This window comes from Trachypithecus francoisi, unplaced genomic scaffold, assembly GCF_009764315.1.
Source record: "Trachypithecus francoisi isolate TF-2019V2 unplaced genomic scaffold, Tfra_2.0 Lachesis_group10, whole genome shotgun sequence".
NCBI lineage: Eukaryota > Metazoa > Chordata > Mammalia > Primates > Cercopithecidae > Trachypithecus > Trachypithecus francoisi.
Window position 1 is genome coordinate 40437172 of NW_022681455.1, and position 144179 is coordinate 40581350.

The 144179-nt window shown below is 46.3% G+C and overlaps 1 protein-coding gene, 1 long non-coding RNA gene and 1 other non-coding gene across 3 annotated transcripts; 2 read left to right on the forward strand and 1 right to left on the reverse strand.

Annotated features, from left to right (window-relative positions):
• Positions 1-21665: 21665 nt before the first annotated feature.
• Positions 21666-23268, forward strand: LOC117088687. Its single transcript, XR_004439277.1, has 2 exons — positions 21666-22221; positions 22611-23268. It is a non-coding gene; the product is annotated as an uncharacterized LOC117088687 (long non-coding RNA).
• Positions 23269-35540: 12272 nt separating this feature from the next.
• Positions 35541-77384, reverse strand: LRFN2 (leucine rich repeat and fibronectin type III domain containing 2). Its single transcript, XM_033217063.1, has 2 exons — positions 75963-77384; positions 35541-36601 (listed from the first exon to the last, which is right to left on the reverse strand). Exons 1-2 carry the CDS (start codon positions 77360-77362, stop codon positions 35632-35634), a joined length of 2370 nt encoding a protein of 789 aa, XP_033072954.1. The 5' UTR covers positions 77363-77384; the 3' UTR covers positions 35541-35631.
• On the forward strand, positions 51706-51808 carry LOC117088849. Its single transcript, XR_004439373.1, has one exon. It is a non-coding gene; the product is annotated as a U6 spliceosomal RNA (small nuclear RNA).
• Positions 77385-144179: the final 66795 nt, after the last annotated feature.

The following is a 144179-nucleotide window of genomic DNA, read 5'->3' on the forward strand; positions in this document are numbered from 1 at the left end:
ACCCTGCAGGCTCCCTAGAGCAGAGCTGTGATGTGCTGGGAGTGGGGACCATCTTCTTATGCATGATTATGTTTTGCAGAGGAAGTTCTAGAACACTAAGGAATGGCTTCTTCGCCACTGGCACACTGGGCAAGGCTGGGGAGAGCTATGGGGTAGTATTCTTCCCTGGTGTGGTTTCTTGGTGATTGTGCCAAGAATAGTGGAAAGGATGACTCTTGGGTCACAGATGACTGTGGCAGCAGTGCCATCCTCATGTGGGTGGGGAGGTGACTCCCAGGGAATTGGGACCCTATGCTTATGTTGTCTATGTCTGAAGTTATATCAAGGGCTCTTGGATGCCATTCAGTTGACATTTGGGACAGTGAGGCTCAATTTCCTGCTGGGCCTGGGGGAAGTAAGCAGCTGGCTCCACTTCCTTAGAAATTTTCTCCAATCTAAGCCCTGACTCATAGCTGGTTTTTCCATTCAGATGATGACCACAGCCCACTCTGGATGCCAAACCTGTCTGTTCTCAGGGATCTAGGAGGGCAAGAGTGGTTCTGGTCAACCTGGGGAAGCCTCATGGGAGACAGGCAAGATTACCCACACTCCCAAGGCCCTGGCTGAACTCTGACATTCAACATGCCCAGTATTACTGAGGAAAATATTAGTACTCCTTAGCACAAATATCTTACAGAGTATTCTAACATCAGATAAGGAAGACCAGGCTGGATGGCCTCTGAAATACTTGCTGTGCCAGTTCAGTGATTCTAGAACCCAATATGCCCAATGTTATCGTTAATATGCTGCCATTGATTATAATGTGCTCAGTGATGCATATAATTAATATAATGGAGGCCGTTAGCACTTCCACTTCTCCAAGTCTATGTGTTATGCATTTAATTACTTTAGCACTTCACAGTTTATAAATATACAACCCCCTGAGCTAGATCTTTCTCCAACGCCATTTTACAAATTAAGGAACCAAGGTCATAGAATAAAACACCACTTCCCTCACTCACGAAGAGACGAGCAGCTTCCCCCTATCTAGGCTGCTGAAGGACCTTCTTGTTCTCTCCGGGCCACCACCCTATAGCCCACACTGTTTGCCCTCCCCCACAAGCTCACACAACCACATCCCCCAAACTCCAAAGGAGTTTGCTCCCCCAGGCCTCCTTGGTCCTCAGAAAAAACAGTCACTCTTTTTTTTTTTTTTTTTTTTTTTTTAAGAAGGCGTCTCACTTTGTTGCCCAGGCTGGACTACAGTGGTGTGATCTCCGTTCACTGCAACCTCCACCTCCAGGTTCAGGTGATTCTTCTGCCTCAGCCTCCTGAGTAGCTGGGACAACAGGCGCGTGCCACCAAGCCTGGCTAATTTTTTGTATTTTTAGTAGAGACGAGGTTTCACCATATTGGCCAGGCTGGTCTCGAACTCCTGACCTCATGATCCTCCCACCTTGTCCTCCCAAAGTGCTAGGATTACAGGCATGAGCCACTGTGCCATGAAGTTAAGAATGAAGAATAGTCATTCTTAACTGGACGGAAAGCTAATTTCTTCCTCTTCAAGGCATTAGTTGAGCTTTAATAAATGAGACAAGCAGGTCTGAGAACCACTAAGAGCACCCATGAATTTTTCTGGCTGTAAGAACCACCTTGGACTGAGTGATTTTCTGGCCAATCCATCCTTGCCCAGGTGGTGTGTTCCTCAGAGTCACAGGTACCTGGTAAATTTGTGAAAACATGCCTGTCTGTCAGTTGAGAAGCTAGTTCTTCAGGGAGGCTTGTAAAGACCTCAAAGTCATGGGCCTATGTTCTTTCATTTCTCACAGCATTGGGAAGAGTGTCCAGCATGCAGCAAGTTACTAAATATGAGTTGTTTTGATTTCTACATCTCCCTCACATTGCTGCTGGGCTCTGTCTTCTACAGTTCATGGCCCATGTGTTAGGATCCATGACTTGGGACATGAAGGACTTTTCTGGGTTTCACACTGGGGTAGGAGAATATATTTACTAAAGGCTTACTCAGCCCTGTCGCTTACTAGGACTGTGACCTTGGATGTCTCTTGTTTAACCTTTTTATATCTTAGCTTGTTCATCTAAAACATGAGTCTTTGTGTCACGGGCTTAGTGAGGATTAGTTATCATAGCACATATGAGGTGCTGAGCAGAAGCTGTGTAAAGAAACACCAGTTTCTCCCTTTCCTACCCATAAAGCCCCATCTACGTTGCTAAGAACCTTCCTTTTTGTAGAGCCTTAGAATAGTCAACTGAGATTAGCAAGAGCCCCACCTCCTGGGCTTCTATCTTTCATCACAGGTGCCATTGCTTGGTCCATCGTGTCGCTGAAACATTTGGTAAAGCCACATCTTAGAGCATCTCCTCCACTCCCCTCCCCTAGGCTGAGCAAACCTAACTCCCTTGAGATCCAGCTTTGTCCCAGCCCCACCCTCCTCCCCTTCCTGTGTCATGGCTGACTCAGGGACCATGACAGGTTTTAGAAGGCCAGTGGCTCATTATCCCTACCCTCTACACTTTGGCCCCTTGGGCCAGCTTTAGCTCTTCATTTGAGGAGGCCTGGGTGGGGTGATGGGCAGGGCCCAGCCATGGGATATTTACAGAGGGGTCTGGAGCCAGGCTCCCTGATGTGACAGCTGCTGTGTCCTCAAGAGCATGTGTACCCCCATACCTACTGATCCTGGGCTACAAAGGCAACAGGTAAGAGGGAGGTTATCAGGAGTCCTGAGGTGCCTACAGGTGGCATATGACCCCCACCCAGGAAGAAAGAGCACCCTGAGGCCCCCAGCCAGGAAGAAAGAGCACCCTGAGACCCCCACCCAGGAAGAAAGAGCACCCTGAGACCCCCAGCCAGGAAGAAAGAGCACCCTGAGGCCCCCAGCCAGGAAGAAAGAGCACCCTGAGGCCAGAATATAGGTTTCCCTTTCTCAGAGTCCTAGTCTCTGCTTTGTTGTTGTTGTTTTTGTTGTTGATGCCACATTTACTGCCACTGCTACTCCTCTCTTGCATTCTCTGGTGGCTGGAACATGAGAATGGAGAGAAAGTAAAGAAAACCATCAGGGGTCCCCCAAGGCTCTGGGTTTTAGGAGTCTCCTTATCCACTGCTTGAGCCAGAACCAGAGGTTTTCTTCTGCATTTCTCTGTCTGCACCATGCTGCTCACTCCTGGGTTTCAGGCCATGCTGAGTTCTGCTCTAGAGATTCTAGAGGAAAAAGTGTGCACAACTCACCAGCAGTTTTGTAGTACTTGGAATCCTGGCTGTTTTCAGCCATCCACTTGCTGGTATTTACTGTTCAGATCATTCAAATAGCTGCACCATGCACTCTGTCGAGGTTGTATCATCAGTGGGAGAGAGAGGCTGCCATGTGTTTACTTCCTCTTACCCGGAACAGAACACAGTAAAATGGTAAAGCTCTATCAAGTCCTTCTCCTCCCTCCAGAAGGAAAGAATCAAGCCCTGGCTTATTGTCACATTGTCCCATATCCCTGTAAAAACACAATCACACCTATTCACTTATTCATTCATGTAACAAATATTTCTTAAGCACTGATTCTGGGCTAGGTGCCTTCTAGACACTGGGTATACAACAACGAAAAAACAGACAAAACTACTGTCAGGCAAGGCAGTAACACCTTATGAACAAGTAATGTCATATATAATATGTGGATAATAAATGCCATTGTGAAAAATTCAGGAAGGTAAAAGGATGGGAATGTGTTTTGATAAAGGTGGACAGGCAGGACCTCTTGGAAGAGGTAATGATATCTGAAGAGGAGGTTAAAAAAAGGTGATCTCTCCAAATACCTGAGGCATTCCTGGAATGGAAATTGCCAGCACCGTTTAAGAGATGAGGGCACGCTCCTGGCAGGTGTGTGGGAAAGCCAGGAGCCTGTGAGCAGGACTGCAGGTGGCAAGGAATGCAGTTGAGGATGAAGTTGGAGATGGGCAGGAGAGGGAGCAGGTCACATGGGCCGTGTAGACTGTGATTAGGACTTTGACTTTTACTCTGAGTGAGATGGGGCATCAATGTGGAGCTTGATGCAGAGTGATACTATCTAACTTATAATTCAACAGGATCCATCTGACTGCTATTGAAAAGAGATTGGGATAGGGGAGTGGGGCCAAGAAGAAAGCAGAAAAGTCATCTAAAAGGCTATTAAAGTAATTCAGGAGAGAGAAAATTGCTTATTGATCCAGGGTGATTGAGGTGGAGGAAATTAGAAAAGCTTGGGTTCTGAATATAGGTCGAAGGTAGAATGGACAAGATTTGTTGACAGAGTAAGCCTGGATCGTGAGAGAAGGTGAATGGTCAACTTGGCATTGGCACAGAGACCATCTGGTAATTCCTGCTGACCCAGGTATCTCCTACCCAACATCCGTGACATCATGATATCCAGCCACTTAATGAAGAATGAAGACTCCCTGGAAGAGAGACTTCACTACTTCACACAACAGCCTTTTGCAGGCCTCTAACATTCTTTCCTATGCTCACTCAAAATCCGTGTCCCTGTGTCTTTCTCTCACCACTCCTAAAGCAATACAAAGCAGGCCTCCACCACCTCCCACAGGACAGTCCTCCAGATTCCTCTGAGGTTATCCTTGAGACTGAACTCTTCCACAGTTGATGATCCCCATTAATGCTGTTTTCAGGAGGAAGTAGCTCTGGGTTTTCTACTAAGTAAAAGGATCAGGAACTGATGGCCCTCTGAGCTCCTTCTAGAACATCATTCATGAATTTTGATACATGATTCATGTTCAGGCCATAAATCTAAATTTGGCAAATGAACTCATCTCCATCCTGTTTCTTAGGTGGGAGATAGGAGAGTTAGCTTAGCACATGCTTCCTTACCATTAAGGAAACCACAGCAATTAGAAGAGCTCTTCCTTAGACATCCACCTCCATGTCTCCCCTACTCCATAAGCATCCATATCCGCACTCTGGTTTACTGCCCGTTATGGTAAATGAACTATCTATATTCCTATTTAAAAGCCATCTCCACTGTTCTACTACATCCTATTCCTTCATACATATTCAAGAAATTGATGTTTCTAAAAGGTGAAAGGCACCATGGAATAGAGCTAATTTTTTTAAATGAAATACAAGCACTCTTTATATAAATAAGAGAAAACCTAAATTTATGGAAGAGTCAATGTGCCTGGAAAAATTGACTGAGAATGATTAATTCTGAGACATAGCCTATACAACTATTAGACTATTAAAGAGAAAAAAAAATACTCATGGCCTCCACACACAACAACCATAATACCTAGAAAGGTATGAAAATTATATAAGCTTCACAATATTCAAGAAAAACCTGCAAAGCAAGGCAAGAGTGGAACATTATTTTCAAGTAATCAAAGAAAAGAAATTGAACTGTGAGCCATGGGCTTTATTGCAGCAAAATCATCATTCAGTTATTAAGACTATAGAAAAACAAATGATATATTCAAGGAATGAGAGAACTTTGTACACATGAACCCTTCCTGGATAATCTGCTAGAGGGAAACATTGGCAAAATAATAATGGTGAGCATGTGGTGTATTTACTGTAGATCTAAGATTTAAATGAGAATGAGGGACAAGGATGGAATATAATTTTTAAGTGTTGTATGTTCTAACAAGGTAGAAAGAATACAACTTAAAATTTGAGCTGAGAATAAAGACAGAAAGAGGAAAGTAGAATAAGATCATTGTTGCATAGAAAACAGGCAGATGTCAAATTATACTATTTAGAATGAACAATCCACATAGTAAAAGGTTAAGTAAGAAAAAAGATGAATAAAGATATTTTAAAAGGTAACTACTAGAACAAAAATGTACATTTATTAAAAAATCTCAAGGGAAATCTTTTAAAAAGAGCAAGGAAGACATATATAAAGAAAGAAACACACTAAACATAAAAATACATAGGAAAACATTGAAAACAAAGTGATCCAAATTAATTTTAATGAAGAAGAGAATGTAAAAGAGAAGATGGGAAAAGTCATGCTAGCTAAATAGGAATAACTCTAAAGCAGGAGTAGCTACTCTAATATCACCCAATGCAGAATTTAGAACACAGAGCATTAAACAAGAAAAATAGTAGCATTATAATGCAAAACCCAACAATCTACAATAAAATATATTATTTATTAAATAATATCTATGTAATTAAATAATATCTATGTAAGAGATTATACAAAACCCATCTATATGTAAAATAAAAATTACAGCAATGCTAGGATAAATAGAAACAATAATGATAAGATAGTTTTACACATTACTTTCAGGACAAGAGAAGTCATGTGAACAAAAAATAAATATGGATAGAGAAGACTTAACCAATATCAATGATAAATTAAATTTCATAAATATGTATCAAATGCTGTACCCTTTAATAAAGAATATTTTCCCTTCTCAAGCAGAAGTGAAAAATTTATTGAAATTCCTCCTATGTTAGATAACAAAGGAAATATAAGTAAGTTCCATGGTAGGAATATTATAAACAGAATTATCTAATCACAATGCAGTAAAAGTAGAAACAAAAGGCAAAAATTTCAAATGCCCTTCCAAAGGTAAAGGAAAAGAGACTAACTTCACTCTCCAGCCTCAAACAACAAAAACATCTGAAGGAAACATTTAAAACAATGATTTTTAAGATACTGGACATCAAACCATGAAAGACAGTGATCCTGAAAAACTGGAAGACAAATGAGATAGTTCTACAATTTCACCAGCTGAGCCCCTTGAGTGGATTTCCAGTCCTCAGTGCGGGAAAGGGGAGCCCAGGTAGACTCTGACTTGAGGAACTGGAAGTCTGAGAAGATCGGGATGGCCATAGTTCATAGGACAGAGTACCGGAGAGAGGAGAGCGGCAGAGGGTCTCCCTAAAGTATTCAGTGGAATGCGGATCAGTACATACATGCAAGGAACTACCCAAAGCCACATAAAGACTTACCTGAAAGGATTAGAGGAAACACTGCCAGGTATGTTTACAGGGCCAAGAATTGTGTCTGTTCTGAATAGTTGAGCTGGAAAATCTCATAATTCATGCAGAATTGTGTCAAGTACTCATGAGGATCTTACCTCAGAATACTCTAGACTAAATGCTGCTATCATTCCACCTAACTAATCTTAAAAGCAAGACATGAAAGGATTAACTGTTTCCAAGTAACTTAACAGCATTCCAAAACAAAGCTCAAGAGTATTTATAGGGAATATATAAATGTCCAACACCCAATAAATTAAAATTCATAATGTCTGGCATCCAATAAAAAATTGCCAAGCATGGAAAGAGGCAGGAAAATACAACCCATAATGAGGAGAAAAATCAATCAATTAAAACCAACCAGAAGAGGACACAAATGTTATAATTAGCAGGCAAGGACATTGAAACAGTTATGATTGTAATCCATATGTTCAAAAAAGTTAGTATAGAGACATACAAGATGTCTAAAATTTCTAAATTGAACATCTACGGCTGAAAACTACTATGTTTTTCATGAAAAATACATTGAATGGGATTAACGGCAGATTAGACATTAGAGAAAAGAAAGATGACTGAACTTAAAGATAGCAACAGAATCAATCTAAAATAAAACAGAGAATGTCTCTAATGTCTGAAATAATAAAAAACAAAATGAAAGGAGCATCAGTGAGTTACAGGACAATTTCATGTCGCCTATCATACCTGTAATTGGAGTCTCCAAAGAAAAGACAGGAAAGAGACAAAAAAAAAAATTGAAGAAAAATAACAGCCTAAAATAATCTGAATTTGATAAAAACTATTAATGCACAGACCCAAGAAGCTCAAAAGCCCCAAACACAAGAAACACAATGAAAACTATGCTAAGCCAAATCATAATAAAATTACTCAAAACTAGTGATAAAAAGAAAACCTTAAAAGCAACAGAGAAAAAGATAACTTACATAAAGAGCAACAAAGATAAGGAAGATAGCAGCTTTTTGTCAGAAGCAATGAGAGCAAGGAGACAGTGTAGCAACATCTTTAAGGTACTAAAAGAAGTAAACTGTCAATGTAGAATTCAAAAATGAAGGCAAATAAAGAATTCTTTAGACATGCAAAAGCTGAAAGAATGCATGCCAGCAGAGTCACACTGCAAGATATGTTAAAGAAGGCCTTTCAGGCAGAAGGAAAAATAACAGCAGACTGAAATACAAATCTACCCAAATAAATGAAAGGAGAGGAAATGGTAGCCAGGTGGATAAATATAGAGATGTTCGTTGATGTATGATGGAGTGCATCTCCATAAACCTATCGTAAGTTGAAAATATTTTAAGTCAAAAATGCATTTCATACACCTAACCTACTGAACATCATAGCTTAGTTTAGCCTACCTTAAACATGCTCCAAACACTTAACATTAGCCTATAGTTGGGCAAAATCATCTGGCAACACAGTACACTGTAGGAGTATTGGTTGTTTATCTGCCTGACTGTGTGGCTGACTGGGAGCTGTGGCTTGCTAGCTGCTCAGCCACATAGGAGAGTGGAGTTTTCTATTGAATGCATATAGTTTTTGTACCATCAAAAAATCCAAAAATCATAAGTTGAACCATCATTAAGTCAGAGACCATCTGTATAGGATTTTCTTATTTAAGTCTCTTTAAAAGATAATTGCATTTAGAATAAAAATAACTGTAGTGTGTAATTTATGATACATGTAATAGTAAAAAATATGACAGAGATAGTTTAAAGGTCAGCGGGAGATAAATGGAATACACTATTAAAAGGGTCTCATACTATGTATAAAGTAGTATAAACTTACTTGAAGGTATATTGTCATAAGTTGAAGTATGCTGCAAACCCTAAAGCAACCATTGAAATAGCAAAACTAAGTATTACAGATCATAAGCCAACAAAGAAAGGAACTCTGAGTTAACAAAAAAAAAAAAAAAAAATGCTCAATGAATTCAAAAGAAAGCAAAAAAATAAAATGAGGAAATTGAAAATAAAGAACATATGGGACAAATAGAAAACAGATAGTAAGCCAATATACTTAAACCTAATCATATCAATAGTCACATTGCATGTAAATGCATGTGGCCACACTGCATGCATCTAAACACCCCAATAAAAAGGCAGAAATTATTAAAGTTGAGGAAAAAAAGCAAGCCTCACTATTGCTGCTGACATAAAACACACTTTAAATATAAAGACACAAATAAGACAAAGGAATAAGAAAAGATATACAATGCTATAACTAATTCTTTAAAAGCTGGAGTGGTTTGTTAACAGCAAACAAAGTTGATCTCAGAACAAAGAATATTACCAAGGATAAAGAAAGTAATTTAATAAGTTTCAAATGATAAATGATAACTAATCAGTTGGAAGGACATACACTCCTAAATGTCTATGTGCCTAACAACAGAGTTTCAAAATACATTAAACAAAAATTGGATAGAAGAATCCACAATTATAGCTGAAAGTCTTAATACCCTTCCCTCAACAACTGATACAACAAATAGAAAATCGGTAAAAATACAAAGGATTTGAACAGCACGATCAACCAAGTTGAACTAATTGACATGTGTAGAACACTGCATCCAAAAAACAACAGAATATGCATTCTTCTCAAGTGAAACCAAGATATTCTGAGCCAAAACAAATTTTAATATATCTCATTGAAAGACATAAATTCCCAAACTTTATGTAAGAAGAAATAGATAACCTGAATAGTCCTATGTTTACAAAAGAAATTTAACTTGTAATCATTAAACCTTTAAAAAAGGAAAACTTCAGACCCAGGCAACTTCACTGGTGAATTCTATCAAACATTTAAGAAAACCTTAATACCAATGCAACACCACCTCTTCCAGATAATAAGAGAAGGGAGTACTTACAAAGTCATTTGATAAGACAACCATTACCTTGACATCAAAACCAGACAAAGATATTACAAGCAAAGAAAACTAAAGACCAATATCCCTCATAAATATAGATATAAATATTCTTTACAAAATTTTAGCAAATCAATACAACAAAATATTAAAAGAATAATATGTCAAGACAAGTGAGATTTATCCTAGGAATTCAAGGTTGGTTCAACATTTTTAAAAATTCGATCAATAAAGTTTACCATATTAAGAAACAAAAAACAAAAAGCACGTGATCATCCTTGCAGACACAGAAAAAGCATTTTAAAAATAGAATATCAATTTTTGATAAAAACTCTCAGGAAACTAGGAAAGGAAGGAGACTTCTTCAGTCTCATAGTGTCTTTTAAAAGCCTACAAATAATAGCATACTTAATGGTGAAAGACTAAATGCTTTCCCCCAAGAAGAGGAACAAATAAGGAGATCTGCTCTTACTATTTCTATTCAATATTTACTGCAAGTTATAGCTAGAGCCATAAGGCTAGGAAATAAAATATAAAGCATTCAGGTTTGAAAAGAAGAAGTAAAACTGTCTTTATTCACAGAAGACATAATTGTCTGTAGAAAATCCAATGGAACAGAGTGGATTCCTATGGAATCCACAATAAGAATTACTAGAAGTAATACATGATTTTAGCAATGTTGTGTAATACAAGGTCATATGCAAAAATCAATTGTATTTCTGTATACTAGTAACAAATGATAGGAAATTGAAATTTTTAAAATGCCATTTCTAATTGCATCAGAAATGTGAACTATTTATGAATAAATCTGACAAAAGATGCACAAGACCTTAACATTGAAATCTATAAATTGTTGATGAGATAACTTAAAATAGACATAAATAGATCATATTTATAATTAAGAAGACTCAATATTATTAAGCTGTAAATTCCCAAATTTACAATTAGATTTAATGCAACCCCAATCAAAATTTCAGTAGGCTTTTTTTTTTTTTTCCAAATGGCAAGCTGACCTTAAAATCAATATGAAAATCAAAGGACCTAGAACAGCCAAAACAACTTTGAAAAAGCAGAACAAAGTTGGAGGATTAATGTTACTTGATTTCAAGACTTAATATAAAGCTAGTGTGTTAGTTTGTTCTCACATTGCTATAAGGAAATACTAAAGACTGGGTAATTTATAAAGGAAAGAGGTTTAATTGACTCACAGTTCCACATGGCTGGGAAGACCTCAGGAAACTTGCAATCACGGCGGAAGGGGAAGCAAGGCACCTCCTTACAGCATGGCAGGAAGGAGAAATGCCCAGTGAAGGGGGAAGAGGCCCTTATAAAACCATTAGACCCCCGTGATAACTCACTCACTATCATGAGAACAGCATGGGGGAAACTGCCTCCATGATTCATTACCTCTACCTGGTCCCTCCCTTGATACGTGGGGATTATGGGGATTACAGGGACTACAATTCAAGATGAGATTTGGGTGGAGACACAAAGCCTAACCATCTAGAGTAATCAAGACAGTGTGAAATTAGCATAAAAATGGGCAAATACATCAATGAAATAAATAAAGAGTCTAGAAGTAGGCCCTTAAACACATGGACAACTGGCTTTTGACAAAGGTTCAATGATAATTCAGTGGAGAAGAGATAGAGCTTTCAAAAAATGGTTCTGTAACAAATTACAGAATATGATACTAACATAAAAACTGACATATAGACCAATGAAACAAAATAGAGCCCAGAAATACATCCATTCATGGTCGTAAAGGTACAACTTCATTCTTTTGCATGTGGATATCCAGCTTTTCCAACACAATGTGCAAAAAAAATTCCATCCATACCTTGTACCATATACAAAAATTAACTCAAAATATATTGCAGATCTAGGCTGGGCAGAGTGGCTCACACCTGTAATCCCAGCACTTTGGGAGGCTGAGGTGGGCAGATCAATTGAGGCCAGAAGTTTGAGACCAGCCTGGCCAACATGGTGAAACCCTGTCTCTACTAAAAAATACAAAAATTAGCTGGGCATGGTAGTGCACACTTGTAGTCCCAGCTACGCAGGAGGCTGAGGCAAGAGAATCACTTGAACCCAGGAGACAGAGGTTGCAGTAAGCAAAGATCATACCACTGCACTCCAGCCTGAGTGACAAAAAAAAGAAAAGTGTGTATATATATATAAAATTTAGATCTGCTATATATCTATGTGTGTGTATATATATACATTTATATATAAATATATACTTTCACATATATAATATATATAATATATATATATATAGAGAGAGATCTAAATGATCTAAATGTAGAATCTGAAAGCATAAAACTTCTTAAGAAAAAACATTTATAACTGTGGAGATCAGGCAAAGTTTTCTTAGGGATGATACCAAAATCATGACCCATATAAAAGAACAAATTGGTAAACTGGGATTCATCAAAATTAAGAACTTCTTTTCTTCAGAATACACTCTTTTCCTGTATATTAATTATCATTTATTTGAATACCATTTTTAGAACCTGTAAATCTGTACAAACATACATTTTGCAACCTTGATCAAACTATTTTATTTTATTGTAAGAAACTTAACATGCGATCTATCCTCTTAACAAATGTTTAAGTGTACAACACATTATTTCTGATTATAGGAACAATGTGATATAGCAGATCTCTACAGCTTATTTATCTTCCTTGACTGAAACTTTTTTCCTGGTGATTAGTAATTCTCCATTTCCTCCTCCTCCTATTCTGTGGCAACCACCAGAGAGCTCATATAAGTGGAATCATGCAGTCTTTCTGTGACTGGCTGTATTAGTCCATTTTCACAGTACTGTAAAAAAATACCTGAGACTAGGTAATTTATAAAAGAAAGAGGTTTAATTGACTCACATTTCCACATGGCTGGGGAGGCCTCAAGAAACTTACAATCATGACAGAAGGTGAAGGGGAAGCAAGGATCTTCTTTACATGGTGACAGGAGAGAGAAGTGTCAGCAAGACCAGGGAAAACTGCCTTATAGCCATCAGATCTCATGTTAACTCACTCACTCTCATGAGAATAGCATGGGGGAAACTGCCCCCAGGATCCAATCGCCTCCCATCAGATCTCTCCCTAGACATGTGGGGATTATGAGGATTACAATTCAAGATGAAATTTGGCTGGGAACACAGCCAAATCGTATCACTGGTTTATTTCACTTAGCATAATGTCCTCAAGATTCATCTATGTTGTCACATATTACATAACTTCCTTCCTTTTAAAGGCTGAATAGTATTCCATCATATGTATATACCATGTTTTCTTTATCTCTCTGTCTATGGACATTTAGGTTGCTTCCACATGTTGGCTTTTGTAAATAATGCTGTAATGAGCAGAGGAGTACTAATACCTCTTTGATATCCTGATTTTAATTCTCTTGGATAAATAGCCAGAAATGAAATAGTTAGATCATATGATAATCCTATGTTTTATTTTTTTGAGGATCTTCTTCTATACCGTTTTCCATAGCAGTTGCACTATTTTGCATTCTCACCAACAATGTACAAAGATTCCAGTTTTTCCACATCCTCTTCAACACTTCGGTTTTTCTGATAATAGCCATCCTGAGAGGTGTGGGGTGTTATTAGCTCACTGTGGTTTCGACTTACATTTCCTTGATGTTTATCGATGTTGAATATTGATGTTTAGTAACCTATCAGGTTGTTTTGTTTTTTTTTTCCTCTATTGAGTTGTAGGAGTTTTGGAGATTAACCTCTTACCAGATACAAAGCTTGCGAATATTTTCTTCTATTTTGTAGTTTGTCTTTTCACTTTATCAGTGGCTTCCTGTGCAGAAGCTTCTTAGTCTAGTGCAGTCCCACTTATTTATTTTTGTTTTTATTACCTGTGCTTTTCTGTCATATCCATAAAATCATTGCCAAGACTAAGTCATGAAGCTTTTCTTCTATGCTTTTTGTAGGTGTTTTACAACTTCAGTCTTACAATTAAATCTTTAATCAATTTTGGTTTTTGTGGGCGGTGTAAGATAAGGGTCCAGTTTTATTCCTTTGCATGTGAATATCCAGTTTTCTATCATCATTTCTTGAAGAGATTCTCTTACTCATTGTGTAGTTTTGGCACCTTTGTGGATGATCAGTTGAGCATTTATGAGCGGACTATTTCTGGGCTCTCTATTTTGTTTCATTGGTCTATATGTCTGTTTTTATGCTGGCATTATATTGTTTTGATTATTGCAACTTTGTAATGTAAAATATTTTGAAATCAGCCATTTTCATTATACAAGTCTTTTACCTCCTTGGTTATGTTTATTCCTAGGTATTTTATTCTTTATGGTGTTATTGTGCATGGGATTGCTTTCCTAATTTCCTCTTCAGATAGTGTGTTTTTGGTATATAGAAACACAATCAATTTTTGTTGTTATTTTTGTATTCTACAACTTTACTGAATCTATTTATTAGTTCGGCTTCCAAAAGTGCTGGGATTACAGGCGTGAGCCACTGTGGCCAGCCAGTTCTAATAGTTTTTTAATGCAGTCTATAGAGTTTTCTATATATAAGATTATGCCATCTGCAAGAGGGATAATTTTATGTCTTCCTTTCCAAATTGGATACATTTTCTTTCTTTTTCTTGCCTAAATGCTTTCGGTAGCACATTCAATACTATGTTGAAAAGAAGTGGCAAGAGTGGGCATCTTTGCCTTGGTGCTCTTATAGGAAAAGTTTTTAGTTTTTCACCATTGAGTATGGTGTTAGCTGTGAAGTTTTCATATATGACTTCTATTATGGTGATGTAGTTTCCTTCTATTTCTAGTTTGTTGAGAATTTTTATCATAACAGAGTGTTGAACTTTGCCAAACACGTTTCCTGTATCTATTGTGACAATCATGTAATTTTAATCTTTTATTCTGTTAATGTGGCATATCACAGTAATTTCTGAATGTTGAACAACCTTTCATTTCAGGATAAATACCACTTGGTCATAATGTATGATTTTTATAATATGCTATTGGATTCAGTTTGCTGACACTATATTGAGGATTTTTGCATATATATCCATCAGGGATACTGGATGCTGGCCTATAGTTTTCTTTTCTTGTGGTCTCTGTCTGGTTTTAGTATCAGGATAATGCTGGCATCTTAAAATGAGTTTGGAAGTATTTCCCACTCTTCAACTTCTTGGAAGAGTTTGAGAAGATTTAGTGTTAGTTTTTCTTTAAATGTTTGGTAGAATTCACCAGTGAAGTCATCTGGTCTTGAGTTTTTCTTTGTTGGGAGGTTTTTGATTACTAATTCAATCTCTATGCTACTTACAGGTCTGTGCAGGCTTTCAATGTCTTTGTGATTTAATTATGGTAGATTGTATGTTTCTAGGAATGTATCCATTTCTTCTGGGCTATTCAGTGTGTTGGTATATAATTGTTCCCAGAAGTCTCTTATGATCTTTTTAAATTTCTGTGGCACAAGTTCTAATGACCCTTCTTTCATTTATGATTTTATTTATTTTAGTTTTTGTCTGTTTTTCTTATTCTAAGGGTTTGTCCATTTGTAAACATTTTGCTTATCTTTCCAAAAATATAGCTCTTAGTTTTGTTGACTTTTTTCTATTGCTTTTATATTTTCTGTTTCATTTATTTCTGCTCTAATCATTGTTGTTTCCTTCCTTCTGCTAACTTTGGGCTTAGTTTGTTGTTCTTTCTCTGATTCCTTGAGGAATAAAGTTAGGTTGCTTATTTGAGATCTTTCTTCTTTTTTAATGTAGATGTTTCTTCCCATGAAATTCCTTCTAAGTACTGCTTTTGCTGCGTCTCTAAGTTTTACATGTTGTTTTTTTTCATTTTCATTTTTCTCAAGGTATTTCATAATGTTCTTTTCAATTTTTTTCTTTGACTCAATGATTTTTCAAGAATGTATTTAATTTCTATACATTTGTTCATTTTTCAGTTTTATTTCTGCTATTGGTTTCTAGTTTCATGCCATTGTGGTCAGAAAAGATACTTGATATAATTTTAACCCTATTAAAATAGTTAAGACTTGTTTTACAATCTAATATGTGATCTATCTTAATGAAAGATCCCTATGCTGCTATTGGGTGAAATATATTCAGTATATGTCTGTTAGCTCCATTTGGTTTATAGTGTTAGTCAAGTTCTCTGTTTCCTTACTAATCTTCTGCCTAGATGTTGTGTCTACTATTGAAAGTGGGGTATTGGAGTCTCCTACTATTATTGTATTGCTATTTATTTCTCCCTTTAGTTCTGTTAATGTTTGCTTTATATATTTAGGTGCTCTAATGTTGGGTGCATATATATTTATAATTGTTATAATATTCCTTGTGGATTGAATCTTTTATCATTATATAATAATCTTCTTTGTCTCTTAAGAGAATGAGAATACAAGCTAAAGGCTAGGAGAAAATATTTGCAAAATACATATATCTAACAAAGGACTTGTTTGTAACACATATAAAAACTTTCAAAACTCAATAAGTAAAAAGCAATACAAACTAATAAGAAAATGGGCAAAAGATTTGAATATACAGTTTACCAGAGAAATTGTAGTACAGATAGCAATAATCACATGAAAAAATACTCAACATTCATAGTCATTAGAAAAACGCAAACTAAAATCACAATGAGATACCACTACACACATTTTAGAATGACTAAAATTTAAAAAACTAACTTTGTCAAATATTGGTAAGGATTTGGAGGAACTAAAAACTCCCACATATTGCTCTTGAGAATTAAAGTGTACAATCACTTTGGAAAACAGTTTGGTAGTTTCTTTTCTTTTCTTTTCTTTTTCTTTCTTTTTTTTTTTTTTCTGAGATAGGGGTCCCGCTAGTTACTCAAGCTGGCCTCAAACTCCTGGGCTCAAGGGGATCCTCTTCAGTACCTTGAGTAGCTGAGATTACAATAGTGTACCACTGCATCTGGCTGGTAGTGAAACATACACTTATCACATGATAGAGTCATTCAACTCCTAAATAGTTATCCAAGGGAATAAAAGTATATATTCACACAAATGTCCTCCAAGTTTCCTAGCAGCTTTATCTGTATTAGCTAAGAACTGGAAACAACACAAATGTCATCATCAGGTGACTAGATAAACGAATTATTGTATATCCATATGATAGAATTCGATTCAACAATAAAAAGAAATTAACACTAAAACTCATGTTTTAGTCTCAAAACAATCTCAAAACAATGCTGAGTGAAATTATTTATAAGAAAATTGAGTACATACTGTATGATTCCATTTATATTAAATTCTATGAAGTGCACACTAACTACAGTGACAAAGCAGGTAAGTGGCTGCTTGTGGGGAACGAGGTTGAGAACTAGATTACAAAAGGGCACAAAGTTTTTTTGGTATATTCATTATCTTGATCATCATGATGATTTCATCGGTTTTTATAGATGTCAGAATTAATCAAATTGTACATCTTGAATATATGAAGTTTATTGTATGCCAATTATATCTCATTAAAACTGGTAAGAAAAGATTTTTACATCAAAAAATATTTTAAAAGATGCCCTTCCAATTGGAACTTAAAAACAATCTATTGTTAAAAAATTGAGTGATAATTAAGATACAAACAAGAATTAAAGGATTCTGAAAAAAAAAAGATAATTAAACTACTAAATGTCCTGTCTGTAAAATATATTTAAAACAGTAATCAGAGGACAATATATGGCTATAAACACTGTATCTCTAAACATGGAGGAATGAAACTAAATTCAAAAATATATAATGTTCCCCTAAAAAGTACAAGAAAGAAGATATGACAACTATACATTATATGTACCTAACAACAGAGCCCCCAAATATATGAAATAACAACTGCTAAGTTGAAGGGAGAAATAGACAATTCAACAATAATACTTGGATACCTCAGTATATCATTTTAATAATGGCTAGAATAACTAGACAGGAGATGATCAACGAAACAGAAGGCTTGAACAACACTATAAAATAACTGGACCTAATAGATGTCTATAAAACACTCAATTGAACAGTATATGTTCTTCTGAAATCCACATGGAACATTGTCCAGTACAGACCATAAGTTTGGCAACAAAAGAAGTCTCAGTAAGTATAAAAAATAAAATTATAAAAAGTATCTTCTTCAATCACAATGGAATAAAATTAGAAATCAATAATGAGAAGAAATTTGGAAAGTCACAAATGTGTAGAAATCAAACAAATTCTTAACCAATCCAATGGATCAAATAATAAATCATAAGAGACACTTGAAAATTCTCTGATATAAATGAAAACAAAACCAAAGCATACCAAAATGTATGGATACAACAAAAGCAGTATTTAGATGAAAATTTTTCATTACAAACATCCACATTAAAAAAGAATAAATATCTCAAATCAATAACCTAAGCATATAATAAACTAGAAAAAAGAAAAAGCTAAATTCAAAGCAAACATAATAAAGGAAATAATAAAGAGTAAAGTGTACATAAATGACATAGAGAAAAGAAAAACAATAGAGAGAATGAACAAGCACAAAAATTGGTTCTTTAAAAAAAAAAAACAAAATTAACAAAATCAAAACTTTATAGACTTACCAAGAGAAAAAAGAGGACTCCAATTACTAAAATCGGTAATAAAAGAGAGGACATTACATTGACCTTACAGAAATAAATGGGGTTATAAAGAAATCATATGAGCAATTATATACCAACAAATTAGATAACCTAAATGAAATAGACAAATTCCTAGGAGGACACAAACTACCAACTAACTTATGAATACATACAAGCATAGACACATAGCTCAATGGAATCAAATTTAGGATCCAGAAATAAACTCATATACTTATGGTTAATTGATTTTCTCCAAGGGTCTCAAGACCATTCAGCAGAGAAAGAATTCTATTTTCAACAAATTGTGCTGGGAGACACCTGGATAAGCACATGTAAAAGAATCAATTTGGACCTCCACTGACAACATGTACAAAAGTTAGTTAAAAATCATAAAAGACCAAACATAAGTGCTAAAACTATAACTCTTATTAAAAACAACAAATCTTCATAATATTGGATTTGGCAATAGAGCCTTAGATAGGATACCAAAAACACAAGCAACAAAAGGAAAAATAATAAATTGGGCTTCGTCAAAATTGAAAACTTTTGTGCATTGAACACTATCAAGAAAGTGGAAAAATAACCAACAAACTGAGGGAAATTATTTGTTAATCATATACCCTGTGAGAAACTTCCTATGAACTAAACACGTCCCCCAAATTCACGAGGCAGAGCCCTTATGAATGAGATTAGTACCCTTATAAAAGAGGCCTGAGAGAACTCCCTTGTTACTTCCACCACATAACCTAAATATATACTTTAATAAAGTATATAGGACACATTGCCAGATGGCCATGTATGAACCAGGAAGTAGGCCTTCACTAGACACTGAATTTGCTGGCAGCTTGATCTTTAACTTCCCAGTCTCCAAAATTGTGAGAAACAAATTTCTGTTGTTTCTAAGCCATCTAGTCTATGACACTTTGTTACAGCATCACAAACAGACAAAGCCAGGTCTAGGACTGTGAATATATAAATAGCTCTTAAAATTCAACAACAAACCAAAATCAATAACAAACCAAAAAGATACAGAAATCAATTTTTGTTCAATTGTCAAAGGACTAGAACAGATATTTCTCTTAAAAGACATACCAAGAAAATATAGCAAATAAATACATAAGAGGATATTCAGAATCTTGAGTAATTAGGGAAATGCAAATCAAAACCATAATGAGATAACACTTCACACCTACTAGGATAGCTATAATTTAACAATCACAACAAAAAGAAAACAAGTGTTGACAAGGATGTGGAGAGATCAGAACCCTTATATATTGCTGGTAGAAACACAAAATGGTTCAGCCACTGTGGGAAGCATTTTGGCAGTTCCTCAAGAACTTAAATATAGGATTACCACATGACCCAGCAATTCTACTCCTAGGTACATATCCAACAGAACTGGAAACATGTCCAAACAAAAACAGGTGTACACAATGTCCATAGCAGATTTATTTCTAACAGTCAAAAAGTAGAAACAATCCAAATGTCCATCATCTGGATACACAATATATTGTATATCCATGCAGTGGAATATAAGCCTTACCAATAATGAAGTACTGGCACAGGCTATGATACGCATGAACCTTGAAAACATTATGCTAATTGAAAGAAGCCAAACACAAAAGGTTATCTATGGTATGACTCCATTTATACGAAATGTCCAGAACAGGCAAATCCATTGAAGCAGAAACCCAATTAGAGGATGAAGGGGAGGGCAGAACGGGGAGTGGCTGCTTAATGAATGTGTTAGTCTGTTCTATCACTGCTATAAAGAAACACTTGAGATTGGGTGATTTATAAAGAAAAGAAGTTTCTGCTACACTCCAGCCTGGGTGACAGAATGAGACCTTGTTTCAAAAACAAACCAACAAAAAAAAGGTTTAATTGGCTCACAGTTCCACAGGCTGTACAGGAAGCATACATAGCAGCTTCTGCTTCCAGGGAGGCCTCAGGACGCTTCCAGTCATGGTAGAAGGCAAAGGGGGAGAAAGCACTTCATATGGCCAGAGCAGGAGAAAGAGAGGGAGGAAGGAGGTGCCACACACTTTTAAACAACCAGATATCAGGAGAATTCATTATTGCCATGACAGCATCAAAGAGGATGGTATTAAACCATGAGAAATCACCCCTATGATCCAATCACCTCCCACTAGGCCCCACCTCCAACATTGGAGAGAATTATTTGACATGAGATTTGGGCAGGACACAGATTTAAACCATATCAGTGTGTATGGAGCTTGAGTGTGATAAAAATATTTTGGAAGAGAGTTAGTGATAATGATTGCATAATTTTATGAATGAACTGAAAGCCACTAAATTGTACACTTAATACTGTTAATTCTATGCTACATTAATTTTATATCAATTTTTTAAAAAAGGGATATGGAAGGCTCAAATATAATGGTACATTTGAACTTTTCATGACAAGGTCTTTCAAAACACTTGCCCAATAAATATAAATATATGGGCATCCCCCAGTTGGCCTTTAAGGCATTCTCTTCTCATTGGCCAAGAGCATTCTCATCTGCTCAGCAACTTTCTCCCGTTGGCCGGACCCTTGATGCTGAGGCTTTGAAGCAGAGCCTGGGTTTTCCAGGCACTGCAGATAAGCCAGTTTTAGCAAACCCTCCAGTTAGGACTCCGGGTCCCTAGGAGTTGACTGAGTCTGTTCAAGCATTTCTCTCCAGTGCCAGGCCTTTGGTTGGTGGGAAAAGGTCAGAGGATGGCACTGGGGGGTCTATTTGCAGTCTTACTCTTAACTCTTGCGAGGCCTCAGAACAAGTGCCTTCTGGGTGGTGCTTTCCACTGGGGTAAAATAAAAAGACTCCAGGGTCAGAGGCACCCAGGGTTCAATGACCTGGTAAACAGAGAACAGGAGACAGTACTAGCATAGCCCAAACTCTGTTGGGCCTGTCTCCCTCAGAAGCCAGGCCATGGCCAACCTAAATTCTGGAAGGCCTCATCTCCCATAGCCCCAACAGGCAGTGCTCATCATCAACGACTTTCCTCCAAGCCTGGCCCTCCCCATACTGCATGGACTCCAGGAGTTCCCTGCCCCCACCCCTGGCCAGGAAGGCTGGTCTGGGACCAATTAGAGGCTGTGGAACTTTCTGGAAAGCCCAGGGCTCTTCCCTGGGTGGGGCAGGGTCTCTGATTGGAGGAGGCCTGCCAGGAAGGTGGGGTAATGCGCGTGGCTACCAGGATAACTGCCAGAGCAGAAGGCAGTTGGCAGTTATTTCGCAGCCTTCATCTGTTCCTGCAAGATCCCTGTAGCCTGACTTCCTCCTTGACAGGCTGATTTAGGGGTGCTCCCCAAGAAGATCAGAACTGCTGAAAGAATGAAGAAGAACCTCCTTGGCCCAGGATGTGGATAGAGAATGGAGCGCACTTTCACTTACCTGGCAAGGTGGTTTTGGAAGTTTCCACGGAAGCCTGCCCTGGGCCGCTGCTGCCCGTCCTCGCCTAGGTGTGGCGCTTCCCAACCGGCTGGGGAGGGAATGTCCTGCGGGAGCCGCCCAGGACCCTCATGAGACTCTTCCCTGGCTTGGCTGCAGCTGCAGTCTGGTACTTGCCCATTCTGCTCTTCTTCACCTCCGTATTTTCTCTCTCATGGAAGAAGAATTCCATTCTCCCATCCCAGAAAGGAGAGTGTCCTGCGTGCCACGAAAGAGCTCAGGACCCACAGGACAAGTACGTCACTGACAGACCTGTCTTCGCCAGCGCCAGCCCATCTATGAGACCTCCCGCATTTGTGCCCCGGACTGGCCCCTCCCAGGCCTGACTCTTTCTGTGTGGGTATTTTCCTCCTGGGCTCACTGCAGCCTCGCTCCCATTTCTCCCTTCCCTCCCTATGGTGACTGGTGAAGGGTTGGGGCGGGTGGAACCCAGATCTGGGGGCAGAAGGTCCCCTTGTCAAGTCCCACGTTTTCCATCTAAGCCGTGTGCTCATGGAAAAGACACCTTACCCTTTGTGGGCATGTCCGCTCAACTGGAAAGTGACACAATCATAATGCCCTAATCTAGAATTCTTGTGAGAATGGGAGTAATTATGTAAATATCTTTTGAAAACAGATGTGCTGCCAATTACATTTTGTGATTTTAACTTTGTCTTATTTCTCTGCTGTGTTTTGTCTTCGTATGTATCAAGTTTCTTCTGATTTTTTTTTTTTTTCTTTTATAGGAACTGCCCAGGATCAAGCTACAATGAAGAGGAGGGAGGCAATCTGCATGCACCGCCATTTTCTAGGAACTGGAAAGTGCCTCCCGCTCCCCCAGCCCTTAGGAAGATCCATCCCTGTGGAACCTTACGCAGGCTTACCAGCCTTTGCTGAGCTGGATCTATTTGGACTAGTGTCAGTCAGTAGGACTTGAGACGTTGGTTCTCTACACTTGCACCCTCCTTGTCCCCATCAAAATATCCAGTACTCTACCTCCAGGGAGTAGACTTGACCCTCAAATAACAAGTTCAGCCTTCCCAGGTCTAGGTTCCCTGGGAGGTCAAGATTCGTATGGTTCCTTAATATAGAGGGCTAGCTGTGAGTTGGAATCCCACTATGAGCTTTAGAATCAGTCAAGAAGAACTGGGCCCCTTCCCTTCATCCCTCCTCTTTTCCCTTTTTGTCCCAGAGCTCAGCTCTGACTCAAAGTTTTTCCATTTACCATCAACATGGAAACTTGGCTCCCCACATGGGTATATTATTGCCCTTTTGTACATGGTCTTGTTGATCAAAACTCCCTTTCTGTGAAAGAGGCCTGTGGGGCTCAAGAAGCCTGGTCAACCAGCCAGGCTAGTCCCACATACCTCAGAACCAGTTTAATAAAGGCTCTATGTCATTCTTTTTTGTTTGGGTTGATTGGTATGCTGATTCAGAAGGCCTTGATACTTTATTCTTTCCCCCAAACCAGCTCAATTGGTGTTTGTGCTAGAGGGAGATGGACAATGGGGAGGGCTATTATAAGGGATGTCCTTGGCCCTCCCACCTCCCCCTTTGAAGGATGCCCTCATTATCTTGGGCAGGGACCTGATACCGGTTGGTTTAGTGGATACCTGGCAGTTTACTCTGAACATTTACCTTGTATTAGGGCAAGAACTAAAGTAACAAATATATCCACCTGAATGTCAGGTCAAATGAGAGGATGTGGATGGGAGTAAATAGTGGTTAGTATTGAGGTCCTGGAATTTTACTGGTTACTATTTTTATAACTTCGGTCTTCCAGTCCTTGAATGAAGGTAAATGGAGACTTAATAGGGAACAAATTACTAGTGGCAGGGTGGTGGTGTCCTGGTATCCTGCTTAGATTGTGAAGAGAGTGCCGCATCATTGGCATATGCTGTGCAGTCTGGCAGGGGGTAGCCAACTGTCCTGGACTGCACAACTGGTAGTGAAATTCATAGCAGAATGCAACGTTCATTTACTGGGGCCTCACAGTTGGCCAGTGTCCCTGTGGTCCTTCCCCTTTTTCCTTCCACTCTGTGTCATGGAGACCTGACTTGATTTGGCAAGAGAACAACGCACACCTATGATTTCCCGAATATTTCCCAGCAAGGACCCTGGTTGGCTGTGTTTCTACTTCAGTGGTGACCACAGCAGATACTGGCAGTTTTCTGTTATGGCTGTGGGGTCTTTTAAGGAGCAGGAACGGTGAAATATGTACAAACCTGGAGCCACAATCAAGTACTGAGCTCCTTGAAGCACAAGGCATGAGAATATCATGTTTTCTCTTCCTTAGAGGATTTATGAATTAAAACTAAGGAATAATTTGTAATCAGAATAACACCACCTGGCAGGGATATTGATGAGCTGAGGAAGGCTTATTTGGAGATTTCTGGTATTTTCCAGCTCTGAGACTCCAGACCTAATATCCGTGTAATGGCCGTTAATGTCTTGTAATTTTAACAGTTTTATCGGTGATCCATTACATTAATCATCATGAGTTGGTGACTTCTCAAATCCTACAGGTTATTTGTTATTTGTATAACTATATAGGGCTATTTAATTTACAAACACAATACTCTTTTGAGGTAGATACCAGAACCATTTTACATTTGAGGATATTGAAACCAGGAAAAATACTCAGCTCTTTTTTTTTTTTTTTTTTTTTTTTGAGACGGAGTCTCGCTCTGTGGCCCAGGCGGGAGTACAGTGGCCGGATCTCAGCTCACTGCAAGCTCCGCCTCCTGGGTTCACGCCATTCTCCTGCCTCAGCCTCCCGAGTAGCTGGGACTACAGGCGCCCGCCACCTCGCCCGGCTAGTTTTTTTTGTATTTTTAGTAGAGACGGGGTTTCACCGTGTTAGCCAGGATGGTCTCGATCTCCTGACCTCGTGATCCGCCCGCCTCGGCCTCCCAAAGTGCTGGGATTACAGGCTTGAGCCACCGCACCCGGCCAATACTCAGCTCTTAAAGGAATGGACATGGGGTACCCTTGCCTTCCCTGGGGAGAGAGCCACCTATTCTGTGCAGTTGTAGTTAGGGCCTGCCACCTTACTCCTCCTCTCTCCACCCAACCCCTACATTTTAGAAAAAGCAGCAGTAATCTGGGAATTATTTAGTGCTTAGTTTGAGATGACAAATTTTAAAGACCTTAAGAGCAACCTTTTATTTCTTACCATATAAGGCACTGGGACAGGCACAGAGAAGTCAATATTATTTGCCCAGTGCATATCTTCATGACTTCTACTTTTTTTTTTTTGAGACGGAGTCTTGCTCTGTCGCCGGGGCTGGAGTGCAGTGGCCGGATCTCAGCTCACTGCAAGCTCCGCCTCCCGGGTTCACGCCATTCTCCTGCCTCAGCCTCCTGAGTAGCTGGGACTACAGACGCCCGCCACCTCGCCCGGCTAGTTTTTTGTATTTTTTTTAGTAGAGACGGGGTTTCACAGTGTTCGCCAGGATGGTCTCGATCTCCTGACCTCGTGATCCGCCTGACTCGGCCTCCCAAAGTGCTGGGATTACGACTTCTACTTTTTAATCTTAGGCTCACTTTTTTAACCTCATTGCTCACATGTTATGATTCCTTCCAGAAAATTCACTGAAATTCTAATGCCCCTTGCTGTTCCTTAGGTAACTTAGGAGTAACTCTAGTTATTAAGCAGTTATCCAGCTCTTCCCCTAACTAGTTGTATGACTTTTAGCAGGCTGCTTAATTTCTGCATGTCTCAGTTTTCTCAGCTGTAAAATGAATGATCCAACCCCTATGTCAGAAGGATGGGTGAGGCTCATGAGGAATAACACACATGAGAAATATGGGATGCTTACCACAGTGTTTGGTAAATAACATGAGTTTCCTTTTCCCTGTTTGAATAGTCCTTTCTATTCCGCTGAGAGCTTTCCTGTTCATGCTGCATCACAACCAAAAGGGGAAAGAATCCTGAGTCCTGTACTCATTATTTCTCCCTTCTCTAGCTGGTTCAAGGCCAATCTAGATACCATGGTATTTTCTGAAAGAGTCCCACCCTTCTGTGCAACACCCTTCCTCCCAAGGTGACTTGATATGACTGGTTAACAATACGATTAACACTCTGGAACAATCTAGAAGGGCTGGGGCTCATTACCCTCAGCCATTCACCACCCATTTAGTCTCCAAGCCACTTCCTGGAAGAGACAAGTGGATCTAATGAGTGGGGCTGTGCCATGAGACCTCCAGTATTCATGGAGAAGCCAGTCCTTTCTTCCTTCACGAGGCCTCAAGATTTCCCAGTGTGCCTCTATTCTTGCATGAGGGATGGAAGTCTTTGCCTTCATACAGGAAGGAACTGGAGCCTCAAAGCAGACAGGACAAATACAAATCTTGAAAATGACCATGACTCCTAGTTGGTACCTACTTGCCTCCTGGTTTCACTAGGTAGAGGGTCACTCCAGGTAGAGCCCTACCCAGCATGCTGCTCCTTCCCCCACCTTTAGATGTGGACAGTGGGTAGGTGGGCCCATAGCCTGGACCTGAACAGCTATGTCCCCGCAACCAGACTCTTCTGATTCTGCCATGCCCTACTCTTTCCTACTTATCCTTTCCTAGATCCTTCTTACTCCATCTTTCGTGGTCAGGTCACAATGGACAATAATCTCTGATGCCTGTCCCAGCTAGATTGGCACTGGAGAGCTGAGAGAGCCTCCTGTCCATGGAGAATTCTGGCAGAGCTGCTGTCTTCAGCCTCCTCTCAACTCTCCATGGTCCTGTGCCTTTTGTCTGCCTCTCCCAGGCCTGACTCTCCTCCCACTTGCATGGACATTGTCTTTCCTATCTCTGGGCTGCCTTCTCAGCCTCATGTTTTGCCCTCTTTCCTGCTGTGGCGGCCAGCCATCACTGTAATGCCTGAGTGCAGGGGTGTGGTGTGAAGGGAACTTCAGTTCTGGGGTCAGAAGATTTAAAGTTTAAGACCTACTTCTGTCCCACAAGCTCTATAAAAACTAAGCCAAATAAACAACTTTGATACTCAGTTTGGAAACATTTGTAACATGAAGAAATCAGGCTTTTGATAAAGAATGGAAGAAACGATCATCCATGCTAAAGAAATGTTTGGAATGTTGAGATGCTATAGAATCTTTTTGACTGTGCTGCTGACTTTGTATACCTCTACATATAAATGTCTCCAGTTTTGTTTCTTTTCTACCATTCTGCAGTCAAAGCTGAATGCAGGCAGCTGTTCACCCCTGGAGTCAGGCACTCTTGTCTGAGCCCTTTCATCTTTGGTTTGGAGTAGAAAGCACAGGTGGCACCCTTTCTCTCGTTTTCTCATGTCTGGCACAAACTCTCATTTTCTGTAACCTAAGAAAGGATGGAAGACCTTGAGCCTCAAGAAAAAAGCCCCAAGACAATTCCGTGCCTCTGCTTCCCTTGCAAATCAAAGCTGAGCTAGCCCAGAGCAGTTTGCATGATTCCTTACAAGAAGGAACCTCACCAGGACTCTTAAAAGCATGGAGACCAATGAAGGATTGGGCTTCTGCACTTTGTCACTGTTGAGGTCCTCCCTGCCTGCTTCCAGACCTCTGGAGTGACCCACAGTCTTCTCTATTTACCTTAAACACAGAATCCAACCTCTTCATGTAGGTGAGTCACCCCAACTGCAATTATATGTCCTGGCACACCCCAGCTCTCCCCAAAAACACTGTGAAGCATCAGCCCTACCCAAGGAACCTGTCCAGCCATGCACACTTCAACCAACCCTCTCTGACCTTAGGATGAAACCATTTCTCTAACATTTTTTTTTCACTCACATTAGGATCAGTGTGTTGATTCAGAAGACCAAATAGGGAACGAATTTTAATCTCCCTACCTCAAGCAAATGGATGGCCTTTGGACTAGAGGGGGCCCAGGTATTAAAGGGAGGTAGAAAGGGCTGGTCAATGGGCTATCATCCCAACACCCTTGGGAAGAGCTCACCTCCCTTCTCAAGTGGAGAGCTTCTGGCCCACTCTCAGCCCTCTGATCAGAGTCAGGCTCTCACTGAGTGATTTTCCTGGCACCTGGCAGTCTTCCCATCCTAGAAGGGGAACAGTGGGAGGTTTTTGGTGGGAGCATTTGTGTCATTCCAGAGTATTGAATGTTAGATTTTGGCTGTTGGGCCAATCCTGGAACAAAGATGAAGGGTGAGAAGGATTAGGGAACCAATCAGTGAGGGGCAGGATGGCTATCCTCAGCCCAGGAGTGAAGTCTAGAATTTTCCAGGTGCTTCCACCTATTATGGGGACTGTTGTATACATCAGAACATTCAGGGCATCAGGGGCTACACAGGTTACCATGTACTCTCTGCCCCTTCCCTGCCTCCTTTCTTTGCTCTAAATCATGGAGACCAGTGCTGATTTGGCAAGGGAATAGCGAACCTCTTGAGATTTTCCCACCTGGGACCCTGGCTCTGTACCTGTTTTTTTAACACTATTTTGACCATAGCAGTCTTTGGGAGCTGCTTGATGTCTGGGCTCTGGATTTCCCATGAAGTCAAGAATGACGGATTCATAAGGGCCCACCAGGAGTATGGAGCCATGGTCCGATTAGAGCACAGAGAGCTACTCCCTGCCTTGGGTAAATCCTGAAATTCATCATGCATAATTTTGCTTGTAATAAGATTAATAAGAGCTTGAATAGATATTGAACAGAGGATCCTAATACCCATTGAGGGAGGCTGGAGTAGACGACCTCTGATAGCTTTTGCCAGCTTTGAGAGTCTATGAGCGTAACATATGTAATATTATCATGAATATGCTATAATTTATATTAATTTAAATGATGCATATCATTAATACTAATGACTATTATGCTGCCTTTTCCAATCCAATATGTGGTCTGTATAACTACATAGTACTACAGAAGCATACTTCCTGAAGTCGATACTTACCATTGATATCTTACCAAAAAGGAAACTGTGGCCAAGAAACAGGCTGTCAACCCAGATCCCCCAAACTAAACAGCCCCTTTCCCTCAGGAGCAACTGCACCTGCTTTGGGTTACTCAGGACCCTCTAGTTCTCTGCAACTACCCTTCTTCCAGGCCTGCTTTGTTCCCTCCACCACACTCCCTCTCAAGCTCCTGGGACAGCCGGAGATGCCTCCTTCAACCCCTGCTTGTCCAGGCACAGGACCCCAGTCCTTACTGTGCCCCTGTTAGATCCAAAGCCAGTCACTTTTCCATACCAGGTCTTAATTTCCTCTTCTATAAAGTGACTCAAGATTTTGGAACTTAAAATCTGGTGAATTCTTCCAAGCACAGGGGCCATCTTATGTTGCATGGCCTTTGGCCAATCCATCTGTTCATCTTTTCTTGGATAGTAGTTTTGCCAGATTTATAAGTTATCTTGAAATTAGTGAAAACAGATCAATCTTTGATAGCCAGAGATCTAAAGCATCAGTTTATGTCCCTGTCCTTCAGGGTAATGTGTAAGGCCTTCAAAGGCATGCACAGTGTCTTTCACTTTGACTTTTATCTCTCTCGATACCATGCACAGTGCTAGGCACACAGCAGGTCAGCAAGAGCATGCTGAATGAACACAGATGGATTTTGCCATCCGACAGAGGGCACAGCTGTAGGGCCCTGAGGTTTTACTTCACAACAAAGTGGAAACAATGTCAGATAGGTCAGCTAACAGAGGTCTCCACGGTTTGGAAAACAGGATATCTTGGATGTAGCCTAGGAGATTCAAAGGAAAGAAAACTCATCCTTGCAAAGTATATGAATGTTAGTGCTGCTGTGGGGTGTGCTAGGGAGCACCGCTGAACACATGTTACAGAGGAGGTGCAGGAGAAGAGGGGGTGTGCTCATCACCAACTAACCAGATGGATAGCCTGGACGGATGGGCTGGGGCTGTGGGAGGTTGGTCAGTGGGCTGACTGACTGTGGGCCAGATGGGTTTGGGGATCCCATGGAGATGGGTGAAATTCCAGTTCCACTGTCTCAGCAGTAGGAAACTGAGCGTGTGACTGTTGACGTCTTGGAAAGGACTAGATCATGAGATCTTCCTTGCTCCAATCCCAGACAGATTCCAGCATGAGATGGTAGAGGAGAATTCTGGCTCTAATCGCCAGGAGCACATTCAGCTGTTGGCTAAAGGGGCCAGAAGATCAATTATCCCAACAATAACAGGAAAATAACCAGGGAAGAGCCTGTAATCTGGGCCTACTTCCTCAGAATAGGTGAGCAAAAGAAAGATGCCACACGTTATACAAAATGAGAACATGGGGAAAGATCATTGAACCTGTCAGAAGTTCCTAAATAGCTATGATAGGGGTCGCAGGATAGCCTTAAAGGTAAAAGCTAGCTCCTCTCTTTGGTCTGGGGAAAACATGCCAGTTTCCCTCTGATAGAAGCTTCGGGGAAGGGAAACCACGAGCCTTGTAAACACTGACTGACTGTGAGGTACAGAACCTTAACTGAGATGATGGAAGCTACAACCTTTGGTTTAAGGACTGAAAGCACAAATATATATATATATATATATATATATATATATATATATATATATTTTGAGATGGAGTCTCACTGTGTCGCCCAGGCTGGAGTGCAGTGGCGCGATCTCGGCTCACTGCAAGCTCCGCCTCCCGGGTTCACGCCATTCTCCCCCCTCAGCCTTGGAGTAGCTGGGACTACAGGCGCCCTCCACCTTGCCCGGCTAGTTTTTTGTATTTTTAGTAGAGACGGAGTTTCACCATGTTAGCCAGGATGGTCTTGATCTCCTGACCTCGTGATTCATCTGCCTCGGCCTCCCAAAGTGCTGGGATTACAGGCTTGAGCCACCGCACCCAGCCACAAATAGATATTTTTAAACTGTGAAAGTGACAGTGTTCCTTTTAGATATTGGGGGAGTAACCTGGATGGGCCTGATTCTATTATGCAAAGGTGGAAACCTCAGGTATTTACCTGTGAGAAGCCTTCTTGTCACAACAAATGTTTCTTGCTGCCAACTCCATCACATGGAAAGGCTGGTTTTGATAATCTAGGTGGAATCTTTAAAACTGTGCATTCAGATTTTGAGTGCTGCCTGCCAATAGTCTCTTCTTTTGAATAAGTATGTCTATCTTTCTGGCAGCAGTTTGCAGAAATCCCAATGGTTGCAAGAACAGGGGAAGCCCCACCCAGCTTGCTGAAGCCCTGAGACCTTCACTGCAGGCACATTGAGAACAGAAGACACAGAAGTACTCAGGCTGTACTTATGAAAAATCAAGACTCACAGACTTTTAAAGAAAAGTTACTTTGCATTTGAGAAGGGGGAAACCTGAGACAGTGACTGTTGCCTAACCTGGCTGACAATTATATCCCTTAACAAAAAAGTGTTCCTAAGGTCTTTTGGAATTTCAACCCTGTAACGATGAAAAAATAAAAAATTCTCTTGAGGGAAACCTGAGGGATATGTCATTATCAAGAACGTGGGGAAAGGGGTCGAACTGTTTTTCCAGAAAGCCTAATAATCAACTAGGCAAATATTGTATCAGCTATCTCACTTCTGCAAAAGATCGAAGAGCTGGAGGCTTCTGTATATCACGAAAGAGGATCTGGGTAGGTATCATCCCTGATAGGGACAGGGTATTAAAATAGAAAGAGGCAAGAAGATGGGTTTTGTCTCTGGAGCAAGCTGATGTCAGGCTTTTTATCTTAGGGGGAAGAAGTTATAGGCTCTTGGGGCAGAGGAGCCCAGACAAGACTGGAGATGGAAGGTTCATTCAACAAGTGACCTCCTAGAGGTCACCAAGAGGGGAGAAGGGGTGACCACAGGGTGGGGTGGGGAGTGCAGTCTGAATCTTGAGGAATTTTCCTGGCCAGGCGAGGGAACGTGTTTTAAGGCAAGGAGGGCCAGAAAGGCCGGTGTATGGTCAGAAGGAACCGATTCACCAAGGTGCTCTTGCCTGGAGTTAACATCCTGAGGATTCTAGCAGATCTTAGGCTAATCAGGGTTTCCCGATTAGGCTACAAACGTGAATCATTCAGTCAATATAAAATACAATCTATTAACAGGTTGATGGGAAGAAGAAAGGATAGGGGAGGCAGTGTAATGTCATGGGAAGAACTAAGGCTTTGCAGCCAGACTTAACTGTGTGACCTTGGGCAAGTTACTTAAACCCTCTGAGCTTCCGTCCCTTCATTTATAATATGGGCATAATACTATCTACCTAAAAAGGCTTTAGTGATGATTCAGTGAGAAACATATGTGAAGCAACAAGCACAGTATCTGGAAGCTGTAGGTACTCAACAAGTGTCAGTTTCCTTCCTCTTCTAAGCTGTGCTTTCAAGTCAATTGTATGTCTAGAGTCGCACTGTCCAGTACAGTGGCCAGTACTAGCCACATATGGCTCTCAGGTACTTTAAAGAGGGCTAGTCTGAATTGATATGTGCCATACATGTAAAATACTTTAAAGAGGGCTCATCTGAATTGATATATGCCATACATGTAAAATACAAATCAGATTTCTAAAACTTTGTACCAAAAAATACTGTAAAATAACTTACTAATAATTTGAGTGATTACATGTTACAATAATATTTTGGATATATTGAGTTAAAATATAAGATTAAAATTAATTCTGCCTGTTTCTTTCTGTTTGATTCAACATGGCTACTAGAAAATTTAAAATTACAGTGTGGCTCACATTTTATTCTATTGGACATTACTGATCTAGATACTAGAAAAGACAAGGTTGGGAAGCTGTGTTCCAGAAGCACGTTTGTTTCTATACCTTGGGTTTGGGTTTGGGTTTGTTCTCCCATGGTTTCCCAGTAAAAGACCCTTTTGAAAAAAATACTATTCAGGGCTCAACCAAAATGGGTAGAAGATACCCACATGCCCCTAGTTGTCAGGCGCTGTGGTGACCACAGTCCAGGAAAAAGTAGGTAGGGCTGGCCTATCAGAGAATGGAGATGTCAGGTAGGACAGTCGGGACAGCTGGGGATGGACTGTTCTTTTCTTAGCCTGAAGCTTCACTTCAGATTTCTCTACCTTTCTTTACCCTGGGAGGATGATCCCATTCTCTATTATTTCAGAAGATTCCCCCACTGTATACACGAACTTGGCAAGAAGCAGGCTCCCACCGGGCAGTAACGAACACAGGTGCAAGAGAAAATGCCACTTCAAAGCCATCTTTAGAAAACCCCAGAGTTTCCAGAGAAATGAACAGCAGACATTCACAGACATAAGAATGTTCTTTTTTTTCTCCCGCCCAAGGAGTGTGGTTAGTGGTTGTTTTTAAAACTGTACATTTTACTGTACATTTTTTTTTTAGCAAAGGAGAAGATTGGCATTTATATTCTGACCACAAGGATGCTGCTTTCCAAAACTCCAAGTCAGAAACCTGACAAACACAAGAGCAAGTACATATCATGTCACGACAGAACTCGGAGCCGCTGATGAGAATAGACAGTGAGTTGGTTCCTTCCACTGTTCACCACCTTCCCTCTGTGTGTCTGAATCCAAAGGCAAAAAAGAAAGCTGGTATTTGAGACCACTTCCACAATGGCTATAGTTTGAAAGGATGAATGAGAAAGATGAGGAGGGAGAAAAGAGAATAGAAAAAAAAACAGGAAGGGAAAAGAGAAAGGGTGGAAGAGACTTCCTTTCAAGTTACCCAATTCTGTGGGTGCTTCTGTGACCATAGAAGGGATGTGCTCCAGCCCTGGGACTGGTCTGGAAAATTGTTATAACTTGAGGTCTCAGGAGGAACTGGCCTGGTCTGTTAATGACCTTGTCAGGACCAGAAAGGGACTGGGAAAGGCAGAGAGTAACAGGAAAAAAAAAGAAAAAAAAAAAAAAAGAAGAAGAAGAAGAATGAAGAGAAGAGAGGGGAGGGAGAAGTGAGGAAGGAGGAAGGCCTGGGATTTGGAGACTCTGGAACTAGAGCCAAAGGTAATTCTGCATAGACAGTTGCAATCCCTCCTTGTGTGTTCCAGAGTGGGGTTGGGGGCCAGCAGCTCAGCTCCAGGTCTGAGGCCATTGGAACATTTTGGCCCAGAATGGTCTTGCCTGTATGCTTTGTGGGCTGTGTGGTTGGCAAGTGGAAGAAGGAAGAACAAAAGAGAGAAAATAGAGGTCTATGGAAGGAGTTGGGAGAGGAAAGAATGAGTTGGAGAGACTGAGGGAGAGGTAGTGAGTTGCTGATGAGTAGACACAGGACAGGGATGCAGGGGAAGGTCATTCCAATCTGTCTACAGCAGGTTCTCCGTGGGCACATCTCCTCTTCCCCTTCTCTTGCCACTGTCTGGCAGGGAGGGGTTATTCCTAGATGGAAAGGAGCCTATGCGCCCCTCCCATTCCACCCTGTAATTTCCAAGGATGGACCCTCCTCAAGAAACCAAGAGCAGGCATCCCTTCATCCCACCTTGAGCCACTTTCTTAAAGAACAAACATGGGACAGCCTTTGGACACAGAAATGCCCTAGGCAGGGTCAAAACAGGGTCATGGATCCCAAACACCACTGCCAGGAGGCAGGTGGCCTTGGCTCCTGCCCTGACCTGGTCACGAACTCACTGTGTGACCTTGGGCAATTCCCTTATGCTCTGTGGAAGGGAGAGGGAGGGTTAAAGATGGGATGATTGCAAAGACCTCCCCAAGCTTCAAAAGCCTATTATTCTAAAAATATTCAACTTTCCCCCTCCAAGGCTTCTAGAGAAATTCTCTGTGCCCAGTAAAAAGGACGGGGACTGCTGTAACCAGCTTGTGCTTCTGGTATCACTAAGCGAAAAGGCCTAACATCTAGAGTCATGAAGAATTAATAGGCCCATAGAACTGGAAAGGGACTGGAGACCTAATACAATCCCAGTATTTTTGCAAATTGGCAAATTCAGGTACCAACAGATAAAAGGGTCTTGCCCCAGTTACTCAGCAGGCTCTTCATGTGACTATGGACACATGAGCTTTGGACTCCAAGTCCACTACTCTTTCTGCCACCCACACTGCTTTCCTTAAGAGAAGCCCTCCTGGCCTGCCACATGCTCAAGAGGGACTTTCCATGCCGGCTTCCCAGAAAGAGTGGCAACAAGCCCAAAGCAACTCCGGAAGTAAAGATCCCTTGTGTCCTACAACATGAAGCCCTCCTCCCTCCCCACACATAAGAACCCAGGAAGTTACTCTTCTGGTTCAAACTTCTGTGATGGGTGTGGTATGTCATGTTTGAGAAGCAAAGGGAACTAGGTCAGGTATTGGGGTCAGTCACTCATCCCTTCCAGTGTCGGGTGTGGGGGTGGTTGGGAGTAATGAGAGCTCTGGGTAGGGAACCCCACAGTCTTCCCCCAAACAAGTGTGGAAACAGAATAATTCCCTCCTCTTGTCAATTGGCAACAATTACCCACTACCAGGGCTGCTGGGAACACGCATTCATATGTACGATTAACTCTCGATTATCCGTGTGAATGAAGAGGAGGAGTCTGGGAAATGGAAAAAAAATAAATTAAGAAATAAAAACAACACTAGACCCATAAGCAATCCAAAGCCGCTTGCTTGTAGGCTACATTTGTGATTAGAAAGGCGGAGTCTCGCCTTTCCAAACACTCAGGGCTCAGTCCGGTATTTGAGCGAGTCCGCATTCCCTGAGCACACCCCGGCCGGGTGGTGGGGAGGTGATATGGGTGTTGGGGATGGGGGGGGGGGGGGTGGACACGAGGCCATTGACAGGGAGACGAAACTGTCCCTGGATGTAAACATCACCATGGAAACTCCACAAACACTTGCCAGTGAGATTCTTTCCCCTTCTCCCACCCTGCACGCAGGAAAGGGAGCATGCCCACCCCCACCTAGACCGTGCTCTCCATCACCCACTCGGAGCTGCCAAAAGTCCCCCGGGCCCCCACCAGGTCACTCTCCTCAAAGGGCAAGAGCATGCCGTTGACAGAGAGGCTGCGCTTCGTCCAGATGTTCGAGACCCTCCGAGGGGGACTGTAGCCGCCGGGCACTACCCCTCCTGCCGCCGCAGCCGCAAAGTCCCCCATGTCGAAGGAGTGACTGCGTTTGGCCTTGCCCTCCAAGGGCAAGGGGAGCAGGCTCCTGGCCCGGGCCGCGGGGGGCCCCAGCAGTGGCTCTCGGTCCGAGTGGTGGCCCCTGGCTGACGTCCCAGCCCCTCTCCCGGCTGGAGTCCTGGAGTCCAGCAGCTCCTCCTTTCTCTGACTCTTGAGGTCCAGGGAGGCGAAGGCCCCCATCAGGCGGTCAAGGCTGGGCTTGGGGCGTGGGGCGGAGGGTGGGAGCCTCCAGGGGGCCCGTCCCAGCCCCGCGGCCTCCCCACTGCCCAGGGAGCTGGAGGAAGAGGAGTCACTGGCGCGGGCCAGGCTGGCGGTGAAGTCCAGGAGCTCGTTGCGCACCACCACCTTGGGCGGGCCCTGAGGCGGGGCCCCGGCAGGTGCGCTGCTTGGAGGCGGTGGCTGGGCGCCGTTGGTCTGCGAGTACACATTGCTGACGGCCGCTGCCATCTTACTGGGGGCCTCGTGATTGCAGACCTTGTAGCGCACCATGAGGACGACGATGAAGACAAGCAGCGTGGCCACGATGATGCCTCCGATGACTAGGATCATGGTGCCGCCCAGTATCTGGCTGTGCATGGACTGGCACTGCGGGTAGTCAGCCTTGGTGAAGAACTGGGCGCAGCCCACGATGTTGGTGGCCGTGAGTGTTGTGGCTGTGTCATCCCACATGGCCAGCACACACAAGTCGTAGCCAGTCCCAGACACCAGGTTGTTGACCACGAAGGCCTTGTTGGAGGCTGGGATCATCCTGGGGAGGGAGGTGGACACAAAGAGTGAGGGGTCGTGGGGTGGAAGGACAGGGTGAGGGGGAGGGGACAGAGGGAGAAACAGTGACGGGGGAGCGGGAAGGAGGCCAAGACATACACAGGGACACAGAGAGAATAGGGCAGAGGGAAAGAAAGGGACAGAGGGGTGAAGAGACACAGAAGAAGAGAGATGAAGACACGGGGGGAGGGAGAGAGGGGCAGGGGCAGGCAGGTGACAGGAATAGGGTGTAGGAAATGAGAAGAAAGAGATGTGAGGAGGGAGACCCAGACAAGGGAACCAAGGGACAGGTTGGGGAGGAAAGGAAGGTGAGAGAGGGAGATTCAGGGATGGAGCGTCAGGGAGAGGTGTAGACGGAGAATGTGTCAGAGACCGGGTGAGAGAAAATCCAGATATATGGAAACAAAAACACAAAAAGACAATGAGTATGAAGATGAAGGGAATAAGAAGGGGGGTAGGTGAAAGCAGAGAAAAGGGGAGGCATTTAGAGGTGGAGGGAAAGAGGAGGAGGGGGAGAGACTCAAGCAGAGTTGAGAGGACACACAGGGACAGGCAGAGGGAGAGACAGAGAGGCAGAGAGGTTAAAGTGTGAAGAAGCAGAAATTATACAAAGGGACATCCGCTACCCTCCTCCCTCATACCTGCTACAAGTATTCCCTCCGTCTCTGGGAAGGGCAGGGTGAGAGGTCAGCCCTGACCCTGTGCCAGCCCACTCCAAGGCTCGTTCCAGCCCTCCTGTGACCTCTGAGATTCACAGGGATCCCCATCAACACTTTCTGAGCCTTCTTGCTGGACCAGGTGCTGTGCTGTGTCAGAGACAAGATCCTGCCTGGAGAGGCCAGCACCACCCTCACCTCCAAAGGGCTTTCTCATGACTCAGGAGGGAGAGCATTTGCTGCTGCAGACTGAGGGAGAGGGGCTCTAAGCAGAAGAGGAGTGGAGGCAGGAGAAGGGGGCCTGCCGCTTAGGGGTGGAGGGACAGTGCAGTGTTAAGGACTGGGGGGCACTTCTGCATCCCAGAAGAAAGGGACGATTCCTTGGTCCCAGTTGTAGTAGCCCAGGCTCAGCCAGGAAACCTAGTGGAAGAGTTTCTTTAGTAGAAGACTTTAACTGCTCCTTCCACCTGAGGGGAGGGTCTGATGGGGAAGCACTCTCCCCACATTGTGGCTGATCCTCTCCTGCCTGGACCTGCTCACTCTGAACTCTAGAACCTTGTGACCTTGTTAAGCCTGGATGCACACCCTGAACTCTAAGACCCTTTTTGAGGTATCATGCCTTCTGCTGATTCCAGAGATGATGCCTCTGTCACTTCCATAAACACTCCTGAAGAAATACCCAGGCTTGAAGGTACCACTGTGTAGCTTTCTTGGTGTTTCCTCCACTCCCATTCTCCTATTCCCTACTACTTGAGAATGAAAGGGCTCTATCAGCTCCCATCAACCCCTCAAACCTGGAGCTGGGCAACTTAATTAAGATATCAAATATGAAATACTGAAGTCTGAAAACTTCCACCTGGGATCCTCACACAGAGGACTGGAACTGACAGGCAGATATTGACATCCCGTCAGTGGGCAACCCCAGTGGCTGCTGCCTCCCTCCTCACCTGCCCACCTGCTCTTTTGCTAGGGAAGCCACACTGGAGGGAATTGAGCCCCAAAGGCCCAACTGATATGGTCTGGCTGTGTCCCCACCCAAATCTCATCTTGAATTGTAGCTCCTACCATTCACGCGTGTTGGAGGGACCTGGTGGGAGGTAATTAAATCATGAGGACGGGTCTTTCCCATGCTATTCTCATGATATTGAATAAATCTCATGAGATCTGATGGTTTTATAAAGGGGAGTTTCCCTGCACAAGCTCTCTTCTCTTGTCTGCCGCCAGGTAAGACGTGCCTTTCACCTTTTGCCATGATTGTGAGGCCTCCCCAGCCATGTGGAACTGTGAGTCCATTTAACCTTTTTCTTTTTTTAATGTAAATTATCCAGTCTTGTGTATGTCTTTATCAGCAGCGTGAAAATGGACTAATGCACAGCCCCACCCCTAGCACAGTGTTTGGGGCAGAAGAGGCCAGAGGGGTTAGGAGGGGTGGATCCAGCAAGGACCCTGCAGCCAGCCCCACAGGTCTATCTGAAGACTTCAGAGCCAGTTTCACCTGGGCATCATGACAGTCCTGTAAAGGCAGTGATCAGTACTCCCATTTCACAGAGAAGAAATGGCCGAGACTCAGAGAGGGTAAGTGATTTGCCTGAGGTCACACAGCTTGGACTGCTAGTATACAGCAGTTGAGACTTTTAACACTAGCTTCTGGGTCCATGGTCTGGGCCTGTTCCTTACTGTGTGACAGACATGGAAGCATTTCTCCTCATTTCAGTGAAAAGTTCACCCTAGCCTGTGGTTGGTCAACCACCTTCATCCCTGGAGCAGCTTAGAGCCTACTGTGGCTCACGCTCCTCTACTGATAGGATGCCCTGCCTGCTGGGCCATCTGCTGGGCAGGGCCTAAGAATCCCTGTATGGCCAGCGCTGCAGGGGACACTCGAGTCCTCCAGGGCCTCATTCCTTTCCCCTCAGGGCTAATGATGTAAGTTGAGAAGGCAGGAGCTAAGCACACCCAGAACAGTGACAGCAGCAAGAGCAAACACCAGCTGGTAACTGTGTGCCATGCTCTGTTTTAAGTGCCCTATGCCAACTCACTTAGGCCTACAGCAACTCCCCGACACAGCTGCCGTCATAATCCAAATTTTTCAGATGGGGAAACAGAGGTACAGAAGTGTTAAGCAAAGATAACATGGCGGAGCTGGGATTAAATCCCAGGGAGGCCACCTTCAGTCTGCTGTGAACCACCGCATTCCACCATTTTGCTGGGTCACTGATATAAGAGCACGTCCACTTGAGAGGTGGATGGACACCCTTGTTTACTGAATACCTGTTGTATAACATAGGTTTCCACATTCATGATTGCATTGAACACAGCCACCCCAGGACACCAAAGATGTACCACAAGCCCAGAAATCTTCTCAATATTTAGCCACCTTCTCCTGGGAAGCAGACCACACTATTACTACTATTACTACTACTACTAATAGCAACAAAATAAGAACAGCTAACATGAGGGCTTACTCTGTGCCAGGCACTATTGTGAGATATTTAAGGGGATTAAGATTCATTTAATACTCCCTAACATTGTTGGGAGGCAGTTATTGTTATTCTCATTTTCACTTAACAGATAAGAAACTGAAGCACAGAAAGGTTAAGCTACCTGCCCAAGGAGGCCCAGCTAGTAAGTTGGCAGAGTGGGATTCAAATCAGGCAGTTTGGCTCCAGGGCCTCTGCACCTGACCACTGGGCCATGCTGCCTCTCAGACACTGCCCCATCTACCTGCCCTTCCTGGGCAACTTTGTGTAGAAACCTGCCTGGCCTCCCCAACTCCTCTTTGCTCCCAAACTCAGAGAAAATCATAATGTGATGAAGCCACCTCCTAATGTGGTGAAGCTGCAATTGGGCTGTGCTGCTGATGGAGGTGTAACAAGGCAAGGCTGATTCTTGGCGGGCCACTGGCACCTGGATGAAGGGTCAGGTCTGGAACAGTTTTGCACTGTAACTGGCCCATCAGAAACAAGGCCAGCAGGAAAAGCCTGCCAGGATGAAGAGCAGAAAGGCAGAAGGCAGCTCCTGATTCCTCTGCTGTGTGTGTGTGTGTGTGTGTGTGTGTGTGTGTGTGTGGCAGTAGGAGGAGCTGGGGTGACTTAAGGAGAGCCAGAGCCAGCTAACTCAAAACACTCCTAGCTGGCAAGGTCAAGTTTGCCTTTTCTAATAACAATAATAACCAGTATTCGCCTATTGTGCTGGCATGTTTACATGCCTTATCTCATTTAAGATCCTGACAACTCTCTGAGGAAGTTATTACCATTTAGAGAAGGAGGAAGCTAAACAGTTTGAACTTTCCCTTGGAGGAATGATGGGGCTGAGACCAGATCAGGTCCACTGGGACCCAGAGCCCACACCTCTTAAAAGCAAGACCACTCGTGCCTCCAGGCAGCCAACAGACAAACTGCATGAGAAAGTCACAGGAAATGGGCACTCTAGTGAAAGATAGAGAATCCATCTCTGACCTGTGTCCCCCTGTCCATCTCATCATCCAACCCTATGAAACCATCCACTGATCCTCCAAGCTGTATCTGGGGAGCCTGGATTTCCCCCTTCACTCCTGCTCACAACCCATCACTCTGGCTGATAGATTCTACCTTTTGAATACCCTCTGCCTTCCAACTCCACATGCAGTGTTAGCTTAGGGCTCTCCATTTCTGGTCGGGATGGACTCAGCAACCTCCAGTCAGGCTCTCTGCCACAGATTGTGCTCCCTGAAAGTGCATTCTCAGCACTACACCGTCTCGAGTGCTCTACCTAAAACACAGCTCTGGCTGTGTCCCCTGCCTGCTGAGATGCTTCCAGTGCTGACTATGGTCTACAAGAGACAGTGCAAGCTCTTTAGCTGGGCTCCCAAACCAGGCTGCTGTCACATTGTTGTCCTTCTACCCACATAGCCTCTAACGCTGCCCACATTCTTAAAAACTTGCCCAGGTAGGAAAACACTGCAGAATCAGCCAGGGCCTGAACGGGCAGATGGCACTTCCTAGAAGGATAATTAAAGACCTTATTTATCAAGGGACTAATTGTAAAGAGGCAAGAGGTTATGGGGGATCACAAGGGAATGTGCAAGAACCCAGAGTTAATAGCAGCCAAGAGCCGAGCTGTTGCCTCTGCCACACCCCCAGGAGAGAGAAGCATGTAGGCCAGTGCTACTCGTAGTGTGGTTCACAGATGGCTGCCGGCCCATGGACAGTTTGTTCCTGCTCCATGACCAGACACTACAGAAGTCAAGAGTAAGCATTAAGGCTTTATAGCAATTTGGCATTGGTTGTCACATTCAAGTGTGTGATGATTATTTCTGATAACTTAGTTCTAGTCTTACAAAAGCACTGGCCTGCAACAGAGTGGGGAAAATTGAAGCTGCTCCTTCACAATGAATAGCTTGAGGAGCCCTGGGCTTGTGTAGGCTTTCTTAGCCTCGCCACTGTTGACACTTTGGCTGGCTATGTCTTGGTTGTGTAGGGCTGTTCTCTGCATCGTAGGAGGACAATCCCAGGACACCCCTGGGCTCCACCCGCCAGATGACAGAATACACCCACAGTGTGACAAGCTAAAATGTCTCCAAGCATTGCCCAGTGACCTCTGGGGGCAAAGTCACCCTCCACTGATGCACACTGGTTTAGAGAATTTGGTTGAGAGACAGAAGCTGCCGGGGCAACCTCACAGGGTGGGCGCCAGACAAACAAGTAGCCGGACCTCACTCTTCTCTGCCGCCGACCTGCTGCTGCTGCTCTGCATGGCTGAACCAAACTAAAAGCCAGGTTCACAGGCACATGCAGGTCAGGCTTCCAGAGTGCAGAGCAAGGCAGAGGAGGGGAGAGTGGATTCCGAGGGACAATAGACAATAAATGGCTCAACCATCAGGTCAGTCGTGGGCCTCTCGGTGAAAAACACGTCCCTGAAATCCTGAGAGATTTCTTTTCATCATGTAAACTACCAACATCTCTGTTAGCAGAAAACATGAATTGCTATTTTAAGTTAAGCTGTTCCAATGCGTTAAATTTAATTAAGCTCACACACTCTAAAAGACAATTTGAAACTGCAATCCCAAGCACTTACTCAGGAAACACAAAACAAACCTAAGTGACTGCCTCTGGATTGTTTTTCTTTTTCTTTCTTTTTCTGTTAATATTATTTTGGCACTGTTCATTCAGTTTAACCCTAGCACACAAATCTACAGTTGATACCGGAGGTCTATGAAATCACAGGCGCATACTGTTATTCTACTGTGGGCTCTTGAATCTGTTCTCCGCCTTTCACCTGCTTGCCTCTGCTCTGTGGGGAATTACATTTCCCAGGCTACCTTGCCTGTTCCCAGGTTTCCGAGCCCTCAGGCTGCCAGGTGGAGGTGGCCAATGGAGACACTGGAGAGAGACTGGAGGGCCGGAAGAGGGGAGAAGCCAGGTATCTCTTCTACTTTTTCATCTCCAAGTGGTTTCACCCTGTCAGACACTGAATCTCCTCTGTGATTCCAGCTGCCAGGGTTCCAGCTCCTGCTAGACACATTAGGATCTTAGTCACTGGCCATACCATCTCCTCCTGTGTCCTTCCAGCCTTGGGTGGGGATGGGTGGGTGGCGGTGACTCCCGGCTGTTGCTAATCTCTATAGTGCCTCCCTGTCCTGGCCCCCACCCACTGCTCCTGTACCCACTGTCCCCACCTGTTGTTGACCTCTGAGCAGCTCCATCATCCCTAAAATCCAAACCCTGTACTGAATTCTCTTTCTCTCTCTCTCTCTTTTTTTTTTTTTTTGATACAGAGTCTCACTCTGTAGCCCAAGCTGAAGTACAGTGGTGCGATCTCGGATCACTGCAACCTCCGCCTCCAGGTTTCAAGCCATTCTTGTGCCTCAGCCTCCCGAGTAACTGGGACTACAGGCACATGCCACCAAGCCTGGCTAATTTTTTGTATTGAGTAGAGACAGGGTTTCACCATGTTGCCCAGGGTGGTCTCGAACTTCTGAGCTCAGGCAATCTGCCCGCCTTAGCCTCCCAAAGTGCTAGGATTACAGGTGTGAGCCACGGCGCCCAGCCTGAATTCCCTCTTTCAAAAGACCTAAAATGTTCTTTTTTTTCCTGACTGAATCCTGAATGACACAAGGAGATAACCTTTACATTGTTGAAAACATTCTATTTATTAACTTATTTCCTTTCACTTTGGGAAAAGATGATCATCTCTTCATGTCAGCAGCAGCATATCTTGGCTGTATCTAGTGAAACTCCAGCTGTAGGCAACAATTTACCAGCCTCTTGAAATCACTCATCACTCCCCCAGTAAGCCATCTTGATCCCATTGCACACAGTGGTCCCTCTTCCTTAGCATCATATCTTTCTCCACCGGGTGATCTCATCTTTTAAGGCCTGACTCATAAATTACCTCCGACCTCACCAGAGCTGTCTTTTCTCTCCCTTCTACCACAACCCTCCTACAGTGCCCTGTTAAAGCCCTAGGGGTTGTTCATGTACACCTTTCCCTTGAGGACTGGAACTATGTCTTATTCCTCTTTGTATTTCTACTGCTGATCATGATGTCTGGCCTAGAGTCAATGCTGAGTAAATATTTGCCCTATGGTTAGGCAGTGAATGCAAGAGTGCTTTGCAAAATGTTAGGGCCTAAACATATGTGAGGGATTCTTATCTAATATTCAAGGGCTAGCTAATGGTGAATTCTCATACACTGGCTGGTTCTGAGGACATCTTTCTGGAGAGGTATTTTTCCTTTTTTTTTTTTTTTTTTTTTTGAGACGGAGTCTTAGTCTGTCACCCAGGCTGGAGTGCAATGGCATGATCTTGGATCACTGCAACTTCTGCTTCCCAGGCTCAAACAATTCTCCTGCCTCAGCCTCCTGAGTAGCTGAAATTACAGGCATGCACCACCATACCTGGCTAATTTTTGTATTTTTAGTAGAGATGGGGTTTCGCCATGTTGGCCAGGCTGGTCTTGAACTCCTGAGCTCAGGTGATCCACCCTCCTTGACCTCCTAAAGTGCTGGGATAACAGCACCCAGCCTGGAGAGGTATTTTTTCTGTACCCTTGAGGCTTACTGCAAGGGCTCCTGAAAACCTTTCATGGATGTGCATATACGTATGTGTTTGGGGTATATGATTGTGTAGGCCTGTGTGCGAGAAGATGTGTGTCTAAGAAGTGTCATTTGTCAGCTGAATGTATGGGTATTTGTGAGTGTATGTCAGAGTGTAGGTGTTCACATGTATGTGGCAATAAGGGGTCCTGGTCCTAGGCAATGTTAGTCATTGTTCTGCCCCTGCCCCTCTTTCAACCAACCCCCTAACCCCACCACCCCCAGAGGCTCCCATATCCTCTGAAACGACTGAGGTGATTTCTTGTGTGACCTCTCCTGCAGACTGAGCCTCCTCTTTTCTAATGGAACAGAGTTTGCCCCCCAGAAAAGTCATTTGGGCCTCAGAAATAGCAATGGGAATGGAGTGGGAGTTTCTGCCTGGGCCTCGGCCTCCAGGAAGAGCCTGTGAGCTGACTACCAAACCCCACTCTCCCCCTCTCTCATGACTTCCCATTTAGGCTACACTCGCTAGTCTCTCTTGCAGCTAGTATGCCCATGTGACCCTTTCTGGCTAAAGGGATGTGGAGGATGTCATCTGTGCCAGATGATCTGTGCCAGATGATCTGTGCCATCTCTGGGCCAGACCTTCAGTAGGTCAGGATGCCTTCCCCACACTCCCCTTTCCTTCTGCCAGCTGGACCCTGGGGCAGGATGACAAGGCCTGGAGGGAGGTACATACGGGTACCTAGGTCTCCCATGAGGAAGGTCTCCTGGTAACCTGGCACACCACTCTGGACTGTTAGGACAGTGAGAAATCAAATTTGATTCTGCTTGAGCCTTTACATTATGGCAATTCTTTGCAACAGCAGCTGCCTCCCCTGACTAACAGACACCTGCAGGTAAGATGAAGTGAGCCTGAGGAATTTGCTACGTAGTAGGTAGGTGTGTGAGAGACAGGGTGAATGTGTGTGTGTTTGTGTAAGAGGAAGACATTGGTCTGGTGCCTATACAAGAAATCCTTGCCTTCCTGGAGTTGTCAACAAATACCACCTCTTGTATCTGCATAATTCCTCCAGCCTCCAGCCTCCCCTCTGCTCCCCTAGCACCACGCCTTTCTAGGTGCTCTGTCCTCTCCTCCCTCCATCAGTGATGCACCATGGCTGCCTGCTGAGCCTCAGTGCTAATTTGGAATGGCCACATCAAGCTTCCCTCACCCCACCCCCCTGGCTCAGTGTCCTCATTACTGGCTCTTCATAGAACCACTGGCTTGCCACCCTCTCTGGCTAGCCTTGAGATCTCAGACTACATGACATGGCCTCATTAAACCAAGCCAAGCAGCCCTTACTCCCAGATTCTCTCTCTTCCTGCAAGCCCCTGTTTGCTTTCATGCATGAGCTGCAAGGAAGTAGAGGAGATGAATGTGGTTCCATCCTGCATACAATTTATTGAGTACTTACTATGTGCCAGGAACTTGACAGGCAGAATCTCTTTGATTCTGCACACTGACTGTATGAGGTAGGAATAATTACCCCATATCACAGATGAAGAAACGAAGGCTCAGGCAGATAGAACGCCTGCTCAGGCTCACACAGCTGGAAAGTGGCTGAGCCAGGTCAGCCAGGCCACAGAGCATGATCTTCCCTATGCTGTTTTATACTGAATTGAATTGAGCAGAATCAGGATTTAGCAGGAGGCGAGTCTTGGAGTCAGCCAACTGTTTGCCAGCAATTTAAAAAGAAAAAAATTACCTGCATTACTTTACAATGATAGCTAACATTTATTAAGCACTTACTATATGTCAAACACTGTTCTGAATATTTTCCATGTATTAGTTAATTTAATCTGGGGAAATCCTGTGAGGGAGGTACTAGTCTTATTATCATTATGGATGAGAAAATCGAGGCTCCGAGAAATTAAGTGACATGACTAAGCTCTCACAGAGAGGTTCATGCTCAGCCATGATTGAACCCAGCACTTTCACATTTCCTCAATTCATGTTCACAATAACCCTGGGAAGTACATCTAATAATTGTGCTGCTGTTTTAGAGGCAGCGGTCAACTGAACTGCCATGGGCTCACATAGCTAATTAGGGTTGGAAATGGGACTCCAGTGAATAAGGAGGGCAGTCTCTCTACTTCAGGACACATGTTCCTGGGAGGTCTGAGGAAAGTGAGGGAACCACGTGGATATCCATGGGCAGAGTTTCCAGGCAGGAGGGAAGTGCCAGTGCAAAGGCCTCGAGGTAGAAACAGTGAGGAGGATGGTGAGGCTGGAACAGAGAGATGGAAAGGGAGAGTAGTAGGAAATGAAGTTGCCAAGGTAGCAGCTAGGAGCCAGGTTCTTGCAAGTATGTTCACTCTTGTGTTCCAACTCTGAGCATTGGCTGCTGGGTGCTAGTGTTAAGGATCCTGAGGCTGTGTTTAGACTCAGTGGGACAGAGTCCTCTGGAGACTGTGTCTCATATTTGCTGTTTCTGGCCTAGAGATCAGAGTAGTTAGAATTACCAGTACAAGTTGTAGACCCCACTGGTGACTAGTGCCAAATGCTGGCCTTCCCTAAGCACCAGGTCCTGAGTGATAATGGGGGAAGGCACATGTCTTTTCTTTAGAGTGGGATGATCATGGAGCTGGTGTGACTCAGTGAGGGCTCCAAGGATCGGAAGCCTCTGATCTTCCAGTTGGGGCCAGGGACCAGAGGCCTGGGGTTGGGGGCCAGCCTCTGTCCCTGCTCTTCTGCTCTTGTGGCTCCTGAGAATATGGAGCTTCCACAAATCCCCCGAAGCACCCCTGCCTTACTGGCAGTTACTTTAGCCTCTCAGTGAGTGAAGGGGCCACATTCCTTTCAATAAGATTGAGACTCTGAGACAGAGCACCCCAACCATTGCCTCAATCTTCAGGTGTACCCAGACATCCACTTCCACAGCCCCTGAGACAGCAGGCAGGGTTGACATCAGCCCCTGTTGAGTTGGCCTCTGGGTCTGGGTGTCCTTCCTTGCTCCCATCCCCCAGCCTCTTCTCTGCCAGTGGTCAGAGGGATCCTGTTAAAACCCAGGTCAGAGCCTGTCTTTCTCGCTCAACCCTGCTCCTGCCCCCAGAGAAGCCCACCTCATGTAGTCAAAGTCCTCAAACGGTCACAGGCCCCAGGTGATCTGCCCCTCCCCTCTTGGGTTTTGTCTCCTTCTACTCCTCATTCTCACTCTACAACCTGGGCTCCCTGCTGCTTCTCAGGTCTGCCAAGGGGGCTTCTGCCTCAGGACTTTCACACTGGCTGTTCCCTCTGCCTGGACGCTCTTCCTCCAGATATTTATATGCTAGCTGCTTTGCCTCTTTCAGGTCTCTGTTCCAATGTCACGTTCTCAGAGAGGCCATCCCAGATCATCTTTTCAACACTGGGGGCTTCCTTCGGCTTGTCACTCCACTCCATTTCGCCCCAATGCACTTTTATTGCCCAACAGACAATATCATTGATTTATTATGATTACTGTTAGTTGCCTTTCTTTCTCTCTGTCTACTAGAATGTCAGCTCCCTGAGGTCAGAGTTTTTTGGGCTGTTTTGTTTTGTTTTGTTTTTACCTGTTTTGTTTACTGATATTTTCCCAACACCTAGAATGATACTTGGCACAGCGTAGGCCCTTGAAAACATTGACTGAACTTGTAAATGAAATGAATGTTCCACACTGCACTGCCCAATATAGTAGTTGCATGTGGTCATTTAAATTTAACTTCAAATTAATAATAATTGATTAGAATTAAACATTTACTTTCTGGCCGGACGCGGTGGCTCAAGCCTGTAATCCCAGCACTTTGGGAGGCCGAGACGGGCGGATCACGAGGTCAGGAGATCGAGACCATCCTAGCTAACACGGTGAAACCCCGTCTCTACCAAAAAAATACAAAAATCTAGCCGGGTGAGGTGGCAGGCGCCTGTAGTCCCAGCTACTCCCGAGGCTGAGGCAGGAGAATGGTGGGAACCCAGGAGGTGGAGATTACAGTGAGCTGAGATCCGGCCACTGCACTCCAGCCTGGGTGACAGAGCGAGACTCTGTCTCAAAATAAATAAATAAATAAATAAAAATAATTTACTTTCTGAGTCATAACAACCAGATTTCAAGCGCTCAGTAGTCACATGTGGCTAGTGGCTACTGGATTGGACAGTGCCACTGTGTGACATTTCTGTCAACACAGGCAGTGCTATTGGATGGTGCTGTTCTAGAACATGCTATGCAGCCCTATCCATGTACCCAGCAAATGGTATTAACACTGTCATTTTCTATGTGAGCCCTGATGCACCAAACATGTGGGCCAGTCCAGGTGATGTTGTCCAGCTCTGGGGCAGTTCACACCAAGGAATGAATTTGTCTTGGAGGCTTTGATCCAGGCCTCTGGGCAGCTCCCCATTCTCTCTGAGGCTCTGGACAGCTTCATCCCTCCTTTATGACTCTTCCAGTTCTCCATGGTTCCTAGGACCTCTGGGTTCAGCATGCCCTCTCTGGGATTCTCTCAGGCCTAACTCAAGCTCCTCTGCCCCCTGGAGTGTTCTCTCTGCCTCCGATACTCAGCTTGTGCCCCAGCCCTTTCCCAAGGCTTGGCCCCACTGGCAAAGCTGCCTCACCTTCCCCACAGTCCTCAAATAGGGCCAGCCCTTAGCCAGCCTGTGTCTTTGGGCCCCCTCTGGTCCTTTGTTTCAATATTCTGGTTTCTGCTTTTCTGCTTCCCATGTTCAAGCTACCCATTACACATCTGACACAATTCTATTAAGAAAAATCCCTCATAGATCCAATAACAATGATAGATATCATCGGAATACCTACCGTTAGCAAGAGAAGCTGAAGAGGCAGCAGGGTACGGTGGATATGCACACAGGCTCTGGAGCCAGACTCTGGGGTTCCAATCCTGGTTTTGCACATACCAGCTGTAATACCTTATCTTGGGCAAGTTTCTTAATCTCTCTGTGTTTGTTTCCTAGAAATATCCCCTTTCTGTAAAATGGTGCATTCATAATCTCTGCCTTATAGGGTTGTTATGAGGATTCAAGGAGTCATGATTCATAAAGTACCTAGGTCAGTGCCTGGCACAGAGTAAGCCCTGCATGAGGGTCTGTTACATAAAGGAATGGGCCATGCTTAACCCACTTAACCCCAAGGAAATGCCTCTCTGATGGTGGAAATCCAGGCCTCAGGGATTTGTGGCTGGCAAAACTTATGCAAGTTAGAAGCAAGGAGATTCGGGCAGTGCCTGACCCTAGCTGGGCTGGCAGGGAGGCATCTTGGCTTCAACACTTGCAGCAGGATGGGTCCCCCTCCAACTCCCCATGAGAGTCTTGTTCAGAATTCATGTGGAGAAAGTGTCAGTAAAGGCCTGGCTGAGCAATGGCAGAGATGACAGGAAATTAGGCCAAAGAGAGCTGAGCCCCAGCAGGCTGCCTCTGTGTTCATCTCCCCAGCGTTAGGCCTTACCTGGTGACAGGGAGGCCCTGTGTTTGCTCCCTGATTTGGGAGGCATGGCGGATGCAGCTGCCAGGCAAGGACTTGGAAAAGTTGCAGCCCAAGTGTTTGGTGGAGGCAACAGTGTCAGGAAGGGAGCTTCGCCCTGCTCCATGGGGCTCCTTCATGGAGGGGATAAAGCCAGGAGGTGGGAATCCAGGCACTGGCACTGCACCACCGGGGTTCAAGCCCCAGTCCTGTCACTGACCAGCAGTGTGACCTTGGGCAAGCCACGTAACCATCCTGTAAGAGGGGGCAGATGATAGAGCCCCGTCACAGGGTTGCTATGAGGATTACATGAGCGAATCTCTGTAATTTGAACAGTGCCTTGTCCTTAGTGAGTGCTGAATTTGTGCTAGTGTTTGTGACTAAGGACAGAGAAGTGAATCCAGGCCTGAGGCTGGATACTGGCTGATGGATCAGGTGCACAGCCAGCTCCGCAGGCCAGTCATCTGAGGTCTGACAGTCTGTCTTGGTGCAGGCCACTGGGGCCAGCCTGCCCCCTGATCCAGGCACTTCTCTTGCTGACTCATCAAGGTGTCTGCTGCTCTTCCCAATTCTTCTCTGCCCTCACCATGCACAGATCCTAGGAACTCTGGGTTGAGAAGGGCCCTGAGAGCCAACCTGCTCATCAGTGCCTCCATAGCAGGCCCACCTGGCTGTCAGCACCCTCTGCTCACACACTTCCGGGATATACCAGGGAGTCATCCTAGCTCTGGACAACTCCGAGCGACTCATGGGGGCCATGGTCTGACAGCCTGCGACTTCCTACCACCAGCCCAATGCAACCCCACAGCTGCCCAGAACAAGCCTGTTTCTTTCTTTTCTACATGTTGATGCTTCCCATATTGTGAGGCCACGCTCTCATCCCACCTTGACTTTTCACATCTCCAGAATTCACATTCCCATTTCTTCCAAGCGTTTCCTCATAGCACAGTTTCTAGTTTGCTGGCAGGCTGCCCCACCTGATCATACCTGATCACATGTCAGTTTGTCTTTGGCCCTTCTCTTTGGGGGTTCTGAGTAGTCAGATGCTATGCTCCCCAATCAGATATCACACTTATTGTGAACACCACCCCCCTCCCTGAAAGTACACTGGATTCTCTAGAAGCCACATCCCATTGGTGGTCACACTGAGCAGACTGTCAATGGAGAGGCCCTGTGCTTTCCCAGGACTGCTGTTAAGCCACATTGCTTAAACAATGTCCCCACTACTGCAGGCTCAGCCAACCCAGGTGAGCTCTTGAGCCCATGTAAGGCCTACCTCTCTCTCTCTCATTCTGTGTATGTGTGTGTGTGTGTCCTCATTCAGGTTTCCACAGATATAGAAGTCTTTTCTGCATTTAATTGTCCTTAGCTTCCAGCCCCCAGGGACTGGGTTGGCATCTTAGAGGAAAGAGTGTAGGCTTTAGACTCAGACAGAAATCTCTCTTTGAAGGCTAGTTCTGCCCCCGACCAGATGTGTGACTCTAGACCGTGTAACTTTCCTCTCTCTGAACCTCTGTTTCCTCACATGTGAAATGGGAGAGCAATACCAGCCTTCTGTGGTGAGTGTGAGAAATCAAGTACAACAGGAATAAACATGTCTGCTCCTTTCCTGGGCCATTTGGTACCACAACGACGATGACTACAATGATGCTACTTGTCACTTATCTCCTGGAGGAGCTGAGAAGAGCTTGCTCAACAACTCATCACTTACAGAAAAAATGCAGAAGGTGTCAGATCAATTATACCTTGTTATAAACACAGACGTGTGCAAAATGAAGATTCCCCACCAGCTGTGCCCAAGACACGCTAGAACAACCAGCAGACAACAAGTAAACACCACCTAATGATGAACCTGATCGGACCATTCGCCCCAGTTGGCAGATCCATAATTTCATGGGAGCATCACCTGAAGCAAAGGCAGCACCAGCCTCCTTGAAAATGCTATCGTTTGCTCTCTTTGGCAGCACTTCCACTAAAACTGGAACCATGCAGAGGTCAGCATGGCCCCTGCAGAAGGATGACGGCAAATTTGTGAAGCGTTTTATATTTGTATGAAATTCTGACACATGCTACAACTTGCATGAACCTTGTGTGATTCCACTTCTGTAAATGGCCTAGGGTAGTCAAATTCACAGAGACAAAAAGTAGCAGGGTGGTTGCTGGGTGCTGGGGGAAGTGAGGAATAGGGAATTCTTATTTAATGACTACAGAGTTTTAGTTTGGGATGATGAAAAAGTTCTAAGATGGATGGTGATGGTGACTGCACAACAATATGATGTATTTAGTGCCAGTGAACTGTCCACTGTAATGTGGTGAAAATGGTAAATGTTATGTATATTTTACAATAAAAAGGGGCAAAAAATATTGCAAAGCCAGTTCTACCAGGTGAGCAGGAAGAGGAGAGGTGGTTGGAAATAGATGTGTCACTTCAGGGAGGCTGATGAACATCTGGGTGGCAGTCACCATCAGCAGGGGCTTCTTGACTCTGTTGTCAGTGGGCTTGGGTGGCCCTGTCAGATCTGGGGAAGGACACAGCATTTGGGGAGGGGTAGAAAGAACCCCTGGCCATCTGATGCTATTCTACATGTGCCCCAGTGGGTGAAGAGTAGGGCAACTCCAGAGCAGAAGGTGGCAGGAATCAAATGCCTGGGAAGAGGCATTTGAAGATCCAGCATGGTAGTTCACAGCAGCTGGGCCTGGGTTCAAAATCTGCTCTGGCGCTGACTAGCTGTGTGACCCCAGGCAGATTACCTACGCTCTGCCTCAGTTAAATAGGAAGGCTAGTACCTACTGTGTAGGAATATAATCAGGGCTAAATGAGGTAAAGTGTGTTAAATGCTAGGGGTGCCTGGCAATAAATGAAGGAATGGTAAACACTGGGTTTTGTTTCAATGCCAATGGTGAAGTCAACAGTCACCCTTTGTCTTAGTTTCTGTGTATTGCTTAACAGAATACCACAGACTAATTTGTATTTTTAAAACAACAACAACAACAAGATTTTCTCATAGTACTAGAGGCTGCAAGCCCAAGATTAAGGTGCCAGCATTTGGTCTGATGAGAGCCTTCTTTCTGCATCCTCACATGGCAGCAGTGGGAGGGCAAGAGAGTGACAGAGAGCCCCCTCAGCAGCCACAAGCCCTCATGAGTTTATCACCCCTTACGGGCTCCACTTCTTCATCTTGTCATCGAGGATTAGATTTTAATCTATGAATATCGAAGAGGACACAAGCATTCAAACCACTGCACCCTTAATAAAGCAACTCTGGGTAAAATGAAGCCCTCAGTCGTTTCATGGAGGGGCCCTACCTTTTTCTTCAATTATAACCATCTCCTTCTGTCAGAGCAGAAGGTGTATCATAAGAAGGAACTTGTATTGACCTCTAGGGTGAATTTGTGCTCTAGTGAAGAAGGTTTACTGACTGTGTCATGTGAGGTGAGTCACTTCCCACGTTTGAGCCTCAATTCCACAGTTTTCTCACCTGCAAAATGGGTTCATAACAGCAATCATATGGTGTCTTCGTGAAAATTAAGTACCATGATATTTGTTCAGTACAGCGTATGCTGCTTAGAGTGTGTTTATGCAATAAAAAGTAGCCATGATGATGTTTGCATTTGGTATTTGAAGATCAGTTTCAAATGTTGGCCCCACCATCTGCTAGCTGAGCAATCTTGAACAAGGAGATTTTGCTCCTCTGAATCTCAGCCTCCTCATCTGTCAAACGGGAATGAGAACACTACCACCTCCCCGAAAGGAGCGTCTGGAAAACCTAAGATGCACATCTACTTGGACACAGTATGTAAGTGGTGAAGCATTTATAAATGGGAGGCGTCTATTTTTTATCATGGGGATAGCCAGCACTCGTGCATAATGAGTGACCAAGAAACTTACTGACACTTCCTTGGGGACCGCTCCAAGCTGCATGCCTGGAGGCAGGCTCCCTGGTGAGGGCTTGCTGGGCATCCAGCTGCTGAGTTGTTGCATCATCCTGCCCACTGCCTCATCCCACGGAGAGCTGCCCTTCCCACCCAGCAGTCAGGAGGAGCTCACTCAGCACTTCTCTGGGCTGTGTTTCTGCTCATGCTCCCTGGATACCTCTGTCTCTAACAAGCAGTCTGGTCAGGAAGGAGTTAATTAAGGGTGGGGAGAGTGACAACTTCTAGAGGGAGTTCTCAGGTGGGCAGCAAGGAAGCCCCACTCTGTCCAGCCAAGTGGAAGGTCCTTGCGCACTCTCGATCCTGGAGTCAGCAGGAGGGAGGGTGGGGGAGCAGAGCCATCCCCACCCACCAGCCATTCTCATGTCCAGGCTGGAGGACGAGGCTGTAACTCCCACTCTGTCATGACTTGTTCAGCCTTGGGCAATTCACTTTCCTTCTCTGTGCTTTTAACATTCTAGAATTTCATAAGAACATCACTCGAAGAGGGGTGATGGGAGTGAGGGGGAGGCGGGAGGAAGGGGATGGGATACTGGGGCTGTGGGAGTAGGGGCTGCAGCAGGTCCCTGACCCCGAAAGCACACAAGAGTTAGCATCAAAGTGACCTGGGCTCTGGGCTCAAATCCCATCTCCACAATTTATTGACTGTATCTTTACTCCCTTACTTAACTTTCCATAGCTTATGTCTTCTTATTTGTAAAAGCAGTTTGAGAACCCAATTTGCAGAGTTATATGAGGATCAGCAGTAACGTATGCCAAGCAAATTGAGTATACAATATATACTCAATAAATCATTTATGTATATAGTGAATGCTTACATACTTTATTATTGTCTATCTTCTATTTATCTTTCTATCATCTCTTTTATAGACTAACACCATCCATTCCACCCACCTCGCAGCAGAACCTCTCCTGGTGGCAGAAGATGAGCCACCTGAGGGCACAGGTAGTTTTAGGGGTTGAGGTCTCTGCCAGATGGCAGAGGAGCCTTCCTATGGGATGTATTCATTAGCAGGAGCTTTAAGGTGGGGCTGGCCTCGCCCAGAGGTGCACCATCCTGATTTTGCCTGGGAATTACTAAAAGCAGCAGCGTAATTATCCTCCTTCCTCTGTCCTGCCCCAAGTCTGGGAGCAGCCAGTGCCTGTGGGGACAATGAACACAGAACAGAGCCACTAATTGCATGCCAGGGTCCCTGGAGGGTGGCCATATGGGCCTGTCATCTTCTTAGTGTGGAAGTAATCATGTAAATAAATCACGTGTGAGTAAATCACAGACTTATCTGTAATTTTCTGGGAGTCTCTCCAGCACTGTTTATTAGGGTGCATGGGTCTGAAGCCCCAGGAATTGGCTCAGTCTCCTCCCTCTCCTGCTCCAGCTGGGGAGAGGCCACACTGGGTGGCAGATGGGAGTGAGGCTGATGAGGAGTTGTCCCTGCTCTGCTGGGGCACATACAGGTGCGGTGGAGGGTGAAGCTCAGACGGGCACAGCAGGAGTAGGGGGGCTGTGGGAGTGAGTGGCCATTGGCCAGTCTGTGCGTGTAGGTACGTATGTGAGTGACTGTGAGTCCACTGGCCAGCGTGGAAGCAGCCCTGAGCATGTGGCAGGGAAAAGGATTGACCTGAAGCTGTGAGCACCTGTGAACATGCACAGGTGGGGTGAGCACTTGAATCAGTGTCCTCACAAGGGCCACATGGCCCCATGGGATCTGGCCCCACTGCCTCTCTGTCCCAGCTCACCCAACCTGCCCTGCACTCTCTCTGCTTCAGCCACCCTGGCCTCTTCATTGCTCCTCAGAAACACTCCAGTCACAGAGACTTTGCCCTGGCTCTTACTTCTGCCTGGAAGGCCCTTCCCACAGACCTCAGTCTGGCTTCCCTTTAAGTCTTTGCTCAAATCCCACCTTCTCAGTGAGGCCTGCCCTGGACACCCTAGCTAATATTACAACTTACCCACCACCCCCAGCACCCTGCCATGTCTTGCCTGAGGTTTCTTTTTTGTGTGGCACTCACTGCCTCCCAGCACCCATATCATTGACTCATTTGTGGTGCCTGCTGCCCGTTTTCCTCTCATAAGGACCAGGATTGCCAGCTGTTTTGTTGACTGATGTGTCCTGAACACCTGGAACAGGAGCGTTTCTTTGCTGGCATAGCTGCTTCAGGTCTCTCATTTGCATGTACCATGGGGAGGAGACAGAAGCCATCCAGGTCATAGGGCTGCTGGACAGGCTCAATGGTCGGATATCTAAAAGCACTGACAGCAGCCTTGGCACACAGTTCAGTAGCTGTGAGCCCTTGTTATCATGCCCCACTGCAGCCTGGAAGTGAAACCTGCATGAATGATCCATGGAAGGATCTGACACAGCAGCAGGTATCCCAGGGAGAGGTCCTGATAAATGCTTCCCACCCCACTCCCACTCAACACCTTACAAATTCTCAGGAACAAAAATGTTCTGACCTCCCCCAGTCAAGGAACTCATATTTTGGGGATCCCTTTGAGTTAAGAAATTATTTATCAGGAAATGTATAAGATTTTTGATTTTTTAAATCAAGGGAAAAAGCAAGCGAGGCCCCACCCCTGCCTAGCCTGGGGCTGCACGGCTCTGGGGTCCTACAGGTAGTTAACAGAGCGTGACTGACAAGTACATCCTCTGAGGGGTGTGAGAGCCGCGCAGACCATGCAGGACCTGGAGCTCTGGCCTGACAGTCTCCAGCCCAGTGTCTTCTCCCAGCTTTGCAACCCCTAACAGGCTATGAGACTGGGGTCAAGTCCTATCCCTTCTCTGGGTCTCTGCTTTTCCCTGACACTGTGAGGCATTGGAATTAAGCCATTTCTTAGGTAATTTCCAGACTCATTCATTCATCCAAGAATGTTTGTGGAGCTTATGTGACAGGCACTGCTCTAGGTGTCTGTGGGGACAGCAGTGACCCCCACTGATTCGAGTCCCTGCCTTGTGGAGTTGACATTCTCTGTGGGGACAGAGCAAACAGTAAACACAATTGGTAACTGATTTAGTATGTTAGAAAGTGGACTGTGCTAAGGAAAGAAGAACAAGCAGGTAAGGGAGAAAAAGAAAGTGTTGAGGTTAGGGTGGGATGGCTCAGCTTTAAGTGGGTGGTCAGGCATCACTTCATTGAGCAGGTGACCTTTGAGGTGAGGGAGATCTTACATCCTAGGAATCTAAGAATCTGGTCAATGATTCCCAGCACTGCCGTATTCCAGAGTGCACCGTCTGTGGTCTCTAGAGCCCTATCTCTTCTTTTTCTCCATCGCTGTGCACACTGACCCCATGCCACCCAGTGGGTGATGGGACTGGAAGACAGATCAGCCATATTTGCAAGAGTGGTGAGTGATTTACCGCTGCCTTTATTCATAGTCTGATATTTCATGGCTCCCGTGGCTCTGATGGGATAAATATGACCTCTTATTCTCCACTTTGCTTAAGACTCAAGGTCAACAGCCCAGTTGTGATCTTCAACAGCCCAGTTGTGATCTATCTGCTGTTCCCTCTGCTGTATGTCCCCAAGCCAGGGAATCCCGTGACTGTCCAAGATTCACAGTGTTGTCCTCCAGCTACACACGCCTGCCTGCCACTCAGCACTGGGCCTGGGCCTGGCTGGGCCGGGGAGGCAGTGGCTGCAGTAGCTCTGGGAGAATGATGGCTCATGTAGGGCAGACGCTGAGCCATAAATCTCGCTCTTCCCCAAGCCTATGCTGTCTCTAGGGCTGAACCACGACCCGGTTTCCTTTCAGTCTGGGAAGACGCAGCAGTGGGAGGCAGAGCAGCCATGGTTCAAGTGGCAAGTTATAAATTAGAACACCCCAGGACATGGCCATCATCTTCCCAGCATGGAGAAGGGGTGGAAGGCATGCATCAACATGCCTGCCTCAGATGGAATCCTCCAGGCCCTTGAAGCAGCCGAGGCTCCCCTCTGCCTTCAAAGCAGCCATGACTTTGTCAGACATCACCAGCACTGCCGGAAGTTCTCCCACTTGTCTAGCTGAGAGCCCACCCCTCCCGAAGTGCCCACCTGTTTCCTCGTGTTCCTCCTTATGTGCAGGTGGGTGGGATGGGTGGATCTGATTCCGTCTACCCCGTTTCCTCAGGGTAGTTCTCAGTGCCAGCGGGCTGACGGTTTTGGGGTTATTAGTAGATTGGGCGACCGGGGAGGGGACAGGGGTGAAGGAAATGGGCTCATTGGACTCTATTTTGAAGACATTACCTGTGACTTCAAGACTCTCATCTCACCCCCTCAATCCTAACTCATGTCCTGGGAGGAAGAAGAACAGTCAGGAGCTCTTTGGAGCACAACAGGCCTGGGTTTGAATCTGGCCCTGTCACCTCCTAGCTGGGAGGCCTCGGGCAGTTTACATACCCTCTCTTCTCCCTGTGATTCCTAATCTGGGAAAGAATCATAACCCTGCCTCCCGGGGGGCTATGAAGGTGCCCGGTGCAGGGGGGCACACACCATGGGCACTCAGAAGCTGGCTGCGCACTATTGAGGCCTCAACTGGAGCCAGTCTACTTGGCTTCACATTCCAGCTGGGACACTTCAGGCAGGCTTCTTCCCCAGGCCATGCCTCAGTTCCCCCCGCCCCGTAAAATCAAGATAACACCTGCACCTTTTTTGTCAGGATGTTGAAATAATTAAATGAGCTAATAAACAGAAACCACATAGAACAGTACCTGGCATGGAATAATTTCTCCGAAAGGTTGGCTCTTATTCTCCTTATCTTTATTGGAGGAGAAACCACCTGCATTCACTTAGCACTTTTGACCTAATTCCATCCATTGGCTTTGTGATTTATAACCCATTTATTTCCAATCAAAGAAATGAAATGACTTGAAACATAAAAACATATAAAATGGGACACGCAAAATTTGTTAATGTTCTATTGAAGACTGAAAATCAATAAAAAGGCTTGAGTGAGAAGCTTGCCCCCTAGGTGGGGTCATTGTGACACCCAAAGGATCACTTCAGTTATAAACCCCCACATGACCACACAGCTGAACACGGCCCTGAACCACTCTCTTTTGGGAACAGCCTAGGGAGGAGGCAGCAAGATGGTTCTGGACAATGTGAGGGGGTGGCTTTGTTGGGGTACTCTGTATGGGAGTTGGCACCGTCAGAGGCTAGGGAAGGCTGAGGCTGCCTTCAAATGGGGGTCACCCTCAGCTTCGGAGGAGCTTCTTCAGCCCACTTTGGCCCAGACAGGCCACATTCAGTGTACTGCCCACTGCTGGACCCCACACCTGCAGGGAGACATCACAAACCCTGCACACATCTGAGGCAAGGGACCGGAGACCCACCCCAGGCAACTTCCTGCTCCAGAGACAGACAAACATGCCAGTCTTTCCCCACAATGCCTCCTGTGCCTCTTCACTAATTGAGCTCTTACTTATTTTTGTTTTTTTCTTTGAAACAGTCTTGCTTTGTCGCCTAGGCTGGAGTGAGATGGCGTAATCTCGGCTCACTGCAACCTCCACCTCCCGGGTTCACGTGATTTTCCTCAGCCTCTTGAGTAGCTGGAATTACAGGCACGTGCTACCATGCCCAGCTAATTTTTGTATTTTTAGTAGAGACGGGGTTTTACCATGTTGGCCAGGCTGGTCTTGAACTCCTGACCTCAGGTGATCCACCCACCTCGACCTCCCAAAGTGCTGGGATTACAGGCATGAGCCACCATGCCCGGCCTGAGTTCCTACTTGACCTTCTGGGTCACCTCTTCCAGGAAGCCTTCCCTGGCTTCCCCAGGCTAGGTCAGTTCCCCAGGACCTGCTCTAGCATATACTTGCACAGCATTTATCACAGCTGTAGCTACTGAATCAGTGAACACCTCCCAGCATAGTTGTTTAACGTTTGTCTCCCTGGGAGATGTGAGTTGCAGGAGGGAAGAAATGCCTTGTTCATAGCTACCCTTCCCATGTGTGGCCCAGACGAGTTGTAAACTTAAACACCTCTTGAATGATTAAAGGTAAAGGCAAGGATGGAGGAAGGCAGGGAGGGAGGGTGTTGAATCTGAACAAATAGTATTGGGTGAACTATGAGAATTATGTTCAAAAATTAAATGGACATATTACAGAAAAAGAACTAGTTTTATGCCTGATAAAGATGAAGGCAGAATTTAAAGGTTTTAGGTAGAGGGAGATAGATTTGAGGACCTGCAACGAAGTATAACTTTTGTTTATTTGTTTGTTTGTTTTGAGACGGAGTCTCGCTTCTTCACCCAGGCTGGAGTGCAGTGGCATGATCTCGGCTCACTGCAACCTCCACCTCCCGGGTTCAAGCAATTTTCCTGCCTCGGCCTCCCCAGTAGCTGGGATTACAGGCATGTGCCAGCACGCCCAACTAATTTTTGTATTTTTAGTAGAGATGGGGTTTCACCATGTTGGCCAGGCTGGTCTCAAACTCCTGACTTCAAGTGATGCACCCGCCTCAGCCTCCCAAAGTGCTGCATTTATGGGCATGAGCCACCACGCATAGCCAATGAGGTATAACATTTTAGCCAGTGGCACCCAACAGTGGTGGGGGCTTTCTTGTCTCTGGAAGTTATTCCTGCATGAAGCCAGCCAACATCCCAAGTGGGTGGTGGGAATGAGGGGTGACGGGTGGGAATGAGGGGTGACAGGTGGGAGGAGTGGTGGGCACCACAAGGATTCACAGAAAGGGGAGGGTTGGCTTGGTTGAGCTTGAACTGACCTTTTCTTACTCTGGACTTCTTTTGGTCTGAGAGTAGCAAGAACAAGGCCCGTTTTAAAGATAGAAGAACCAAGTTCAAGAGACTTGCAATAAAGAAGCCGCTGGACTGGTCCCAAGGACTTTGGCTGTGCCTTTCCTCTCCCCGACTCTCCCAAGCCCTTGACAATAGGTCCACACAGGGGAACTGGGCTTTGAGGTCACCTCATGACCCTTCCTGACCCCCTTCCTCCTTCTCCTGCTAGGGCATCCACTGTGCCCTCCCTCAGGTCAGCATCCACAGTTTGCAGTCCCAGGAAAAAACCCACTTCACCATCTCCCAGGTTTCTGCCCTTAAACGTGCAAAGAAACCCATCTTTAATGGTGGAATTCCCGGCCCTCTGAACTGTGAAGGAAGCATTTTTAAACAGGGTTCTGTTCTTAGGCCTGTTCTAGGCAGGGTGGGGAAGAATAGGTCTTGGGTCTAAACCTGGGTGCTCCTGCTTTCCTGGCCTGGGAGAAGCAGCCCCCCACCCACTCCCTTTTTCTGCAGGACAGAAGCTTCCTTCCAGCCCCCTGCCCCTGAGGGAGGCGACTGCTGAGCACCAGCCAAGCCAACCCAGGAATCTTCAAAGCCTCCCTGTTCCACTCAGACCTTTTTCCTAGCAACAATCAAAGCTTGAGGGAGGAGAGCAAAGCAGCCTTGGGAAGCAGCCCTTGGCACTGGCTCACACGCGGTGGCATTTTGACGGGTGGTAAAAATATCTTTCTGGTGTTCAGTGCCGGCTGCCGCTTCTGCCACCATCTCAGCTTCCAAGATCCTGTCTCCAAGCTCAGTGCCTCGGCAGCCTCCCCACCTGTCAACGCACACCTTGGGAGTCAGAGCACAGGTCACTGAGCCCCTCACCAAGGGCCACATTCATATATGACAACTGCCACCTTCATTGCCAGGGCCAGGCACCAGCTGAAAATGCACTTATGAGCCACTAGAGTAGGTGATTTATTGTCAGAAATGCCACGGCACGCACCTAATGAGCTAATTAAACAAGAATATAAATAATTACTCCCTATCAGAGTACAAGGTTGTGGGGTGGAGGGGCTGGGGGATGCTGACGGAGGAGCTGGGTCAGTGATGGCGTGGGATGCTCTGCTCTACAGAGGGAGATCCAAAACTCCTCTCCACTCATGGCTGAGTTGGGCCTCAGTGAGGTTCCCGGGCTGAGCAGACATAGGCCCAAGGATTCTGCCAGAAAAATCATGACAAAACGCTGCTTTGTTCCCTACCTAAGTACTTCCTGCTCACTCACAGGCCCACACCCTAATCTCCTCCTGCCCCAAGTGGGAGAGAAAGAAGGGGTCCTTCTCCCATTTTATGGATGTGAACATTCAGGAGGAAGAGGGTCTCAAAACACACCTAAAACCCTGCAACCATCCCGTAACTGGTCTCCCTGATGCTCTCCCTGCCTACTGTGGTATATTCTCAAGCCAGCAGCAGAATCTTCTTTCTTAATCACACCACACCAGTCTCCTGCTTTCAAATCCCCCCAGCCTCAGCCCCAGAGGTTTCCATCTCGTTCAGGATAAAATCCAAGGCCTCATCATGGCCAGCAAGGGCCTAGGTAATCCAGCCCTGTCCAGTCCTCTCACTCAATCACTGCCACTCTTCCACCAGAGGCACTGGAGTCCTTGCCACTTCTCCAGCAGGATAAATGCGTCCCTCCCCAGGGCCTCTGTATGTGCTGTTTCCCCTGCCTGACTCTTTCACTCCATTCAGGTCTCTACTCCAACATCACTCCTTACAGAGGCAATTCCTGACCACCCATGTAAAACCATAGCCCTCTGGGCTCGGTCTCGTTTCACTGCTTATTTTTCTTCCTCATGTATATTTTTGAACTTTTCATCTCTCTCCCCAATAAGAATGTAAGCTCCTTGATATTCAAGGCCACCCATAGTCTTCCCTCTTCCAACCTCTGCCTTCCTATCACTTTCCTAGGCAAGTGCTGTGCCTGTCTTTTCCCAATCCTGAGGTCTTAACCAGACAATAAATATTTATTGACTGAATAAATGAATATCTGGTTCCAAATACAGAGTTTTCCTCACCCCAGGTCATTCCTCCCCTCAGAACTAGACCCTGGCTTCTCACCAGCAACAGGAAGAAGCCCAAAGTCAGGACAGCACTGGCTCCAAGCTCAAGCTCCACCGCCTCCAAGCTGTGAGGCCTTGCAAGTCATGCCACCTCCTTATGGCTCAGAGTCCTTATCTGTCAAGTGGCAATCATGGATGACACCTCATAGGGTTAGCATGAGTCCAAATAAGAGAACATGCAGAACAGCTTTAAAACAGTACCTGGAGTGCAGTAAGGACTCAGAAACATAGCTACTGTGTGTGACATTCAAGGCCATCCATACTCTGCCCTCTTCCAACCTCTGCATTTCTATCCTTTTCCTAGACCAGTGATTCTCAAAGTAATTTCCCCAGACCAGCAGCATTAGCATCCCAGAGAGAATGTATTAGAAATGCAGATTCTCAGGCTGCACTCGGTACCTACTGAATTACAAACTCAGGGGACAGGGTCTTGTACTTGTGTGTTCACAAGCCTGCCAGGTGATTCTCATGCATGCTCAGGTTTGAGAACCACTGCCCACTAGGGGGGCTTTCTGCCAGGAAAGTCAAGTGTCACAAATTATTGGTCCTGTTTCTTTACCAGCCTGTAATAAAGGAAGATCTCCACAGCCTTTCATGGCTTGATGCTGAGCGCAGTTCATTCCCCGCACCTTGCCTTTGGGCTTGGCCATGTAACTTGCTGTGGGTAGCGGGATTTTGCAGGTGTGATACCAACAGAAGCTTGACATTCGTTTCTGCAGTTAGGCTTGCCTTCCTGCATTTCTGCTATTACCATGAGAAGAACATACTTGGAGAACCACTATCCCTCTCCTGGGGCTCCAGGATGAGATACCCAACGAAGATGGGAATCAGAACTGGAGCCTGAAGCCAAGTGCAGTCGTGCCCAGCCCAGCCCGGACCAGACCAGTTCAACTCCAGCCAGCCTGCAGAGCTATGACTAAGGAAATTCAATATTCTTGGTTGTAAGCCATCTAGAGTTTGAGGTTCTTTGTTATGCAACATGGTTGTGGCAGCAGCTGACAAATACACCAGGGGCCCTCACATGCCTTTGACTGGGCCTGATCATTCCTGCTTCTGTCTCTGTCTTCATTGGTTTCACCTAAAATAGCTACCACCGCCCCCGACTCCGTGCAGCCTCCTTCCTTCCAAATCCCACCTTAATCCCAGGACACAGCTTACACTCCACTCTACCGGCCCTCATAGCCCCCCAGAATATGCTCCTCTCAAGCCAGGCAGTTAGCTCATGGAAAAGCTCAAGTGGACTAATTTCACGAAGCAATTCATTTATGTTTTAACCTTTTTGGGGGCTCATTGCTAAACTGAGAAGCTCCTTTACTTAATACCATCACTGACTAATGACCTAGTGCAAAGGTTTGCTGTTTAACAGATCTCTTCCATGCTTCATTTCCTGCTGCTCACCTCTTTTACGATGCAAGTGGAGTTCATCCACATGTCTGGATCAGCACTCTCAACCACAGCCCCAGCCCCACAGCCACAGAGCACAGCGGAGCACACCTTTGGAGCCCACCCCTGCTGGAAATAGCTCTCCTTTGTAAACAGTGAACAAGCTCATTCATCCACAGTGCATGGCTGCATGGCCCTGTGTTCACCCCGGGGTGGCCCATCACATCCTGTGGTTTTGTGCCATTCTTCCCACACCCATCCCCCACCTCTGAGACCTTGAAGATGATGGACATTAATTTGACTTCTTGTCGTGATCCCTTCTGTCACCCACAGGGTGCCTATTCCCATCACACACATTCATGCCAGACCATAGGCCTAATTGGCAAGAGGTAAGCTTCCCTCTTTGCTTTGCTCTGTGTCTCCAGAGATGAGAAAAGAACACTCACAGAGAGGCAGGAAAGCAGCCCCATCAGCTTCCCCCCGAGGCTGGCCTCAGCCACAAACTGGCTACTGGTTGCTGGGACTGTGTGGGCAGGTGCCAAGAAACGCTCACAGCAGCAATGCTTCCGCCCATGCAGCTCTGTGGCCGTCGTACGCCTCCCCAATGTCCACTCCCCACTTCTAACTGCCCGGCAGAACGCTGATTTTATCTAGTGGGGAGCAACGTGCACGAACAGACAATTGCCCTCCTCAGCCTCCAATGTGCATTGGGAGAAATACAATAAGGTAGCAGTAAAAGCCACTGGATGGGATTCTTTAAAGGGGTTGGTGCCTGTCTTAGTTTGGGTTTCCCAGATGCAGACCCTGAGACGAGGATTTGAGTATGAGTAGTTTATCTGGGAGGTGGGCTCAGGAATCTGTGGTAAGGAAGTGTGGAAGGAAGTCAACACGGGGCATTTTGCTAAGCAAGTTACCACTGTGGGCAATTGGGGCCCACCCCTACTGGGAGCCCCTGGGAGCGAGCATAGACCATGTATCCACCTTTCTCCGAGGGTAAGGAAGCTGGGGTATTAATCCTCCAAACTCTGTTAAAGGCTGAGGGCTGATCCCAGGGTTGGCAACTCCCCTATGGATAGGCCACACCAGAGAAAATCTCCAGGTAGAGAATGTGAGCAAGAGCAGGAGCAGTGAGCCACACATTAAGAATAATGCAATTGACTTGCCTCAGTCCCTGACTCCATGGAGCTCCCATACCAGCTCTGAACTACCTCCTTCTGGAATGCTTTGACAGAATTGTGAACTCACAAAAGTATCTGACAGGTCTCAATCCATTTAGAAAGTTTATTTTGCCAAGGTTAAGGACGTGCCCATGACGCAGCCTCAGGAGGTCCTGACAACACGTGCCCAAGGTAGTCTGGGTGCAGCTTGCTTTTATACATTTGAGGGAGACATAACACATCAATCAGTATATGCAAGATGTACATTGGTTCAAACTGGAAAGACAAGAGGTGGGTCACTTCGAGGTAATAGGTAGATTTAAAGATGTTCTGATTGGCAATTGGCTGAGTCATTATCAACAGAAAGGAGTGTCTGGGTAACAATAAAGGGTTGTGGAGACCAAGGTTTTATCATGCAGATGAAGCCTCCAGGTAGCAGGATTCAGAGAAAATAGATTGTAAATGTTTCTTATCGGACTTGAAGAGTCTGTTCTGTCAGTAATTCGGAAAGAGAGGAGGGTATAATGAGGCACGTGTGGCTTCCCATTCCCATCATGGCCAAGTTTTTGGAATGCTTTGACAGAATTGTGAACTCACAAAAGTTCAGGTTAACTTTGGAATGCTCTTGGCTGAGTGGAGGGGTTCATTCAATTGGTTGGGGGGCCTTAGAATTTTATTTTTGGTTTTCAGAATGATGGAAATAACCCCCAAATTTGGAAAAGTCAGATTTCTGCTACTAGAAGCACTTCACATTTTATGAAGATGTTCTTTCATGCTGTGTCATCTCTTTCCAATTTTACAACAACCTGGTGAGTTATCATTATCCCCATTTAGAAGGTGAGAAGCCTGAGGTTCAGACAAGTAAAGAGAAGGGAGATCCCAAGAGCCCATGTCTGGAGCCCCTAATTCCATCTTTCTTATGGTAATTACTCAGACTCAGCTGAGGGGTTAAAAAAAAATGGCTCCAGCAACTGAAATGCACATGGTATTTTTGTTTCCAAAGTGTTTCCACATATGTTATCTCTTTGGAGATAACCCCATAGAGAAAAGATTTTTTATTCCAATGTTAGATGAAGCAAATCTCAAAGAGATGAGTAGATGCATGGTAGAGCTGGGATTGAACCCAGGCCTTCTGGCTTCTTCCCTCACTAGCAGTTTAGAGACCAATTCCCTAGCTGTGGATTTACAGAAACTCTGTCTACCAGTGCTGTCCAAACCCCTGATTTCACTGGGCATGATGCTGAATGCATGTCAGAATCACTGGGAGAGCCTTAAAAGCGTGAATATCCAGGCACCAACACAAACTGACTCAGAATCCCTTTTTTGATAGGGGGATGCCACTCCTCAAGGGGTTCCAAAACACAGTCAGGGTTGGGAAACATGGGTAGGTAGGAAGTCCTGGGCTCATGGTCAGAATGCCCGAGTTCCACACCTTCCCCACTCCTGGTCGGACCTGGGCTGTTAATGAGGCTGAGTGGAGCTGGATTCTGTGAACACGAACATGCCTGGAAAAGTTCAGTTGTGAGATAAGTGTTTGGTGTCATTTTGATGGCCACCATCACAGCATCGTCCCCAAGTCCCAGGCACTCCTCCAGGCCTAACCCCATCCCTCTGTAAGCCCTTTTTGGTGTTTTCCTGGTATAGTATAAATGATATCCCCACTCCCATCTCCAAATAACCAAACATACATAAAATTAATTGGACTGGTTCTCTTGTTATCTCTTACTGGAGGGGAAAAAGCTTCATTTCAGAAGAGACGGAGACCGGATACATGCTGTAATCTCTTTACTCTTGCTAATTACTTTTTATCTTTGGAGCTCTCTCCAGCCACAGCTTTTGGAGATTGAGAAGGGAATAGCGTGGAGAAATTAGTTACCTCTAAACAGATGCTCTGAAGCTTTTTGAATCCCAGTGGTGTCACCTTCTTGAGGACAGCAAGAGGGGCAGGATGTGGGGATAGTAATATGACTTGAGACGCTCTTTTAAGGTGCCGTGAAAAACATCTCCCCATGCACAAATCTACTGTGGGTTTTAAAACTCCACCATCAGGGATTCACTCCTTTGGGTCTTTCAGAGCTCCCAATTGAAGTGAAAATATTTCTGAAAGGGGTTATACCTTATAATTTGATCCCTTAAAACCTCATCAGATCATTTTCCAAGTTTACAGCTCTGTTGGTTTTGAAAAATGGAGACACAGGAGGCAGGCTGGGGAACAGGGACTAGAAGAGAGGTCCAAGAAGAAAAAGTGGGCAGGCTCCTAGTAATCATAAGTACATTCAGGTAACCAGTACGCCACTGCTGACTATGAAGAATGCTCTTTCAAATACATGAGTTCATTCAGTCCTCACCACAATCCTATGAAATATGCAGAAAGGAATCTCTGTTCTCATTTTACAGATGAGAAAATAAAGATGGAGAGCAGTAAAGTGATTTTCCCATGGTCCCAGGACTAGTAAATGATGGAGTTGTGTAGATGTGCTACCTGCCTTCCTATCTTCTCTACATTACTGAGGGTGCATTGTGCCTAACTTGGAAAAAATAACCCTACATTTCCTAGATTGCTTTGCAAAAATGTGTGCCCAGTGAAATGCAAGGAGAAGTTACTGGATGGGGATTCTGAGAAACTCCCCACTTTGCTCTCTTGCCCTTCTTGTTTCCATCTTTCCTATTGCATAAAAGGGAGATGGGATCATTGGTGCTCCAGCAACCATTTTGTACTATTAAGTGACCTTAAGGACAGAAATTGTGTGCTGAGGATGGTAGGACAGAAAGACAGAAGGACCTGGGCTCCTGATGACCATGCTACCCAGAAAACCAATCCTAAATTCTCTTCCACTGGTCTTCTTTTACGTGAGATATTATAAAACCTTATGAGTTTAAATCATACTAGTTGAGTTTTCTGTTCATCCTAACCACCACCCTGGACTTCTGACTCCAGAGTCATTTTTTTTTGTGATGCCTCTAGCAACTCCGTCACTTCACAGTGGCTTACCTGGTGACATGCAACCCAGAAATCTTCATCTTGCCCATTGATTACCTGGCCGATCCCAGGTGGTAGAGTGGAACCAAGCTTCTTACTGGCACCCCTGTTTCCCCAACATTGCTGGAACTTAGAAGTATGAGACTGAGTCTCGACTAAAGCTGACAGAAAATCCCTGTGGACTTCCAGAAAGCTACTCCATACTTCCCAGAAAGAGAAATTACAGCTGGTGTCCCCAACCCATGTCTCCAGCCTTAATAAGGACTCTTTGGGGCCTTAGCGAGAAGTGCCCCACAGCAGGTACATAGCACAGTGGAAAGGGCTGGATGTAGAAGACTACATTTCTTAGTCTTTGCTTTGGATAACTTTGTAAAATCTACTCAATCTGTTTGAGACTAGTTTTACTATCTATAAAATGGGTTTAACATTATTGTCTTTTGCATCCTCTCTTGTAGATGTCATGTTTCAACAATGTGAAAAAAAAATTAGAAAATACAAAATCCAAGGCAGGTTGATTTTGATTTGGGTTCTGACCAAGGAGTTACCTTTCCTCCCTGTCCACCCCTATTTCCTCCTCTATACCATTCTCTTCCTCTGCCTGTCAGTACTCAACCCACCCTTCCAGAAGAGTCCAGACCCTCTGGGGAAACAGCTGAGTCAAAGAATCTTCTCTCACAGGTCCTGTCCCTGGCATGCCCCACTCCCTTTAGAGAACACCTGTCTCTAACAGCGTCTCCCTTTAAGAACACCTGTTCCCACCAGCTTCTCCCCATGGCCCCAGATCCTGAGATGTTGATTTCACGAGTAAATTTTTCTCCAACCCACAGTAGAGATGGCTGTCTTTTCATGGGGTAGGGCAGAGCTCCACTGAGATGTGGAGTGGTAAGATCCTGATGAGGTGAAAACTTGCTGAATCTGCCCTCTTGTCCTTTCTCCAGATGGAAGACAGAGCAGCAGTAAAAGACGCAGCCCCCTGCCCCAGCCCTGCAAAACTCAGTAGGGTGGTCCGGTCTCCCAGAACAGGACGTGTGTCTAACAATCACGGAAGACATAGCATGGGAAAGGGAGCCTGCAGATAGGGTCGGACGGGGGCTGGGGTGGCTGTCATCTCCCCATCTTCAGGGTCTCTCTCCTCACAACCACTCACTTTTCTACACGAGGATGGGGGCAGCATAACGAGCAGCACAAGGCACAGCTGCATCCCGGCTGACTGCCTCAGGAGCACGCCTGCTCTTCCCCTTGCCCTCCTGGGGACCATTCCAACATCACGCCTGGTGACAGATGTTCTTGACAACTCTTAGAGACAAGTGTTTGTGAATGTCACTTGGGCTGATAATGACATGCAGGACATTTAACTTTCCATGTCACCCCAGGGATGAAGCCAAGCTGGGGTGGGCTGTTGCTGCCTCCAGGGTGGCAGGGGAGGCTGCCTTTCTGACCTCCCTCTCCCAAACTTTCCCTACCCCTCATTGACTCCTCTCCCCTTTGTTGCTGACACCATTAGTGCCAGCCCCTTCCTGACAGGGTGGGCCCTGGCATTGAGGGACATGACAGTCAGCCCTCCCCAGTCACACAGGAAACAGGCCAGGCCCCGCTTGCGGACTGTCTGTCTCCAGTGTGTCACAGCGCCTGCCTGCAGGGCTCAGCTGCGTGTACTCAGGAAGGGCAAGCAGCTTGGGAGTACAGCCAGGATCGTTAAATAATGAGGGAGCTTATTAGCTGAAAAAAGAGCAAGGCACTATTTTATGTAGCCTAATTCAAATCTGGTCTGAGTTATCCATGATTTGGGGTGATCTGTGCCTCTGCTCCTCCTTCCTGGTATGTAGACTAGACCCTGATGTTTTCAGACATCGCTCACAGCTCAGGGGTTTCTATGAAACCTTGAGGTGGTTCTCTGGTGACCTGTCAATGGCCTACGTCCAGGTCTAGTTGGGTTCTCTGGGCCTCTGCCAAGATTTTTGTCTCTGACCTCAGGCCCTGGAGCTTAAATGCCTGTGAGACATGGTACCCTAACCCCAGGAGGCGAGCTGGCACAGTGCCCCCAACTAGTAAAAGCAGGTGGATTTAGCAACAGTGGAAGCCATATTATCTTGATCATGGGATTTTGAAAGTCTTGAGTAGATCCACACACTATGAGAGCTGGGATCATTTAAGTTAAATGTTTTCACTCCTGCCTGAAAGTCAGGCTGCCTGCTTAGTACCCCTGGAATGGAGTCAGCCAGGTTCTATTGAACCCTTTTGGTACGGGCAGCTCACTACTTTGTGGCAGCTTTTACTTTAATCTGCTGTTGGGCAGCTTTGAGCTTTGATTTCCAGTCTGTCCAGTTCACCAAATGTTGACTCAATAGCTATTTTGGACCAGGACTTACTAAGGGCTGAGGACATGAAGATGAGCATGCATGAATATCACATGCTAGCGAGGAAGATAGATACAAAGCCACATCATTTCGGAGCCAGATGGAGAGCAATGAGAGACATGTGTAAGGCTGTTGCTGTTGGAATTTTGTTTTTGTAACGGGCCAATGCCTACTTCCATGCACGCATGTGTGTGTGTGTGTGTGTGTCTTTTCCTCTTTTCCACCCACAAATTCTTCGAATAAGTTAAAGGAGCCATGACTTCTTTTCTAAGTCTTCTCATCTCCAAGGTGAACTTCTCCCATTTCACGTGAGCTTCCAGAACCTCATTCTCATCAGCCCTCTTCTGGATACATTGCAGCTTATAAACATGACTCCCAAGACTGTACCATCCAGAATTAAACATATTAAAGCTCTGCTCTGACCAGCTACAATGACTCAGCAGAACCATAACCTCTCATGATCTGACCACTATACTTCCATTAACGCAACTAAAAATGACAGGAGTCTCTCACCGGTTACATCACATTGTGGCCATAACATCCTCAAGATCAACTACAACTCTGAGCCTAGGCACACAGAATTTCAGTTGAGCCAGATTTTCCTCACCTTGAACTTGTGCAACTGCAATTGATTCCTTGAACCAAAATGAAGATAGATGATTGATTGATTGATAGTTTTGTCAACATGCCAATTGGCCAAGCCTATTTTCTGTGTAGTTATCAATCTCAATTAGAAAATACACTGGCAGTACAGAAATGGGACAGATGTTGAGGCAGAAACCAAAGGCTTTCTGGCATATTCGCATCAATTTATTAATCAATCTGGTTATCTGACCAGTTACAACTTCACTTCATCAGTTTACATTTCTCCATTTTGTCCCCAAGACAGCATGAGAGTTCACCAAACGTCCTGTACGATTGTGATGTGCTCTGTTTATGGTAGTGACTCACAGCCAGCAGAAACTCCTAGGACATTTTCCAAGTGTACCTGTCACTCCAGAGATGCTGGTCCAGCCGAGAATCACTATGCAAGCGGGGATATCTCTGAGAAGCACTGCCCTCATGAACGACAAGGGGGCAGATAAAAAGGTTGAGAACTACTGGTCCACAGCATCTCCTGAAGACATGGTTCAATGACTTGGCAAGATTTGCCCTTAGTGAACCCATGTTAGGTTAGCATTCTTTTCCAAGCGCTCACAGCTACCTATTGAGAAAGTCTTTCCAGAATTGTATAGGGACTCCATGTCTAGCCTAACACCCTAAGCATTAGAGAGTTGATTCCCTGAAAATCAGAATATTCACCCCTTTCCTGTCTCAGGCATCTCTCTGTCCATGCTATCTCAGAATCACCACCATGGGCTTGAGAACCTCATCTACTTGCTCCTTTAGTCCTTACTCACCTACATGTGACCTATCAGGGCCTGGTGACCAGAACTCATGGACGGCACTGTTATGCAGGCCTGTTGGGCTTTGGCATCCCTCTCCATAGTATTGGTCTTGTTAGGTTGAGGCTTTGGGCAAATATACAGGCTGCCTATATTCAGATTCCATCTCTGCTACTTACCCCCTGTTTAACACCTTGAGCAAGTTTCTTCTACGTAAAGTGAAATAATAGTTTTTAACCTCCTAAGGGTTTGTGAGAACTAAATGAGTTAGTGCATATAGAACCCTTAGAAGAGTGACCACCACAAATAATCCATCAATGCAGGTGTGTACTATTATTGCTGCTGTTGCTGCTGCTGCTTTTCTCCTTGCTGGGGAAGATGGAGGCAAGTTGCAAGTTGCAACTCTTTGCCTCTTATCTATTCTCATTGTAACTTCTTTCCCAACCAGCATTTTTTCTTCTTGGACATAAACATGGACTAAAAAGTCCTCTTTGGCTGCATTTAGCTTTCTCCGTACAGCATGTGCTCCTCTTCAATAGTCATCTTCAGATGTAGACCTTTCCTCCCTTCTTTTGTATGCCTTCCGGTTAAAATGAGCAGGGCAGAGAGCCCTGTGCCCGCTGATGTCCACTCTTTCTAATGAGGACAATTTATTTTCTAAAAATCCAGATTCTGTATTAGAGTCTCCTATTTCTCTCAAGCCGTAATCCCTGTTAGGACAGTGGGCAGCATGACCACAGGGGTTGAGTCTGGGTGCTGAAGCCAGAGGCCGGAGTTCAAATCACAGCCCTGTCTCCTTCTGCTGTGTGTTCTTGAACGAATTTTATTTTTTAATTCTCTTGGTCTTTTATGCTTCTTCATATATCCAGAAGGATTAAATGAGATACCACCTGTAAAAGCTAAGCATCAAACACATAGTAGCCTGGCAGTAATGTTGGCCAGTGATTGCTTTTACTATTATCTGGCTACAGACTTGAGCTTACATTTTCCTCAAAAATTTTGGAAATTTGTCTTCTTTTTTTTTTTTTTTTTTTGAGACAGAGTCTCATTCTGTCACCCAGGCTGGAGTGCTGTGGCCGGATCTCAGCTCACTGCAAGCTCCGCCTCCCGGGTTCACGCTATTCTCCTGCCTCAGCCTCCTGGGTAGCTGGGACTACAGGCGCTGCCACCTCGCCCGGCTAGTTTTTTGTAGTTTTTAGTAGAGATGGGGTTTCACCGTGTTAGCCAGGATGGTCTCGATCTCCTGACCTCGTGATCCGCCCGTCTCGGCCTCCCAAAGTTCTGGGATTACAGGCTTGAGCCACCGTGCCCGGCCTGAAATTTGTCTTCTTAAAGAGAAGATTGAATTGCATATCTAACCTTCCTCTTCCACTTTCTTCCCCAGGATGCTGGATGTGATGCTAGTCTTATTTTATACTACTATTATTCTCACTGCTACTACTACTGCTAGTAGTACTATGAGTACTACTACTAATACTGATAATAATAATCCTTGAGTGTTTACTACTATATGCCCCCACTATTTGGAGGATTTCCATGCTGTATCTCCTCTTGTCTGTGTAACCAGCCCTGAGAAGTCACTATTGCTAGCTGCATTTTTTATTCCAAGGTTTCTGATGCTTCCATTTAATTTACATTATATTTAGAAAGTTAGTGTCTCCAGGTTCTCAATCACCAAATAAAAGCAATTTGAGTTCCCACCTTGAGTGATTACAGGAGCCTACCCCAAGCCTTCCCCTCCTCCTCCCAGGGTATCTTTGAGACCCCCGGTGAGCTGCGCCATTTTGGCAATGCTAGCATGTTGCCTTGTGGAAGCCAACATCTTCTTTCCCCCTCACAAACTGCATTTCCCTGTGCAAACTGCAGAGCTGGTAGCTTTTTGCCTTTACATTTTTTTTTTTTGTCAAAGTCATGACCATACAATAAATTCACAAGTAAAGAAATATATTTATTTTCAAAAGGTCAACCTCACAAGTTAGCAAAGAAATGCAAATTAAAGCAAGTGCCATTTTTCACCTCTCAAACTGGCAAAGATGAAAGTAATTACATATTCAATATTGGCAAAAGTGTGATCAAAATGAGTGCTTCCACTGGTGAAAGGGTAAATATTTATATGTAATGTATAAAGATTATAATTTACCCATAAACCAGTAATTCAACTCCTAGAAAAATATGCTAAAGAAATCACTGAATTTGCACAAATATATTTATGTGCAAAAATATCTCTCACTGTATTACTTTTAATAATGAAAAATGAGAAACCACCTGATTGTCCAATAATAGAAGGTTAGTTAAATAAATTATAATACAGCCAAATAAAAAATATTTTAATACCATGGGAACTAAGCAAGCTGTAATGTTGAGTGGGAAGAATTAAGATACAGAATATACACTAGATTGATTATAAATGCCATTTGAATGAACTCAGACACCTTCCAAATTTCTCTTATTAACTTTGGATGGTGGGATTATAGGTAATTTTTATTTCCTTCTTCATCAATTTTCCCTACTTTCCAAATTTTCAATAAAGACTATGACTTTTATAATGAGAAAAATACATATATGCATATTTAAGTTTGACTATATGCCCCTATCTATATATTCCTATATATGTTCATATATGCATTTGGGTAAGTTCCAATACTGCTTTCTCTCCATCCTGAGACGCAACACTGCTGTCCAGACAAGACCAGTAGCTGCCAGGTAACGGGAGTTCCCCAGCTCCACTACAGTTTCCATGACACACCCAGCCTCAATCACATTGACTCTATTCTTCCCCATGTACTCTTCTCCCACAAAGCTTCCCATCCAGAGACTCATCAACTCAGACAGTCAGAGCTGGAGGAGACCTCCAGGATGGATCAAGTATTCTTGATCTCTCTTGCACCATGGGCCCTTTGGCTGTCTGATGAAACTCATGGGATCCCATCTCCAAATAATCATTTTACATGCATAAAATAAAACACACAGAATTTCAAAGGAGACCATATATTCCTTGAGCGATAAGGTTCTAGGCCATGTCCTTCATGTTTCATATAAGGGAACTCATCTGTGGTCAGCATTTCGGCCCCTGGCTTCTGTCTCTCTGTGACCTTCTTACCTCTGAATGACTTGTGTGATTCTATTGCAGCTTTCCACACTTAACCTCCTTTTCTACCAGACCTAGGAAAGACCCCTTGATTTTCAAAGAACTTTCCAAGGTCAATATCATTGTCTGCACTTCTAGATGAAGAGACTAAGGTCCAGGAGGTTCAGCACAGGAGAGAGGGCTGACGCTACCTGTAAGACCCAGGGGGCTCACGTGATGTGGTCTGACTCAATCAGCGCTCAATTGGGAATGCGAAGCTCTTCTCCCTCTAGGGCTCTAAGTCCATTCTAGGGCTGCTTAGAGGACCCAGCAGAAGTCTCCCAGAGGAAAGAGACTGCCTGATGGTGAAGCCAACCCAGAGAAAAATAGAACTTCGGGGAGGTAAGAAACTGAGAATACAGGTTTGTGGGGACCTTTGATCCAGCTGAACCTGAACCAGGTTCCTGACTTATTAATGACATGAGTCAACACACTCCCGCTCCCTTTCTCTCTCTTTTTTTTTTAAAGCCAGTTTGATTCAGTTACCAAAACTGAATAAGTGCATTTAGTGAGTGTCCAAACTAAGTCAGGTATTAATTATCCCTATTTTACAGATGAGAAAACTGAGGTAGGCCAGGAGAATGAAATGACCAGCAAGTGGAAAAGCCATCATTTGAATCCCACCCTTTCTGACCTCAGAGCCTTAACCATGACTGTATATGAGTCCAGGTGAAGGTCAAATGCATTCCTCCTTGAGGGAGTCAAAACTTTCAGTCAAGAGGTCTATTCATTGTCCTTGTATATCCTCCATCTGGGCTCAGAACAGAACATTCAGAAGCTCATAGCCACATGACCACTGACCATAGCCACCCAGCCGGGAGGTGTGGTCTTTCTCTACACATATCTCTCAGGCTAACCATGTGGGTTTCTTTTCTTCTTAGCCTTGTAGTTGATGTTCTTTCTATTTCCTCTTACCTGCACAAATGGCACAGTTTACCCCAGAATCCCCACAGACACCTTTGGGGAAGAGGGGTATAGATGGGAGTAGCCCCAAAGCCTCCCCATGCCCTCCTTCTTCCCCAGCCAGACACCCTCCCTGCCTTTGCCACAGCTGCTCGCTCACCTGTAAATCAGTACCTCATCGTCAGAGCAGTTGTACTGCAGCTGGTACATCTTCACCCGGGGTGCTGACTTGCTGACAGACCACTTGACCAGAGCTGAGGTGGTGGTCACTTCAGACACAAGCACAGCCCGTTCTGGGGGGCTTTTGGGAGGCTCTCCGCCCCCACTGCCTCCACCTCCCCGGCTGGTCTTGCTGGAACCAGTGATGTCTGAGAGGCGGGACTTGGGGGGTGCAGTGCGGCTGGTGCTGTTGCTGAGGTGTGGCAGCTGGACGATGGAGACCTCCACCGTGGCTGTGGCCTCTCCGGCGGCATTGGCAGCAATGCAGGTGAAGGCACCACTGTCCTGAGATGTGGTGATGAAGATGTCCAGGGTGCCATTGTCATAGACAGCGGTCCTTGAGGAGTTCCCTACCAGGCGGTCATCGGGGGCTACCCAGTGGATAAGGGGGCTGGGGTCCCCGATGGCTTTGCACTTGAGTGTGGCTGCCTGGCCCTCCAGAACCAGCAGCTTGTGTGTGTGCTGGGTGATGAGAGGCGGCTCGCACACAAACTCCTCCTCACGCACATGCCAGAAGTAGCGACCCTTGAGGCCCCCCGGGGAGCCACAGGTTTCCAGGTCGTCATCTCGCTCGAGCCTCCGCAGCCAGAGAAGCTCACAATTGCAGTGAAGTGGGTTACCCCCAAAACTAAAGGACAAGGGTGGGGCAAAGGGCGTGGCTGTCAAAGCCGAAGCCTGGGAGCGGGCAAAGATGGGATCAGGGGGCAGCTTCTGCAGCCGGTTGGAGGTGAGATCCAGGCGGGCCAATTTCTGCAGGTCTGCAAAGGTGCCCTCAGCAATGTGGTCCAGCAGGTTGTGGTCCAGGCTCAGCTGGTGGAGGTTGACCATGCGCCGCACGGAGTCCCACGGCAGGCCATGGAGGTTGTTGTAGGAGAGGTCCAGGTCCTCCAGTGTCAGCAGGAAGTCCTCAAAAGCCTCATCTGCAATGCCACCCAGCTGGTTGTTGTTCACAATAAGGTGTTGCAGGTTGACCAGGCCCCGGAGGGTGTCCTCCCCAAGGCTTGGCAGCCGATTGCTATCGAGATGCAGGGAGCGGAGGCTCTCGAGGTCCAGAAAGGAAAAGGGCTGGATGTGGCTGATGGTGTTCCTGGACAGGGTCAGGTCCACCAGCCCCGTCATGTTGGCAAAGTCCTGGCGGCTGATGTGGATGATGAAGTTGCCGCCCAGACGCAGCTCCACTGTCCGCCGGTCAATATCAGGGGGTACAAAGAGCAGCCCCTTGGAGGGGCACAGGGTACCCAGTGACTCAGACAGGTTCTGGCAGACACAGTACTTGGGGCAGGCGTCGACCACAGCAAACGCCATGCCAAACGCCAGCAGGCCACCAAGCAGGGTCTCCATGGTCTGGTCACTCAGGCCACGGTGCCTGGAAAGGAGAAACACAAGATTAGGGTCAGGAGGCAAATTCCTAATGCACTCACCCAGAGCTTCCTCCCTCACATTAACTCTCACTGCTTAGGGAGTGGCAGAGAATGGCACGTGCTCAGGCAAGACCTAATCTCTTCCACGAATCCCTCTAATGCAGTTTCACCGTTTCTCTTTTCCTTAGCTTCTATCACCTTCTAACACACTATTTAGTTTACTTATTTATGATGTTTACTTATTGTTCCCTGTATCAGTCCTACACGGTCAGCTCTAAAGAAGGCAGGTACTTTTGCCTGTTTTACTAACTGCTATATCCCAATTACCTAGCTCAATGCCTGGAACACAGTAGCTGCTCAATAACTATCTGTTGAATGGATGGATGGATGGATGGATGGATGGATGGATGGGATACCATACCATTGGCTTATCCAATAATTGAGTTTGAGAGGATGTTATGGCTGTATTTTGAGACATAATTTTACCTTCTTAATTGGTTTAGGCTTAGCATAAAATTAAATTGAACCAGCATTCCTTAAGAATGATGTTGTAGATAAGAAGAGAGTTGGTGCTGAGAGACTCCGGGGTCAGTGGGGAACTGTTTCACTAAAGAGAATCCACATAGTTCATGAATCTTTGAGAATGTGGGAAGTGAAGAAGGAGGTATGATGGGAGGCAAAGGAGTGAATTCTGAACCGTTTGTAAGCAATTAGCCTCTGTCTGGACCCTCACATACATCAGCTCTTTTGGACTCTAGGAAATCCCTTCAGAAGGAAGGGATTATCTATACACAGATGAGGATTGCTCATGGCCTCAGAGCCTCCTTTGGATATTTACTCACAAGTTACCTTCTCCCAGAGGCCTTCCCAGATGCTCTTCCATGATCATCCCCGCCCCGCCCCACTGCATAGCCCTCTGCTCTGCTCTGTATTTTCTTCTTGAAACTTCTCTATCAACCTACTCTATGTTTTACCTATTTGTGTTCTTTATAGTTTGTTCTTTTGCTCTAGCAGTAAAGCCCCAAGAAGAAGGGACCTCTTTTTATTCACCACTGCATGCCTAAAGCCTAAAGCGCTGCCTGGCACATAGTAGGTGCTTTTACAAGAATGACTATGTAAGAAAGAAAGGAACAGAAATCTGACTCAGGTCTTTGTGCCTCCAAATCTCAACAGTTTCATCACTATCCTGTGTTGTACTAAATGTGGCCTTATTGATGTAGTGCTTCTTGGGTCTTTACTGCTAGAGCAAAAGAACAAATGATAACCAGTCGAGGTGGACTTTTGGAAAATCATGCACACTGATTGTGTAGCACTATGCAGACCAGCATTTCTCAAATTGCCTTTTTTTTTTTTCTTTTTCTTGAGACAGAGTCTCACTCCATCTCCCAGGGGAGTGCAGTGGCGCAGTCTCGGCTCACTGCAACCTCCACCTCCGTGGTTCCAGTGATTCTCCTGCCTCAGCCTCCCAAGTAGTTGGGCCTACAGGCACATGCCACCATGCTCAGCTAATTTTTTGTATTTTTAGTAGAGATGGGGTTTCACCATGTTGGCCAGGCTGTTCTCAAACTCCTAACCTCAGGTGATCCACCCACCTCGGTCTCCCAAAGTGCTGGCATTACAAGTGTGAGCCACCGTGCCCAGCCCCTCAAATTGCCTTCTAGATGTACTAATTACAGTTCTGCAAAATGGCTTCCAAGGCCAGTAAGTTGGGGGAAGCATTGCCTACTCTTGCTTTCTCTCACAATAGCTCTATGCGCAGGAGCAAGTTTAGAAGAATTGAGAAATTCTGCTGCAGTGAAACACTAAATTAATATTTAATTTTGCATTACTCCTATTTCTTTTTACTATAAAGACATCCCTTTTTAAAGCAACAGTAATATGTGTGTGTGTGTGTATATATATATATATATAAAGAGAGAGACAGAGAGATTATATATATATATATATAGAGAGAGAGAGAGAGAGAGAGAGAGATTCTTGCTCTGTCACCCAGGCTGTAGTGCAGTGGTACAATCCTAATTCATGACAGCCTGAAACTCCTGGGCTAAAGTGATTCTCCCACATTTACCTCCTAGTAATACAGGCACGTGCCGTCATGCCTGGCTAATTATTTTTATTTTTATTTCTATTTTTGTAGAGTCAGATTTTGCTATGTTGCCCAGGCTGGTCTCGAACTCCTGGCTTCAGCCTTCCCAAATGTTGGATTTACAGGCATGAGCCACCTCCCCCGGCCAATATCTTGTGGAAGTAGAGCTCCATAGCTCCCAGTTTGAGGAGCACAAATGCAGAAAAAACTAGCTTATTTTATTTTATTTATTTATTTATTTTTTGAGACGGAGTCTTTCTCTGTCGCCCAGGCTGGAGTGCAGTGGTGCTATCTCAGTTCACTGCAAGCTCCGCCTCCTGGGTTCAGGCTATTCTCCTGGACTCAGCTCCAGAGTAGCTGGAACTACAGACACCCACTACCACGCCCGGCTAATTTTTTGTATTTTTAGTAGAGATGGGGTTTCACCATGTTAGCCAGGTTGGTCTCGATCTCCTGATCTCGTGATCCGCCTGCTTTGGCCTCCTGTAATAGCTTTTTTTTTTTTTTAAAGATATGTAATATATTAAAAATCTATTCCTATCATACACTTTATTATGCATATTTGAATTCCATTATTGTTCCTCTTTAAGGGTAAATCTCCTACCCAAGACCCTTCAAGGGCCAGAGGCTTGCCCTATATTTCATCTGGAGAGAGCATCACTGTAAAGTAGAAATATGATGTGAGCCAAAAATGTGACTTCAAATTTTCTAGTGCCCATGTTTTTTTTATAAAGTAAAAAGAAACAGGTGAAATTAACTTTGATAACATATTTTATATAACTAGCTATATCCAAAATATTATTTCAACATATCATCAATATAATTATTAATGAGATGGCTAACTTTTTTATTTTACAAAGTCTTCAAAATCTGGTGTGTATTTTACCCTCAGAGCACATTTCAAATGCTCACTAGCCATATGTGGCTATTGGCTACCATACTGGGTAGTGCTGTGAACTGTAACTCACAGACCAAATATATCCTGTCATCTGTTTTTGTAAATAAAATTTTATTAGAACACAGCCATGTTTATGTGTTTACCTATTGCCTGTGGCTTCCTTTGTGCCGCCGTGGCAGAGGTGAGCCATTGCTGCATATAACATGTGGCCACCAAAGTCTAAAACATTTACTATCTTGTCCTTTACGAAAGAGTTTGCTGACCTCTGTTCTGTAGGATATGGGTTTTTTTTCCATCATGGGCACCTTCATTAAAAGTCTTGGCCAAAGTTCCACACAGCTCTGCCCTGGGCTCCCCATGAGCACCTGCTGACCCTGCCAGTCTCTGTTCTCACCAAGCTCCTACCTAAGGTAGACCAGATTCACCTTACCCAGACCCCACCAGGTCACAGGTATTGATACATGGAAGCTTTCCACCTGCCACCTTTCCAACTTGCTCTGTGCTCTAATGTGTTCTGGCCTTCTTGGTCTCTACTTGCTGGGGCCTCATAGAACAAAATGAGGATCTTCTCCATTTGCACTGAGTCTTGAGTTTTCTAGTTACACCTCCCTATGACTCATTGTGGTCACAGAACGAAGAAGGCCGACGTTTTTTTGGCTATGGCACCTGCTCAAATATAGTTGAGTGGTATTCTCTATACTAATGGGAGCACACAAACAGCCACAGCCACATCCAAGGATGTCCCTTGCTAATTAATCAAGAGGTGGTTGAGTGTGTGTGTGTGGCCGGGGGTAGTGTTCCATGGCCCCATGAGAAAGGCCATCTCTCTTATGAGCTCTTATCAATAAATGTGGCAGTGTTCTAAGTCTAGACAGCACTTCCCAACATTTTCAAGTCCTGGCACACAGGAAATGATATTTGTCAGGTGCCCCGGGCCCGGGGCTGAGGCTATTCATGGCCTGTGCTGAATATCTTCCACTGTCTCTCCAGATCCTCTCTCCCACCCCCTCCCGCCAGCTCTGCATTCTGGAAGGCTGACCCATAGGGACTGCATCTGTGCAATATAGATGGACTGCCTCCGCCATCCTTTACGCCTTTCCACCCTTGGCTGTGTCACCTGCCCTCTGGTAGAGACAGCAATGGCAACAGCAAGCAAAGAATGCCCAGACACTTCCAGATGCATATCCTGGAGCTCAGAGGCACAGAGCCCATTGTTTCAAACAGTTGTGTCCTTGTAAATTATGCTAAACAAACCACATTTTTCAAAAAGTTTGTGGAGGATTAACAAACGTCTAATGAATTCAAATCTATGACATAATAGAGCTGGGTAAATATATTTTAAGTAATCAGCATGGAAGATTACTGACAGAGAAGTGACTATTGAATCTTAATTAAAATTGTATTCTGAGAACTGTCACTTAATATATTGTTCTAACAGCCAAACAAAAGGCGGTTAAAATCCCAAGTTGGGAGGGAGACAAGGGGACTGGATGAATATGTGTAATTAGTGTATATCTAGGGTGCAAGGCCTTTCTCTTTGGGGCCAGAATTTGGACAAATGCTGGAAAGAGGAACTCCAGGCCTAGTTCCCTCTAAGTATCTTAGGGTGGTGTAGGTGGTGGAGGGCAGGAAGGATATCCTCCATCTGGGCTCACAACAGAACATTCAGAAGCTCATAGCCACAAGGCAGTTAGGGAAAAGGGCTCAGACCAGGAGCAAAGAGATAAATGAAAGTGGGCAGGAGGGGCAATGCGATTATTTGTGGGCAAAACTGAGAGAGGTGTGTGGGGATCAGAAGCGAGGCTGAAATGGATGCTGGTATCAAATGTCAGAATCAGCCTTCATAGGAGGAATCCATCTGCAAAGGAGCGAGAGCTTGTCTGCCCAGAATGTCTATGAGCCTGCTCTGGGGGGAGGCAGGGTGGCAAACAGAGGTAGGTACAGGAGAGCAGGGAGAAGAAAATCAGTCCCCAAAATGAACTTACAGCATTCCAGAAAAGCAGTCCAGTCTTGGGCATTTATCCAGGATAGAAACAGTATCTCCTCCCTTCCTTGACTGGGTTTCTTCATGCAGTCTTCACAACCCTACAAGGTGAGTGCCACCATAATTGCACAAGGTACCCTCGTGCAGGCAGAAAGAGGTGTTCCTGCTGGCCTCTGGCAGGGTTCCCTCATCTGAGCAACCTCGTGCAGTGAGCACTTTGCCCCACCCTACCTTGTGGCCCTGAATATTGTCATCCCCACTTTATCTACTAGGAAGTGAGGTTAAAAGAGGTTTGCGCCTGTCTAAACTCCCCTAGCTACCCTGGACAGAATCACAATTTAAACCAAGATCATCTGGCTCCAGGCCATGCTTAGAGTAAAGGAAGCCCCTCTGGAGGCTTCCATGTGCCTGGCGTGCAGAGACTGGCTGTCTCCACTACGGGTTTGCTTAGTAACTGGTGGCGAACCAGCTGCTTGGCTACATGTCGGCACTTGTGTTTCCTGCCTGGGGTCAGGCCTGGAAGGGACGCTGGCATTCTCGGAAGTAGAGAGGCCTAATTGGCCCAGAAAGACCCACCTGTCAGGCCCTGATAATGGTGAGTCTCTCTCACACACATACATGTGTTCAGAAATACATACTGGCAATAACAAATACAAAATTGTGGAACTAGGCTCTTGGTTTGTAATAAAAGCCTTCGGATGTGATTTTACATTAAAACAAAAGGGAGAAACAAAGATGATGACAGAGAGTGGAAAAATAATGAACATGGTGGCAGAAAAGGAAAGTTCTTGTTCCTTGGCTTGACCACAGGCTCTCCCTGTAGCCAGAGGCTTCCTCCCTTCACTCCCCTCCCTGGGCTCTGCCTCCCAGTCAGAACCACCTCGAGCTGTTCCAGACAGAAGAGGCAACAGTTAGCAGATGGCTGGCACAATGTATGTGATATCTCTCCACCCTGATTTCCATTTAAAAGATACCTTAGCAACCAGCCGAGGAGCCACCCGCCCCTAGAGCCTGTAAATCAAGTAAGATGCCTGTCTCTGCATCAGGTAAAAAGAAATGGCCCCTCCAGGGTGCTCCAGGCCTGGAAAGTGTGAATTAATAAGAGTGGGAGGGGTTGGGATCTGCCAGGGAGAGGCAGCCGCCTGCAACTTCTTTCCAGACTTCCCCTCCCAAAGCCCCACTGCTCCCCATAAATCGCACCACTCAAGGTGAGCCCTGGAGGGACCAGCTCTGGAGAAAGGGGTGGGGAAAGGAAACTTGAGTTCCACTTGGACCGGGGCATACAAGCCCAGAAACATGCTGCTTTTCTGATTTGGGAGTTGCCGGGGGTGAATGCTGCCAGCACCATGTGCCAGCTCCAGTGTGAAGCCTCTATCCCTGCCCTGCTGTCTCCAGCACATCCACCTCCCTGCAGGGTGCCCACAGACTCTCAGGAAGTGGCATTCTGAGGTTTCATCTAAGAGGTAGCATCAGTGAGTTGATTTTTAAACCTCCTTTCCAAAGCCACCCTGTATAGAGATTCTTCTAGAATCATGAGAAGAGACAGCAGAAGCAGGCTCAATGAGTGTGTGTTGGGGTAGGAGAGGGCCCCTGCTCCACAGAGATCGCAGTCTGACAGGGGAGGCACAGCCTTTGACTTCAGGAACCTCCTAGTTTGACCTTGGAGTCATGGTTTCTAATTTGAAGGTAGGGGGAAAAGAGAGAAAGAGAGAGAGAATCCCCGAGTGAGCCTCCCACTCTCAGAAGGTTCTAGCTTAGTGGCTGCAGAAAGACACCCACACAAGATAGGCAAGAACATTCCCTATTCTTTCCCCAAACAAAACCTTGGGGACAGGAGCCACATCCTGAATCTCCAAACTTCTTCGTAAACCCGGTAAAAACAGCAGTCTGGTAACACAGACAACAGGAAAAAAAAAAGACAAAATAACGTCTAAAACATCAAAAGGGCAGAATGAGCCCATTAGGCTCTTTTAAAACTTCTATTGTGCAAGATAAGCAATTGTTATCATAAGTAAGTTATTAAGCTCAGAACCGCTTCCCCTCTGTTCGCAATGACAGCATTATGCCTCCGTGTTAGCACGTCCCTGATAGCTTTTATTGTGTGGCAACATAATTATGTGTTTGCCTGCCTTCTACACTTGTGCACCTGGGAACCCCTTCTTGGCAGGGACTGTATATTGCTCAGCTCTGAGTCGATGGTAGCAAACCCAGTACCTGGCACTGAGTAGGCACCTGGGATATGTTTGAGGAGAGAATGAGTGAATGAATGAATGAATGGATGGATGCTCCAGCATGAACAGACACAGTAGCCCTTGACCCCTCTGACACCCTGTGTCCTCTGACTCAATGCAAATGCATGCTTGCAACTCTGGGGCAGGCTGAGTGTGCTACAGAATTATTGCCCCCAGAGAACAGTCCCCAACCAATGCTAGTGAGGGAAATAGAGGATAAATGCTTCAACCTCCTCACCTCCTGGGTGGGACAACTCCAAGGCACATTCTACATAGTCTTCTAGAAGTCCCTAGGAGGACCGAGCCTCAGTTGCCTTTCCCAGTCACCTGCTCATTAATGCACTGTATATGGGCCTCCTTCCTTTCCCCATCTCATTTCCCCACTTCTGTTCCCTCATTTCCTGCAATCATTACCCAAATAAACTACTTACACTCAAATCCTTATTTCAAATCACTGTTCCATTTCTGGGGAATCCAGCTCAAAGCAAACTTCTTAATTATAACTGTCATTATATAAGGGACCAACTAGCTGAGCCTGGGCCACTGTAGAAACGTGAGATGCAGGGAAATAAAAAATAATCTAAAAACCGTGCACGTTCTTGTTAATAACTAACAAACCCCAGCAACTTTCAGAGGAAGGAGACCTCAGTTCACATACCAATGATTGGTAGTAATAGTTTAATGGAAAACGTCTTCTATCCAGGGTATTCACGACCTGGGCTGTGCGGCACTCGCCGTCTGTTGTCTTGAGACATGTGTGAGCCAATGTGTGAATGAGTGTCTGTGCATGAATGGAGGGAGGCCTATGCACGGATGGGGTGAGGGGTGTGAACGCGGAGGCTGGAATGTGAATGGAGAGGTGTGTGTGTGTGAGGAAGATCTGTGCAATAGTGGGCGTGTGTGACTGAGTGCTCCTGAGGGCGTGTGAGTGAGGGGGCCTCACATGAATGAAGGTGAGTGAATGGGTGTGTCTCTTGATGGAGGGCTGTGTGGGTAAAGGAGGGCCGGGTTTCACCAGTAGGGGCCTGGATATGAGTGAGTCCGCCTGAGGAAGGGAGAGGGAGCACAGCTTGTTTGTTCAGCTTTGATGGAAACAAATGCTATTTTCCTGCTGTGTTGTCAACTTCGAATGCATTAATCTTCATGGTTGCCTGTGATCTGTCCCTGCTTTGGGGACACAGACAACCCACAGGCTGGCAGCTCTCAGCGTCAGTTTAGACCTTAGGCTGCTCCTCCTTTCCCCGCCTATCAGCCTCCACTCCAGCCTACAGGTGTGAGTACGTGGGGGCTCTCGTGTCACACAATGAGATTTTTGCTTTGAATCAGTCATGACTTTGAAGATTTTTTGTCTAAACTGCCCCGACCCCCAACACTGCCCATGTTTCAAGCATCTTTAATTCTCAAGCAAGGTTCCAACCCTAGGAACCTGGATGGAGACCAGAGTTCCTGGATGGAAACTTCTCACCCAGAGGCTGAAGGTGGAGAATGCCCAGGAATGCATTTCTAGTCACCAGGGCCTTGCCGGGCCTTTCTCCCTCACCCAAGGTCTTCCCCAGCAGATCCAAATGCCAGGTTCCAGGCCTTGTTATCTCAACCCCTTACTCCCTCCGGCTCTGAATCACAGAGCACCCCAGTTCACTAACATACCAGCACCCTCTGCCCTCCATGGGCCTCGGCCTTTTACTAGTGTCCATCCAGGGGCAACCTCAGTGCAGGATCCTCTCTAGGACGGGGCTAATGAAGGGAGCAGTGGGGTAAATAATGCAAAGTGGCAGATAATCCTAAACTCATTTCCATTTGGCTGGGGAATGTTCACTCTGTGATTTACCCTCCTCTTTACTGTTGGCCCAGGTGAAAATTAAAATAGGCTTTTCTTTTTCAACCTACACAGGATAGAGGGTAGGCAAAGGCTAGGAGGCTAGGTAGCATCAAAGGTCACTGCGGCTAGACTCCATAATTACAGGCTGACACAAGACTTGAAAGTTACTGCAGGTAGGGGTTGTATTTCCTTCAGCAGACTGGGACTCCTAGAGGACAGGGCTGAGTCTCCCCTCAGACTGAGACCCTCTGAGGATGGAGCTGGGGCTCCCTGAGGACAGGGCCCCATCTCCCCTCAGACTGGGGCTCCCTGAGGATGGATCTGCATCTCCCCTCAGTGTGGCGCTCTGTGAGGACAGGGTTGTATCTCCCCTCAGACTGGGGCTCCCTGAGTCAGGGCTGTTTCCCCTCAGACTGGGGCTCCTTGAGAGGGCTGAGTCTCCCCTCAGACTGGGCCTCCCTGAGAACAGGGCTGGGTCTCCTCTCAGACTGGGGCTCCCTGAGGATGGGACTCTGTTTCCCCTCAGACTGGGGCTCCCTGAGTCAAGGCTGTTTCCCCTCAGACTGGGGCTCCTTGAGGAGAGGGCTGAGTCTCCCCTCAGCCTGGGCCTCCCTGAGAACAGGGCTTGGTCTCCCCTCAGCCTGGGGCTCCCTGAGGACAGGGCTGGGTCTCCCTGAGGATGGGACTCTGTTTCCCCTCAGACTGGGGCTCCATCAGACAGGGCAATATCTTCTTTCTGTATACCAAGGATAAGCCCAAATTTCTGCCTCCTGGGTCTGAGGCTAACACGAGCAACGTCCTCCTGTTTCCTCACAGCCACCTCTCCTCACTGCATGGGGCCCTGCTGAGGGTCTGGTCTCCCTGAACACCCCTCCTGGTTGTGTAGAGCTGGGCCTCAGCAGGGCCTTGCTAGGTTGCGTCTCTTGAGCATCATGTCCTCAGGCTGCTCTGTGGAGAGTCTCATTACACAGGCCTGCGGTTATCACCCTGCCCTGTTATTATGTGTGTGGTGTAACATTACGCATAACATATTTAATCTTGGGCTCCTAATAACCCCTCTTATTATTAAAACAAAAATAATTTAGAAAATCAAATTTCCTTCCTGAAGGGCATTTGTGTTTCATTTGCCTGTTTGTGGGCGGTCAGGCAGGGCTGCTGCAGTGGAGAACAAGTTACAGACAAAGGGATCTCATGTTGTACCGGCAAGGTCTGGTCTTTCCTTGGCCTTGGGACAGCATCTTCACCTGTTGACCAACCTGGACTTATAGGAAACCAAGATGCACAGAAACAAGATGACTTTTCAGCTGTAACTACCTTTACTGTTTTTGAGCCCCCAAAAATTATTTCAGTAAACATAATTCATAGAAAACAGCTGCAATAGGGAAAAGGCCCATTTGGGGGATTCCCACGATAGGCTGCCCTATCTCACAAGCATTAGCCAGCTCTGAAGTATTTACCAAGCAGCCGCGAAAGGGTCAGGATGAGTACAGATCCGGACTTCCAGGGCCTTTGAGGGCAAAGAGAGGCTAGGCCTATATGCCATCTCTATCCCCACGCACATGCTACAAATGCTTCCCTCAAGACCAGGTATCATCCAGGCCCTGGATCCTTCCTCCCACTTTGCAAAAGGCAAATGGAGCAGAGTCTCTCTGCCTGCGGCTTTGTTTATTGTTCACCTGTGTCCTGGCAGTTCTGGGGAGAAGAGGTAGAGACACATTATCAGTCAGGGGCTTGAGAGGAAACAGATGAGAGAATCTAAGCAGTAGCTGAAGGATGTTTGATGAAGGGACCATTTAGAGAGATGTGGGCAGGGTGGGGGAACCAAGAAGAGGTGGTGTAGCACCCAGGGGGTGGCAACACAGGGGAGCTACTCAGCCTTCTACCCCTAGCATAAAGGGACAAAGATAGAGGGCAGTTTCTAGAACCCAGCCAGGGCATAGCCATGGGAGAAGACTTGTCCAACAGGAGGATGTAGCCCTAAGTAGACAGACGCAGCTCACTGATAACCTCACACTGGGAGGGAGCTGGCCAAGGGAATTAGCCTGTCTCTTTCTCCACCCTCTCACCACCTGCTGACGCCTCCCAGTGGCCAAACCCAGTGAGAGGCCAAGGGGTAAGGAAACGTGCATGCAGTTGTCCGTACAGGTCAGCCTACCCGGGCACAGAGCAGGGCAGTTAAAGGTGGAGAGTTTATTTGGAGGAGCAAATAAATGAAAAATAACTAGCACAGACAGAGGTAGTCCTTCTCTCTTTTCAGCTTTCTCAATGAGTTATTGGATAATTAAGGCACTTGGAAGTATAGGAAAATGAAGAAGGGAAAGAAGGGGGAGAAGGAGAAGGGAGAAAGAGACAGAGACAGACAAGAGAGATTAATCCATTGGAAACAACAAACCCACAGACTCAAAAGCAGTAAATATGAATTCAATTTGGTTTTGCCATTTACAGAACCCAGCCTTCTAAAGAGCTGACAGGCCGATCAGATAAAAGCCGCTGTTGCCACCAGGACAGCACATTTAAATTTTTATTGCAAACACCAGGCTCCATTACCCTGGGATTTGCTCTCTGCATTCCTAATGTTGTCTTTCTTCGGGTGGGAATGGGAGTATCCTGACTCTCTCTTACAACCGGATACAGCAGGAAGAGCATGCATAGGAGTTCCATAAGCTCGGTCCCTGCACTGACCCAGCCTTGAACCTCAACAAGCCACTTCTCTTTGTGCCTCAGATTCCTCATCTGGGCAATTAGGCTGGATGGGGGTCATCAATTCAAGTTTATTTCTAGCCCTGGTTTGACTAAATGTAGGCAAGGAGCAGTGAAGACTCAGAAAACCCTAGCAGTTCAGTTCACCCTGCCCAGTCTCCCTCTCAGTCCTCAAGTCCAAATAGGGCTTCTTTTTCCCTGCTTTGCAATATTTACTTCTCCATTTCCTCCTGTCTCTGTCTTCTTCATCACTTTTTTTTTTTTTTTTTTTTTTTTTTACCTCCAGTCTCCTCCCTGGTGACTTTGTTTGCTGTCAAGAGCTGGAACATTGCAGTCAAGCCCTTCCTCCTTCCTGCACCCCCTCCACCTCACCCCATGGGGACCTGCTTTACTCAGCAGCAATGATTCAACCATTCAGTTAGGCTTCTGTCAAGCACCAGCCCCACGTGGGCATGCAGACACGGGGTGGTGGAAAGAGCTGAATGGGACATCTTCCCTCTTCTCAGGAGGAGCTTACAAACACATACCTGGATAGGAGCAATCCAAGGGAGGAGAGAAGTATCTACAGGGTGTCTGGCGTTTTACACGTTACTTCATTTAAACCATTCACTAATGCAATACCATCTACCCATTTTATAAGTGGAGAAATTGAAGCTTAGGAAGCTTCCACACCTTGTTCAATAACTTATGACAAAAGGCAGAGTTGGAATCCCAGTCCAGGCATGCCCTAGCCCCTCCCAGATGACACTGTTCTCAAGGCAGAGAGCAGAGGAAGTGATAAAGTGTTATGGGAATTCTATGGAAGACTCCCCCACCAACTAGGGTAAGGGAACGCTTCTTGGAGCAGGTGGTGCCGATTGTGGCCTTGAATGGTAGGTGGTAGGATTTCAGCAGCTTGGGCCAGTTGTCTTAATGAGGACATTCAAGAGGGAAGAACAAAGATTCAAGGTATTGTGATTGGAGAGAGGTGGATCTGCCAAAGGGGAACAATTACAGGAATCTTTTTTTTTTTTTTTGGAGACAGAGTCTTGCTCTGTCGCCCAGGCTGGAGTGCAGTGGCGTGATCTCGGCTCACTGCAAGCTCCACCTCCCCTGTTCATGCCATTCTTCTGCCTCAGCCTCCCCAGTAGCTGGGACTACAGGTGCCCACCACCACGCCCGGCTAAGTTTTCGTATTTTTAGTAGAGATGGGATTTCACTGTGTTAGCCAGATGGTCTACATCTCCTGACCTCGTGATCTGCCCACCTCAGCCTCCCAAAGTGCTGCGATTACAAGTGTGAGCCAACACACCCAGTTACAGGAACCTTATAAAGGAAGTATCTTCAAGAGGCCCCGGCTTGAGAAGTGCTGGCTTAAGAAGCTTGACTTACTGGCAAGGTGGCTAGTGGTAGGCACATGGCCTCTGGGGTCCAGCCACTTTGTAGGACTAAGGAGTCCCCCCAGCTTCAATCCTGGCTTGCCTCTTTCTGGCCCAGTGGTCTTGGGCAAGTTGCTTGACCTCTCAATACCTCAGTTTCCTTACCTGTAAAATCGAATAATCTTACAAAGTTGTGGGGATTGATTGAGTCAATCCTGTAAAACACTTAACCAGGGCCAGGCACACAGTAAAATCTCAAAACAGCGTTTCCCATTACAGTTCTTATTAAGGGCACTCTCTTTAAGTTGTGACTGGCTGTTCTCAAGGAGAAGCTTTAGTAAAGAATGAATTTTAGATTGCCAAAATAAAAAGCTGAAATGTAAAACATATTCATAGAACTCAGCATCTCCTGGGGACCTCACCACTAGTTTAGGAAATTCTGCTGTTGTGGGTTAGATGGGCAGGAATAGAGCCGTGACTAGGAAACAATAATCAAATCTTCCTCCAGCCTGGCCGCTCCTGAATCCAAGATCAGGCTGGGTGTAGTTTGGGTGCAGGAGGTCTCCTTGCCTAGAAGAAAGGCAACCAGCAGTGGAGAGATTTTTTTAATTTTTAATTTTAATAAAGAAAGAGGCATTCCAAGGCAAAAGTGGCTAGGGCCCACAAAGGTGATCATGCAGCCCTGCTCAGGGGCACTTTCTGGGCACCTGTTATGGGGGATACAGAGGAGAAAGGATCTCCCCCTTCCCCGCTGCCCCTGCATTCCTCCTCTCTGATCATTATAGGCTTTTTAGTAACCCCCCACCCCCAGCAGCTTCCTCACTGCCAATGGCCTTGCCGGCACAGGTTCATCAGGCTTCTGTCACTGGGGCTAAGTGTATTTATTGTGCTACATCATTAGCGGTGATACGTATACGTTGAACACCTGCTGTGCTGAGCGCCATACAGAGTCTGAATAAACAGTTTCTTTCTGTCCTCTGGGAGGCTGCAATCAAATGCAAGACAGAGTCTGCACAGAGGAAGACACACAATTATCTTCTTCCAGTAGGAGAGAGAGATGTGTAGGCAGGGGACAAATGACAAAAACAAAATCTGCCCTGTTTCTCCTTAAAACTCGACCTCCCAAAGAAGTGGGAGCTGTGTCCCCCCTCAGACTGGGGCTCCCTGAGGATGGGGCTGTGTCTCCTCTCAGACTGGGGCTTCCTGAGGATGGGGCTGTGTCTCCTCTCAGACTGGGGCTCCCTGAGTCAGGGCTGTGTCTCCTCTCAGACTGGGGCTTCCTGAGGATGGGGCTGTGTCTCCTCTCAGACTGGGGCTTCCTTATAACAAGGCCACACATTCCCTCATAATCCTATTAGTTTTCCAAGAACAAGGTATTTCTACTTTCTCTATTCAAGGCAAAAGACCCCACCAACCTTCTCATTAATCTCAAGCAAAGCATGTCCCCACCGTATGCCTCAGTTTTCCTGTGTAAATGAGGACATTAATTACCTTTAAAGTTGTGGTAATGTTATGACATTAACCTCAAACTCAGAATTCTGCCTCACTCTCAGGCTTTCTTCTTTCCCCAAATTTGGCTACCTTTAACATCACCATAGGCAGAGCTGTCACCATCCCGTGATGTCTTCTTCCACCTGAACTAAATGGGGACCTGAGTTTAGAATCTTTCACAAGTTTGTTCCCAAGCCTTTATTTTTCTGTGAACTTCTCAGAAGCTGAAAGACTTGACTTTAGCTCAAATAATTCTCACTCTTCATTACTTCAAATGTAGATGATATCATCGTCGTCATCATCATCGTCATCGTCATCAAATGGTGAACACTTGAATGCTGATTCTATGCTAAGCATTTTCTGCTTTAACACATTTCATCTTCCCACCCACCCTAAGAAGTGGGTGTGGTAATTATTTCTATTTTACAGATAAGGTGAGGCCCATCAAGGTGTTTAGGTGATTCACTCTGGGTGGCCTACCTAGTAGGTGGACCCTCATCCATCTGGGCTCTCAAAGAGCTCTGTAGACATTGCCAGAGTCTAGGGACCCTAGGACTGACCTCTGTTCTCCATTAGAATCAACCAACAAAATGTACACAAGGCTCTAGCCAAACAGCAATCACTTTACCATCAAGCACTGATATTAACTGATAATTAACCAAGAAAGAATGGGGAGCATGCCCTGGAGTTTCAGGGAGGCAGGCCCAGCCTTTAGGTGTCAAAAGCCATGAGTGCTCCTAGTAGGGCAATAGCCTGTGAGAGACTGGGAGTGTGGGTCCTCTTGAGCAGTGTCCTTCACACCCATGAATCCTTCCTCCACTCATACCCATCGCTTGGCCTTGGGATTTGTGGGCTTGCTGAGTTGGGGAAGCAGCTCACACCTTCCCACTATGAAGAGGAGAAACACAGTCAAGTGCTTGGCAGAGGCAGTGTGTTTTGTGCTTCTCTTGCAACCCCCTGGGTTTAGTGCACCCACCAAGTGTGTGCTCCCTTCCAGATCCCACTTCTGGTAGCCTCAGATAGGGTGAAAAAATAATTATTTTGAGAATCAGGAGATCAGGGCGAGCCTGAGGCCAAAAGAGACTCACGTCTGCCAAAGTAATAATGATACCCAACAAATATATACAAATCGTAAATTTACAATTAAAGATAAAAATGAAAAAAATGAAATCTTTGCATCTTCCATCAGCCCTAATCTTTTGGATTCTTCTCTTGCTGCAATACTCAAAAAGATCAAATACATAGATGGTTAAAATATTAATGGCTGATTATCTTAAATGAGAATTCTACACTGCCTTAACCAAAGGACTGAATCGCTAATGAATTTTTAGGCACTATCTCCTGACTTGTGGGGGCAGTGTCTGGAGAGATTGCAAGGCTGGGAGAGTCTAATTGTTGCTCTTAATTCACACCATATACATGTTTCCTGTCCTTTGGCAGAAGGCAGAGCCAAGGAAGCTAAACACTTCTGGCTTCAATTCCCTTGCAGAACTGGAGATTGAATGGAGGAGGCTGGCTGGAGGCTCTGTGGGCTGGGAAAGAGGTCCTGGGCCTATTTTGCCAAAGGGAGGAAGCAAGGGCAGTTTCCTTCTTTAGTTAGGAAGGGTAATAGGGAAGTCAGGCTGGGGGCTCAGAAGTGTAACCAAAGCAACCAACTCTTCCTTGATATGCAGCATTGTGCTCTTCCTCTACGGGGTGACTACCACAGCCTCTTGGTTGTTCCCTAACACCCATTTTCCTATTCTTCCCTAGTAAGAATCCCCAATTGCACATGGTGAATATAGTTAATAATAGAGTATTGTACATCTCAAAATTGCTAAGAGAGCACACTTCAAATGTTCTCACCACAAAAGCGATAAGTATTTGAGGTGATGGTTATGTTAACTAACTTGACATAATTATTCCACAATGTGTTTATAAATCAAAACATTCCTTTGTACCCCATAAATATATACAAATTGTAAATTTACAACAAAATATACAAATTTTAAAAAGAGAAAAGAAGTCCCAAGTATTATTTGGCCAAAAGACCGCCCCCAAATAAAGACTATATTTCCCATCCTCCCTTGTACTTAGTTGCAGCCACATGACTTAGTTCCAACCAAAGGGTTGTGAGGAAATGTCTACTATATCATGACCCACAAGTATTCTTAGAGAAAGGTCATGCCCATCTTTGTTCCTTCCTGCTTTCTACTGATTGGAATGTAGATGGGGTGGGTAGAGCCTGAGCAGTTATCTTGGACCATGAGGTGGTGGTCAGGTGTTGAGAATGCAAAACAATAAGATGGAAGGAACCTGGGTACCTGGTGACCATAGCACCACCATATAGCCCTGGACTTCCTGCAGTTTGTCTCTTTTTTCATTACAACTTTCTATTTTAAATAGTTTAAGACTCATAAGAAGTAAAAATAGTATTAAGAGTTTCTATATACTCTTCACCCTATTTTCCCCATTGGTAACATATTACCTAGCCATAGCACAATTGACATTGGTACAATGCTATTCATCCAAATATAGACCTTATCTCTGTATTTGTTACTTGATAGAGAAATACAATTCTGTCTCATTTGGGCTACTTTGCATTGTTTTGGTTTTATTTTTTATCACTCACAATGAAATCTATTTCTAACCAATATGAATTTCCAAAAAATATAAGGTGGCATCCCAGTCCCATCCCTGAGAAATGGATATGGTAGGCAGAAGGCGCTGACGCAGATGCAGTGAACTAGAAAAACTTCAGGACAATGTAGAAAAGTTTTTTGAAACAGACAGAGATACAGGACTATCAAGTCATCCTTTCTTTCGATGGTGCTGAGAGAACTGTTCTCTCCAGCCTCCTTACCCCACCACTGACTTTGCATCCTTGCCTCACCTTCTCTACCTCAGTGCTCACCTTTATCGTCCTCGAACCACCTGCATATCCACATCTTACCTACCCAGAGCTCTGCATCTCCCTGCTAATTCTTGGAGACTTAAGATTCTCATTAGTATTGCCAGCTCCTGGCCCATCAGAGTCACATGTCAGGAGAGAGGAGTGAAGGCGGGTGACATTTGTTGGTATTTTCAACTCGGGTGAAAACAAACAAATTGCACTGAAGTTAAATGTCAAAGGCCCCTGAGCATATTGCAAGGGAGAGAGGGAGGGAGGAGCACCTCCTCACAGGGGCAGCCTTCTCCTTGTCCCTGGGTGGGTGTGCATGGGGGATGCAACCGTGCTAGAAGCCTACAAGGAGGGCAAAGTGTGCAGTGTTTGTCCAGTGTCCAACTTCATCCCGTTGTGGGCAGACTGGTTATATACATGGGCAATACCCAAGTGAGGAGATTCATTTATTCTCCATCTATTCGCTTAGAGAACATTTACTGAGAACTTACTACATACAAAAGTTGCTGTAATAGGTACGGAGGGAAGCCAACTATAAAACAAATTTTGGCTGGTCTCCACCTCCAGGGAATGGATCTCCCTTAAAGAACATAAGATGTACAAATACATAATATAAGAAGTGAATGAGTATCATCACTAGGAGTACAAAGTTCTTTGAATGCTCAGACAGAGGAGGAAGGAAGATCAGGGAAGAATTTCAGAAGCTTTGTCATGAGACCTGAAGGAGGGACAATATTTAGACATGCACAGATGTAGGCTATAGGTGCCACTCACCTCAAAGACAGCATAAATGCATCTCCATGGATATCACTATTAGCTTTGATATCATTGTTTCCTCAAACTAAAGAGAAGTGCACTAAGGGAACTAGACATGTGTGACATAATCCAGCAGAGGAGGTTTTGTTTGTTTTACTCCTTAAACCATGGGGGAATTTCTGTGGTCTGTGAACTGATTGAAATTGTGTGCCACAGTTTTGGTGATCATGCATTTTTCTGGAAAGACTATCCACAGCCTTCATTAGAATCTCCGTGGTAGAGGTGACTTCTCCCAAACTTCAATTCCTATTCCACAAGCTGGCAAGAAGTGGGTCCTCACTGAATCTTGGACCATTAGTTGTCTGTCTGAATCTACTCCATGAGGAGAGGCTGGAGGTTTCTACATGTGGTTCTTCTTGCACAAGCTCTAATTCCTGAGACCTGGGTTACATGCCTCATCTGGAGAGACCCTAAAGCAGCTGCAGCTTAAGGGGGTGGGGCAAGAGATAAACAGGGGAAGGGATAAGACAAGCTCTTCACCTGGGGGAAGCAGCATCTTCTGCTTATGTCTGGCCCTGTGGTGATTGAATTATCAACCCTCAGACTTAATGAGCACTTCTCTAGTCTGACCACGCAGCCTGTGTTGGGGAGAGCAGACATTTCATTACTAGAATTCAGTGGTGCTGTGTGGATCCTGGTCTCCTGACAATTACGAGAAGGAGCTGTAGTGCCAGGCAGCAGCCTTATGTTAGTCTTGCCTTGTCAGAAACATGCCAACTCTCTGCCACTCCCTAGTCACACGTGTAGCTCTATATGACCAGGGGAGGCCAGATGCCCCTTCTAGGAGACCCAAAGTACAAAACAAATTCCCTAGTCACGTGTGTAGCTCTATGTGACCAGGAGAGGCAAGATGTCCCTTCTAGGAGACCCAAAGTACAAGACAAATGCCTTGTTTCGATGTTTCCTTGGGCTTGGACCATTTGGCTACCCAGAAAGAATGAGAAGACACATGACACCTTTCCAGATTAGGATTAAGAAGGAAATGCACAGGCTGCTGCTGGACAATTTCTAGGAATCACCATCACTCCTTCATCTTTTTACTTCCAAGGGTATCTCTCCCAACTAAAATGACTTTATGGACACCTCAGGTCACTATAGGTATCACCATTATCTTCCCTCCTACACAGGGAGAAACAAAGGCACAGGGAAAAGGCCAGGGACACTAGAAGACTCTAGGAGGATGTCCGAAGTGTCCAATCTTACCACCCAGTGAAAGTCTTCCAAGAATCAAGGGCAAACATAGATCAGAATTGTTGTGTCATGTGATAATGCAGGTCAGAGTTTCTCTAGGTCACCTGGCCTCAAGGACAGAGTCATGGCTGGTCAATATCAAAAGCCCAAGGCCAACCAAATCTTGGGTCAACCATGCCATAGGACTGCTCCTGTGATATTGCTGACATCCCAAACCAACAATGATTCCGAATTAGCCACATCAGCTGGCAAAGTCATGATAGCCAGTGGTGTCTCCAGTCAGGGTTAGAATGTCACTCTCTGCATTGGTGAGTCCTGAGCACTGCTGGATTATTACTTCAGGTCATCCTGACATGAGGGAAAGAGAAGTACATTTCAGCCTGTGGCTGTGTGATCCTCCCTAAATTCTCCACCCTGGAAGTCAGAAGAACTGACGATTCGACCCACCTGATTGTTTCACCAAGTCCAGAAAAACTTAGTGATGGGTGACAGGTCTCTAAAAAGAGCCACACAGACCACAAGTAGGATAGAAATGACTGAGGACATAAGGGAGGTTCCTTTGAAGCCAACTGTGTGAACATTATGGAATTATCCTTCTTCCTCAATACTTCTTTAGCATACAGAGAGGAGGGCACATACAGAGAGAGAGAAGGAAGCAGAGGCTGAGAAAGAGAGGAATAGGGGAAGGGGAGAGGAGAGGAAGAGAATATACAGGAGGAACTTTAGAAACAGAAATTCCAGCATATCACACCAGCCCCCTAGGGCAAGAGATTTGGTTGTAGCCTTGGGCGACTTATGTAAAATAAGAGTGACTCATTGCTAGGTGTAAGAGATGAGGCCCATGGCAAACCGCATTGACAGAATAGGTGATTCTTCCTCAATGGGAATGTTCTATGGCACCCTGCTTCAGGCTAGAGAAGGGTCCCGATCACCACTGCCAGTAGAGACTCCAGCTCTCTCCAAGAAGAAATATAAAGTCTTTTCCTGTTGTGTACCCTGCAGGGAACTGTCACTCTAGAAATGTCATTATGTTAATACAGTTGGAAGGAAAAAGGAAGAGGAGTGTTGGAGAGTGAAGATGTGGTAATAGGGTTGAGGGCAAAGGAGAAACTAATTGGCTGGCTTTGATATTCTCATTGTGCATTGATATGGCACAATGTGGGGGAAAGATGAATGACATCTCAGTTTTCTCTAGCTTTAAGGATCCTAAGCATCTGTGTAACAAGGATCACCCCACAACACCCACCACCACCACCACCCTTAGCAATACCAGACCCACCACCACCCACCACTCCTTAATAGGGTCAACACCACTGTTACTCCCCCAACTCAGACACACACACACACACACACACACACCTACAGGCACACACACACACACACACCTCTCTTTGAGCTGACTTTGCAAACACACACACCTCTCTTTGAGTTGACTTTGATATCCAGATGTTTCTTCCCTCTGAGTTAAAAAGACACTCTTTTCCCCCAAAGACATTTGCCTAGAGGGACGCATGATCAGGACTGGGTGATATGCAGGAGTATTTTCAGTTTTACTCACATCACTCACAGGGCTTTTACTTTGCTGAGGGTACATTTTGTGCCCAAGGATTAGTAAGTCACTGATACTGACGATTCTCTACAACAAACTAACTTCAACGTTCTTTTGGATGTGACAAAGCTCAAAGCAAATTGTTCCCATAAACATCCGGGCCCTGTCCATTGTTTCATCAGATTCAAAACACCTGCCAGCCTCTCCCTGCTTCAGGTGAACCCTCCAGTCCGTGTGGTTTTTGTCCTGGACTGTCTCTCTACGCCATCTCATCCTGCTAGGAATGACTCTGGGTTCCCTGAAGTGGGGTCTCCTGCCTAGTTGGGATGCTCCAAACCAAGACCATTGATCATTTAAAACCTCCTTGGATGTCTAACATGCTCAACTTTATTGATAATTAAGGAAATGCAAAGGAAAACACTTTAATTTCATTTTTTCCCAAGAGTTTGGTAGAGACAAAGATGTTTGATAACAGCCAGTGCTGGTGAGGCTGCAGTCAAACAAACACAGTCAAACACTGTTGGGGCTGTTGGGGAGGGAGGTGCAAATTAGACAAATTATTGAATTTGTTGACATTTTTGAAAGACAATTTGGAAATATCTATAGAAATTTTAATGCTGTCCTGGGTGCATCTAGTTGGGGATGGTGTCGTGGGTGGTAAAATTTACCAAGACAGTTGTAGTTAAAGAAAGACAGATTAGAGAAAGTATGAAAATATGTTGCAAGGGTGCAATGGGCAGCACAGCAGAGAAGGGCTGTCTGCAAAGAGCCTGGGGCTGAAGGGAAGTTTCACAGGGTCATGCTGGAGGGGGTATGTGCAGAAGGAGGTCATTGTACCCTCAAATCGTTTGTGATTGGACATCTCTCAGAACAATTGCTCATTTTTCTCCCCTACCTGGGCTCCTTCCCTACCTGGGACCCCTTCCTCGTTCTTGCTTACTTATCTTATCAGGATTCTACACTATTTACTCTTTGATCCAGCAATTTCACATCTAGGAATTTATTCTGCACAGACACTTGTACTTACACACAAAAATTTAGATATAAGAATTTTGTTACAGCATTGTTTATAAGAGCCAAAGACTATATATAACTTAAATATTTACCTATAGCATACCCATATGTGAAATGCTGAGTTGCAAAACATAATGCATAGTGAGATCCTATTTGTATCCCTGAAAAGGACACATACACACAAACACACACATAAGCACATCTATTTATCTTTTATATTCTATCTATGTATAAGCCAGAAATTTTTTGAAAGGTTTCTCTTAGAGCTGTAACTGGGAATCTAGGACATAAAAAAGATGTCCTTTTTATTATACACAGTTTTGCACTGTTCCCATTTTTTAAATTTAAATCTATTGCTTTTATAAGAAGAAGAAAGTATTTATAAAGTAAATAACTGAAATGAAATTCATACCTCTTGACTCCTTCTCCTCCTCTTCATTCTCATGGTTTCTGCCTTGGAGCCATGCTTTCCTCTCACTTGGCTTATCACAGTAGCTTTCTGTCACTCCTCAGTATGTGAAGCCTGTGCATCTCTGAGACTACTTTGCACCACTCTACCAAACACATCATGATCTCATGGCCTTACCCACCCCTCAGGCCACCAGCTGTTTGCTCCACCTCAGTTGTCACCTCAGCAGAACACTTCCATACAGCCATGTGGATTCCATGTGGGGTCTGGCGTAAGCCCCCACACCACCCTATGGCATGAGATTGGGCTTCAAGAGCAGTCCCTTAAGAGGCCAATGATACAACCTGGAAGTGCAGGGGAGTTAACTCCTTATGGGGTACTAGCCAATGGAAACATCCTAAAACGGAGATAAAAGTATTACATATTCCCCCCAGGGCTCTCAAACAAACCAACAAATATCCCAGCTTTGCTCACTCTAAAGGACTGTACAAACATGAGGAGTTATCATGCAGCAGCAGCAGCAGCAGCATCACCGTCATCTTTATTGTGTTATTTTGTAGCCTTGAGCACACACGTAAGAGCACAAGATACCAGCAGTAGGGAGGAGGTGGGACTTGTCAACACGATGGGTGTGATGGAGTACCACTCCTGTGATTACATGACATTGTAGGGCAGAGGAAGTTCTGCAGATGTTATTAATGAAGGTCCCCCCATCAATTGACTTTGAGTTAATCATAAGGGAGATTATCCTGGGTGGGCCTGACCTAATTAGATGAGTCCAGAGAAGGGACTCAGCCCTTCCTGAAATCATGGAAATTCAAAGTGGGAGAGATGTTTCTCCTTCTGGCTTTGATGGCGCAAACTAGCATGTTGTGGAGAGGGCCATTCAGCTGGGAGTGGTAGGCGGACCCTAGGAAGTAGGAGAGATCCCCAGGTTGACAGCCTGCAAGAGAGAAGGGGCCTCAGTTCTACAGCTTCAAGGAACTGAATTCTGCCAACAATCTCAAGGGAGCTTACAAATAGCTATTCCCCTAGAATCAAGCCTACAGATCAGAATTCCTTGACTTCAGCTGTGTGAGACCCTGAGCAAAGGAGCCACAGAAACTGCAAGGCAGTAAATCTGTGTTGCTTTAAGCCATTAAGTTCCTGCTAATTCATTATGCAATAACAAAAAACTAACACATACCCAGAAGTGTGAATTCATTTCATACTGAAAGAAGGAGGCAGCTAACTGCTTAGAAAGCCAGAGGAGAAGGACAATGAACTCCTAGGAAATGAATCTAGAAAAGAGAGACTGAGAGAAACAGGACCCAGGTGTATTCATGAAATGTGTTTCCTAAGCCTGAAGTAGCCTACTCTGTAGCTAGCCTGAGTACTTAGGGTCACTGATCTCTTTGAATCTTGTGCTCTTGTGTGTGGCCAAGGCCACAAAATAATGATCGTGTTGCTGCTGCATGGCAACTCCTTGTGTTTGCACAGCCCTTTAAAGGTAACAAAGCTGGCATAGTGGTTGGCTTGTTTGATTCTCTAAGAACCCTAAAGGGAATATTTAATACTTTTATCTCCATTTTACAAATGAAGAAAATGAAAACAGATCATTGAGGGCTCTCCACAGTTACACAGTTATTAAAGGCTGCCCAGGACCCAGACCTGAGGCTCACAACTCCCTCTCCAAGGAAAGAGAGAAAAGGGAAGGGTGAAAAACAGTAGCTATGCTCCTTGGGTCAAGGACACAAGAACCAACCTCAGAGGCAGCCCAACTCCCACTTACTTGTAGTCATTTTGGCACTAGGGAAAAATAGCATTCCCAGAATCACCACACGTGCTTTTCTTTAACCAGGAACACACCAACCATGGAGCTCTTCATCTTTCAGCTTAGTGAAGGATAGGGGTGGTCACCATCCAATCCCCTCCAACCATCCCAAACCACCTCCCCTGCACTCCTCCCCACCACCCTTTCCTCTGTTCTCTCCTCCTCCTCCCCTATCAAAACATACCTGTTCTAATTCCTAGTCTCTTCTCACTAAGAATATCATCACCATATGGAGGTAAAAATGGATAACAATGGTTTACATTCCTGTCCGTAAGCCAAGAGAGATGTGTATATTTTAAGAGTTTTTTCCTTAGAGTCCTAATCCAAAGGAGGGATCTTAAATATGTGGACTTAAGGCCTTGAAATATAGGTAAGCTGCTTACTCTGGAAAGAAGCCCATCATTCCACAAGGAAGTTTGGGGGAGAAAAAGGGATTATTTTCTGTTATACCAAGGGAAAGGTAAGTGGAGCTTGCCTTATTGTCAGCATAGGGTTACATCAGAAATGAGAAAACTCAGGCCAGAGTCAAGAGTCGGTGGCTCAGGCCTGTAATCCCAGTCATCCCAGCACCTTGGGAGGCTGAGGCAGGAGAAATCACTTGAGCCTAGGAAGTTGAGGCTGCAGTGAGCCATGATCGTACCTCTGCACTCCAGCCTGGGCAACAAAGCAGGCTCTGTTTAAAAAAAAAAACAAAAAACAGAGAAAGGAAATGATAAAATTCTTTGAAAACCTGAAGGTGCCATGATTTACCATGGGATCTTGTGCAAACATGTGTGGTAGATGTGATGAGTGCTCACCAGTATCCAGCTCTCTTCCCCTTCTAGACACTTCTCAGCCCTCTTACAGGTCTGAGAGCTCTGCGATTGCATCTGGCCAATGAAATGGAAGCAAAAGCAATGTGTGTGATGGACAGATATGATTGTCCAGCCCGTCTCCTGCCCTGCCATGAGGGCCAAGAGGGCTGTGCAGTCCAGAAGTTGTAGCTACAGGAGAATGAAGCCATCATTAGCCTGGATTGTTTAGGGTCACATATAGGACAGCTGCCCTTAAGAGTCATTCACGTGCATAGTGGATTTTGTGAGGGTGAGAAATAAACATTTGTTGTGTAAGATTGGAGGCCGCTTATTACTAAAGCATAATCTAGCTTATTCTAATTAATAGATTTCTTAACTTCACTGAGCCTGTTTTCTCTAACGTATGGAGATAACCTGCCCAGCCTTCATCCTAGGGTGACAGTGAGGAACAGATGAAACCACTGATAACTGCTTTGTAAACAAAAGTGTATAAATTATGCCAGGTTAGATCAAGGAATGGGCAATTTGCTGGAATGGAGGTTTCACTGACAATTGGTGCAGGCAGGGCTAAGCCTCACACATTAGGGAGCAGAGAGAGCTAGGCAGTGGACACACTTTTGTTTAAAAAAGGTACTATTTAGGAGCAGCAAAAAGTCCAAAGTTCTCTGAGAACAGCAATATATGTCAGTCTAGGGCTGTCCACTGCAGTCTACACACTGGTTTTTATATCCTGGCTATGTTGACCGGTGATAGTCCAGAGCAACATAAAGTCTCAGCTTTCTCCATTCCGGAGGCTCCTACTGACAGCAGGCCTGAGCTTTGAGTTAGTCAACCGAGATAGTGAAACAATTCTCTCAATTAAGCCAAACACCTGGTCAATGTAGTGAAAAATCAGTCACCAGGGTTCTGGCCACAGACCCAGGACTTCTTCCAGGCTGTAGACTCTTCCCCAGGCCCCTGCAGATGGAAGAGATGCTTCTTTAATTCCCAGCCCCTGATTTGCATGCTTCTTTCTGATTGGTGGGTGAGGCTCACATGTAATCCTGTCCTAAGGACCTACCATGAGCATAGGAGGGGCAAATTCTGTGGCCTCTGAAATATGCCTTAGAATGGAGAGCTGGATTCAGCTCAGATCCTAAAAGCACATTCCCAAGCCCGGTACTAAGTTCTGTGCTGTCTGCTGTAGAAATGCAAATTGCCATAATAAATGCCAATTATCCCAATTACCTCTAATTGTCTGGCTTATGTAGCAAGAGCATTACCATAGGAGAGGCCTACAAGGGAGAGGGTATATTTAACAGAATACCCTATCCAGGAGCTGGGTTACAAATGAAGTAGGTGAGCTGGCCCAAGAAGCCCCCTCCATAGCCCTTGGGATAGATCACCACAGAAAAATGAGGAGACTTCACAGTCTACCAGCTGCTTGGGGACAGCACGGATGCAGTGACATCTTTATGCAATGGTCATTAAATGCTATGTAAAAATATTGGCCAAGTGCTGGAGAGATAAGAGCAGAGAATATATGCTTGTTCCCTATCCCTCTTCCTTCTGGCCAACTGAGTCTATGGAACAACTAGGGGAGAGGGTAGGCTGTTGAATGAAACAATGACATTATTTTCCATCATTGTAATGTAACATTTGATTCACTCATTTATTTAATCAAGCAGCCAGGCAATTGGGAAGCATGCACTATATAACAAACATCTGGAAACAGCATTTTGAGCTGAAAAGCGACATTAGAAATTATACACACTGGGCTGGGCTCAGTGGTTCATGCCTGTAATTCCAGCAATTTGGGAGGTTGAGGTGGGACTATGGCTTGAGGCCAGGAGTTCAAGACCAACCTAGGCAACATAGCAAGAATTTGTCTCTATAAAAAAAATTTAAAAATTAGCTGGGCACGGTAGTCACACCTGCAGTCCCAGCTACTCTGGAGGCTGAAGTGGGAGGATTGCTTGAGCCCAGGAGTTCAAGGCTGCAGTAAGCCATGATCATACACTGCACTCCAGCCTGGGTGACAGAGTGAGACCCTGACTCTAAAAAAATAAAATAAAATAAAAATTTTTTAAAAGAAATTATACACACTGCATGTCCAACAATCATGCCAAATGATTTCATTCCTTTGTGTAGCAAATAATTTTTTGAGCCAGGCACAATTGTAGCCCCAAAAATATAGCGGTAAACAAGATAGATCAAATCTCCAGCCACCCCACACACCAAAAAACAAAAACAAACAAACAAAAAAAAATCCCTCCACCTTCAACAGAGCCTATATTACAATTTGGGGAGACAGAATACACAAGATAAATAAAGTAAACATGATATCAGAAGGTGTTAAGTGCTAAGGAGAAAAATAAAGTATGAGAGGTGAGGGAGATTACCAGGTCTGGAATTGAAATTTAATGTAATTTGGGTGACATGAAAGAAGATGACACAAAACCTTTAGTAGCAGCAATGAGAGACTGCACCCTCCCCCAAAAACCTCACACTCTATTAGTCACTACCTGAATAGACTAGAGACAATTTGATACAATACAGAAAAATATGGTCATAGGCTACCTACAAATACATTAGCTGAGGTCCCATTTGTAGTTGTGCAGGCTCATTTTTTATCAGCTTCGGTAAGAACACAAGTCTTATTGGACCTCTTAATTCTGTTACAGTATCGATTAAGGTTGAGCAAATGCAAAACGTGCAATTTACACATACCTTTGTTAAATCAAAACCTCTCCATTTACTAACAGAGCAGTAATTACTGCAAGAACTGAGGCCACCTCAGCTAAAACCAATAAATGATTTCATTTGCCAATGAAAAGAAAAACAGACTAAGTATTAAGTGTGGCTATGTCGCCTTGTGCTCCTGTTCTTAACCCTGGCTTGGTCCAAGGGCAGAAGCATGGGTGAGCTCAGGATGATGGAGAAAAGCCCTGGGATATTGGCTGATAGGAATGTGTGGATTACAGATGAAGCTACACAAGTCTCTCCATACTCTCTTGCAGGATTCCAGGTACCCTCTTGGCTTTGACTAAAGATGCCTCCTCCAGAAGTACATAGACTCTATTCCAGGAAACCCCTGCAGCTCCCCTCTGTACGTGATTCATAGCCTCCCTTCCCTAAGTCCTCTCTGTCTAGGAGAAAGCCTGCTCCTGCCTGGCTCTTTCCCTCCCTCATTCCAAGAATTTTTACTGACCCAGAGGCATCTAAATCTGTGTCTCTCATTCAGTGCTTGTAAAGCAATCTTGGTTCATCAATGGGGCTACAATGAATACAATCACGGTGATGATATCTCAGGAGTGACAGCACTTTGCAGTTTATAAAATCTTTTTTTGTCTATCATCTTGTCCAATCTTCACAATAATCCTACATCTCCATTTACAGATGAAGGCACCAAGGCTCACAGAAGGTACCCAAGGTAACAAAGAGTGGAAGCCAGGTCAGTCTGGCCACAGTGCACACGTCTACTGTTACCTTCTAAGGACCAGTTGCTTCCAGGGCCCAATGTACCCTTGTGTAGTAATAGAAATGTGGTTGGGAAGATGGCTTCCAGAAAAAAGACATTATTTCCCAGACTCCTTTGCAACTAGGTGTAGCCATGTGGCCAAGTTCTGGCGAATGAAGTGTAAGTGGTAAAGGTATAGACAACTTCTAGGAAGTGTTCTTAAAGGAAGGGTTGAGCTCTTCCCTCATCTCCTTCCTGCTGGCTGGAATGTGAATGTGACAGATGGAGTTGCAGTGGTCATCTTGAACCATCAGGTGGATTTGGGAGTGAAAGACATGCAGGGCAATAAGGTGCAAGGAGCTTGGACCACCTCGCTAGAGTTTCATGTAAGAGGAAAATAAACTTCTATTGTCCAGTTTAGATTTTCTGTCACTCAAAGTCATACCTTGTCCTAAGTTATATAATAGTATTTTATCTACAAACAGAGCTGCCCTTGGATATCTCTCTACCTCTGCAACCAGAATGCTAATTTGGAAGCTCTTTATCTCTTCCCTGGACTGCTGCAATAGCTCCTGACTAATCTCCCCTGCTCCTAGTCTCAGTATTTCACATCCATTTTCCACTCTGTGGACAGAGGGACCTAACAATGATACTACTCTGGCTACATTCTTTCCTGGCTCAAAACCTTCAAGGGTTTCCCATTTGCTCCAAGATGGTGTTTGAACATCTTCCAATGGGTGCTAGTTTCCCACAACCACATTCCTGCCCAACTCTCTAGCGGAATCTCTACTCTTCTCTGCCCAGTGTTTTAAGCAAGCAGGGACACTTCACTCTATGTTACCTGCATTTCCCTGCATGCATCATACTATTTCTTTATTTTCTTTATTTTTTTATTTTATTATTTTTTTTGAGGCAGGGTCTCACCCTGTCGCCGAGGCTGGAGTGCAGTGGCATGATCACAGCTCACTGTAGCCTCAACCTCTTGGGCTCAAGAGATCCTCCCACCTCAGCTTCACAAGTAGCTGAGACTACAGGCATGCACCACCGTGCCCAGCTAAATGTTTGCATTTTTTTGTAGAAACAGGGCTTCACCATGTTGCCCAGGCTGGTCTTGAACTCCTGGGCTCATGCAATCACACCATTTCTTATCCATGTGTATTTGCTCATGCCTCCTTTCCACCTTGAACAATGACCTGCCTTTATCTGGCCAACTCCTAATGTCCTTCAGTGTTAACTCAGACTTTATGCTGCAGTATGTCGTTTCTGATCTGTCTCTTATCCCTATTCTAGACTGTGTTCCACCAACGCGCAGCTCAGGTTTCTATCACTACCCTTACCACATTGCATTATAGTGATTTCATATGGGTCTATTCTTTCCACTAGACTGTGAAACCCTCCAAAGCAAGGACTGGTGTGTTTTTCATCGTTTTCTCACTAGGATCTGGAACAAAACATGGCCTAACCATTCATATTTCTGATGAATCAATAGATGAATTAGTTATAGGAGTGCTGTGGTTTGAATGTACGCCTCAGAGTTCGTGTGTTGGAAACTTAATCATCAATGCAACAACGTTGAGAGTTGGGAACTTTAAGGTGATTAGGTTATGATGAATTGATGCTGTTATGGCGGGAGCAGGTTCCTGATAAAAGAATGAGTTTGTCCATTCCCCTCCCCACTTCTGCCGTGGGATGATGCAGCAAGAAGGCACTTGTCAGATGCAAGCCCATTGACCTTGGGCTTCTCAGCCTCCAGAACTGTAAGAGATAAATCTCTGTTCCTTATAAATTATCCACTCTCAGGTATTCTGTGATGGCAGCACAAACGGACTAAGACAAGCAGACCCTGTTTGGTGTCTCACCCACAACTCTCAATGCCCACCATTCCCATGCATTCTGAGGGCTTCCTGCCCCAAGCACATGTGACTCTGCCTTCTGTGGCCACAAGAGTCAGTAGGCTATGGAAAATAGGTCAGAAATGCAGAAGGGTTACTCACCCCCTACTCCAAACCAGTCTCGGATGGGGGCTGGTGAATAAGCAACCCAGCCTTCTCACTGTTTGGGTAGGACGGCTCTCAGGAGTAATCTACACAATTTCTTGTGGTAGGCAGAATAATGGCCCTCTATAGATGTCCACATCCTTATCCCTAGAGCCTATGAATATGTGAGGTTACGTGACAATGAGGAATTAAGGTTGCAGATATAATTAAAGTTGTTAATCAGCAGACTGTAAATATTACGCTGGATTATCCTGGGTGCATCCAATATAATCAATAGGGTCCTTAAATATGAAAGAGGGAAGGAGGTGAGAAGAACTAGACCCACTGTTTCTGGCTTTGAGGGATGGGGCCATAAGCTAAGGAGTATGGGCAGCCTCTAGAAGCTGGAAAGAGCAAGGAAACAGATTCTACCCTAGAGCCCCCTGAAAGGAATGTAGCTCTGCCAGTACCTTGATTTTAGTTGAGACCCATTTTGAACTTCTGAACTACAGAACTGTAGGATCATATATTTGTTATTTTAAGCTATCAATTTTGTGATAACTTGTTACAGAAGCAACAGGAAACTAATGCACTCCTGGAAGTCTCCAGGAAACCTGAGTCTCAGGTGTTCAAATCAGTGACTTGCTTATGAGCAGCCCTATATTGGCTTCTTGCCCTTCCTGCTCTCACTTCCCTATTTCTCTATCAATGCCTCTTGAAGTCACCCCCAGATAAACTACTTACTCTCAGATCTGACTTGGTTTACTTCTGGGAAAATCCAACATAAGATATTAATTAATTGGAGGAACCAGGGAGCTATTTGACCACAAAAACCTGGGCTCTCCTGACCCATGTAGGATTTGACTCAGATCTGATACCTGACAGCTTCAGGATCCTGAAACATCTTAGGATGTTCCCAAGAGGATCAAATTTCTGGGAATTTGGAGGCTGGAGAGATGCCCCCCAATACCAGGAGTGAGGAGGGCAGGATGGGATGGAACAGAGGTGGAGCAGCAGTGGGCTCACACTGTCCACCCAGAGAAGAACAGCAGTGACCTCTAACTTGCCCCCGCAGCCCTCAGGTAGGTTCCTGGAGGGGAAGGGAAGCTTTAACCTGGAAAAGAAAAGGTTGTGGGGGTGGAGATGGTAACTGGCAGAACAAGGCAGTAGTGGTGACAAAAGGCAATCCTCTTAAGGCCCTACAGTCTAACAGGGCTTACTTAGAATATGGCAAGAAAGAGAAAGTGGTACAGCAAGGGAAGACTTGAGGCTATCAGCTACCAACTGTCTCTCTCAATAGCCACTGAGCACTTCTTTGGGGTCTGAGATCATGGGATAATTCTCTGCAAGAGAATACAGGAGATGTAATATATGGGATGACCTTTGCAGGTCCATTCCCATCTGATGTTTGGATATTTTATGACCTTAAGACAAGAAGACCAGATAATCCCAAGGAGCAGGCAGCAAAGACAAAGGGAGGGAAAATCAGGAGAACCTATAAATGTGTTAAGCAAAGGTCACCCAGATGTTGCCAGGCCATCTTTCTGCAATTTGTCGCTCTTTTAGGGGAGGTTCCAGATGGGGAAATGAAGTTCGGTCCCAGGGAGCCCTTCATTGGAGGGAAGAGTCTCAGTCCCATTTTTAAAGAGCCCCTGATGTTACAGGTAGAGCAAGGACACCCACCTGAAAGACAGCCATTGGCATCCAATAATGTCTAGTATAAGCAGGGGTTTCCATCATGAGGTGATATAGGCAGAAAGGAGAGGCCCCTGCTCAAGAGTCTACCAAGATTGCTCCTGCCAGAGGACAAAGACACAGGGTCCTGGGATGGACCTAGCATGAGATTTAGAGGTAAATCCACTTCTGCTTCTTCATCCCTATGCAAGTCACCCCAGACAAGCCACTTCTGTCCCTGCCTTAATTTTTTTAGCTGTAAAGTGAAGACAACGTGTGCTTTACTTACTGTTATAGGATGAATATGGCCAAAATTCATAAGTATGTTGAAATCCCAAGTCCAAGTGCCTGAGAAATATAGCTGTATCTGGAGATAAGATTCTTGAAGAAATAATTAAGGTAAAATGAAGTCATATATATGGGGCCCTAATCCGATATGCCTGGTATTCTTATAAGAAGTAAAAGTGTGGACACAGACACACACAGAGGAAAGATCATGAGAAGACAGAGGGAGAAGATGGCCACCTACAAGCCAAGAGGAGAGGCCTCAAAAGAAGCCAACCCTGCTGACCCCTTGATCTGGACTCATAACCTCTAGAAGAGTGAGAAAATAAATTTCTATTGTTTAAGCCACCTGTTCTTGTTTTGGTAGACCTAGCAAAGTAATACACTTATCTCAGTATTTGGAAAGTTGAATGAGATGATGATGATGATGATGCGGATGATGAGTGTGTTTCAAAAATGAGGCCCTTTCCCCTGTCCCATTAGTCCTCCTTCCTAGGTCCCTACTGTTCTTTCTATCACTTGGTGAACTGAAGGGAGAGCTTTCTCCAGATCCTGTCTGAGGCAGGTCCAGCTGCCTGTGTCCTTGGAGGCTGGACCCAGACTGCAGATACGGCAGCAGACTCTGAGCTAGAGCCAAGACCTAAATCAGAGGAGGTGACATCCCCTCCCTTACCCTGATAGCCTTAAAATGGTGCTGCTCCTACCTTGTAACGCCCAGGAGCTGCACCAGGACATCCCTCCACCCTGCATGCACCTTGCAAACCATCACTTTACTCATCTCTGTAGTTAATGCTGGGAGTTAGTCATCTACCCGCAGCTGGGTCCTCACCAGCCACAGTGTCCACTTTGGAGCAGAGGGACAGACTTGTAACCTGGAGCCAGTCCCTTCCTTTTGAATTCCCACTGGCGGATTTGTCTTTCTAGAACATCGCATTGGGTGATCATGGGCCCCTGGGCACCTAAAGCACATGTCTGGGCCTCAGTTTTTCACCTGCCACACATCTCCTCATCCTGCCTGCAGAACCTCACCTGCCAAGCCAACATGGCTCCCCAAGGCATGTGGGCTTGGGAAACATGCAGTCAAGGGCTGGGTGCATCTGAGAAAACACAATGCCCCCTCCTTCCACACCTGCTCAGGTAATAGAAACCACAGAGAAATGGAGCCAAGTGTTTTTCCATTTAATTAACAATTTAAGAGGCTGTGTGGCTGGGTGCAGTGGCTCACGCCTGTAATCCCAGCACTTTGGGAGGCCAAAGTGGGCAGATCATGAGGTCAGGAGATCAAGACCATCCTGGCCAACATGGTGAAACCCCTTCTCAACTAAAAATACAAAAATTAGCTGGGCATGGTGGCATGCGCCTGTAGTCCCAGCTACTCAGGAGGCTGAGGCAGGAGAATCGCTTGAACCCAGGAGCTGGAGCTTGCAGTTAGCCGAGATTGCACCACTGCACTCCAGCCTGGTGACAGAGCAAGACTTCATCTCAAAAAAAAAAAAAAAAAAAAAAAAAAAAAAAAAAAAAAGGCTGTGTGCTGCTCTCAGAGAAATTCCCTGATGGAAAGAGAGGAACTGTAGCCAGTGATGAGCCCTTCTCATCCCAGGCTTCAGGTTCAGTACACCTGGCTTCCCCTTGCCTCAGCCCCTGCATTACCTGCTGCTGTCCTTGCTATTCACCTCCAACACAGGCAACTGCTGGGCCTGGGCGCACCTCCAGGGAAACACCAGGGGTGGGGATGGAGCACAAGAGACAGAGTCAGGACAGGGGGTGGGTGGCTGCACCACAGATGCCTGGAATGTCAGAGCCCCCTGAGTTAATCCCTTATCCTACAGAGGACTGCAAGGACCAGGAGTGGCAGGGTCACACCTGGAATACCCCACCCAACCCTGGGGACAGCAGGCTGAGAAGGAAGTTGGTACATCAGGTTGTGTCCAGCTGGTCTGAGCCTGACAGATAAGGCTGGGGGACAGTGGCTGAGAAAGAAAAAGAGCTAAGGGGGCCAGGGGCCCACAAGCTTGTTGAATCCAAGGCTGCAGGCAGGGGTACGGAGGAGGGTGATGTGCAGATATCTGAGAGTGTCTGGAAAAGGGGATGGGGCTCTTCTCAGTGGCTCCAGAACTGAAGCCAGGGCAGAAGGTACAGGGGCTCAACTTCCAAATGACTTTTCCCAAAATCCAAACCATAGGAAGATGGATGGCTTTGATGTCCTGGCAAAGTAATGAGTAGGCTGTCACTGCATGTATTCAAGCGAAGGCTAGGCTGCCACCGTTCAGGGATGCTGTCATATTGTCATGCCATGGGGAGCTCTGTAAAGTGTCACATCGACTGCTGAAATCTCTCCCCAGTACACACCGAGCTGCCCTGGGAGAGGTGGTGTGGCATGCTGCTGAGCGTTCAACCCTAGAGCCAGCTGGCTCGGGTTCAAATCCCTGCTCTGCTGTTGAGGAGTGGAGCTACCTGGGGTAACTCACTGCAGCCACCCCCAGCTCCAATACTGTATTAGAAGGATGACAATGGCAGTGCCACCTTAAAAGGGTTGCAGTGAGGATGGAATGAGTTAATACTGCAAGTACTTGCTCATTCTGGTTGCACAACCAGAAAAGCCACTCAGACCAGTATCCACCCTCCAGACCAGCCAGGAAGGATTTCACTTTGTATTACACTAAGAGAGGTGCCTTCTCTGGAATGACTTGCCACACATCCACAGCCAGACATATAGTTCCCTGAAGGAAGAGGGTAAGCAGGGGACCCCAACACTGCAAAGCAAGCCCCTTGAGAGGGTGTCTGAGTGCTCAGAAGCAGTGAGGGCCTATTTATTCACACTTATTTAGTGAACCTCATGCCCCAGGTATCCCAAATGCTGGAGGGCCCAGTCACAGGGACCCAATGACTTGCATTACCCAATAATAAATAGATGCCCCAACCCCACTTGCAGGGTGCTAAACATAAGCTCCCCAGTGTGTGCACAGAAGTAAAGACAATCAGGTTGTACTTATAGAAAACTTGAATTCTTCCCCCGTCAACCCCTGCACTATCCCCTCCCTCTGTCTCTGCTCCTCATCTTTCCTCCACATTCCCTCCAGCCCCTTCAGTTTCTCTTGTTTGGCTTCTTCCCCAGAGCTGGATAGGTGTTTCCAGGTCAAGACAATTGGTCGATTCCATCAAAACCCACAGCAGGTGGGGCTTTGAAAAAACCAGGAGCCTGCATATTTATTCTCGCAACACTTTTCACTGCTTGACTGAACTTCTCACTTTTCTGCAGGCTGTGTTGGCATCTGAAGACCCTCTGCTGTTGGCCACAGCAGCAACTCAGGAGAAGTGGGAGGATTTAGGAGTGCAGAGAGCAGAGGAGCCGCTTTGGGCATTTTCAGCCTAATAATCCTTCCTGAGCATCCTGCCAAATGACCTTTGGGAGCAGCCTGTGGGGTACCCCTCACTACTCGCAAGCATTCAGATTCGCCCCGTGTAAGCCGAGCTGCATTTGTGCACTTCCTCCTCCTGATGCTGGTGTGGCTCAAGCCACTTCAGAAGCTGCATCCTATGCTTCCAGGGAGATCCTATGGGAGCCCTGGATGTGACCTGACTCTGAGCAGCATTTGACATGCTGATATCCTTTTTCCTCAGGCCTCTCTCCTGCCTGCACCTGCTGCCTCCCCTTTCAGGCACCTTGGCAGGCTGACTGGTAGGAACCATGTCATTCCCTAAACTGCATTTTATTGGCTCTGAACTTTCAGTGAGTGTGATTCTCCTTGGCTTGGAACCTCCCGTCTCTGTCTCTCCCACCCTGGTGTTCACACCCTTCATTCGCTCGGGGCTGCATCCGTCAGGAGCTCCTGAAGCACCTGTTTCTCTGGCTGTTTCAGAAATGGGTCTCATTGGGTGAGATGCTGGAACAGGGGACACAAAACATACACCTACCTCCTCCCTGCCTCTTGGGATTCAGCTCTCATCTCTTCTCCCACACCTCCAGATCCCTCCTCTTACCTTCTTGCTCCCCAAGATAGGTGATCTTCTGGGCCCCAAACTCCAGGGCCCCACTCTCTATTGGGTGGCAGCCAGGAGGGATGGTTATAAACTGACAAGCAGCTCCCAGCTGCCACGCCTCGGCCAGACTGCCTGTGGAGCGTCTCAGGTAGCATCCTGCCTCCTCCCAGCTTAAATGTCATGTCTCCAGGAAGCTACCGAAAAGGAGACAGCGTGTGTCAGACTAGAAAGTGCCTCTGCTTCAAAGTTAAGAAAACCTAGGTTCAAACTCCAGCCCAGCCATCTTCTAGCCATGTTGGGGATGTGACATAGCCCCCCAGGCCTCCGTTTCCACCCCCAGTCACTGGGGGAAATGGTCATGGCCCACACTTCCCAGGGTGCTATAGATACTAATCCATTAATCCCCCACAACACCCCAGAAGGTGGGCATTACTATTATCATCCCTATTTTGTTTTTTATTTAAGTTCTGGGATACATGTGCAGAACGTGCAGGTTTGTTACACAGGTATACATGTGCCATGATTTGCTGCATCTATTAATTTAAGCCTCACATGCATTAGGTATTTGTCTTCATGCTCTCCCTCCCCTTGCCTCACAATCCCTACCAGGCTTCGGTGTATGATGTTTCTGTCCCTGTATCCACGTGTTCTCATTGTTCAACTCCCACTCATGAATGAGAACATATCATCCCTATTTTACCAGTGAGGAAACTGAGGCAGAGTGGTTACATCATCTGCCCAGGGATACATAACTAGAAACTGGCCACCTGGACTCACCATGCCCTTAACCACTATTGCACACTGCCTCACACACATGCCTCCTCACTCATCGGGATTCAAACACCCAGGTGTCCCTGGCACACGGCAGGAACACAGTCATGCAAAATGGTCTTAGGGTTGTTGTTTTTTTAGATAGGGGACTTTCAGGCAGGCCCACAGGGTCTAATAGGTATAGTGGGGGGAACCTGGGCACCTTCTCAGGTAAGTCGAGAGCCTTGTGTGTTTGCTTCCTGGTGCTTCCATAACAAATGGCCACACACTGAGTGGATTAAAACAACAGAGATTTACCCTCTCATAGTCTAGAGGCCAGAATTCTGAAATGAAGGTGTCATCAGGGCCATGTTCCCTCAGGAGGCTCTAGAGAAGATTGCTTCCTTGCCTCTTCCAGCTTCTAGAGGCTCCTTTAAATCCTGGGCGCTCCTTGGCTGTAGCTGGATCACTTCAGCCTCTGCCTCTGTCTTTACGTGGCTGTCTTTTCTGTGCCTGTCTCTTCTCCTTTTTTTGTCTGTTATAAGGACACTAGCATTGGATCTAGGGCCTACTTTAATCCACAATTTTTTTTTTTTTTTTTTTTTTGAGATGGAGTCTCATTCTCTCACCCAGGCTGGAGTGCGGTGGGTGGCGTGATCTCGGCTCACTGCAATCTGCAACCTCCGCCTCCCGGGTTCAAGTGATTCTCCTACCTCAGCCTCCCAAGTAGCTGGGATTACAGGGGTGAGCCACTACATCTGGCTAATTTTTGTATTTTCAGTAGAGACGGGGTTTCACCATGTTGGCCAGGCTGGTCTTGAACTCCTGACGCCAAGCAATCCTCCCGCCTCAGCCTCCCAAAGTGCCGGGATTACAGTTGTAAGCCACTGTGCCCGGCCCATAATGATTTCATTTTGAGATCCTTATTCCAAATAAGGTCATACTCTAAGGTTCCAAGTGAAATTATCATTTGGAGGTCACTATTCCATCACAAATACTCTTTCGGTTCCAGCTTCTGTTTCTTAAAACAAGAAAATGATACTAGAAGACCCTGTGCTCTTCTGGGTCTTCAAGGACAGTGACCTCAACCATCCCAAGGCTGGTCCTGAAGAGATAGCCCCAGCCACACTCACTCCCATGGTTGCTGGAGACTGGGGCTTCCTGGGTAAGCAGCCACAGTGCACCCCATATGTGCAGGAGGAGCCTCCAGGGGTCAGTATGGCCCCAATTTCTCTGGGATGGGGCAGGAGACCCTTGCTCCATGGCAAACCAGCTGCAGGCTGGGCACTAGCACTGAGCCTATGTGTTTGACCAACTAAAGTGCAACAAAGGACAATCGATGTAGCGGTTCTGCTTGGAGATGGCAGCCAGACCTTGAGAGCATCACAGGGAAGAGAGACAAGGATGTGAGCCCAGTAGGGCCCCTGGAGGAAAAATGGAAAAGGAGGGACTTGGGGGATGGCCTGGGAGGGATTGCACTCCGTATTAGAGACAAGCACGGTCTGTATGATGCTAAGCTGTGTAAGTGCAGGCGAGGAAGGTGTGGGGAGGGCAAAACGAGGTCCCAGGCCTCAGGGGCTGATGAGGTGTCATGAGATGTGTGCTTAAGGGGTACACAGACAACTTCTATAGGTTGTGCCATCAGTACTGGAAACTGAGAAGTGTTTTTGTTTGAGTGGAAAGATACGTTATGAAGTACATGGAATAGGGATGATGAGGCTGAGGAAGGGAGCCCTGATCCCTTCCCCTAAAACTAAGCTCTTCTCACAGCTGCTTTTAAAGCAATTTCACATTTCCTACTCTGTCGACCTCTCACTCTTGGCCATTCCACCTTGTTGTACAATTCCAGCGGGCACCATGCTTGATGTAGTCCAGGCCAGCAGTGCTCCTGGGATGTGCTGCCTGTGAGATGGGTCTACCCTTCCCAGGTTACAGAAGGGCAAACTGAGCTTCAAAGAGGATGGGTGAATTGCCCAAGGATGCGCAGCTAATTAAAGGCAGGGCCTGAAAGAGTATCCAGGGATTTAGAATCCCACCCAAGTGTTTTGCCCTAGAGTGGTGGTGTGACTTTCCTATAGTTTCTTTCCGCCGTAAAATATATATTAAAAGCTGTATGTTATGGTTGCATTGGTATAAGGATGAATGTAGTCCAGGCTAGATTGTGTCTGATGGGCCCAGCATAGTCTAGGAAGCCCCTTCCTGCTGGGCCCCAGCCTGGCTGATGCCGTTCAGCCCATGCCACCTCCCTGTAACTTAGTCAGACTGGGCCTTCCATGCCCCACCCACACTTGGGGCCTACATTATAAAGTATACAGGCCTTTTTCCCCTCCCCACATTTACTGAAGTTCTCTGGGATGGTGCCTGCCTCCTGTCTGCCTCCATGTTTCTCCAGACTTATCTCCTCCAAGAAACCTTCTTTGATAACACAGATGTATTAGGAGCGGCCACTAGAAATTCTCTTTGTATGGAACCATCTTGAATTCTCTTTGAACCAGTGTCTCCCCAGCCTCACTGTAAGAAAGGCAGGGCCCATGTTCTCCTGTGTGTATGCAACACCACCTATACTCTATGCTTCCAGCAAAGCCTGGTGCAGAACTGGGCACATGGGGAACCCCATAGGTGCTGAGTTAGCAGGGGTAGCCCCTAGGTCAAACTTGCTGTTTCCCATTCCCTGCTTTCCACCTGGCAAACTTGTACACACCCTTCAAAGCCTCGGCTCAACTCTCCTGGTCTCTAGAAGCCCTCCTTTATAACTTTCCAGACAGAGTTCATCTCTCTACTTGCCCGCTCCCCTTAGTTCCCAGCACAGGCTCCATGGGAAGAGGATACAATGCCTTCTTCACTTTCCTTGGCTGTTTCGCCACCACACTGGGGCAATCCTGAGAGCAGGCCCGACCCACAGCCCAAGACAGGCCTCAGATGTTGGTGTCCCGATGGACATCTTCTGCCCCAGTCCAGCTCACACTTACTGGCAAGCAGAATTAGGAGTGGCATCCTATTTCCAGCCTGCCTGGGCTGGACCCCAAGGAATATCTCAGGCCTGCTACAAAGTAGCCTAGACATCTAGTTCCCCAGAGTCTTTTCCCACCTTCTCCTTTAATTAAACTCACCTTCAACTCTTGATGACCAGGAAATGGATTATCTAGGTCAGCAGTCTCCAATCCCAGCCACACATTAGACTTACAAGGAGCTTTTACAAAATTCAGTGTCTGGCTTCCCGCAGATCAATTACATCGGGATTTCTGGGAAGGGGACCCAGAGTGAGTATTTTGGGTATTTTTTAAAAGGCTCTTCAGGTGAGTCTGATGATTAGAGGGGTGGAAGTAACTCATGCTGGTGGTGGTTTTCTAATTAGAAGTGTCTGCCTTTTGTTCTCATGATGTCTTAGTTTTAGCTCATCTCCCGAGTCAAGGGCTCTCCTTGACGGCTGGTTGGGAAGAGGTCATGGTTCCTAGAACTGATGGGGATCTCAAGGGATGGTGGGACCTGGCTGCCTGCCTTCAACAAGGTTATCTACATTGTCTGTGGTCCCAGGAGAAAACCAAAACCCAGAGAGGTTAGGTGCCTTTCACAAGGTCACACAGCCAGTGGATGGCCACAATGAGTTATAAATCAGGTTATTTCAATAAAGATTTGGTGGTGGGCTGGGGCAGGGGTCAAATGAGGCTCCAGAATGGCATTGAGTGCACGTTTTCCCAGCACATCACTGGCCTTCCCAGCAGGCACTGCAGGAACAGGCAAGAGTTAGCTCCATTTCCCTCAGTAACAACTACCTGGTGGCCTCAGCTAAGCAGCCAGCTTTGGGCACATCCTCTCCTGGTTGTCTCCTCCTAGGAAAGAGATCCCAGCTGGAGGCGCGCTCTCCCCTCCCTGCTCCTTCTAGAGCATTTTGCTGAAAGAGCTGCAGGCAAAGCTCTTTAGCGCCATGGTGGTGAGTCATCCGTACCCCTCTTTAGAGACCTGACGCTCCTCTCCAAGCCCAGGAAGGAGAGATGTTTAATTTATCAGACAATGCCACAAGATGTTGTTTACATGCACACCGGATGTAACACAGACGCAGCAAACCGTGAATATGGTAAACCTGTTTGTGGCTTCTCCTCCGTGTCATAATTAAAGAGACAGCTGATTGAATCACATGTGCAAAGTGGCAGCATCAGGGTGGGAAGCCACAGGGATAAGCCGGCACCAGGGGATGTAATGTCCTGTCCCCTGCTATGCCAGGGCGCACCCCTGCTGCCATCCTTTTCCTCTCAGATGGAATGGCTGTGTGCCCTGCTGCCCTGTACATGCTTCTTCTTCCTGTCTCCACCCCTGAGTTGGGGTCTGAGCCCATACTCTGTGCTATCATCTTATTTGGTCCTCAGAATAACCCTAGGAGACCAATGCTATTATTGGCCCATTTTACAAATTACAAATTGACAAAAAGCACTAATAATATTAATTGCCACTATTATCACCACCACCACGGTTAACATTTGTACATATTTACTCTGTGCCAAGCTCTAAGTCCCTTATACATTCATTTAATCCTTGCAGTAGCCCAGTGAGTAAGTACAATTAGTATCCTTATTATACACATGGGGGAAACTGAAGAACAGTGAGGTTGAGCAACTTGCCCACAGTTACACAGCTAGAAAGCAGCAGTGAGGAAATAATCCATTCACTGATGGAGTGAGAGCAACTGGAGATCCAAGGGTGAATGGTGTAGACAGCCCACCCCTCACGGAGTAGGTGAATTAACCTGCTGAGTACCTCAGTAGCTGAACCAGGGCTTGAGCTAGGTACTCTGGTGTCTTGAATTTGGTTTCCTTCCTGTCTGACCATGCTCTCGGTCCTTTCTGATATGTACATGTGGGCGTATGTGTGTGTGTTCACACATGCACATATGTGTAGAGTGTGAGGCCACATTCTAAAATACATTTTCTATTGATACATTTAATTTGGAACCAGCTAGTGGTTTTGGCTATCCAGCTGATCACCTGGTAGGGTTCAACAAATAAACTAAGGAAGTCAAACTGAATTGAATCTAGCACCACTCCTTTCTCTGGGCTTCTAAGGACTGGAAATGTACAAAATTATACTCCGAAGAGTCGGTATAGGCAAATAGTTGAGGCGCAGGTTCTGAAATTTTGTCTGGCTTGAAACCAAGCTCCCACACATACCAGATAGAAAGCCTTAGGCATTTGCTTCACTTCTCTGTGCCTCAGTTTTCTCATTGCAAAGGGAGATGATAATGGTTCCTATCTCAGAAGTTTAAGTGAATATTAAGTTCTTAGAATGTTTGGTACCCAGCACTCAATACATTACAGCTCTCACCATCATCTTCATCACAATTAATAGAAGCGATGTCTCTCCCAACCTCTTGCCAAAGCACACTTGGGGAGATTCCCTGTCCTCCAGCCGAGTCATAGCAACCACCACTCAGAAGAGGGCTTCCCATTCCTGAGCTGACAGTGGCTGCAGTGCCGTGGGCACTGGGCCTACAAGACAAGGCGCAAGGGTTTTAGTGCCAGCTCTGACACTAGACAAGTTGCTTTCTTTCACTGGGGCCTCAGTTTCCTTATCAGTAAAATGGGGAGCTGCTAAGCTACTTCTGCTAAGTTACCACTAAGTAACTTTCTAAGATCCCTTCTAGGTCTCACTTCCTAAAATTTCTAGGAGCCTCCTTCCTGTCTCTTTCCTGCTGTGGTCCCCTTTCCTGGGAGAAGCATAATCCTGAGTGTGTTTTGCTAAAACAACATGAAAGAAGATCCTCAACTTCTAGATAAGCAAGCTGAGACTCAGCAGGAATCCAGTCAAGTTCGTGGCAGGACTGACCTGGGGCTCGGGTCTGCTGGCTCCTCGTCATCACCACAGAGCCCACCTACGAGGCTCCATGGGGGTTTGAAGACCATGCGAGGGTGGAGCCTGGGCCACATTCCTCCTTCTCTTCAGCACATGAGGCCCTGCCAGCCCTAAGAGTCTGCGCTGCTGTGAAATAAGTTTGGAAAAAATAATTTTGGCTTAAAGCCTGTTAATTTTTTCTAAGGCCTACTTCTAGGAAAATGTCAAGGATTCCTGAGAATTGATGTTTGAATGCAGACACAAATCTACTTCCCCTTTCCATGTCTTTACACAAAATCCTCATGGCCTAGTAGAAAGGATAAAAGTAAACACTGATTTAATGCTTGCTGTATACCAGGCTTTCTTCTAAGAACTTTGCATGTATTAACTTATTTACTCTTTATACAGCACTGGGTGAGTATTATTATCCCTGTTTCTCAGATGAGGAAATGGAGGCCAGATGGCTCCATTTACATGACTAGATATTGATGAAGCTGGGATTTGGTTCCACTTGTCTAGCCAGGAGTTCAGTTCAGGCTCTTTTTCTTTTTTCTTTCTTTTCTTTTCTTTTTTGAGATGAGGTTTTGCTCTTTCACCCAGACTGGAGAGCACTGGCACAATCATGGCTCACTGCAGCCTCAACCTCCCTGGGCTCAGGTGATCCTCCCACCTCAGCCTCTGAAGCAGCTGGGACTAAGAGCATGTGCCACAACACTGGCTATTTTTAAAATTTTTGTAGAGATGGGGGTCTCACTATCTTGCCCAGGCTGGTCACAACCTCCTGGGTTCAAGCAATCCTCCTGCTTCGGCCTCCCAAAGTGCTGGGATTACAGGTATGAGCCACCGCACCCAGCCTAGTTCAGACTCTTAACCACCATGTACATCAGGGATTATGCTTTGGAGTTGGGCAGTCTTAGATTTGAATCCTGACTCCTTGCCCTGCTGGCTGTGTGGCTTTAAATGAGTCTCTTATTTCTCCGGGTCCCACATGCCTCCCCTGGAAATAAGAATAAATCCCTAGCCTGAAGGGAGGGTTATGATTAGGACTTATCGATGTCACATGTCACCATGTCTCCTATGGGACCAGGTGGAATACAAGCACTCATTAAATGGTAGCTATTATTTGTGACTTAAAGGAATATCAGACTGCTGACTAGGCACTTAACTGCAAAACCTAATGATTCTGAAATTCATAGTAGCTAAGATGGAGTCTAAAATAATGTCACCTATATGTCTGGAGGGAAGAGGCTTAGAAAAATCTGGGCTAAACATCCACAGAGAATCTCTCTAGAATGCTTATATATTAATTGCAAGTGCCATGCTAATTTGAGGGAGTCACCAATTGCTGATGGGCCCCTGACAAGCATCTGGGTCTGTTCAGGAACATAAATCTTCTGAAGGCTTTAGTTTTGAAGGAAGAAAAGCATTTATTGGGCTGGGTGCAGTGTCTCACGCCTATAATCCCAGCATTTTGGGAGACCGAGGCTGCAGGATCACCTGAGATCAGGAATTTGAGACCAGCCTGACCAACACGGTAAAACCTCATCTCTACAAAAAATGCAAAATTAGTCAGGTGTGGTGGCACATGCCTGTAATCTCAGCTACTCGGGAGGCTGAGGCAGGAGAATCACTCGAACCCAGGAGGCAGAGGTTGCAGTGAACCGAGATTGTGCCACTGCCCTCCAGCCTGGGCAACAGAAAAAGACTCTGCCTCAAAAAAAAAAAAAAAAAAAAAAAGAAAGAAAGAAAGAAAAGAAAAGAAAACCATTTACTGAAAAGTGGTCCCTGGTTCAGAGTTTCATCAATACCAATAGATCCTCTCTCGAGGATCAAAATCAGTTTGCTTTGAATTTGCTTATTTTTTTTGATGGGGATGGAAAGCACCTTTGAGAAACTGTGACCCTGGGAGTCTGGTGTACATGTAAGCCCAGGGAATAGTCCACGAAGGCAAACCTAAGGATAGGGCTCGCCTGTCCCTTCCAGTTGCCCAGTGACTGTGCTGAAGGCTCCCTGGGTGAGGTTAGGGTAGCAGAAGGGCAGTGTTCAGATCTGAGAGGTTCCTGTGCCCAGGGCCAGGAGATGAAGGGTGGAGACTCAGTCCCACAATCCTGTCATCCAAAGCCTCAGTTTCATAGCCCTAAAGCTGAAGATCGCTGAAATGCTACAGCACCAGGCTAGACCAAGCAATGATGCTGTTCTAAGTGCTTTATATATGTTCACTCATCTAATCCTTCCAGCAACGCAGTGAACTGGATCTAGCTATTGTGCTCATTTCACAATGGGGCAACTGAGGCACAGAGCAGTTACCTAGCTTGCCCAAGCAGCTAGAAGGGATACTGGGTTCTGCAGCCAGGGAGTGTGACATGGGGGCTGGCACTTGTATCCCTTTGCCCTTTGTGTTAGTGTCAGTTGCCATGTAGAAAAGGAGCTACTGTCAGGCAGGGGTGGGGAGGATGGGACTTGGGAAACCTTGGCTTCTGAAACTCACTCCTCCCGGTGGGCCCAAGTCTAAAGAGGGCTTCTCTACTGGTCACTTGGCAGGACATGAATAGAACCAGACCCGGATGACAAGTCCCATAGAGGTCTCAGGTTCTCAAAAGAGGTCCTGGAACACAGATGGATGGACCAGAGTCAGGAGAAGATGCTAAGTTCTGAAGACCCCTAGGGACCACATGGAGGAGCCTCCACCATGTGGGTGTGAAACCACATCCTCCCCTTGGGGGAATCCTGGCCCTGACACCCCTACCTGCCTGCCCAGCCATCTCCAGCGCTCCCCAAGATCTCTACTTTTCCTTCTGGCAAGGGGTACAAAGACAGCAAATAAAACTGCCAAACTTTTATTTCTTTTTCTTTTTTCTTTTTCAAAGATGTCCCTAGTCTGTGGTTGTCATGGCAACACCTGCTAGCTTCTCTGAAGTCAGCACTCAGCTCCCTTCACGGCCTCAGCAGCCTCCCCCACTGCGCCCTCCTTCTGCACACCCCCGCCCTCGCCCTGCCCATCTCAGCTCCACCCTGGGCCCCGCCTCCCGCTCCTGGCCAGGCCAGCTCCCTGGGGATGGCTCAGGCTGGGGCGGAGGAGGACTTCAGAAGAACTCAGAGTACAGGCAGATAAGTGACAGTAATGAGCTCCCGGGTGGTGCAGGTCTGCCAAGGACTCCCGGACACAATTAGGGCGCCTAAGGGGCTGTGCCCACTCCACTGCCAGCTCCCTGTCCCTGCTGCAGCCACTGTCCCTCTGTTCCCTTGGCCTCTCCCCTGTTCTTGGAGCTCTCACTTCCTCCGCCAAAGCCCAGAAGGCACCAGGGTGGCTGAGAAGAAAGAGTCTGTAACAACTCATCAGCCACTTACTTGCTGCCTGACTCTGGCAAGTTATTTCACCTCTCAGACCTCACTTTCCTCATCCACAAAATGGGTGCCTAATACTTACTTTAAGGGTTGCTGTGGGACATAAAATAGAAAATGTGTGTCAATACCAGCTACACCGTAGATGTTAGAGTGATGCCATTACCCATCTCTGCTTTTCATTTCCATCTTCCCTTCTCCTACCATCTTCTCTCCCCTTGAACCTGGGTTTCTTTGCCCTCCCTGCTCTGTCTGCTTCCTGGACTTTCCCACTATTGCACTGGCAGAGTTGGTGGCACCCTAATGGCTTCCACCTTGGGGTTCACCCATGCTTCCCGGGGTCACAGAACTTCTTGGGGAAGGTGAGGTGGGAGGTGCTTGATCTGCAGAAGAGACAGCTTTGAACTCTGATGGGAAGCCAATGAGGGTACAAGAACAACAATGGCAACGGATCCATTTATTGAGCACTTACTGTGTGCCAGCCTCTATTTGAGGAGTTTTTCACAAATCAGCCCATCTAATTATAACTTCACACCTATGCCGAACTTACTCTTGCTGTCCCCATTTTATCTCTAGGGAAACCAAGGCTCAGAAGTGGCAGGAAATGAGGAGCAGTGATTCCATGATGTGGGTATGACAGGGAGGAAGGAAGATTACCAGGCAGCTTCCAGACGGAAGCAGGACTTCCTTCCCTCCCTTTACCCTCAAGTCTCAGTTAGGCTTTGAGACAGGTTCTGACATTATATCCCAAATCTCCTCGAGGAGCATCTGAATCCCTGAAAGCATCCTTGGTTCCAAGTTCAAGGTCACACACAGTCTCCTGCCTGCCACATCATCCTCCCTCTTGAGCCTGTCAGCATTCTTGGCTCAGAGAAAATAGCCGCCTCTGTCCCCTCTCCCTGCCAGGAGTGCGGGCTGTCTTAGCATGCACAGCAGGCAGAATTTGCTATCTCCTTTGGCAAAACTTTTACCAACGGGATCTTGAGGGGCTTTCTGTGTACCTGTGCCAGCTCCAGAGGGTCAGGACCTAGCTATGCCCCTATTGCCACCTCTGCTTAGCAGTGAGACAGTACCAACTGCCTCCTCATCATAAAGGAAATAATTTCATTCCAGAAGGAAGGATTTATGAGAAAGCAGGCAGTGGGCCCTGACAAGGATGGAGTGTGGTGCTGATCCAGGAGACAGGGTCACCTGAACACTCTCATTTTGGAGGCCTCTGCCAAGCTGTGTGATCGGTGGCTAGTCTCTAGTTTTCAGCTGTCTAATCCAGGCCCAAACTAAGGAGCAAGGGCTCCCCAATGGATCCTGCCCCCACCCACTGAGCTCCAAAGCAATCCCTCCTGCCAGCTTCTCCAGAGGGCTAGTCCGGTGCCTCTCTCACTGTAATGCGCACACAAATCACCCAGGGGACCCCAGAAAAGAGCAGATCCCGGTTCAGGGAGGCTGATGGGCCCTAGATGATGTACTTCTGTGCTCCCTGGACTCTGATCCCACTAAGAGCATACTTGGAGGGGCAAGGGTCTTGGCTCACTGGAGCCACACATGCTCCTCCACTCCAACCCCTGGGATCTATTCCTGAGGAATTAGATATCAGACCATTGTTCTCAGCTGCTGACCACCCATCATCCAGGCCTGTACGGGAATATCTCCGAGCTAAGTCCACAAGCTCAGAGCCACGAAATGCAATATCCGATCCTTCCCTCAGAAGGATGCAGTCCTTGTAGGCCCCTCTAGCTCTTGTACATTGAGAGTATGTCCAGGTGAGAGCTGCCCAGGTGGGCTCTGCTATCCACACTTGCTCCTCAGCCTGATCAGACAGAGGCTGATGGGGTTCAACAGAGATCACAGAGTTCTGAGAAGATGCAATGAGAGTTCAAACATAGCCTTGACTACCGTAAGAGACCCCAAAAAAGGATTTGAGGGTCAAAGTGGAGCACTCACAGAATTCTGCATTCATGTTTGTCATCACACTCCAACCTTGTGTAAGAAAGAAAAATTGTTAACCTACTTCCTCTTTGGTTTACTACTCTAGCTACAAAAGGGGCATTTTTCAGGCAGGTCATGTCTATAAAATGTTCAACTATCAGACCAATGTGTCTGTGCACACCCAGACATAGAAGGATGGACACGATGACATCTCAAAGTAGCTCCCAAGTCAGCGCGGAAATCTATGAATGTCCCACCCTCTCCTGGGCATCATGGAGAGAAAAAGCCCCTTCCCTACTGCAGTTTGTGGTTTTGACTTTGATTAAATCTCGAGATTAATTTTTCCCAGTGACAGAGTGGCCAGCCTGGAAGCCATAATCCCTTCAGTAGTTCAACATGTTTATGAGGGTGAGAGGATGCTTAATGCTGCAGTTAAAATGCTAAGCTGAGTAATCAGTTCATTAGAAATTTACTCAATATGTTTGCTGTCTACAGCTGGGCCCCACTCCCCTGGACAGAGATAAATCAGCAGACAATGCAGCTAGTGACAAGATAAACTCCTCCAACATCGAAAGCAAGGCTCAGAAATGCCCTCTGACGGAGAAGAATTCTCTGGCCCAGTGCCCCTGAGGTCTTGGACAAGGCCAGGCTGCTCCCTAGAGCTGGAGAGAACTCTTGAGGTAGAGTACACCCAACGTCTGGACTTTAAGCCCTGGAAGAACACAGGACAAATCAGGAAAGCTGTGGCTCAAGGTCGCTTGGTTATCATGGGCTGACCAGCCAAGGGTCTTGGTTTAAGTGCCCCCAGAAGGAGATCCTGAGACAAAGATTCAAGGGCACACAGTTGATTTGGGAGGTGGACTTTGAAAACCTGGGAGGGGAGTAGGGGAAGTGAAAAGGGAAAAAGAACGCAGCTAATAAATGTGTAATTAAGCTAGTTACAACAGGGGTAGCTGGAACTCAGCCCCACTGGGGAACTCAGCCCCACTGGGGAACTCAGAGGCGGTGCAGACATTCACATTAGTGCTACCCTTCCCTCCTGCGGGGCGAGGGTACTGGAAGGTGAGTGCCCATCAGTCATTGTTTGAGGGCTGCTCCAGGGGCATAAATTTCTTGGCCCTTCTGCCCTATGTACTTTCCTGGGCAGAATGTGTAAGTCCAGAAGGCCCTCAAGTCAAAGATGCAGGTGTGGGCAGTGGGCCGTGGGAGTGGGGCTGATATGAACTGAAATTGTAAGGTCTGAGGGGAGATAGTGTGCCGTCCACAGAGGATGAGCAGAATCAAGTGGGAATACAGCACCCACCCAATGAGTAATCTTAGAAGGAACTCAGGGCCCCTGGGCTAATGGGTTTCACCTCCTGACTGTGCAAGAAGAGCAGGATGCATCTCTAACAAAGGGCGGGACCCCTGAGCCCTGGAGCACAGAGATTCCTTGGGGAATTCAGCAGGTAGTGAAGCCTTGTGACAGATTCCTTCAGGGTTACGATGGGCTCAGGGGGATGGCGGGAGGGCGTCTCAGCGGATCTGTGCCTGGGTAAGGAAGGGGTAGAAGTTTGGAGAACTTGCTAGGCACTTATCTGGGTGGAGAATGAACAACAGAAGTGTCCCGTGGTTAGGATGAGGCCGCCTCATTTGAAATGTTAATAAATCATCTGGAAAAGGGAGTTACGCAGTGAAAGCTGGGGATGTGCACTAAGTTTTTTGAGGGAATGAAATGTCAAGCCAATGGGGATACGCTACAGAATCCCACAAGGGTGTGTACGAGTGGGCAGAAAAGTGACAGATGAGATTTGGTGTGGGCAAGTGTAAGATAATGTATTTAAAGACATATCTCAAGTGCTGTATGACTTCCTTCTGAGATGATGCATGCCACGGTGGTTTTATTTTAGGAAGAGTAGGGAGGGAAGAGGAACTGACATTTATGGTGTGGCTACTAGGTATTCACAGGTTTTATCTTCTGGATGCAGAGTGAGGAAATGTGGTTCAGAGGGGCAGAGTAAATTGCCCAATGTCACACACCTGGGAAGGGATGGCGTTGGGATCCTGAGTCAATCTATGTTCTTTCTGGTCTGTTCCCTGAGGACATGAGCCAATGTGTAAAGTGGCCTGAAGACCACCAGGCGACAGCCATGACGGGGATTACTTCTGGGTCTGCTTCCTCTCAGGCCTGTCTGGCTCAGTCTCTTTTGCTGGTCTTTCAGCAAAAGTTGAATTGCTTCTGATCCTTCTTGGCCTTCTCTAGTCTCTTTCCCTGGGGGAGGTCATCCAGTTCCGTGGTGAGTAGACCATTTTATGCCAATGAGCCCCAAGTCCATGCCCTCAGCCCTGGCTTCACCTGAGCTCCAGACTCACCACTTGAATCTCACTGACATCACCACTGGGATGCCTCATAGGTGCTCCAGACCTGGCAGGGCATCAGTGAGTTCTTGCTTCTCCCCTTACACCTGTTCCTCCTGCAGCCTTCCTCATCTCATTAAATAGCAACTCCATGGGCCTATCCTTCCATCTCTGCAAAATGTACATGTCCCAAAAAAGTTAGCAGATGGGAAAGAGAGGTGGGCAGATAGCTGTGAAAGGTGCATGGCCACTGACTTTTGGAAATATGACCAGAAGGGATGGCTGGAAGCCCAAAGAACTGTGAAACTGATGGGGAAAAGTCAATGGGTTTCATTAGTGAATCCAAGGATGGTATGGCTAGGATTTGGAAGTGTAAAAAGATACACAGCAGGATAAAACCAAAGCAAGCTACCAGGCTCACTGTGTATTGCCACATGGAGAGCCACTGCCCACCTTCCCCAGCTGTCTGCTGGAGGTATCCTGTGCCTCTCATCCAAATCCTACTTTTTCTCTGCATCCCCTGAGCAGTCAGAATCACCCAACACTCCTAACCCCCTTTCCCCGATCTCAGCCTTGAGCCTGGTGTGGGGTGGAAGCCCCAGATTCCTCTGGCTGGTGGGCAGGGTAAAGGCTCAGCATAGCAGTCCCTAGGCCCCCCAGTCACAGCAGCAGCCCCCAGTTTTTCCCTAGGCACGGGTTGAAAAGGAAAGGGAATGTTTTCTCTTGTTGTTGGGAAGATGAAAGCCAACCCAAAAAAGCCATAAACTCACTGGATTGGAAAATGAGAAAGTAGAATAAATAGGCTCTTAGGAGGGAAATAGGTCTTCCCAGCTCTGTGAACAGAAATAAACAAGGAGAGCACCTGTCAGGAGGAATTTACACCAGAGAATGGGTGGCTTGGCCCTGCCCAGAATCTGCAAGGAAGGGGTTCCAAGGAGCCCTGAATCTTCCTTCCAGACCAGACCTTTCTTCTCCCACTCTGCTGGCCACCTCCCTGGACCCCCAACCCCCACCGCCATCCACACCGACTTCCATTCCCTCTGCCTTGCTCCTTCCTGACACCAGCACCCCCATGAGAAGTGGTCCTGTCCTCTGCTAAAATAACCCACCTATCCTCCAAGCCTCCCTCCTGTGGGAAGCCTTCCTGGACCTCTTGCTTCTGAGAACCTGAGTCCCAGGTATACAACAGACCAACTCTCCACCTGTCCCCACCACACCCTAGGCAGCTGCCTGCCATTCTGTCCCTTGACCAAGCCATTTATCAAGCCTTCTGTGGCCCATAGAGTGTAATTATTCACATCTTTCAAGGCTCAGCTTCAACATCTCCTCCAGGAAGCCCTCCATGATCCCTACAACCTTTAGGAGGACTTAAGGCTTCCTCCCTGTACCCACTGAGTATTAGGGGTAGTTCCAAACCTCAGGTCTGGTATGAAGGAATTTCTACCTCCTCTGCCTCCTTGAGGGCAGGTGCATTTCCCTATCCCTCAGGGTTTCAGGGTTAGAGGATGATTAGAATTAGGGAACATTCTAGGAAGTGTAAAAAGTTAGGAGCAAACCAAAGGAAGGGAACTGACTCAGTAAAAAAAAAAAAAAAAAAAAAAAAAAAAAGTAATTGTTGGTGGAGAGTTGAACTGATAATGTTGAATTTTATTTTGCTTTCAAGGTGTTGGCATAAAGATTTCACATAGCACTAAGCACATAGCCTGCTGTAAAGTCCATTCCTTCTACAGATATTTACCAAGCACCTCTCTCACCCCCGTCTATACCATAGGCACACATACACCTCACAGCACACCAGGAACCAGCAGGCACTCCCCACCCTGCCTGCCTCCGTCTCACTGCCTTCTCTGTATCCCTGCTGTCACTTTAGTGTATCTGAAATCCATTAAAGACCTCCCACCAGAAAACAAAAACACGAACGACAGAACAATAGAGTACCCTGTTCTTCTAAGCACCAATTCAACAATCATCACACTTCAGAGCTGGAAGTGGACTTGGAATAAGCTCATTGGACCTCTTAACTCCACAGACGGTGAAACTGAGGACCCAAGTGGGGCAGTGCCCATCGGAGGCGTGCAGTTAAGAAGAGGCAGAGGCAGAGACACCTGCAGACTTCCTAACACCTGGTCTCCAGGCTCTCCTCAACCCACCTCAGCTTGGCCCGGTGGAGGGAGATTGTGCCTGGAGGAGGTGGCAGTGTCTGGGACACACAGGGGAGGAGATGGGTGAGAAGGAGGAAAACTGGGGGAGGAAGACAGCAGCCCAGCCTGGGAAGGGCTTGGGGGATGAGGCAGGGCTGCCTGGGTGCTGATGAGGAGGACTGGGAGGAGGGCAGAAGGACACACTTAGAACTCCGAGCGAACTCTCCTTACCCACCCTTCTCACCTTCCCTCAGGGTCTGTCTTCTTCCACTTACTTAGGGAATAATAATGACAGAAAGGTGGAGAGTAGAGACAAAAGAGAGGACTGACCCACATGTCCTCCCTCCCATCTCTGTCCATCTGTCTCCATCTACTCACTCCCCACCCATAACTTACGCACTGCACACTCTATAGGCATGCCCGGGTGCCCCCAGCTCATCTCCCCATTTGCACCACCTCAGCCCCAGCTGCTGCCCCCCAAGTCCACTTCCCCATGACCTCTCTGGCCTTTCTGCTCCTTCCCTCTATGCCTCTCTGCCTGCAGCAGAGGGAGGGCCACTGCTTGCCTGGAGCCTGGAGCCTGGAGCCCAGCGCCTGGAGGTCAGTCAGTTCTGGTGGGAAGAAGGGCCCAGCACCTACTGCTTTGCAGCAAGCCCAGGAGAGAAGTCAGACCCAGTAGAAGCATATCTCGTCAGAGTTCTGTGGAGGCCGGGGAGGAAATGGGTCCAATTAATCCACATTTGCCTCTCCAGATTGGAGTACAAGTGGGGAGATGGAAGAATTAACCTTTTCAAAAATGTAATTTCATAAAATCATCTTGCTTGGAACAGACTCTCTAGTTATTACTATTATTTATGGCCATGTCCATGCCTCAGGCCACCACCAGTGTGGAGAGATGGAGGAGGAGCAGCGAGGCTGCAGCTGCCTGATGGAGAGAAGAAGGGCTGCCAGTTTGAAGCCCAGGCTCAGGGCTCACGCAGCCACCCTCAGAGCCCTGTGGCCACCAGAGCTCACCTGTGGCTCTCCTGCAGAAGGATCCCCATGGGAATGGATTTTCAAGTCACTCAAGACTCTTACATGAAAATTCATTGCTCTTTGCCTCTCTTCAGCCCTGAGGATACTCTTGGAGCTGCTGATTCCCTGCTCTCCCTCTAGAGCTCACCATGTCTGGCACAGGCCACAGCATATGGCCCACTCTCAGCAGCTGCCCCTCATAGCCAGGCCTGCATTTGCTTGTGCCACCACTAGCCCTGTCAGGACTGGAACATCAGAGAACCCTGCTACCAGAGACTTGCTCCTGGGCTCAGAGAATGGGCATTAGGCTCCCACTGCTGCCAACCTGCCTGGGGCAGGGAAGACTCCTTGCCTTTCTGGCCCTCTGTTCCCTCCCTGACTTACCGGCTTCCCTGGTTTCGATCTGGCTGCCTTCTCTTCAAGCTTTGAGTGATGCCTCACATCCTTGACTCGTCTGGATCTATGGGCCTCACCTATAAGGTGAGGGGTGTGTGCATGGTGTGCAGAAGGGACAGCCAGGAGGCCACTGTGGCCATAGAGGAGTGAGGGGGAAGAGAAGGACAAAGAGGATAGGGAAGCCATGGCGGTGGAGGTCACTGGTAGGGCCTTGCAGGTCACTGGGAGAGCTTTGGCTTTTACTCTGAGTGAACCTGGGAGCCACTGCAGGATCTAAAGCAGAAGAGGGTGTGACATACCGTCACCACTGATGCTCACCTGTTCTCTGGGGCCTGGTCTGCTCAAGCTGCTTCATTTTCCACACCTCAATATCTCTCCTCTTTCCCTGGGACTCCACAAATTTAACAACATTCCCTAGGTGGCCATCTTAGAGTGCACCTGGAGGGCAAGGAAAGAGACAGGTGTGGCTCCTGCGTTTGTCAAGGCCATCACCTTTTGGAAGACACAAGATTTCCTCCCTAGAAGTGCCAAAGGAAGAGTAGCCAGAGGACCCCTAGCATCCTGGCTCTGGCTCCACTCTATTTTGCTGTGTGACTTTGGGTAGGCAGCTTATACCCTCTCTGAGTGTCTGTTTCCCTCTCTGGAAAATCAAGGATAGGGACCCTGTGGTCTAAGGTACCTTCGAGCCAAGACACCAATCCTCTGGAATTGGGAGGAAGGGGGAGGATGACATAGGGTCATAGACTAGTTGGGCAGGATTTCCTACATGAAAGAGCTACCCTGAGTCCCAAGGGTGAGTGAAGCGGGATGGGTGGGAAGGTGCAGTCCCTTCCTCTTGCCTGTCCTGCAAACTGCTCTCCTTCCTGCTCGGCTGTCCCCACCCCACAGCTCCCCCTGCTCCCCTCTCCTGGCCCAGCTCCTCTCTCACCCCCTTCTCTGGCACTGAGCTGGAAGCACATCGAACCTGCCAGGTTAAATCAGATCCACATGTGCAACAATTTAACAAGAGATGGATCTGTCATATGTGTGTGGTTTTTAAATAGAGGTTCCTTGGAGCCGGTTGTTTCACTCAGAATGAAAACAATTGATTATCTTTAGAGCCACTGACTGAGGCTTATCAGCCTTGATACAATCGGCCTGGGGTTTCCAGGACCCAGCACTACTCACCTGCCCTCAGGCCGAACAGCCCTGTTCTCAGGGAGAGGTGGGCATCACTGCATGGCAGCCAGGGGCACCTTCTCTGCTGGGGCCCAGGGCAGAGGCAACAGGACCCCAAGGAAGGCACGGAAGGCCAGCCTCTCTATCATAACCAGAACCAGTTCCCAAGCCCAGAAGCAGTTAGAGGAGGAGAGGAGGGGGTCACAGGAACACTCCTCCCAACTCACTGCCCAGCAGAAGGGAAGAGAAATTCCCTACCCTGGGGAAGCTTCCATTCTAGCGCTAGTGTGGTTGGTGGACAGTAACAAGACAATATATATAGGATGGTGGATAGTGGTAAGTGCTGCAGTGAAGCATCAAGCAGGTTACAGGCATGAGAGGGAATGAGGACTGAGGAGCAGGAGCTCATTTGGACAGGGTGGTCAGGGAGAGGGGAGCAGGGACACTATGACATATGAAAGAACCAAGCCCTGGTGACATCTCAGAAAGGACATTCAAGGCAGAGAGAAACAACACCCTGGAGTCCTCTATGCACTGGGACCCGACCCAAGGCTGGGTGTCAGGGATGGGAAGTATGTCCCTCTATAGATGCCCCCTGCCCTTGCCAGTCCACCTTGACCTTCTGCCTCAGTTTCCCTGCATGCTACTCCAGTTTCCTGCCAGGCATTCCTCTGTATTTGGAGTCCTGACTTGAACCCTGACTCATCTGGCTGAGGAAATGGCACTTGTCTAATGCTTACCAGCTGCTTCCCAAGGGCAGAGACACTATTTTCTATATCCCAGGCTAGGTGGCATTCCACTGTGTGTGGGCAGACAGGATTCCCAGCTGGCTTTGGGTACTGCCCTCTGCCTTCCCATCTCTCATTTCAGGGCTTAACCTACTGGCCTGGACATGCTCTCCCATACAGAGTCTGTCTAGCACCAACCCTACAATGGATGAGGCCGAATGGGACACATAAGCAGCCTCCTGAGCTCTCCAGCACCTCCAGAAGCCCTAGCTCTGTTTCAATCCTCCTCCTGCCCCTTCATCCCTTGGAGTCTGGTTTCTGCCCCACTGCCTTGCAGCTGGCTTCTGCCTCTCAACTAGACTGATGTATTGCTTGGACAATCCATTTGGCTGGATGCTGGCCTCACCTCCAGACACCAACTTCCAGCTTGTAGGTCAATCCTGCCTTATCCCCATCAAGCCAGGCTCTAGAACCCCAGTCGGGGACCGGTCTCAGGTTACAATTGATCTCTGTACCCTGATCTGGCCCCATAAGGGCAGACATAATCACTAGGTGTGTCTATTAGCTAGGCCAGTGTGCCTTTCACTTGAGCCTCACCTGCTGTTCTGACAAGACAGTGCTGTCCTGTGGTTCTGGAAAAGCCCAAAAGGGTGAAATGGACCTCCCCTAGGGACAGCCGGAGAGGAACTTCCTGCTAATGTCATGGTGAGTCCTGTGTTTACAACACAAAGTAGAGTGTTAGGAATCTTAGGGAAAAACAACACAAGATGGGAAAGCAGGTTTGAAGTAGTTATGGATCTCAGGTCCAGGGGGAGACAGGACACCTGGTTCCATTCCCAGCTCTGTTCCTAACAGGGTCACCTGGGACAAGTAACATTCCTGCTCCTCAAATGTCAAATAAGGGGCCTTGGACCAGATCGGCACTTCTCTCACTGTGTGCCATGGAAAGTTCCTCGGAGCCCTCTCAAAGGCTGCTCAGAGTGGAGGTGAGAGCAAGGGGCTTAGTTTCCCCACCCCCATTTCCAAACAGCAGGGCTGCTTTCTTCTATTTAAGCTGCCTCAAAATGCTGTCTTTGAATAAGAGTTGAGTCTTACAAATTGCTTTAAAACCACTTCATTAGATGACTTTGAAATTCCAAGAATTAAAGATTAATCATCAGTTGATGACCTCAGCACTTGGCTCCCTGTGTCTCTCCACAACCATCCCTGCCATCATTCCTGACAATTTCATATCCTGGCAGATTACCTGTTCAACACCCAGGCCCCTTAGTCCATTGACCCTCTTAGCACCGAGGACCTCATCCTTCTCTTCAACATCCCCTCACATGGCCACAACCTAGACCTCATCATCATCCATAACACCTCACCTCTGAAAGCTTCATTTCAAGCACCCCCTTGATTGCCATCTCCTATCTCACTCTCTACTCCTATGCCAAATATTCTTCCACCTGATTGAGGGCTCCAATCCATTCATCTTGTTCACTGTTGATGAAACAGTGTTTTTATTTTCTTCTATTACTCAGCCCAGATTTCATGGACCAACCCAAAAGCCATCCTCTTCCAAGTACTCTTATTGCCCTTGAACTTATCTCCCTCCTTCATGTGCACCTGGAAATCCCCAACCCTGGTTAAACCCAATCATCCTTCTGCTTGGCACCTGCACCCATCAGCTGACTGGCATCTAGAGCCCTCTAGGGAATAACACAAAGACAGGTAGACTAGTTCTAATAACTGGGCAGACCTTTGAAGCTTTCCAGGTAATGTTCCTATACTTTCCTAATTCACTTTTCAACATTTCCCATCATTCCTCAAATCATCATTTTCCCTGCCTGGTCCTCCTCAACAGACAACAGCTTTGATACACACTTCATAGAGAAGTCAATGAAATCAGAGACCTATCTCTTCCTCAATCCCTATGCTACCAGCTGACTTGCATTTTCTCATTGTCTGGATTATCTCACTGAAAAACATGGCTCCCTATTTCACATCTTAAAAAATAAATTTCCTTTGACCCCATGTTGGCTTCCAGCCCCTCTATGACCCTGAACACCTGTTCATAGCAAAATATTTACTAGTCAGTACCATCTCTACTGCCTCATCCCCACCTCTCTTCATGTTGGGCTTTTACTCCTACTTCTCCATGAAACAGGCATTGATCAAGATCACCTCTGACCACCCAACATCTTCTCAAAGTCAAGTTTCTGTCCTCATCTTGCCCATTCTCCTCATGACCATCCATGCAGTTGCCCTGTCTCCTTCCTGAAGACTCCATCATCTAGAACCCTCCAGGGAATAGCACACAGCCATGTTGACTAGCTCTAATGTATGAGCCAGTCAATTTACCCCCAACAGCATGGGTTGTTCCTTTCCAGCCTCCCTCCTTTGCCAGCTCCCAGGCCTCTCATTGTCAGATTGCCTAAGGCTTGATCCTTAGCCCTCTTCTCTTCTGTGTCTACACTCTACTCAGATACTTGTAGTTGATTGTACGACTTCCAACACCTTCTAGTGGATGAAAATTCTTCACATTTACTTCCAGCCCAGTCCTTTTCTCTGAACCCCACTGAAACTACACATCCCACTGCCAACCTGCCACCTCCACTTGGTTATCTATTGGGCACCTTAAACCTAAACAGAAAAATACATTCCTTCTTCTCACTCCAAATATGCCAATACATTCCCCACTTGGAGCCTCTCCCAACTCAGAAATGGCCCACCATCCACCCATCCAGATGCTCAAGCCAAAAGCTTAAGAGACATTCTTGATTCCTCTCTTCCTCTCACACCAAAGAGCCCGTCCATCACTAAGTCTCCTTAGCTCTACCTCCGAAATGTATCCCGAATCCAACCCCTTCTTACCACATCCACTGCTACTGCCTGGTCCATGTCACCATCCTCTCTCACCTGGACCACATTAGTCTCCTAATTTATCCCATCATTCTGGTCTACCTCCAATGTGCCCTCTACAGAACAGCGAGAGGGATTCATCTAAACTGGAATCAGGTCAGGTCAGCCCACTGTTTTAAAATCTTTCAGTAGTTCTCGCTACACCAGGGATGAAAGCCATAACCCCCACTGAAGCCTGCAAGGCCCTGTGTGATTTGGTCTCTGCCTATTCATTTTCCCTTGGGCCCACCCTTGGTCAGGAAGCTCCAGACATCCTGGACTCAGCTCATTCCAGTCTTAGAATCTTTGCACTGATTAGTCCCCCTGCTTGGACGCCTCTTTCCCTGGCCTGGTCTTCACATGCCCAGCCCTCATCATTCGGCTCTCAGGTCAGATGCAGTGTCCTCAGAGAGGCCTCTCAAAGGGCCCCCTCCCTGACCTCCATCATCCTGCCCCACGTCTGCACTAGTCTATTTTATCTTCTGTATTGGTGCTTAAAAGCATCTTCCTGATTGGTTTGTGTGTTACATTCTGCTTCCTCCTGCTAGAATATAAGATCCTTTGGGACAAGGCATTGATTTGGGTGGTTTCTGACTCTAGTCCCAGTGCTTCAAAAGCACCTGGCACATAGTAGGTGCTTATTTAAAAGACCTAACTAATAATCTCAGGCCTTCAGTTCCTTGCTGATGGCCCTTGAAACTCCAGTTAATTACTCAGTGCCTTCCCTATCTATAATGTAAGGGTTCTCATACCCAACACACCTCCTGGGCTGGTGTTGGGTGACTAAATGTAATAGAGCTTTACAATCTATTGGGCACCATGCAAAGGATTCAGTCCCTCACCTGGATCTGCCAAAAGGGGCATGCAGCTGGGAGGAGAGAAGTTTATAGCATCCCAAAGTAAGGCCCTTCCGTGGCCATTCCTGACTGCCCACCTCACTCCTAAGTCTGTTTGCCTTCTGTTTCCACCTTTGCTTCTGCCCCTTGCCTCAGCTTCAGAGCCCCTCTGCAGTTCCCCCAGATGTCCCTTACCAGCAAGCCACTCCCTGGTTCTCACCCACTGAGGACCCCAGCACCCCTCTCTTCCAGCATCTCCTCTTAGTCAACCAGGTCCAACCTGTTGCCCTCATCAATTCCTGCTCACCCAGGCACTACATCGTCTTTTCTGCCCTGCCCTCCATTCTCTCTTCTGTGAGCCTTCCCTGTGCTCCCTTCCCCATCCAGACATTTGCCTCCAAAGCTGTCTTGTGGCTTTGTTTTCCAGCAGGAGTCATATAAGCACTCTGTTTTCTTCTTTTCTCAGTCACCCATTGTCATATTAGCATCTTATAAGTCCCTTGTACTACACAGAACACAAGGTGACATCATGTCTATAGGGGAACAGAAAAGAATGTACTTACAATAGGAAAGGGCTTGGAAGGGAAAAGCTGAGTGCCTGACAGTGCCTCAGTTTCCACACCTGCATCAAGGAGGCTCTGCAGCACAGGTGTCCTAGATTTTCCATAACACCTCCCCGACTCCCCCACCCTCACCTACCTGTCTTCCCCAGGATTGATGCATGGCCTTTGCAGAGAGGGCCTTGGGCTCCCCAGGAAGCAAGGATGATCAAAAAAAAAAAAAAAAAAAAAAAAAAGATCAGGACATCAACAGCTGGTACACAGGGGATTCTTAGAAGGCTAGAAAAATGTCACTTCCTGAGTCTCAGGCCACAACAGCTATTTATCATCTTTACTGTTGGGGAACAGCCCTGAGAGGGAGCTGACCTTGAAGAAGGAGAGAATCACTTCTGGGGTGTCTGCCCGCTGGGGTGCTAAGTGGGGCAAAGGATGGGAGGACAGGGTGGAGACTGGAGGAAGAGGCAAGGAGACAAGGTCTAGGCCATCTGGAGGCAACACTGACTCTACAACAGTGTGCCTATAGGTCTGTATCCACTGAAAGGCTCTGTTACCATCAGGGGAGCCCTGGAGACTGAGTGGAGGGAAATGGCATTGAAAGTGTAAGCAGGAGATGGGACACAGCTGGAAGGGTTTGTCACAGCCAGAGAGGTAAATAATGAGTCTCTCTGCCAAAAAGTCCAGTCTTCTGCCCTCAGGTCCTTCCTAATAATTGAAATTGAATCTAAGCTGCATTCATGGCTGAAGGGGTCTACAATTAAGACCCAGATACAGACATGCCAAGGCCATTGCAGAGAGGCCAGAACCTGCAGGAGAGGATCCTGACATATTTATAAAGATATCCCTAGATATTTATCGGATATTTCTGCTTCCAATCACCTGCCCTGTGGCTGCCTTCGCATACTTTTTTTTCCCCATAACTTCACAAAAAAAGGCATGTACACTTGCTCCCAAATGCAAAAATAGTCACATCCGAAAGTTCAGGCACCAAGATATCCAAGGACACTCGTCCTCACACATATGATCTCATGTGCTATGCACACACTCAGCTCACGCCCAGCCTGCTCTGCGACACCCACATGGACAGGCAGCTGTACACAATCACTATGTCACTAATGTCCTTGGGGCATGCCAGTGAATAAAGCCAACCATGATCCCTGCCCTCAGGAAGCTGACATTCTGGGGTACCATCCACAGAGAGGCACAGACACTTTGCCTCTGACTCTTACACACAGACTTATTCAACACATACAGAGACTCTACACAAACATTTAAATGGCCCATAAACATTTATTGGGCACCTGCTATGGTCCAGGAAGCATGCTTGAGACTAGAGAGACATCAGCAAGCAAGAGCAGCACGGTTCCCGTCCTCAGACGCACCCAGAAAGGCCCACTCCCAGACACAGGCTCAACAAATACTGACACACACGATTTCAAACACAAATCCGGAGGCATTTTTATGATGCCCCAGGTAGCAACTCATTTAGAATGAGGAAGGAGGCGGCTCTTTAAAGTTCAAAGTCAGATCTGTACATTGTCCATTCCTCTACAAAGCCGTGTGTTCCTCTCCGTTCAACATCACATCGTCTCCATCCCTCCCTATTGGACCCATGGAATAGTTGAAGTGCAAGGGACTGCCTGCATCCTGGAGCCCCCATCTCCCCAGCCCTGATGATGCCACTCAAGACATTTCTCAGGTTCCCCACTGCCAGGACGGGGCCAAGCACAGACCCAGTGGCCAGGGAATTTTGCTGAGCCATTACATTACAACAGAGCCTGCTCCTTCCAGACATTTTTTTTTTCTTCTACTTTTGCTTTTAAAGAATCAGAAATAACTTGGCCGTAAAAATGTGCTTTGGGCAGAAAGCTGACTCCCAGGGTCAGAGCCCAAGAGAAGATTTCTGCAACACAGTTTCAGGGAAAATAGCAGGCACTCAGCAATTTTTATTTTCCAAGGGATGAAGAGAAAATACAATTGGAGTGGATTTAGGGCTTCGCAGGGCTCCTCTTCAGGTTGCAATGTGTATATGGTTTCTCTCTTTTCCCGGGCTGGAGAGAGTGGCAGCAGGGAGTGTGGGCTGAGGGGAAAGTGGAAGTGCTGGGTCTGCTGCCTGACAGCGCATGAGACCAGTAACCCGTTTCCCCTTAGAGCGTGGCCAGTTTCTGCTGCAAGGTCAGAGGCTGGTGGGCTGTGTTCAGGGTAGTAGGTCAGTGGGTTTGGAGCCACTGACCCAAGTTCAGATCTCAGTTCTGCCTTCTACTAACTGTGAGAGCAACGTTTTTAGAAATCTTTCTGTGCCTCAGTTTTCTCACGTGGAAAATGGGAAGAACAGCAGCACCTACCTCATAAGGCCATGGTGACAATGAAAGAAATCTGCAGTTCATATGTATTTCAATAGAGGAGGCCCTAATAACCCTCAGAAGATGGCTACTACCTGCCGCCCATCCTCTCCGTGGCAGGCCTCTCCAGCTCCCTGCCTGTGGGATGGACACCCAGTACGAAAGCACTCTTAGCCTGCACTACTACAGACAGCAACGCCCGGGTCCTGAGCCATCAGGGAAACCCCATCAGCCCAGTGTTCTCACAGGTTCTCCCTGAGGGCTGGGAGGCTCTGCTGTGCTGACTACTCTGCCTGCCCCTCAGAGCGTCCTTCACCCAGCTCTGTGCCCCAGGGAAAGGTCCCCTTGCCCTCTTATCTGCTGTCAGGTTTGGCCCATGGGATGTACCAGACGAAGGTCAGAGGGCAGGTGGAGGGTGAGGCTGTTACTTGTGTGGCATTCCCTCTGGCTTCAGAGCCTCAGGTCTGCTTCCTCCCTATCGCTTCAGGCCAGGGGCAGGCAGCTAATAGCTTGCATCACTGCTAGTCTTTGAGTGCCTCTCAGCCCTTGTTGATTCTGTCAGATCTGCCCACAGCTTTATAAAAAGTCCCTTCCCTAAAGATCCTGGAGAGGAGTGAAAAAAGCAGTGTACAAGGAAATAATCATGGTTATACACAAAGGCTTTCATACAAGAACGTTCATCATAGTGTTGTTTGTAATAACAAAAGGTGGAAAGGAACTAGATGTCCAACCATCAGGCATTGGATTAGTAAACCAGAGTAATCCAAACAGTGCACTGGACTGCAACTATGAAGAAAAATAATGCACTGCAAGAATATTCACCAACACCAGGGAATATTCACTACACGCCTTTGAGAAAAACGGTGGGCCTAGAAGACTATGGATGGACTGATAGCATCAAAAATAACATCTACAGGTTTGGAAAGAGAATTCTTGGGGAGGAAATACACCAACATGTCTACTGTGTCATCCTTGAAGATGTGAATTGCGGGTGGTGGTGTGTTTTCGTTTTGTACACTTCTGTGTTTTTTCACTTTTTTTTTTTTTTTTTGCATTAGGCATATCTTATTCTATTGATTAGAAAAGAAGTTATTGATAATACCGGTACAACTATTAAAAATGACATTTTAAAAGAATATTTAACATCATGGGTAAATAAATGCTGTAAGGTATGAAGTGAAAAAGCAAAAATTGCCCTCTCTTCATACATAGGTCATATGGAAATATGCCTACATATATATCTGTCTGTCTAAAATAATATAAATATTATTTAGTATTATATATAATATTTTCATTTAAAAAGACTGGAAGAAAGCACAAAATGTTAACAGAGGTTATCCAGGAAAGATATAGTTACGGGTCATCTTTTTACCCTTGCCTGCACGTTCTAATTTCCTATCATAAGCATTGATTTTATTTTTTTTAAGACAGGGTCTCACTCTGTCACCCAGGCTGGAGTGTAGTGGCATAATCATAGCTCACTGAGGCCTTGATCTCCTGGATTCAAAAGTCTTCCCACATCAGCGTCTCAAGTAACTGGGACTACAGGTGCCCATCAACATGCCTGGCTAATTTTTTTTTTTTTTAATTTTTAGTAGAGACAGGGTTTCATTATGTTGCCCAGGCTAGTCTTAAACTCCTGAGCTCAAGCAATCCTCCTGCCTTGCCCTCTAAAGTGCTGCGATTTATAGGCGTGAGCCACCACACCCAGTCACCATTGATTTTTAAATAATCAGATTAATATTTTACATTTAGAAAATCTAGGGCACTTGAAGCCAAAATATGCCAGGATATGGTCTCAGTCATGTGCCAGCATGCCTCTCTCTGCCTTCAATACTCTGGCTTGGATGTCCCCGCCTACAAAAGATGAGTCCAGGCACTCTTGTGAGCATGGTAAAGTGGGGGGCAAAAGCCCTCATGGAATCAGAGATCTGAGCCCACAGGGAGTGGAGTCAGACAAACAGGGGGCAGAGAGCCACACACCCTGCGTAGCCTGAACATTCTACCTTGTTGATGTGCGTTTTGCCCTTAGTGCCTTCAGGGAGCATGTCCTGACTCCACATGCCCTGTATCAAGCCCAGTGGAGACCCAGAGAGGGTGTCATCTGCTGGGGAGACAGACATCTGCAAAGGAAAGCAGATGTTAATACAGACAAATAACCACCTTTCCATTTCTGTACGGCCTTGCCGAGTTCAGAGCACAGTGTCTTTGTTACTTCATTGAATGCCCACAGCAGCCCTAGAGGGGAGTATCATTATCCCCACTTTGCTGATGAAGAAGATGAAGCCCACAGAACTTCAGTGAGTCTCCCTGGACTAAACTAGAATATGAGAGATGCCATAGAGCCTTCAGACCTGTGGGCCCAGCCAGCTCCCAGAGCCAGGGTGGTGTAGGTCATCTCTGATGGCTTCAAGGAGGATTGAAGGAGGGGAGGATTTCAGAGGCAGAATGGAAGTCCTGTGGGCGAAAACGGCTGTCAGGACAAGTCATAAGAAACATGAAGGCTGAAGTTACAAGCCCTTGGAGAATTTTTGCCTATGTCTACAGGAGGAGTGCACCCAAGCACAGGAGTCTCAGCCCATCCCTCCCCTCCCTCCATGCTGAAGGCCAGCAGCAGGGCACTAGTTCCTGACTCTTGTCCTTCCTGGAACGATGGGGAATTGAAAGGCAAGTCACAAATGGAACATTTACTCAACACCTGATGAGTGTCCTTTGAATACGACTATGTGTCAATGTTCTATTCACTGTCCTGTCTCCCAGAGCCCAGACAGTGGCTAGAACCTAAGTCCTCAGAGAGTTTCTGTGGGTGGGTGAGTGACTACCTGCACTATGCTGTGTTAGGCACTGGGTTGCCCAGCAGGGGCACAGACAGACACCTGCCCCCATAGAGCTAAGAGTCCAGTGTGGAGGCAGAAGTGATCAGATAGCCACATTAGGTGATGAGGCTCCCAGCCCAGGAAGAGCTCTGAAGTTAGGCCAGTTGTTACAGAACCACAAAAGAGAAAAATCACAAAGGAGCTGAAATTGGAGAGTCAGCATGCCAGCAGCAAGGGGACACAGAAAACAGCATGTTCAAAGACTGTATCAGGGAGGAAGCACAGTGAATTCTGAGGACTGGGAGGCCATGGAACCCAGAGAGCAAGGACAGGGCAGAGGGTGGGTGACGAAGATGAAGGTGGGGTGGGCCAGCCATGCAGGGCCACGAGGGCCCTCGAACATGGAGATGATCTCACAAACAACAGAAAACCAACAGAGGGTTCAGTGGGGTTAGGGTGGCAGTGAGGGTGACATGATAAGAGTTTCAGTGTGGAAATTGGATCAAGCAGGACAGCAGTGGAGCTGCCAGACCAGTCGGAGGCTGTAGTGAAAGAACAGGAGAGAGGTCAGTTCTCCCACAGCTCCTCAGGAGAACTGACTAGTCGCAGTAATAGAGAGACTGTAGGAGGGGAGCAGAGGGAAGTGCCCACAGTGACACTTAGCTGCTCACTGGTGCAGCCGATGAAGGGGTGGTACTGTCCGCTGGGACACAGAGCCATGCAAGAAGACCACCACTGTTGGAGAAGCCCACAAGCTCTATTGTAGACAGGTAGGGTTTGGGGGCTTTTAAGACATCCAAGAAGAGATCCTGAGTAGAGAGTTGACAGCACAGATGGGAGCTCAATAGAAGTCTTGGTAGGAGACACACATTTGTAGATAATCCACACAAGGAAATGAAGGCCAAGTACGGATGGGATTGCCCAAGGAGAGGGTAGAGCACTGGGCCTTGTGGAGCCCACCACCAGTGTGTGTGTGCCAAGGTGCAGCCAAAGATTCAGGGCACGCCATTGGAGGCAAGGGAAGAAGGTGCTCCCAGAAGGACGAGGTGGGTGCTAGAGTCAAATGCTGCTGAGAAGTCAGATAAGAAGAGGACTTTACTAGGCCTGTTGGATGTAAAGACACAGAGGCCACCAGTGACACTAGAAAAAGCCCCTGTGCTGGAAAGATGGGGTGAAAGCTCATTCAGAAAGGCTGGAGGAGTTATGGAATGGAGGCCAAAAAAAAAAAAAAAGAGCCAATTCCAAGATGTTCATGCGGGGGTGGAGAGAGATAGGAGGGTTGCCAAAGGGCATGTGGCATTAAGGGGGAAGCAGTTCAGTTCCCAGGATGAATGGGCTCAGGGCTAGGGTAAGGGCCTC

Coding starts and splice junctions, on each gene's coding strand:
- LRFN2 (XM_033217063.1), bottom strand. CDS start 77,362: ATGGAGACCCTGCTTGGTGGCCTGCTGGCGTTTGGCATGGCGTTTGCT. Junction 36,602..75,962: donor GATGAGGTACTGATTTACAG/GTGAGCGAGCAG, acceptor CTCCCTCCCCAG/GATGATCCCAGCCTCCAACA.